Genomic DNA, 116,385 nt, shown 5'->3' with positions numbered 1-116,385 from the left:
TTTAAGTCTATTATTCATTGCGGCTGAAACATGTCTCAAACTGGTTTTGTGTTCTAAACAGTACGCTATGTAAGGTGTGTCTTCAAGTAAAATTCAAACCATCACCTGAAAAATCTCAAATTTTCGGCAAGTACCGATTTAATCTGTCTGCATTTTTTGTCTCAAATGCACAATAAACAGATATGCATAATATTTCCTTAACGAGGTCCTTTCATTTCAGCCTTACCAATGCATCCTAATCATGTTCACGTGATCTGAAATAAGGGAAAATTGGCAGTGTTCTAAGTATTTGGACTGATTTTATTTTTTGATTGTATATCGTGAAATGACTTATCGGATTATATTCCACATAATCATTGATAAATTTTGAATAAATTATAACAGTTATTGTGTTATATAACGCTTCTAATTAACCTCACCTGCTACTACAAACATTCACAAAGTTTATTTTTGGTCGTACTATGATGAGAAAATTAACGTTTGTAATAATATCCGTTATGCCTTTTTTTCAAAAGTCTATCAATTAACGTAAAATCTGTCACAATGCAATAGGTTTATTCATGCATACACTTCCCTGAAGAATACCTCTGATATACCGGTATTATATTTAATATTTATAATCAATGTTATCCTCTTTGGTCCTTCAATTTTGTCACTTCAGGTATTGGTCCATATTAAACTATATATACTTCAGTTGTTCTATTTGTTTACTATGATACTATAAATATCCATGTTTTTGGTCAGTCAGCCGGTGTCTATTAGCACGCACTGTAGCACAAGCTTGATGTGTAACTGAGCTTATTTTTACGCTAACCTATCTTCATTAGGAATAAGTTCGGTATTTTTCTTTATACTTTAGTTTTGTAATGTTTAAAGGGGATGCGAGGCCATCTTGTGCATTTGAGAATAAAATAAAACATTTCTTGAAATGGTTTGTTTCTGTCAAAAATTCCCTAAAACTGTTGTCAAAAGATAGAACTACCCAATAAATATGACGTCAACATGTTGTGTTGTATTCAAATTCTACATAGACCAAGATGGCCATACATACCCCTTATTTAAGAAATACTTCCGATATATGTTTTTGTTAACGTGTTCGATAGTATTTTCGGGTTAACGTTTTACATACTAGTATGACTTGTTTATTTACTTAGGGCTTAGATGTGTTTGTGTGACAAGCGGTGGTTTCTCCTTGTTAGGTTATTTGTGATTTTATATTTTGTAATCTAATACGGTGTTATTGGTCATATATATATATATATATATATATATATATATATATATATATATATATATATATATATATATATATATATATATATATAATAACTAAATGCTACAGAAATTGGTTAAAGTACATTGGCTATACAGATAACGCATGATTGTTTATAGTCATAGAGAAATGGGTAAATAAGTCCAGTAATGAACCTGTTTGCGCCAGGTCAGAAACTATGAATAAAATGCTATGGCCGTCCACGGTGCGTCAGAACATTAGTATGGACTTGAGCTCATGTACTTTTAAGGTTCGGAAATTTGAGGTACAGTGTCCGTGCGTATAAAAAGGAGGTGCAGGGAAAGCAACTCTCCAGCAGTTATCTGGAAGCTGTCTTTTGCCTCCTCTTTTTGTACAGGTAAGATCATATTAAAATACTTACGCGTTTTTAAAAAAAGTTAACATAAATGATTCAGGGGGTACAAGTAAATATAATATTTTATTTTCAGAGTTTCTTGTAATCAATGTCTATATTATTTATTATATATACTATTATATTATTATTAAATACTCTCTTTTGCCTCTTCTTTTTGTACAGGGAAAAGGGCTATAACCCAGGTAGAGGAGGAGATAATTCTGGGTTATATAACGTGGCACAGGCAACACCAGGTGTCTGGTCAAGGACGAATAAGGTCCCGAGGACAAAGTTAACCAAAATATCGTATTGGGTGAAATCATAGTACGACATATACTTAACATATACGCTTAACTGTAACAGTGTTTTATAACATTAAGGGCTGTGATACACTTAAAGAAGAATGGTATCGATTTTAGTCAAAAATCACTTTTCCGGTTTTAATGATTTTAATGCTTCAGTCAAGCATTTTTAATAGGCAACCAAAATTTGAGCATGTATGCTTAAAATGAATTGGAAGATATACAAATCAGCTCAATTTTTTTTACAGGTATATTGAACCTATGTAATTAAAAACCGGGCACAAACTTTGTTTAGATGAGAGAGAATTGTGAGCTCTCTATCTTGCTTAACACTTAACGACCGACTTTCAAATTTCATTTGATCATTAGAAATGCATTCCTAAAGTAGTGTTATTAATAAAAACAGAAAAAATAGAATTTGACCAAAATCGTGACCATGCCCCTTTAAAGGTTTTGTATAGCGAGTAATGTTTTTGTGAATGTGTATATTTGTAAAGTTATTGATTATGATATTTATATAGATAGAAATTGTTAACACCTAATGGAGTCATTTTATTGCTTGACTGATCAGACACACGGCATCCGTCGTGACGAAATCTTCAAATAAGATGAACGTAAAATTTATAAATATTCAATCCGTTAGTGCGTGTGCATTTTAGAGAGGACGATGAACAGTGCTTGTGAACTCTGGATACAAACAATGTTTTTTTTATTGTTTTGTATATTTGATAATTATTTTGATCATTAATATTTTATTTTCCAATGACAAAAATTCACTTACGTAATCAATGTTGCCAAATAAATCACAATATTATATGACAACACACGTCCATATTGACCATCAACATTTTTCTCTCTGAATTTCTCTTATTTAAAATGAAATTGTCAACTTATGAGCGATCTATTTCACTGTATAATACTCACTCCATTTCTAAGTGTTTCGTTGATTCGTCGAAATTTTATTTATAACTTTTCTAGGAAAAATCAACGCCGTCTAGCTGTCGGAATTTAAATATTGTACAAAATCTACCGACTTCGCTAATCATACGTCTATGTAACAGAAATTCTCTTGAGACACTAGGATAATATCAGCAAATTGACATGTAAATAAAACATACTGGGGTTCTGGCGACGCAACGTGATCCATAATTAAACTTCACCAAGGAAACAAAAACATATAAACAAAAAAAGAGATAAACTAGTCTACAGCAAATATCAAAATACAAGTACAGGTATGATTTATTCAAAAATGCACATCTAACCATGAAGGCTTTAGATGTCATGTCTCAATGAGTGACTTCTAACTGGTGTCAATGTCATAAGTAAGCAGACACAGACATCCGGGCAATGTCATTACTGACACCCTACATTGGCGGGGAAATCGCAGACATTCTCTTTGACATCGAAGTGTAGACCGCCGGGACAGTCCCGTGTGTGCACTATGAACGAGGCACACTCTAGATACTTTGTACAGTCCGAAGGATGGGGAGACATGCTACCGTTACTATCACAGGTTCCTGTAAATGTAAAAAAAAATTATATGAAGATCATTAACCGCTCCGTTAATTTCTTTCCATCTCTCTATCCCTCTATTTTTTTTTATTCTGCTTTTTTAATATTTCAGTTACGTTTTCGTTTCATTTCTAAATAAAAGAAAACTACCAAAACCTCGCAAAAATAAAACAGGACCTCCAAGCGATTTAGACTAAAACGCACTGTAAATATTAACTTCAAGTTTATGTTTATTTTGCCGTTTATTTTGCTTCGATAATACTTGCTTAAAACTATCGATCTTCTTTATACCGATCAACTTAATTGTATTCAATTTTGCTTTGACAAAATTACCAATATATGAGGGTCATTCAAGGTCCTCGCCACACCACCATTGAAATTATATATTGATAACTTCCAATACAAGTTGTTAAAAAAAAGTTTTTCGAGTACTATTTCGTCCCTAAAGAGGTGACACTTTCTTGTAATTTAGCAAAATATAACTCATCATCGCACGTAAACAAACGAAAACTGAAGAATAAAAACAACAACTACAATAACAAAAAAACAACAACAAAGATGACAGAAACCTTGTTTACATAACGAAAACATGTGAGCAACTAACATTCGAATTTGGGTTTCAAATACTTTGGTTAATCAATGGTAGTACTAAGTTACAATCAAAGTACTAAAACTACTACAGTGCAATGTTTATTCACGATGAATTATCAACATAGGCTTGTGAAAAAGTTTAAACTCATAAGTAAAATTTGTTAGTAACACACTAAACATCTTAAGAATGAATTCATTCTCTTTTGACATTTGAGATTTTTGTCACTTTAATTTAGGGTTAAAAAAATAATTTGTAACAAAACAAATGAGATTTGAACTAAATTTTCTTTTTTTTCACCTAAAATATTCTGCGAAGCGCTATTATATCAAAGATTTTTACTTATTGTGTGCCATGCAAGACAGAGAAATTGAATAATCCTTACAAGCAATATTTGTTTTAGACGGCATATCTATAATAAAAAAGCAAGCATATGATTAAAAATCATGTAGACTGAGGAAATCTTAATCGTGTGTATAGTGTAACAGGCCAGTAATTTAAAAAAGTCACTGACCTAGTTTTTTGAGAGTGAAAAATAATATCAGTATTACAATTTTTAATTCTTCAATGGAATTTTTTTTTTTTTGAAGAAAAAAACACATTACGCATAAGAGAGTTGATTTTTGTATGATCAATTGTATGTTCTGTTTGACCAGTGTCTGAACATTGTTGATTCAGTGTTAGCTGTTACAGCATACCTGAAGAAAAAGTATCAGGTATACTGTCATGAAATTCTGACTGCTCATTTAGTTTCTGAGTGTGTTGTCCTTAATTGTACATAATCAAATAGCAAAAAAAAAAAAAACCAAAAAAAAAAACAACCAAGCAGTCGGCGCCTGATTTAGTTACTGTGAGATGAATCAAATATTACTGATTTTTTGTGTGTTATAATAATTGCCCTTTGACTTTTTGTTTTCTTTTTTAATTTGAACTCCAAAAGAAAGTGGAATTAACTCAATGTAACAACAAGGGAAGTATCTCATTACTTTCAATTTTCGGAAAAAGTCTATACAGAATTATGCTTCATAGAATGAAGGATAACATGTTAGGAAGATAGATTTTTGTTTTTGAGGTTTATTTTCTTTAAAAAAATGTATTTTAAAAACATCCTGGCTCTTGGCACCATATGATTTTTGTAAACACAAAGAAAAAAATAATAATAACACAAAAACTATCAAATTCTTGTACACAGCTATGAAGAAAACATCTCATATCCGTATAATGCAAGCATTCGTTTAAAACAGAACCAACAAAATAAAAAGTAGTTTTCCCATATACATATCTCTCGTACATCAATCATTTGCAAACTGAAGAGTTTTCAACTGACCACCCAACCGACAGTCAAATGTATGCAATCCTTATACAATGTTCCTTTTTTACATGTGGAATAATTTTAAAAAGGTGGGGTTGTCAGAGATATCAAACTAAAATTGCAACTTGATACACTTGAAAAACGAACTCTATAATTTATTCCTTAATATGTTGATTCACTATTAAACTAAAGCACTTTTAAAACAATGGGAGGGAATGTATACATACATGTGATATACTAAGGTGAACAAACATTGTTCTTCAAATGGAGAAATGTAAACATAAAATGTACACAATACACAAATTATTACTAGATTTCAACAGTTTCCCCAAGTATACAAGAATGTTTTGAATATTGTCATTTTTTCTCTCTCCATGAAAGACAAGCAGGGCTCTATGAAGTTAAATGCGGTCCAAGTTTGTATAATATAATCATTCTATACGAGACTATAGGGCTGTACTTTGCCTTTCAAATGTTGGATGTTGTTGGGATGAATTCTGGACCACCGGGATTCAACTTGCTGAAGAAAATCTTGTTGGGACTATCTATAATGTTGATAAGGGATGGTTGGTCCAGATATGATGAGTATTATTAAAGAATACATGTATCTCTTCTTCCTCTTGTGGAATTTCCTCAAAACATGCCTTAATGAACTCTCTCCCTCCCAGTTTCTTCCTCCACATGTCTTTCAGACTCTCTAGCTCTTGGTCACCATCCAATTGATCTCGGAAAGTCCAGGTCTTTATTTCAGAATGGGACCAGGTTCTCAGCCTCGTCTTGGAGGTAGGCAGGTAATTTCATATTCATTTTACAACTACTAATTTTTTTCTGTTATTCGAACTTTTTAAGAGGCTACGTCCGTTGTGCTGTCTGTACGGGCATCAATAAAGTATGTTAAAAACCATGTTAATATTGTCATCGTGTGATTTCGAGTGACAAATTGTTTCCTGATTCTAGTGCTAATTAGTTCTAATTAAACCTTGACCGTCGGACATTAATTTATTGCATCAAGAGTAACTCTTTATAAACTCATGTATGTTTTGCTTGAATATTCAATATACTGATTTAAGTATTTCTACCGGTCATTTTATATTCTGTTTGTGTAACATCATCGAAAAGATTTTGAAATGGAGATCATCCTTGTATATAAATTAATGTTAATTTTGAGATCGCGTTTGATAGTATTCACTGTTTCACGCTCTGGAAAACAATAAAAAATAATAAAATACCATCAAATATCAAAATGAACTTTGCCCGAAAAAAGGAAACCTGGTAGATCAAAGGGCACATGGAGGAGGACCAAAGATACAAAGACGAAGGAAGAAGGATATGAGTGGAATAACATCAACAGAACTGCAAATGATAGGAGCGTAAGGTAGTGGATGCAGCGGAGCTTGTGTTAACGATGGTATCTGTAGATTTGCAATGTCATCCCCTGCCTGCGTAACGTAGAGTTTCTACAAAGGTGCAGGCGCGGTGATTGAGTCTGTACTTGCACATATTGGGTACGGACCTGCGGGAATACACAGGCAACGACCCCTTGCAAGTTATATTTAGATAAATCAAGAAAGATCACCAGTGAAATGACCCTCAATTTACTTTTGATAACTTTCAGCATATAATTTAGAATTTTACATTCTTTTACTTTATCCTTATCCTATATTTCCGTTAATGGAATCAAAACATTGATTTCATAATATATTTATTTTTAAAAAAACCCACCATGCTGGATAATTATGCCGGTACCAAGGTGGTATTTGTGTTCCAACAAGACGAACTTTCGTAAAAAGTCGTATGTACCAAATTTGTCGGGAAAAATACATGTATAACCACTTTTGGTTTTATTCTGTCCTACCTGACAGGTGAAATAATTTTTAATAACCCATAGGAAATAACAATTCCCATAAAATTTATTTCTTACAAATAACAGTGAAATTCCTATTTTCTATTTTTCTAAAGATCAATGAAAGTTTGAGTGATAGTCGTAGAGTTATGGGCAAGAGACAGAGCTCCCAATTCTTTGTTAATATGTAAACAAGGATCCTGTCATGTTTTTCTTTATATTGGTTTAATATATCGTGTAAAGGTTATTCTTTAATTGATTTTTCTATCTGCCAAGTCGTTTGGAACATAAATAAACAGTTTGTCACATTATTTCTGGTATAAAACTTGAATTTTCTTTTCAACATTCAAATGTAAACAAAAACTTGATCTGAGCTTTGTTTACATAGCAGGGAATTGTGAGCTCTGTATCTCGCTAATAAAATCTACGACTGACATTTAAATTTTAGTTGACTTTTAGATATGTCTTACTACAGGTCTGTGAAAATTAAAAATGGGAAAATAAATTTTAACAAAAAGCGTGATCTTGCCCCTCTAAAGGTTGTCAAAGCTGTTGTTTACCTCTTGATCTCTAGAACATCAAGTGATTTCACAGTAAGTGTTACTAAAATTGACAACCCAAATCATACTTCTTGGTATCAAAGGATGCCACAAGTACATTTAGTCATTATTTGATCGGCCACTTGTGACAACCTTAACCTTTTGTAGTTCAAAGAAAAGATTAAGTTATAATATAAAAAATATTGATTAGTTTTCGAGGATTAGCTTTAAGACCTTGCGAACAAGACTTGCTTACTAATGTTATATGTGTAACCTTGATCACCTAATATTTGGTATTATAAAAACTGTTCTTTAATCCTACCATTCGGACTTATTAAGGCACAGTTCTTCTGACATATTGTTTATTTTTTATTTTTGCTATAATTAAGAAATGTCAGAAAGACAGTACCCCTATCAAATCGGAAACCCAATTTCATTCACTTTTCATTTTGGTTCAATGGTAAACAGGGCCTATTTGCAAGCCATGGTATCTTGACATTGTTACCATCTTGCTTTGAAGACGGTATACAGAGTTAAAATAATTTACACTAATTGGGTTGTGCACTTCCTTTCATTTGTGTCGATCATTTTGAAAGGTTTGCTTTGTTTTGTTTTATTATAAAACTTCAAGTGTTCAAGAACTTTGCTCTGAATTTAGGCTATAAATATTATATTTTTATTCATTCTACGTTACATTTTCGTTTATATCACTTAATTTCTCATTTCTTTATAGAACTAGTCTATGTTGCAGACTCATTCATTTATTCAGAGAATAGGTACACTTACGCAACGATTGATTACATAGATGCCTAAGAAGTGATTTTAAACTCAATCCGAGTGCGAATTCAGTTTTAGTTGTTACAGCTTATAAAAAGGAAAATTTCTCAGATAGTGTCATGTCTGTATGTCAATGAATTTGTTGTTCTTTTAAAGCAAAATGCAAATAGCTTTAAAAATAATAAGTTATACCGACTGATTTATTTAAAAGTGTTCATCCACACAAACATATTTGGCGTCATTTATGTACCACCCAATCGGGAATACACTTCTCCTTTTAAACTTGGTGAACTAACCTCTAAGTACAAGCCATTCTATCTTAGCTGACATTATGTCATTACTTCTGTTGTTTCTATTAATAGATTAGATTTTAGAACCAGTAAGTATTGTACAAATAATGTTGTAGAAGATTAAAAAAAACATTTGCTAATACACTGTTGATTTCATAGTGACTTGCGCATTGGCTTATATACACACGCCAAATATATTGCGGTCAATATTGAAAATCACAGTGAAAATGACAAGTTAAACTAATTAATGAACAACTTAAGCGTACAAACTATCGTAGCCAGAACACTAGTATTGTTATACAAAAGAAGGCAACATATAATCTTAGATTTTTTATGATTTTAAATGTGGAAGTACTAATTGTTTTTATTAAATTAAATGTAATTTTATACAAAGGGACATACATAGTGTAACCTGTCATTTTTTTTATAATGGCTGCTATATCTTTTAATGGAGAGTGTCAATACATAATTATATAGTTTAAAATGTGTTTTAATAATATATTATTTGTTGTATTGGCATGTGACAATTGAATAATCAGTTACTTACTTTATTTTTTTAAAGGTTTTTTTAAATTGCTTGAGAGCTTAGCTCTGAATAAAGTCTATACCACTTCGGAATACAATTACATACACTTCTTGTGTTTAACCTTGGTAAACTAAGCCTCTCTCCACACCATTCAGTCTTAGCATGACATTATGCCATTATTTTTGTGTGTGTATAAATTTGAAAGGTTTTGGCTTTTTTAAAGTGTTTAAGAGCTTGGTTCTGAATTAAGAAAATAAGTATTATATTTTTATTCCTTTTAAATATAATTATTATCATGCTTTCAGTAAATAACAATCTGCATCTTCAATTTTCCTCTTAGAACTAATCTATGTTGCGAAATCTAATGAGTGCATAGGTCCACGCCATTTCCGTAACGATCGGTTGCTGAGAGGAGATGCTTTTAAACTGAACTATTAAAAACATATTTAAAATTATTTAGCTAAAATCGTACCGGTGCCCCTATAGAGTGAAGATTTAGTAAATGAATGAATACTGAAGTTTTTAACAAGTCATTTTTTTCTTACACTATTCGTAAGTGGAATAGTCTGAGTAATAATACCAAGGAAGCTACTTCATTAAATATTTTTAAGAAACAACTACAGAGTGATTGTACAAAACTTATTTCTCTTTGGTAAAAGATTCTTAAATATCATTCATACGAAATTAAGACATAATTGTGTTCTCAATGATGATCTTTATCGATGTAACAAAATAGCCAACCCAATGTGTTCATGTGGAAGTTTAGAAGATGCACATCACTTGTTCTTCGTTTGTAAAAAATATTTATTCTTAATTAAGAAAATCATTTATGTTTAATCTTTTATCGTTGAACTTTTTGAATGTACATTTTGTTAATTTGGGGAGACAAAACTTTATCTTATGATGAAAACATAAAAATATTTGAAGAAGTTCATACATTTATACAAAAGTGTGGTAGATTTATCTAAGTTTTTAAATTATTTGCATAACTTTCTTATCCATCCTAATTCTAGTTCTAGAGTTAAAACTAATGATTAATTTGTATTTCATTAAATGTACTATAACTTTTATAAATGTTAAGTGGCATTGTGTGGCATTGTAATAGTGTAATATATTAATACAAGGAGATGACATTCTAAGTTTTTGGAACTTGAGTCCAATCCTTTTGGCATTAGTCAATAAAATATGTTCAACTCAATCCTAAAGGTTTATGAAATTTGAAATTATAATTAATTTCATAATATTAGATACATGAAATAACTTTGTTTGGTAAAGGGTGCAAAACACAGTTTTATATGTAACGTTATTGGGCGTTTTCAGATGAGGGGCAAGCAAAACTGACCTCTATAAAAATAAATTGTAAAAACATGTTACATGTATATCTATATATCAATAGAAAGATAAAATCGTGAATTTTTTAAATATTTAAAAATAATGCACATGTAACTTAATGCTAGAATTTATTTGGCACTCGAAACATGCGGAAAATAGACAAAAAGATGCCTCTAAATGCAGTACACCCATGCATTTTAGGCTCCCATTAAAAGCAGAATGCAACCAAATCAGCCATTGAAATTTCTGTACATTTTCAAGAACAAGTCATTGGGCATCATTTCAGAGTACTTTCAGGGTACATTCGCCAGCTTTTTAAAGAGCTATGTTACCCGCTAAAAAATTCATGAGATTCTGCATGTGCAAAATCCGGATGTTTTTGGAGTTACCTCCCTTTATTTTAGAGTCTCACAAAACTAATTTTTAAAATTTTTCTACATACTTTTTTCATGTATTCGAAAGATAATCCACTATATTATGTAACTGAGAATTCAAAAACTTAATTTTCATGTATACCGCATAAAAATAGCAAGGAAATTCCTACCCATCATGCTTTTCCCCAGAGAAAAACCTCCTGGATTTTATACGAAACTGTGTTTAGCTACCAAAGGCATATCTGAGCTTAGATTTCAAAGAAACGATGCTAAATTGGGTTTTAAGAGGTCTATATTAATGAAATATGAGAAAAATAATTACAAATCTCTTATTTATCATATTTGTCCGATAAAATGTATCCAAAATGCTTATAGTCTAAAACAGTCTTTGATATATTATAGACCTGGTCATAACAATAATAGTGGATAGAATTTACTTTCAATCAAAATTTGATTTATTTTTTAACTCACAGTTTTGTTAGAACACCATTAAAGTCTTCATCAATAATACTCTATCGCGTATATTTTATTGCTCACATTATGTAAAATACATGAAAACGCTAGTTTCCACTAATTACGAATAATTAACACTTTCTAAGTAGAAGTGCACCCTCATTTAATTGAATGATCTATTATTAATGAAACATTATTGCCTATATACCGTGTTGAAATTACACACGATTATTCGCTCAAACCATTTGTATACAATAGACCTAGGTAAATGAAGTAGAAAATTGTGTAATGAAGGAATGAATTCAAAGATTTATTCAATGTAAAATGGTTTGGGCGGTTTACGTTTTATAAACTGCTTCACGGTCAACAGCATTCGATTTCCTTCTTTTTTTAATCTCGGGTTGGTATTAAATGCTTAAAGAATAGTGATAAATGCTAAAATAAGGTAGGCTATGCAGCAGTCTTGCTCCTGAATATTTAAAATAAAAGTGCTTAGTTTTTTCAATGTTTTTAATTTTGATATCGTCAACAGTGCCCTTTTTATTGTATCTGGTTTGTGACAAAACCTGGTAGGTACAATTTGTTTTCGGAAATTTGTAAGGAATTTACACTAGAGAATGAAGTGAAGTTAGTTCGATAATTTACCAGTATTACAGAGTGTATAAATCCTGTCATTTACAGGAATTCCATTCCAACTACCAATTTCAATCGGTGAACGGTGATTTGATGTTCTGAATTTCATAATAGTGGTCTCCAAATTATTTTTTCGTAAGAATACATTCTGAATACAATTGTCTAGTAACCTTTGTTTGGTGGCAGCTGAAATCCTCCTAACAGTAAATATTGTAATGCATTGCTCTGTCAAGAATTTTCAAAAACCACAGGAATCTAAACTATGTCGTATAAAAACAATGCATGGATTCGCACAGTCATTATTATACATATATCGATTTGATAAATGCTAATTAGTATAAACAGAAATTTGACGGGTACAATAGAGAGGCGCAAAGTGTGAACTCTATTGTTTACACAAGCAAAAGTTGAGTATATTTACCTGTTACTGACGAGTTTTGGCAATTTACAGTGCATTAATTAGATCGGTTTGATATTTAAAGAAATATCGTTAAAATTCTCCATCTTAGATGATCAAATACAAGTTGTAAGTAAGAAACAATTAATATTTATTAATAATAACATTAAATAATAGTTATAATAATAATAATGATATTTATAACAGGTGTCATGTTGTAAATTTTGTACTTGCTGCCACCCGGTAAATTCAAAATGTACAACAAGACAGTAGATCTGATGATTAATTTCTTGACCATTAAGACACCTCAAAACATATTACATGTATAGGTGCAGGATTCGACGTTTTGGAGCCTTTGATTTTGAGGAGCAAGATAATTTATTTAGCAATCAATACTATTTATTTAAGTGATCTCCAATTTTTGTAAAATTTCCTTTTAAGCGCGATTGAAAACATAAAAACGATTATACCAAACGAAAGAAGTGGCTTAATATTGCACATAGAGAAAAATTAACTGGAACTGGAATCAACTTACATTTTTATTTACGAAAGTTAATATTCTTTGCAATTTCAAATATTTTCATAGTACACATCAACAAAGTTATAACGTTTTTCTTCGTTTTACTTTCGCTATTTCGAAATGATTCCAAATAAGCGGAAACATCACTTTTGTTTTATTTTACGATGCTGAAAATGTGTTCCAGTCCAAAAAGCAAAGAGCATGTTTAGGTGATATGGGACACCTCCATATTGTGACGTACATCCTATCGATAAAATGAAGCATAATTGTTTTTTCCCCATACGATTAAAACATATATTTTGTCATATATATTGAAATTTAAACCGCTGAAAGTATTTAGATTTTAATGTATTTTTATCTATATTAATATCGACAGATATCCCATGCCCCTCAACAAAACTTTGTTATTGGATTTTTACTATTTCTCAGGAATGTAAAATAATGCGACATAAAGTAAATATAACATAAAAACATAGACCAAATTTTATTTACAGGTAATTAATTGGTAATAGAACTATGTGAACAATTTGTTAAGAGTACATACAAATAATATACCGGTTTATTTTTTAAGCCAAGGTTTGCAGTTACAGGGAGATAACTCACACATTTTCATTGTGACGTAACACCAACTACCCTTTATTTCAGTTATGACGTCAAAATGTATATGACGTCATAATTGATTTCAGGGTTTTTTTTATTTCGCGGGTTTTTTTAGTTTCAATGAAAAAGTAAGAGGACACAAGTATTTTATCAATTTCCACAAAAACGAAATCCGCATTATATGGTTTTGAATAGTGTTTTAGAAACATCAGATTACACATATTCTAAGATACGTTTTTCCTGAAATCGGTGGACTTGGAAAGGTTTCAAATAAGATGTTTTCGTTTACATAATAGTAGTCCAAAATTAAGACTTTTGTTGCATTTTATTCTATTTTTAGATAGTTCATCAGAAATTAATAAACGTGAATCATGATATTAATAGTGATATTATTTCCGAACATTTTAAGCATAAATAACCCCCATAATAGTCACTTATAAAATGTACATATTTTCACGAAATTGTTTACATTTCATCAAAATGAAAATTGGAAATCATGAACTTTGACCTTTTGTACTTATAAAACGGGACGGGCAAAATTCATTTGAATTTCATGAGAAAAAAGACTTTAGTATAGTGAAGAAAATGGTATGTAACTTTGGTACACCCTCTCAAAAATGCAAGCCGCAAACTTTACCTTAAATTTGTACTAATGTAGGTTTTCATGGCCCAATTTTTAAAATTTTAATGTGTGGTGCGTGTATATTTTTTTTTTCAGGAAGAATCTTTAAACTTAAAAATTTCTTACTTCGGAAATACAAACTACAATAAAATTTTAATCTACTTTACCTTAGTCTTAAACATGTGTTATAATGTTCCGAATATTTCATTGTATCATTTTCAACTTCTGTTGTAAACTGTTGAAGGTAGTTAATGCAGAGACGAACTATCTTTAAAGATAAAAGTAACCCTAAATTAGGTGTGGCGCAAGTCGACACTAAACTGCATACATAAATATTTTTACCTGTATTTGCTGTGGTAGTCGTAATCATTGAACTAGTCACAGAATCGGTTTCCGGATTTCCAGTGTATGTAGTCGTTGTTTCCGGTTTTGTGGTTAGTGCAACAGAACTTGTCTCTGGGTAATAGGCGGTTGATGTAGAGTCTTGGGGGTTACTACATTTGTAGGAAACACAACCGGAGCAAACATCAAAGAAACAAACGTTAAAATTCTCCTCTATGTAAGTTCGACAGATAAGGTGAGTACTGTCGAAGGTAAAAACTGTTGCACCAGTTTGACTTTGTTCCATGCTTATCAAAGAGGCACAAGCACGAACGGTGGGGGCTGTATACCAACCAACAGTGTTGCTCAAGCAAACCTGGCCTTGCTTATGTTCAATAATTTGAAAAGGACGTTGTTGAAATCTCTCTGTTTCTTGATAAGATGGTTTTACGAGACTTAATAAAATAGCTATTAACGATTTCATTTTCTCCTCTAAATGTACATGTATATCAGAAACGCGGAATATGCAGCTAGTAACTAGACTTCCAAAGAGAATTATATGGTACGTGATCAATCGTAGAGCGCAGTTTATTAAAATTGATAACCCCCTTATTGATTCTTCAACAACACAAAGAATACTTCAAATTTCAAATCAATCCAAAATTAGTTTCCGGACATCGCCGAGTCTTTTTCGCTTTAGAGAAAACTATCTATGTGACGCATATCAAACTATTAAGTGTACGCTTACTTAACTGTGGGGAAGAGGTGTTTATCGATTAAAAAGTGTACATCATACGTCCTTCTGTTTCATTAATAATTTGAATCTATCACGTGTCACCAATTTAAGTAAACTACTTACATGCTCAGAATCAGATCGATTTTATTCAGAAAAAGTCAACCTTTGCAATACACCATCGAACACTGAGAGGGATTAAAAAACGTTAATAAGCAATTATATGTATTCCAACCTAATTATTTGTGAAATTCTTTCCGAAACCTGCACTGATTTCTAAATGCTTAGAATTTCAGGATTCAAATGAATTGAAATAATGTTTGAATCAAGTCATTTTTTATATGGTTGAGTCCAAAAATAGTATCCCATTTTTTTTATTCTGGCGATTATTTCACTTTGATGAAATGATATACAATTTAAATTGTATACACCGATTTTACTTATTATAACTTGGCCTAGATACAAGTTGAGTTACTAAATTGTTAATGTGTCTTCTTTCCCTGGCGTATCATAGATCATGTGGGTGACGGAGTTAGGTTCATAAGTTATGATAGCACGTGTGATAAACGTCGTATTCAGAGGGCTTATTTTGATAATAAAAATATTTTTGTTAATAATTTTATAAATTATAACGTTTCATGTTATATTTAGTGATTGCAAATGATAAAAACCGCAAAAAATAATTTGCAGAGAAACGCGGAATGTTTTCTGCTTATGGTGACGGAGATTGGGTTCTCGGGGATATTTATAATGAAAAGATTTTAACAGCAATGGGTCCGAAAAACTAGCATTTTTTAATGATACGAGTATTTTACTTTCAATACCCAATTTATGAAATGTCCTTTTCTTTCCGTTCAATTCAAATCAATAAAGACTAACAGTGAATAATGGACGTCTCGTTTTATTATAAAAATACATTAATTTGTTTACAAATGTTTCTCTCTCAACAAACGAGGTGTCCAGAGATCTATTGGCATCCCGCCAGGTAAGACCAGGTACAGGTGAGAGAAGTTGGCGAAAAATGAAGCCCAGGGTTGCAGGGCCTTACCAATGGTGATCCATGAACACACTGTATGTACTTGGTGCAATCTTTACTGAATGGGTACAGTTTGCCTTCGTTGTTGGTACACTAGATTCCTGGAAAACGAATAGAATGTTAAGATCAATTCTATGTAAGAATCAATGATTTTTTAAGGGGTCTGGCCACGCATAGTCACCAATTTTCCTTATATTTCATACATGGACACACCTAGGTGTAAAACGCAAAAAAACACTAAAAGTTGGTTGCTGGGGGTAACCGTTGCCATGGTAATCGAGGCTAAAGATGGGAAAATAGCAAAACTTACCTACTTTGAAGCCCTATTAGAAGGTTTTTCTCACTAATGTAAACTATCAAAGACATAAAACAGCCTTTGTCCTATTTTCAATTATTTGATTATATAAGAAAATTGATGGAGAAACCAATACTTTTAAAATGTTGCCATGGAAATCGTTAAATCTTTTTACATCCATATCAATGTCCATGCAATATTATTACTTATTAGGTTTGTTACTGACTGTTGACAGAAATTTGTGGGGTCGGTAAAGACTATAGAAGGCGAGGCGGAGCTGAGCCTTCTATGGACTTTACCGATCCCACAAATTTCTGTCAACAGTCAGTAACAAACCTAAGAAGTGTTTTGTTTTGTCGAGGACCTAAAGTTTGATATGTAAACAAACAGAAGATAATACATAATATTAAAATTCGTAGCTTAATTCTCTAATTTTTTACCTTTCTCGTCAGTCGTCTGTGCAAACCTGGATGCCATATTGTAGGATCATAATATTACGTCACGGGCAAATGGGGTCACTCTAAATATTTTGGGGCTTAAAAATCAAAGGTATGGTTGAACATTTGTGTAAAAAATCAGCTTAAATAACGTTACGTCCGCCATGTTGCCGTATAAATTTTGACGCTCGCCGTATAAAGAAATTTATAAGGCAATCACGTGACGCTATTCATCCAATGACGTCGAAACATTCCAGTCCGAGGCAAAACAAATATTTTATCATGAAAATTGACATCCGTTGCTATGGTAACATGGTTAAAAATTAAGAAAAACTGAGAAATTGAAGATTATTTTGATATGCTTTCATTCCTGATTTTAGAATTTATTTGCAATTGTTTTAGTTGGAACTTTTAAAAATATACCAAAATATTCATTACACACCACAAAAACCTTTGTTATGCAACAGAGAAGTGTTGTTGCTATGGAAAATTATGTTGCGTAAACAATCACACAGAAATTCTTACTTTTTGAGTCCATAACAACGGCAGTTATTTTTAGAAAATTTCAGATTTTTTTCAAGTGTCATCAAAGTTAAGGACATACTTTATTTTTTCTCACCATTTGATTTTATATATTTATTCATTATATCTGAATAATATCCATTTAAAGACGCCTAAAAATATTAAAATTTTCCTTATTTTTAAGCTTGTTTCCATAGCAACAGTTCTCAATTTTCATATTTAAATTTTTAATAGTCTTTACCAAAAAAATCCAAAATTTGCACTTTTTATTCAAATTAGATGAAGAAAACATATTTTAAAATTTCTGTTTAGTAACCATAGAAACGCTCTAAAATATGCGTTTCTCATGAATTTTTTTGTTTCTTTTGAAAAATAACAGCTATTTTTGATAATATATTCTACCCTGGAAATACCGAGTTCTGCACATTACTCACAATATGTTCTCAATTAGGCATTAAAATTCCATTTTTACATCTTTACCCTCGGTTACTATGGCAACAGGACCACATAGCAACAAAAAATGATGTTAGGCTTTTTTACTCGCCAAAGTCTATCAAATTGTCAAATATAAAGAAAATCCTGACTATGCGTGGCCACCGAATTTTGATTCTTACATAGAATTGATCTTAAAGCAAACAGAAAACATTAAGCATGCCCAAGTTCTAGTTTTTGGGGGTATTTTATTTAAGAAGCCAATGATTTTGCATACGCCCTAAATCGTCATACATATAACCGTTCCCATATTTTACACGCATTTTGGCCTCTTTTAAACTTTAAATATTTAAATTAATTTAAACATTAATTAAATATTAATTAATTTAAATATTTAAATTAAATATTTAAATATTTTGATTATTATGAATGGAGTATTTTAGGTGAAACCTCTTACCTGGCGCAGAGGTTTGACGCCCAGTAGCTGGGACAGCTGTTGTTGGTCTTCTTGTTGTTGGTGGTGGTTTTGGTGTTGTAGTTGTCTGATTTGTTGTTGTTGTTGATGTTGTTGGTTTAGTTGTTGTTTTCATTGAGATTGTAGCTGTCGGTTTTATCGTAGTAGGCTGCTTCGTTGTAGGAGCAGAAGTCGAAGATGGATCGCTATTACAGTTTTCGACACCTGCATGGTCACAAAGTTTTGTGACACTACTGAACAGCATTCTGGTCGGACAAGATTTCGGCTGTCGTAAAACGACTCCATCCCAGCAAAGATAGTACTTAGCGCAATCTGTTGGGTCCCTTATCGCTCCATCATAGGGACAGGTTCCTGTACAACGGGAAAAAATGTCTTCAGATCGAATTCTCAATTTCGAGCATGTTCTAAAGCTATAGCTAATTGTATACTGCTACATGTAGTTGTTTGAAGCAAAGAACATGCAATTACTGTTAGTTAAAATTAGTTCAAACGTATTATAAATTATATCGTTATATTAATCATATATGTGATTTTAAATATTGTAATCACCATGGAGTTAGAATGATAAGTTCTTGAAAACTTTCCTCCCCATGTACTAGTATATAAAGTACTTTTATAATTATTGAAAGCATAAAATTTTGTGCATTTATATTAGTTGCAGTTTTAGGGATAAGTAAATTCCAGACCAGTAACTATTACCAAAATAAACTGCTGTCATTTTTGTTATATAAATTAATCATATAAAGGTTTGCATATTTGGATCTGCCCAAGAAGGAAATACAAAAAAATTGGCGCTCAAATGAATTAATAATATATAAAATTACATTAAGGCATCACAAGTTAGTATACGAATTCAATAAACATGACTGAACGACAAGATTCACCAAGATTTCCATTTATTTTCTAAAGACTATCAAAGCGTTCAGGAATCATTTTGTGCAATTTATACTGGCGTCCGACTACGGCTCACACTTCGAATCAGCCGGCCAAACGCATGTACTGTGCTGGACTGAGAAATGAAGCCCAGATGTGCAGTCGATCTCTTTGGCAACACCGTGGCTGCATTGGTAGAATTTGGTGCAGTCTGTGGGATGAGTAAAGGTAATGTGCACCTCCCTCACAGGAAACTGGCAAAGGAAATGATGGTCATTACTTTTCATACACATTTTTAGAACGGTATTTACAGCTGTGTTCCAGTAATTTTTATTTTGCCTTTTTTTATTAACAATCATGTGAAGTTTAATTTCTCTTGTTTTTGTTTTATCATACCATGATGTGGAAAACCATTACATGTACGTAAAATTTTAAATAAGACTGTTGATATTGCATGTACTTTGTGTCTTTTTCACCATATCATATTGATAATTTTGGAAAACGCTAGTAATTTGAAATAAGACTGCTTTACCCGGTGGCGATTGAGTGGTTGGGCCCTGAGTTGGCGCCGCAGTAGAGGCCGGTGGTTGAGTTGGACCACTGGTTGTTGGCGCCGCAGTGGAGGCCAGTGGTTGTATTGGACCGCTGGTTGATGGTGCATTTGTTGAGCCTACATTGCATTCGACTCTGTCGGCATGGTCACAACCGTTGTACTTTGTGGTGAAGTACTGTCCATCCGGACACCTTTTAAGCTCACCAGCACCGTTCTAACAGTTATAGTACTGTGCGCAGTCCAAGGGGTGGGTCGGGATGGAGGCCGTTTGAAGCAGTTGAACAAAACCCAGAACCTTTCAGGGACAACAGTATACTTCTACTTTCATCACACGTCACAAAAATAGAAATGCACATCTAATACCATGCTAGAACAAGACAGTATTCCCAATACCCTAAGAATAAAAAAACCCCGCCTTTTTTGCGTAACAACAACCAACCACAAAACTGCATGATATATTACAATATTTTAACATAATATTATATTTTATGATATAGTATGATATCATACAATAAATTATGATATTGTATCATATGCTATTGCTTTACATGATATTGAACTACATGTATATATAATATGGAATTGTATCATTAAATGCAATATACTTTGATACAACATTGTTTCATATCATATGATACAGCCCATTTGAAGAAGAAAAAAGAGAACAGTTTACAGTTTATAGACAATCAAAGCAACCAAACCCGTACAGACTTAAGTCAGCCACTGGTGGAACTCGATCACTTCTGTAGTTTTTTAGTCTGTTCAGATCCATGGTGGTGGTTTACGTACTTTACGAGTTCTCCTTTCGTGTGTTCATCAATTTGCATGCGATTTTCAAAAACGGTCCGTGTAGTTGTTTCATACTGTTTCATAATAACTGCAATGTTATCTAATTCACCAAAAGTTTCATTAATTTTTTTTTCAGATCTAATGTGTTGTGTATTGTGCTTGTTTTTTATGAATCATAATCTGTTAATAGCTAGTTGTTAGTTAACGTGTTAGATACGTATTAGTTGATCACGTTTTAACATTGGTGCTTCTATCTACAACATGCATATTTCTGAAGACTAAAGTGTGTTAACATTAATTAATCCTAATAACAAATGAATGTTAAATTGCAAATTTCTTACTTTCTCCTTTACATTCATCGTCGGAAACCCACGGTCGGTCTCGCTTCTCTTACCGTTATTTTCGGCTTAGTGACCCACGGGAGGTACGAGAAGCGAGACCGACCGTAGGTTTCCGACGATGCTTAACATTGTACTTTCCTTAACTTGATTTTAAATTAAATTTTAATTCAAAAATTGAAAATTTAATTATTTTTTTCTTTTTAGAAAATTGCAGTTTTTTTAACCGAGTACCTGCTTGTACGATTTAATATTTATTCTTATATGTGCACTTTAACGTTATTTTCATTTCGTATGATTATGCTAACCTCGCTTGTCCCCCAACAGTAAGTCATTTGCGTCATTCGTGAAATGTGTACACGTACGTAACTTTCGGTTACATTTGATTCGCAGTGTTATCACAACAACGCTGGAAAATGTAAATAAACGGACACTATATATTAATATATATCTCAAACATTGTTTACTTGCTTTTGTCGTTTCCAGAGTTTCTGTCGTGTCCTTTGGATCCTCCCAGGAACATAAATCTTCTTCGTCGTCGTTTTCACTCTGGCCCTGAAAATAATACCTGTATAACTCTCCTGCAAACCCTTCAGTTAAAGTAAGAACTTTTTGTATTTAAACGCACGACATGATTTTTTAAACATTTCAACACCCATTAAATTTGCATGTTACGATCGTATCGTTACAATTTCGAGAGATGATTCCTAATCATAAATTGAATGTAAATAGGTAAACCGTATACTGTATATCCTACCCAAGGCTGACATGGGATCTGAAGAAACTGTGATTCCGCTTCCATTTTGGAATACATATGAGTAGACTGATCACCAAGAGATGAAAACAGTAAAAGACACCAGCTGGTCTTCTAAGATTAGTGACACTTTACCATGGCAATATGGACTTTCCTCCAGGGATAGAAGTACGGGATCTCAAGGTTATCAAAGTTCGATCGGATAGTGTCACTGATCCCCCGATGCTTCCATAATGCGCTTCCAATTTTAGCACGAATGTATTTATCAATGTCTGTATGTGTGTGTGAGAGAGAGAGAGAGAGAGAGAGAGAGAGAGAGAGAGAGAGAGAGAGAGAGAGAGAGAGAGAATGTTCATTGAATGTGAATGATTATACCCCAAAAGAGGTATCCAAAAATGTCAAATTATTGCTAGTAGTTGTTTACTTTCATATATATATAGCTCAATAATACCGATGTACACATTTTGCTATTCTGGTAGAGAATCAGCATCAGTGTTTCTTTGATCTTTGTTCACTCTCATTTCCAAAAACATGGGGGAAAAATACATAAAGTTCAAATCTGTGCATCAGCATCGATATCAAACAAGCAAAAATGGTAAAAAAAAAACAGTTTGAAAAACATCCGAATTTTGTCAGACCAGGAGCTACAGACCAGCAAGTACATGCACAGGGGTGAAGACCGTTTTAACATTAATTTCAATGTAACCATAAATAAAGAAATTAAAAAAATCACAGGATGAATCTCTGCCATTCCGTCAATTGAAATATGACTGAATGGAAACTGTGAGGTGACTGAATGGCATAACTATGACATGCTCTGAAATAGTCGTTTTTACAATTTAGCGCATCACTTATAACATATGGGCACACGCAGAGCTACCGTTGATCATTGAATATACAATAAAGTAAAACCCACAAACATACGCATAAATGTATGTAACATTAAAAGAACGAAATTGCTAGATGATAGAACATGTAAGGACCGCAGAGGGGGGGGGGGGGTGTCAGGAACCATACCCATAAATCTAAATTTTAGATACATGTAGTCTTATAAGAGATATATTGGTATGATTTTATAACCTTACAAAACTGACGGCGAATCGCATACCAGAACTTTATCCTTCATGACTATACGATTTTAATAATATGAACTGATATTCAGAGGATTTTTACAATTATAATTTCGATGCACAAACCCGTTAAATGAAAAGCTTTACTGCAGAAGTAATGCGCATAAAGTAGGCATATTCCTATATTAATATGTTTATTTCTATTCGGAAAGTCATGTACATATAAATCTTTATAGTTTACATAAGAAAGAAAATGGACATGGACTCAATACTTGTGTATCAAGTGCGTTAAACAAGGTGTCTGCTAAAGAATTCAAATTACTTCTTAAGAATTCTAATTAAGTAATTCATTAATTCATTGCGGCTGAAAAATGTCTCAAACATGTTTTGTACTCTAAACGATGCACTATATAAGGTGTGTCTCCAAGTAAAATTCAAACCTTTGCTTGAAAAATCTCAATTTTCATGATGTCGTTCGACAAGGCAAGTACCGATTTAACATTTCTTTTTTCAAATGCACAATACACATAGATGATGTGCATAATATTTCATATACGAAGTCACTTTTTATTTCAGACTTTCCGATGCATCCTATTCATATTCACACTGTGCTATTTTTGTTGGCATGCCCATGCTAAACCCGTCATATTTGAGGCAGAGGATTCGCACACTGTGGGGTCACTTAACATAAATAACCCCTAAGAAGGAGCAGTGTACCGTTCCAAGGCCATCGGCAGAAAGGCTGTCCATTTAATACAAGGCCAATACCTTGAATACACCTTCTGCGTACGAAAGGAGACCAAAGTTCAAGTCTCCAACATCAGGCTCTCCAATGACAGTCTGCATGACGAATATGTTATTGAGATTGACGGAAATGTCTTTGGATATTTTCAGACAGGAACACAAACCGGAAGTGGAGCTGCATGGAATGATAATCATTCCAGTGGTCAGGTGGGACAACCAGTGGATCTTGGGCTGGTAGCCACAAGGTCAAGCTGACGACCGTCTTCTCGGATCAGAGGGGAGACGAGGTAGATTTTATCACGCTGGACGTAGACGACAGGAATTTGGACGAAATGGGGTTTTATTGTGACAAGTTTTCTTCCGATGATATAGCTTTTAAAACGTGTCTACACAGGACAGCGGCGTACATAGTTCAAGATTTGAGCAAAACAGTTTCAAGTCTTCTTGTCCTGAGGAATCCAACGTTAGAGTTGCTGTGTTTAGCGATATAGCAGACAATTTCCGTTTAACAGCAACAATCCCTCAATACAGAACATTTTCCAATAACCGAGTTCTGATCTTCAGTGGATGTAATTTTAATCGCCCTTCTTTTAACCTCTCCAATATACTTATAGATCCGTATGGACAAACCATCACCACGAAGAAAATGAAAACCGTTTTTGCGGGATCCCCAACCTACATGATCATGACTACAACCTTTTATCCGTATGTACTTGCCTTCGTTAGGGGCGTGGATTAAAATCGAGTTGGATATATTTTGACAATAAAGTTTAGAAACGAAGGCCCTGTATTTGACCTTGACGTTTCTTATTTGGGGGAGTCCGGCCGTTATATCAGTTTCGACAGACTAAAGATTGACCCCCAAAATGAAACGACTTAAACGTGGACATTCCCAGACTACTCCCGGAGTGCAGACCAAGACAACATTCTTAGGCTTGGATTTACGTCCTCTCAAACCATGAATGTAGTCATTGATTCCATCATCCTTAAAAGTCGAGAAACTGTCCACAACAAAACCGTTGTCTTTAAAGACAACACATACATTATAGAGGGAAAAGACATTGACTTTTGGTACATGTGAGAAAATACTATGACTATCAAGTATACCAAAGAAGAATTCTAAGGTTCGGAAAATTGAGGTACAGTGTCCGTGCGTATAAAAAGGAGGTGCAGGGAAAGCAGGCAGCTCTCCAGCAGTCATCTGGAAGCTGTCTTTTGCTTCCTCTTTTTGTACAGGTAAGATCATATTTAAATACTTGCGCGTTTTTAAAAAAGTTAACATAAATGGTTCAGGGGGTACAAGTAAATATTATATTTTATTTTCAGAGTTTCTTGTAATCAATGTATATTGTTATTTATTATACATTATATTATATTGTGGAGTTTTAATCGGAATGTCTTATAATTAAAATACTTTGAATAAAAGGAGTAGTCATCTGGAAGCTGTCTTTTGCCTCCTCTTTTTGTACAGGGAAAAGGGCTACTTCCCAGGTAGAGGAGGAGATAATTCAGGGTTATATAACGTGGCACAGGCAACGCCAGTGTCTGGTCAAGGACGAATAGGGTCCCGAGGATCAATTTAACCAAAATATCGTATTGGGTGAAATCATAGTACGACATACTTAACATATACGCTTAAAGGGGCATGGTCTCGATTTTGGTAAAAAATATGTTTCCAATTTTAATGGTTGCAATGCTTCAGTAGGGCATTTTTAATAGGCAATCAAAATTTGAATGTCATTCGTTGAATTATAAGCGAGTTACAGAACTTAAAATTATTTGCTACGTAAACAAACCTTTTGTTTACATTTTGAATGTTGAAGCGAAAATTCCAGTTTTAGACCTAAATTGAATGTGTGAAATGTTAGGAACAAATCAGTTTGAAAAAGATTTTTACTGGTATATTGAACCTATGTAAACAAAACAGGGCACGAGCCTTGCTTACATGACAAAGAATTGTGAGCCCTGTATCTTGTTTGTTACTCTACGACTGACTCTCAAATTTGATTTTATCATTAAAAATGTATTTCTAAATCATTGTAAATAATAAGAACAGAAAAACAGAATTTGACCAAAATCGTGACCATGCCCCTTTAACTGTGACAGTGTTTTATAACATAAAGGGCTATGGTACATTTAAAGGGGAATGGTCACGATTTTGGTCAAAAATTACTTTTCCGATTTTAATGTTTTTAATGCTTCAGTCAAGTATTTTTAACAGGCAACCAAAATTGGAGCATGTGTGCTTAAAATGAATCGGAAGATATACAAATCAGCTCAATTTTTTTTACAGGTATATTGAACCTATGTAATCAAAAATCGGGCACAAACTTTGTTTAGATGAGAAAGAATTGTGAGCTCTCTATCTTGCTTAACACTTAACGACCGACTCTCAAATTTCATTTGATCATTAGAAATGCATTCCGTAAGTATTGTTATTATTAAAAACAAAAACTAGAATTTGACCAAAATCGTGACCATACCCTTTTGAAGATTTTGTAGAGCGAGTAATGCTTTTGTGAATATGTGCATTTGTAAAGTTATTGATTATTATAATTATAGATAAAACTAGATTCGATCTCGTTGCGAGCAACGAGTGGGTCTCCCGTCCGATTTTGAATAGATTAGATAAAACTTATCAATTCAAAGATAAAAACGTACATCTGAGCGAAATAGAGTAAAAAAAAAAATTGCGGCACTCCAGGCTTGAACCCGGGTCGCCTTGGCCATGTCCACGACTCTATCGACTGAGCTACTCGGACTCTCGCTTCAGAACTTTGACGCTTAATTTCTCGAGAATGCCTTCATCGATTTTAAAACAAATTACATATTCTAAATCAGTGAGAGGGTCACTATCAGGTGTAAAAATTTCAAAAAAAAATATTCAAAAATAAAAAAGTCGAAAAATTCAATTTTTCAAATTTCCTTCCGGTGACGACCGGAAGTGACGGCTGACATTCTCTTGACCGAGGTGCACCAGATAAACGATAGATCTATCATCTCTGAAAGTTTCAGCCCTATATCTTTACTTGTTTTTGAGAAACTTGACAGACAAAATTGACTTTAAAAAATCGTTTATTGACGATAACTTCCGACCAGAAGTGAACTTTGAAAAAATGTCACTGGGGTACAAACTTCAGATGGCGAGGCATCATCAGTCAAAATTTGACGGAAATCGAATCAGCCATTTCCGAGAAATCGCCTGCACAAAATGTGTAAGGAAAAAAAGAATAATAACTAGATTCGATCTCGTTGCGAGCAACGAGTGGGTCTTCCGTCCGATTTTTGAATAGATAAGATTAAACTTATCAATTCAAAGATAATATCGTAGATCTAAGCGAAAAAAAGAGAAAAAAAATTTGCGGCACTCGGGGCTTGAACCCGGGTCGCCCGGGCCATGTCCACGACTCTATCGACTGAGGTACTCGGACTCTCGCTTCAGGACTTTGACGCTTAATTTCTCGAGAACGCCTTGATCGATTTTGAAACAAATTACATATTCTGAATCAGTAAAAGGGTCACTATCATCTTATTGGAAAAAATATATAAAAATAAAAAGTTGAAAATTTTCATTTTTTAATTTTGCTTCCGGTGACGAGCGGAAGTGACGGCCAACATTTTCGTGACCGAGGTACACGAGGATATTGCTAAATCTATCATCTCTGAAAATTTCAGATCTCTATCTTTGCTCGTTTTTGAGAAACGTGACAGACAAAATTGACTTTTAAAAATCGTAAAACGACGATAACTTCCGACCGGAAGTGAATTTTCAAAATCTGTTGCAGCGGTATAAATTTCAGATAACGAGGCTTAAGTTCTGAAAATTTGAAAGAAATCGAGTGTGCCATCTCTGAGAAATCGCCTGCACAAAATTTGTAAGACAAAAAAAGAATAATAATAATAATAACTAGACACGATCTCGTTGCGAGCAACGAGGAGGTCTTCCGTCTGATTTTAGAATTTGTTCTATCTTGATTTTGCTATTTAACAGCTAAACATGATTTAGAATAAAAAAACAGGGTCTACATTCTAGGGGACCAGATACTATTTTGTTACAGGTGTAAGTGTTTAGAATTCGTCACTGTTCTTGAGATATCTTAGAAGAAAAAGTTTTAGGGGCCGGTCCCTTATCTCCTTATTGGAGCCGCTGAACCAAATTTTGAAGATTGCATGTTGTTAAGTACATCATTTTTAGCATCTTTTCTTCTACACTGCATTTCAAAATATTTTTTCTTTTTGAGATATAGGTGGTCATAATTTTGGACTCTTGACCCCTAAAAACCCCTCATTACATAACACATGACATTACATTGCTTGGATACATAATTGTAAGATAAACATATTTGCTTCTATAGCCTTTCACAAAATATCCCTCAGTAAAGAGCAACAGATGAAAGACTTTAGAGCCCTTTGGTCCCCTAATTTGAGGGGCCAGCCCCTTTTTCTTGATATCAAATAAAAGGTCATTTAAATTTCAACACATTTTGTTTAACAAGTGTTAAGAGATTTGTTACCGTTCTTGAGATATATAGGAAAGAACGTTTTAGGGGCCGATCCCTTAACTCCTTATATGGGCCTTTTAACGAAATTTTGAAAATTGCATATTATTTAGTACATCATTTTGACTATCTTTACTTCTATACTGCATTTCAAAATATATTTCCTTTTTGAGATATGGGTGATCAAAATTCTGGACTTTTGGCCCCTATAAACCCCTAATTACGTAACACCCGATTAAATCATTACATTGCTTGGATAAATAACTGTAAGATAAACATATTTGCTTCTATAACCGTTCACAAAATATCCCTCAGTAAAGGGCTACAGATAAAAGACTTTAGAGCCCTTTGGTCCCTTAATTTGAGGGGCCAGCCCCTTTTTCTTGATATCAAATAAAAGGTCATTTAAATCTCAACACATTTTGTTCAAAAAGTGTTTAGAAATTTGTTACCGTTCTTCAGAAATATAGGAAAGAACATTTTAGGGGCCGATCCCATAACTCCTTATAGGGGCCATTTAACGAAATTTTGAAAATTGCATATTATTTAGTACATCATTTTGACTATCTTTACTTCTATACTGCATTTCAAAATATTTTTCCTTTCTGAGATATGGGTGATCAAAATTCTGGACTTTTGGCCCCTAAAAACCCCTGATTACGTAACACGCGATAAAATCATTACATTGCTTGGATAAATAAATGTAAGATAAACATATTTGCTTCTAAAACTGTTCACAAAATATCCCTCAGTAAAGGGCTACAGATAAAAGACTTTAGAGCCCTTTGGTCCCCTAATTTGAGGGGCCAGCCCCTTTTTCTTGATATCAAATAAAAGGTCATTTAAATCTCAACACATTTTGTACAAAAAGTGTTTAAAAATTTGTTACCGTTCTTGAGATATATAGGAAAGAACGTTTTAGGGGCCGATCCCATAACTCCTTATAGGGGCCATTTAACGAAATTTTGAAAATTGCATATTATTAAGTACATCATTTTGAGCATCTTTACTTCTATACTGCATTTCAAAATATATTTCCTTTTTGAGAAATGGGTGATCAAAATTCTGGACTTTTGGCCCTTAAAAACCCCTAGTTACGTAATACATGATAAAATCATTACATTTATTGCATACATAACTGTAAGATAAACATATTTGCTTCTATAACCGTTCACAAAATATCACTCAGTAAAGGGCTACAGATGAAAGACTTTAGAGCCCTTTGGTCCCTTAATTTGAGGGGCCAGCCCCTTTTTCTTGATATCAAATGAAAGGTCTTGTAAATATAAATCTTTTTTGCATTACAAGTGTTAACAAAATATTTTTCAGAAAAGAGACAAACTAAGAAAACCATTAAAAATTACGACGTTTTTTTAGTCTCAATTTTCGGGACCAGGCGAGCTTATACGCCTTTTGAGCATGACAAATATGAACGCCAAATAGCACATCTACAATCTCTTGTCTACAATCCCTGAAAGTTTGAACTCAATATCTTTTACCGTTTAGGAGGAGATCCCTGGACAAGCCGACCCTCTGAAAATCGTTAAAACGTCATTTTCTCAAGAACGGAAATGACGTCATCAAAATAAAAAAATGTATATTAAGTTCGGATTAATATCTATTAGATCTGAAAGTTTCACGAAAATCGGCTGAGCCATTTTTGAGAAATCGCCTGCACAAATTTTGTAAGAAAAAAAATAATAATAATAGGGAAAAAGAAACCGAACGAAAACAATAAGGTCTTCCGTTGGAAAACGGAAGACCTTAATAACTAGATTCGATCTCGTTGCGAGCAACGAGTGGGTCTTCCGTCCGATTTTTGAATAGATTAGATTAAACTTATCAATTCAAAGATAAAATCGTTGATCTAAGCAAAAAAAATGAAAAAAAATTTTGCGGCACTCGAGGCTTGAACCCGGGTCGCCTGGGCCATGTCCACGACTATATCGACTGAGCTACTCGGACTCTCGCTTCAGGACTTTGACGCTTAATTTCTCGAGAACGCCTTGATCGATTTTGAAACAAATTACATATTCTGAATCAGTAAAAGGGTCACTATCATCTTATTGGAAAAAATATATAAAAATAAAAAGTTGAAAATTTTCATTTTTTAATTTTGCTTCCGGTGACGACCGGAAGTGACGGCGGACATTCTCTATACCGAGGTGCACCAGGAAATCGATAGATCTATCATCTCTGAAATTTTCAGCTCTCTATCTTTGCTCGTTTTTGAAAAACCTGAGCGACAAAATTGACTTTTTAAAATCGTAAACGGACGATAACTTCCGACCGGAAGTGAATTTTCACAATCTGTTTCAGCGGTATAAATTTCAGATAACGAGGCTTCAGTCCTGAAAATTTGAGAGAAATCGATCGTCCCATCTCTGAGAAATCGCCTGCACAAAATTTGTAAGACAAAAAAAGAATAATAATAATAATAATAATAATAATAATAAGAAAAGTGAAAAAGAAACCGAAGAATAATAGAAGGGTCTTCCGCTGAAGACGGAAGACCCTAATAATAATAACTAGATTCGATCTCGTTGCGAGCAACGAGTGGGTCTTCCGACCAATTTTTGAATAGATAAGATAAAACTTATCAATTCAAAGATAAAAACGTAGATCTAAGCGAAAAATAGTAAAAAAAAATTTGCGGCACTCGAGACTTGAACCCGGGTCGCCTGGGCCATGTCCACGACTATATCGACTGAGCTACTCGGACTTTCGCTTCAGGACTTTGACGCTTAATTTCTCGAGAATGCCTTGATCGATTTTAAAACAAATTACATATTCTGAATCAGTAGGAGGGTCACTATAAGGTGTAAAAATTTCAAAAAAAAATATTAAAAAATAAAAAAGTCGAAAAATTTAATTTTTGAAATTTCCTTCCGGTGACGACCGGAAGTGACAGCAGACATTCTCTCGACCGAGGTACACCAGAAAAACGGTAGTTCTATCATCTCTGAAAATTTCAGCCCTATATCTTTACTCGTTTTGGAGAAACCTGACAGACAAAATTGACTTTAAAAAATCGTTTATTGACGATAACTTCCGACCGGAAGTGAATTTTGAAAAAATATTACGGGGGTACAAACTTTCAGATGGCGAGGCATCATCAGTGAAAATTTGAAGGTAATCAAATCAGCCATTTTCGAGAAATCGCCTGCACAAAATGTGTAAGGAAAAAAAGAATAATAATAATAATACGAAAATTGAAAAAGAAACAATAGAATAATAGAAGGGTCTTCCGCTGAAGACGGAAGACCCTAATAACTAGATTCGATCTCGTTGCGAGCAACGAGTGGGTCTTCCGTCCAATTTTTGAAAAGATAAGATTAAACTTATCAATGCCTTGATCGATTTTAAAACTAATTACATATTCTTAATCAGTAAAAGGGTCACTATAAGGTTTAAAAATTTCAAAGAAAAATATTAAAAAATAAAAAAGTCGAAAAATTCAATTTTGAAATTTCCTTCCGGTGACGACCGGAAGAGACGGCGGACATTCTCTATACCGAGGTACATTAGAAAAACGGTAGATCTATTATCTCTGAAAATTTCAGCCTTTTATCTTTACTCGTTTTTGAGAAACCCGACAGACAAAATTGACTTTTTAAAATCGTAAACGGACGATAACTTCTGACCGGAAGTGTTTTTTTCAAAAATGAAAAAAAATGTATCAGCTTTAGATAAAAACACGTTTATATTGAAAATTTGAGCGAAATCGACCCAGCCATCTCCGAGAAATCGTCTGCACAAAATCGGTAAGAAAAAAAAAGAATAATAAGAAAAGTGAAAAAGAAACAATAGAATAATAGAAGGGTCTTCCGCTGAAGACGGAAGACCCTAATAAGAAAAGTGAAAAAGAAACCGAAGAATAATAGAAGGGTCTTCCGCTGAAGACGGAAGACCCTAATAATAATAGAATTGAAAAAGAAACCGAAGAATAATAGAAGGGTCTTCCGCTGAAGACGGAAGACCCTAAATAAATGTAAATACCTAATGAAGTCCCATTTATTGCTCGACTGATTAGACCCACGATATCCGTAGTGACGAAATCTTCAAATAAGATGAATGTAACATTTATAAATATTCAATCCGTAAGTGCGTGTGCATTTAAAAGAGGACGATAAACAATGCTTGTGAACTGTAGATACAATGTTTTTTGGGGGTTTTTTTTGTATATTTGATAATAATTTTGATCATTTATATTTTATTTTCCAATGCCAAAAATTCGCTTACTTAATCAATGTTGCCAAATAAATCAAAATATTATCTAATGCCACACGTCCATTTTGAAATAATGTGTGTTATCAATACTGCATCAACACTTTTTTCACTGAATTTCTCTTATTTAAAATGAAATAGTCAACTTATGAGCACTCTATTTCACTGTATAATGCTCACTTCATTTCTTAGTGTTTCATAGATATGTCGAAATTTTTAACTTTTCTAGAAAAATTAACGCCGTCTAGCTGTCGGATTTTAAATATTGAACAAAATCTAGCGACTTCGCTAATCATACGTCTATGTAACAGAAATTCTCTTGAGACACTAGGATAATATTAGTAATTTGACATGTAAATAAAACATACTGGGGTTCTGGCGACGCAACGTGGTCCTTTACTAAACTTCACCAAGGAAACAAAAACAAAAAAAGGAGATAAAGTAGTCTACAGAAATATCAAATACAAGTACAGGTATGATTTATTTAAAAATGCACATCTAACCATGAAAGCTTAAGATGCCATGTCTGAATGAGTTTTGAACTTGTAACTGGTGTCAAGGTCATAAGTAAGCAGACACAGACATCGGGGCAATGTCATTACTGACACCCTGCACTGGCGGGGTGATCGCAGACATTGATGTTGGCATTGAAGTGTAGACCCCCGGGACAGTCCCGTGTGTACACTGTGGACCAGACACACTCTAGATACTTCGAACAGTCCGAGGGATGGGGAGACATGCTACCATGACTATCACAGGTTCCTGTAAATGTAAAAAAAAAAATTATATGAAGATCATCAACCGATCCGTTAATTTCTTTTCATCTCTCTATCCCTCTATTTCTTTTTCATTCTGCTTTTTTAATATTTCAGTTACATTTTCGTCTCATTTCTAAATAAAAGAAAACTATCAAAACCTCGCAAAAATAAAACAGGACTTCCAAGCGATTTAGGCTAAAACGCACTGTAAAAGTTAATATCAAGTTTATGTTTATTTTGCCGTCTATTTTGCTTCGATAATACTTGCTTAAAACTATCGATCTTCTTTATACCGACCAACTTAATTGTATTCAAATTTGCTTTTACAAAATTACCAATATATGAGGGTCATTCAAGGTCCTCGCCAAACCACCATTGAAATTATGTATTGATAACTTCCAATACAAATTTCTAAAAATAAGTTTTTCGAGTACTATTTCGTCCCTAAAGAGGTAACACGTTCTTGTAATTTAGCAAAATACCGTATATCAGGTTTTTTCCGCGTCATGTTTTTTCCGCGAATCAGAGCCTAAAACGGTATATGAAATTAACGCGAATCAAATTTTCACTATTTTAAAGTCACATTGAAAATATAATTTACGATTGTTGAAACCTGTGAGGTAAGAGAGGAAAAATATCTAAATTGCCGCTCTTTCGGACGATGAAACCATATATACACGATTTCCTTAATGTGAAATAATTACCAATAATTATTTTCAGACACGCAAACAGTCATAGATAAATAGATCATGTACCGTTACATATACCAGCAGCTCAGGTTAATTAGACATCGGTTTACGCAAGGAAAGCGACCGTTTTAATTAGCTTGTCAATGGATTATTAAATAAAAAGTGAGGCTTACAAATCTTTTTTTCTGGCGCTTGTTGTCCGATCCCGCAATTTGTAACTAAACTAACTGAACACAGATCACCGTACTTTTACTTACCTGTTTACTTTATCAGGAAAGAGAAAACAAAACTTTGTATCAAATTTACGCTGATTTATTTTCCGCGGTTCGGAACTCGCCACGAACAAAGCGGAAATTGGATACACGCGGATAAAACCTGATATACGGTATAACACATCATCTATAAACAAACGAAAACTCAAGAGATAAAAACCATAACTACAATTATAACAAAAAAACCCATCAACAACAAAGATGACAGAAACCTTGTTTACATAACGAAAACATGTGAGCAGTTAACGAATCCGGGTGGTTTCGCTCCGATCGCTTGTTCGCGCTGAGTGGCTTACGCAGCGATTGATAACATGGATGCATAAGAGTTGATATTGAACTTAATCCCAATGCAAATTTAGTTTTAGTTGTTACAGCTTATAAAAAGGAAAAATTCTCATATAGTGTCATGTCTGTATGTCAATGAATTTGTTGTTCTTTTAAAGCAAAATGCAAATAAGTTTAAAAATTAATTAATGCCGACTGATTTATTTAAGAAGAGTTTTCATCCACACAAAAATATTTGGCGTTATTTAGGTATCATCCAATCGGGAATACACTTCTGATTTTAAACTTGGTGAACTGAACCTCTAATACAAGCCATTCTATCTTAGCTGACATTATGTCATTACTTCTGTTGTTTCTATTAATAGATCAGATTTTAGAACCAGTAAATATTGTACTAATAATGTTGTAGAGGATTAAAAGAACATTTGCTAAATACACTGTTAATTTTAAAGTGACTTGCGCATTGGCTTATATACACACGCCATATATATTGCGGTCAATATTGAAAATCACAGTGAAAATGACAAGTTAAACTAATTAATGAACAACTTAAGCGTACAAGCTATCGTAGCCAGAACACTAGTATTGTTATACAAAAGAAGGCAACATATAATCTTAGATTTTTTTTATGATTTTAAATGTGGCAGATGCTTGTATTTATTAATGTACCTGGTATTTTTATACAAAGGGACATACATAGTGTAACCTGTCATTTTTTTTACAATGGCTCATATATCTTGTAATGGAGGGTGTTAATATATAATTATATAGACTAAGTATAAAATGTGTTTTAATAATATTTTATTTGTTGTATTGGCATGTGACAATTGAATAATCAGTTACTTAATTACTTTATTGTTTTATAGGTTTTTTAAAGTGCTTAAAAGCTTTGCTCTAAATTAAGTCTAACTCTATACCACTTCGGAATACAATTGCATACACTTTTCGTGTTTAATCTTGGTAAACTAAGTCTCTCTCCCAACCAATCAATCTTAGCATGACATTATGCCATTATTTCTGTGTGTGTACTAATTTGAAAGGTTTTGACTTTTTAAAAGTGTTTAAGAGATTTTGTCTGAACTAAGAATATAAATATTTTATTTTTATTCCTTTTAAGTATAATTATTATCATGCTTACAGTCAATAACAATCTGCATCTTCAATTTTCCTCGTAGAACTAATCTATGTTGCGAATTCATTAATCTAATGAGTGCAGAGGTCCACGCCATTTCCGTAACGATCGGTTGCTAAGAAGAGATGCTTTTGAACTCAGCTTATCAAAAAACAGTTGAAATTATTTAGCTTTAATTGCACGGGTGCCCCTTTAGAGTGAAGATTTAGTAAATGAATGAATCCTAAAGGTTCATGAAATTTGAAATTATAACTTCTCTTAATAATATTAGATACATAAAATAACTTTGGTGAAGGTATATCTGAGCTTATATTTCAAGAAACGATGCTAAATTGGGTTTCAAGATGTCTATACCAATGAAATATGAGAAAATTCATTTAAAAATCTCTTATTTATCATATTTGTCCGATAAAATGTATTCAAAAAGCTTATAGTATAAACCAGTTTTTGATATATTATAGACCTCGCCATGACAGTAATAGTGGATCAAGTCTTTAACAGCAATGCTCTATCACGTATTATTTTTATTGCTCACATTATGTAAAATACATGACAACGCTAGTTTCCACTAATTACGAATAATTAACACTTTCTATTTAAAACTGCACCCTCATTTAATTGAATGATTTATTATTAATGAAACATTATTTCCTATTTACCGTGTTTTAATTACTTTCGTTTATTCGCTCAAACCATTAATATTGTATACAATCGTTGAAAAAGAAATAAACTTCAGGGACCCATTTCACAAAGCTATCTTATGACAAATATCTGTCTTAAGACCAAAATTTGTCAAAAGTTTTTATCATAACTGTTTCACAAAAGTGTCTTAACTTATGATAATCTTAAGATTGTTCAAAATCTTTACACACCCAGATACCTCTTTTAAGTCAAACATGGGGGCAGCCTATGTTTCGATAAGAAATAGGCAACTTTTAAGACGTGAGCGTGTATTGAGTGATATAATCAACCCATTAGATTATATGGACGATTGTGACATCTTAGAGAAGTTCCGATTGCCACGACATGTTATCTTTGACTTATGTAATGAGCTCAATGATCGTTTAGAGCACCCAACAAAAAGATCACATGCCCTTCCAACATCTTGCAAGTCATGGTTACGCAAGTGGAAGTTTTCAAGCTGTATGTGTAGATCTTCATAATATAAGTAAAGCAAGTGTGTCCAGAATTGTTTACGCTGTTACATCTGCTATAGTTGCCTTAAGTCCTGTCTACATTAAATTTCCTTCTACTTACAGAGATATAAACAATACTATACTGGATTTCGCTCATATATGTAATTTCCCAAATGTGATAGGGGCAACAGACGGGACACATCTTCCTATTCAGGCACCTTCAACTCAAGAGTATTTGTTTGTTAACAGAAAAAACTTTCATTCAATAAATGGGATGGCAGTTTGCGATTCCAATTTGAAATTTTTGAATTTGGTAGCAAAGTGGCCTGGCTCATCTCATGACGCATTTGTGTTCTCAAATTCTCTTTTGTGTCAAATGTTTGAGAATGGCAACATTAACAGAGGTTGTCTACTTGGTGACAGTGCGTACCCGTTAAAGAATCACTTACTAACACCTTGAACCCAAGCAACCTCCATGAGGAGGCATACAATGATGCCTACGCTAAAACCTGGGTCCACATTGAGCGAGCGTTTGGTGTCCTTAAAATGAGGTTCTGATGCATCGATCGCTCCGGAGAGACCTTACTTTTCCGGCCCGAGAGAGCTTGTGGAATCGTGACGACTGCTTGTAATTGTTTCTGTTGCTTTATATACTGGTAATGATAAAGTGATAGTAATTTGAAGATATTTCATCATTTTAATGCGAGACATGCATTTGTATACAGGTATTTAGGAGGCCAAATGGTCAGTAAATTACAATTTTGAATTACAATAGAAAAAATTAAGATTCTGTGGTTTCAAAAATTATCATTTTATATTTTTATAGATTTATCTTTCAAACATTCAGCCTCCTTAATAATCAACAATCAATAAAAGAACACTAAACTCGGACACAAAACTTGTAAAAACAATTCACTAAATTAAATGCTGCTCCAACTCCGGTTGCACACTGATATCTACACTTGGAATAATGCCCATTTGACATAAATATGAGTTGTGCTTTTCTTTATCTAACTTGAGACGTTCTTCTTTAATTTCGAGGCGTTTTCGTTCGACTTGCAGTCTGTCTTCTTCAACAGGAAGACGCTGTTTTTCTACGATAGTCTTTGTTGTTCGATCTCCCCAAGTGTGCATGTAGAGTTTTTATATCAAATTTCGACTCTTTTCCGCTTCTTTCCCACACCTTTCTTCAAAGTCACTTGTTCATCTACAAAAATGAAAAAAAAAATTAACGACAAATGATACAAACAAACAATTCGATGGGTTTTTTTTTTACTTATTTCCATTGTAAATGCTTTTAAAAACAAATGCCTAAAATATTAAAAAATTCACAATTTCCAATATTTTTTTTATCATTTGTCCTTAAATCCCCCCTCTCTCTCCCCCCCCCTCTCTCTCTCTCTCTCTCTCTCTCTCTCTCTCTCTCTCTCTCTCTCTGTATTTACTTTTAAAATGATTTTCAAAAGACAAAAAGACAATTAACATAGATGTTCTTTAATTGAATTAATTTAACACTATTTGACTTACCATTGTTTGTACTTTCCATAATAGAAGGGGCATCTGTTGGCTTGGGACTGCTGGCTGATGTCGTGGCCTCGGCCAGCACGTCTACCCCCCCCCCCCCCCTCTCCACGCCTGTAATTGCTGTTGGACCAATGATTCCTTCAATTCTCTCGTCCGTGGGGGTTATGGACACATTGGATGGTAGAGACCCCCACCAGTTTTTCTGTTCTCTTTTATAAAGCGCCAGCTTCTTCTTGCTTTCGCTAGACATGCAAGTCCATTTCTTTTTAACATCTTCCCCAGAACGCATGACGTTAGAACAATTAACTACATTTACTTGTTCTGCAATATCTTCCCAGGCCTTTCTCTTAATACTGTTGCACACTGTCATACTTTGCTTGGCAAAAACAGTTGTTTCCTTTTTTCAACTTCTTCTGTTAAAAAAGATAATTCAGAAGCTGAAAAATTGGTATTTCTTTTGCTGTTCCGTGCCATTCTTGGAGAGTTCCACGTTGTAAATGCACGAGGTGTTCGCTGGTCAGTTTTTAAATCACGGCGAATACAATCGAACACTCGATTTGACGGTAGCATGATGGGGCTATATTTTAGGTGTACATAATAAAATGGTATGGCTGCAACAATTATATATATAGATTCATTTTATTTCAAATTTATAATTGATGCTCATCGTAAATGATATTAATGCAAATGTTATAATATTATAAGAGATAAAAACAATGTTTTTGCACTTATTTTAATCATATAGACAATTCATGTAGATTTATTTTCTTCACTGGTTTGTTAGTCCTTTACCGGTTTTCACCGGAGGGGACTATAGCTTTCCTCTGCGTCCGTCAGTCCGTCCGTCCGTCCGTCTGTCTGTCCCACTTCAGTTTTCCACACTTTTTTTTCTTTATGCGTTTGAGAAATAATATGAAATTTGCTGAACAGCTTCAAAATGTCAAACTACAGTTCAAGTTTACACTTTTGTAGCGTCTGGTTGACATATTTTCGAGAAAATTATTTTTTTATATTCCAATTTTTTAATGTTCGGGTTTGATATTCTGCATAACAGTGCACTGTTTTCACAATTTCCACAAACCGGTAGGGGACGTGTATTGCGTATGCAATACTCTCAGAATGCTTGTTTTAATTGTTCTTATCAAAAGAAAGTACAAAAGCATACGGTACATTATAAAGTATCCAGTAATGTTATTAAATATTTATTTTTACTAACAGTGCATCGTAAATAAATTCTTCACTTTACAATTTACTGATTGAATTTTATGCAATCGCTCCTATAATAATTATCTTAAGATTATCTTAAGATAAGTTAAAGTTATGACAGCTTTGTGAAATCATAAGTCAAATCTTATGACAATCTTAAGACATGTCTTATGATAAATCTTATGACAGCTTTGTGAAACGGGCCCCAGGTTTTAAGTAAGTACATGGAAATGATTTATTATAGTGACGTGTTTTATAAACAAATATAGAGACATGTACATGTATATTATATAATAACTTGATGAATAAACACCCGGCCCATCGAACCAATATGTCACTCTATAAACATGAGTATACAAATAATAACAAGAAATCACATTGACGCAAGCGTCAAATGGGCCGCAAAAAATATTATTGTTGTATGAATCATTGGTTGTTTACAGAAAAACACACCACAAAGAAGAAAATAAGAGTTGGTTATACTAATTTTTATGGTAAATTCTAATATACTTTAAGCAACTTGTTTTGAAGTTTAACATTTTACTATTATCATAAAGAATCGATTTCGTTACTGTAAGCATTTCTAACGGCAAGTGTATGATCATTGCCATAGTATGAAGTAATGGAGAACACATTGATTTGTACATTACTCTAATACAAAGTTCAACTCATCATTTGAAATTTCTCTTGGAAATTATATATTTCAAACCATTTTGGTTGGGTTTTTTTTGCATTGTATTGAATGAAAACTTAATGCATTAGTTTAATATATGATTTCAAGGGACCTCATAATAAAATGAAAATGGATTAGTTCAAATTTTGCAGTCAATTCAAATTTTCATTTCTGTCATATTCTTGCGTAAATAATTGATATAATGATATTTTCTACCACATTTTACATGGAAATATAATAAATACACACGCAAAGTCATTTTATTTGACACGGCACATAGAAATTCAAATATATCATTTATATAAAATTGAATGACTTTCAGGTCTTTAGTATTTCAGGTCTTTAGTATGTACCGCATACCATTTTGAAAAGAATGAAGAACTCCGAAATTTTCCGAATAGATTATAGTCTCGATAAAAAGGCGCCAAATACGTCAATCTACTAAGTATGACCTACTTTTCTTTTACGAGTAAAACAAAAAATATGTGATATTTTCTAAAAGGCATAAAACGTATTTCTACATGCAAATTTACTTTTAATTCATAAAAATAAGCATAGTATTAATTATACTAAAAAAGAACTATCCCGCAGAAACGCAGTAACAATATTTAAATGTGTATCAAATAACGGACCGCCTTCCGGCGGCCCGTAATAAGTTTACGCATTGTTATTTTTTAATACAGGATAGATTGTCTGCATATAAAAGCTGAATATACACATTTTGTAGTTTGTCTAGGAAAGTTAGATAAGAGAAAACCATGCAGTGCAGTCTGAGCTTGACATTTTTAGTAATCGGTTATTAAAGCCAATACTAGTAAAGAATTCGGTTTTAAGTTTCGAATGTAATAAAAAATGGAATTTGTTTTCTATTGCTTCTACAGAACATAGAATACATAGCCTGTTGTTTACTTCATCCCCCTAAATCCCCCTGTTTCTATTCTGATAGGAAGACCACCACATCTAAATTGTGCTAATATAGATCTGTGAGGTGTGGGTATGTCAAATGTAACGATTTTTCTAAATTAAAATCACTTTTAATAATTAGTTTAAACTTTATTTCATTTTGAATTGTACATCAATATAAACAATAAATAATGCAAACAGGATTCGGAAACAAGTTGTTACAACTTATATTAATCCGTTTCCTTAAATTGACTTTCAACTATTAAAAACGATAGTTGCCCTTGCTGAATGGCAAGTATATTAGGAACAACAAATGAAAAAAAAGATGGAATTGATGGAAAAATTTAACAAAAAAAAAAATGAAAAGGGAAAAATATAATAGAAAATATACAGAGAGAGATATCATAACTTGAATTAACGTTAAAAGTGACCGAGTAATAAACAGTCGTACGATGCAAAAATAACAAAATCGACAATACGGTAGCAAGTGGAATTAAGTTACAAATCGTTTAGTAGCAGAAATAAAATGATGTACATGTTTGAAAATGTTTGTATTATAGGAATAATTTCTATCTGGGTCTCCAAATAACAGAATGTTTAAAGTGACCGGTCTTAATGGGTCAATGAATTTTTTCCTTGCATCAGTGTATAGAGGACATTCTAATAAAAAGTGAAGTGTTGTTTCAATTTGTCCACAGGCACAATTAGGATTATCTATTATATGTTTTTTGGATAAATGCGAATTAAGTATACTACAATTGAGTCTAAGTCGTGTGTGTAAGATCTGTTCTGTGCGCTTACCAAATAGAAAGTGTCTTGGGGTTTTACAACAGTTTGAGTTAAGCACACGTTTCAAATTGGATACTGAAGGATTTTCTTGGACACTTATCGGAAGATCGTTCCAAAGCTTTGTAGTGGACGGTAGAAAAGATTGTGAATAGTGGTTTGTATTAGATTTTCGTTGAGTAATGCAGTGCGATCTTCTTGTGGGATAATGATGTGTTTCACTGATTCTTAAGGGGATTAGAGAAGATAGATAATCTGGAGCACATCTATGGACCATGGTGTGGAATTTGATTAGTTTGTGTTTTTGTCTACGATTGTGTAGAGTGTCCCATCCAACCTCTCGATACAGATCATTTAAACTTACGAGTTTTGTCGCACCTGAGACTATGCGAGCTGCCTCAATATTGATTTTTTCGAGTTTATCGGCTAAATCGTTTGAGATATTGTCCCAGACAACATCTGCGTATTCAATGACTGGTCTTACAAATGAAACGTAAAGTTTTTCTAAGGATTTTCTATCTAATAAAAATTTGAGTCGTCGTAGAATGTGTAACCTAGACGATGCCTTCGCCACGACAATATTAACGTGATATGACCATTGTCCGTTGTCGGAAAAATGTAATCCTAAGTGTTTATGATGTGACACTTCACTTATCTTTTGTCCATTCAAGTACAAGTCTGGATGTAGAGTTCGGTTTCGTTTGGTACTAATTGTTATGCTTTCAGTTTTCTGAGGATTAAAGGTAACTAACCATTGATTAGACCATTTGTGGATTTTGTCAAGGTCGCTATTTAATGTCTTGCTTGCGATGACCGGGTTATCGACAATAATGTATAAGGTGGTGTCATCCGCAAATAATTTGATAGTGGATCTTATGTCAAACACTATATCGTTTATATATACAAGAAATAACAATGGACCCAATATTGAGCCCTGGGGTACACCAGCCTTTACGTCGCGCCAACCCGAAGCTGATGAGTTTATTACAACTCTTTGTTTACGACTCTGGAGATAATTTTCGAACCACAGATAAAGTTTACCTCCTATCCCGGCTTGTTGGAGTTTATAAAGCAAACCCTTATGCCAAACTCTGTCGAACGCTTTGCTTATATCACAAAACACGGCACGCACCTCCCTTCCCGAGTCTAAGGCTCTTCCTATATCGTTAGATATGTCTAATAATTGATTGACTGTTGAGTCACCGGAGATAAAACCTGACTGATTGTTGCACAAGAATTTTGTTTCTACAAAGTAACTATAAATATGGTTGTGAACGCATCTTTCCATGACTTTACCAGTAATACACAATAATGAAATCGGTCTGTAATTGTTAATATCATTACGTTTACCCTTTTTGTGAACAGGTGTTACGTTAGCTTGTTTCCATTCCGTAGGAAAATGTGAATTTTGAAGTGATTTGTTGAATAATTTGCGCAATGGAAAACTTAAAATCGACGCAGCTTCCTTAAGAAGTCGAGGATTTATGAGGTCTGGCCCAGTAGCCTTAGACGTATCTAATGAAAGAAGAACATTTTTTACTTCGTCGTCGGAAAGTATTATTTCTGTATATAAATGGTTAGAAGCGTTGTTATTACTAGTATTTGGAAGAGTCGCTGATGAATCGTCGATATTTGACTGATTTGTAAAAAAGATGTTAAAAGCAGTTGCTTTTTCAAAATTGTTATCGACTACATTGCCATTAACCTCCAAGGGAGGTAAGTCATTGCGAATCTGAGTGTTGGATATTTTATTTACCATATTCCACCACTTCCTTGAGTCGTTACACTCGGATATATTTTTTGACAGCTTTTTGTAATAATCATCGCGAGCATTACGTACAGCGCGTATACAGTGATTTCTTGTTTTTCTAAATTCGGTCCATTTGTCAGGATGATCAGTTCGTTTGGCGATTGAATGCAATCGTTTCCGTCGACGGATAAGTGTTCGAATTTCATTGTTCATCCAAGGAGGGTCGGATTTTCTAACAGTCACTATCTTATTGGGAATGTTATTTCTAGCGTGTTTTATAATAGTTTCATTAAATCTTTTAACATTGGTGTCGATGTCAGAATCAGACAATATTTCTTCCCAGTCGATTGAGTTAAGGCTATTTCTATATGAAACGTAATCGCCTTGGTTGAATAACCAAATTTCGCGTTTAAATGAGTGGGAGGTTTGATTGCATAGAGTTAACGACGCATAAACAGGACAATGATAACGTACATTTTGGTCCAGAAAACAATCGCCAACATAAGCTTTTTCAAGAATATTACTATCACTGACTATAATAACATCTAGAAGTGTACAAGTTTCTTCAGTAAAATGGGTTGGTTCTTCAATTAGTTGGGTCATGTTGTACATATTTATTATATTGATAAGATACTCGGATTGGTAATTGTTGGTCAGTAAGTTTGCGTTGAAATCACCTGTGATTATTATTTTGCTAATTTTGGTATTAAAAGCTAAGTCTATGGAGTACTCAATATCACTCCATATAGATACTGGAGAGTTTGGGGGTCGATAAAACGTTCCGTACAGATAAGATTGACCACCCATAAAAAGTTCCAACCAAACGCACTCAACCGTGGTTGGTTCAAGGTCGACTCTGCGTTTTGCGAAAATATTATCTTTTACATATACTGCCACGCCCCCTCCTGTTTTAGTTTTACGACAACGACAGAATGGAGTCTGGAAGTTATGTATATCGATATCCGAGGTAATGTTATCTTCGTGAAGCCATGTTTCAGTAAATGAAAGGATGGTGTGATTGTGAAGTTCTGTTTCGAGTATATGGACCTTATGTGTTAGACTTTGAACGTTTAAATGAACGAAAGTAAATCTACGTGGATCGAAAGATGTGTTGATTGGGGTAATTGTTGATGAATTACAAGTGGATGTTGAATGTGTGACAGTTGGTGTTGGGAAGGGTCCTGGGTTCACTTCAATATCGCCTGACATGAGAAGAAGTAGGTACGAAAAAGTAAGTAAAGTCATAGATACAAATATACATGATTTGTGAAAAATAGGAACACTGGTAGATCTAATAGTAGAACAAGTGGATGAGATATCATCGTGTTTTGTATGGTTTAACCCCATGCTTGAGTATACATGTAAAAATATGATGATAGGTACACATTTTATGCCGTATTGTAATAGTAAATTGATACAGACGAAATCAGACAAACCTAATGATGATTTGGGAAAAATGGCAATGTGATAAAATAACCCCACACTGGCCCGGTAGCTACAGACATCTACACACATTAATCAGGTAATGCCTGGGTTATGGTAGATTTCAAATGAGGAATTTCGAGTCAGTTGGGGTAATAAGAAATCAAATGAAGTGATGATGACTGAATAATAGAACAAGTGGACAAGGTCCACGTATGGTACAACAATGATATGAACATCTCTCTCATATGAGCAAGAAAACAATGTACAAATAAACACAACATATGTACACAATAGTATGCACGTTGAGTGCATTTGTAATAATAAGGGAGTAGGGTTTTGTACGTGGTAAGGGTGAAAAGTAACATTATAAACTTACAGATTTTTTATATAGGGTGTTTATGTTGAGACTAGCGATTTGGAGTACTCATAACTAAGCACAGTGACAGTATATACTATATATATAGGTATGAAAAAAAAAAAAAAAAAAAAAAACATGATTTAAATCATAGACTATCTATAAACGATAGACAAAATGTTATTTGACTGATTGTAGCAAGGCACGATGTAAACAAGAATGGTCTATGAGTGGCCGCTCTCTTTCAACACATGACCAAAGGGAGCTAGATCCGACTCCTTGCGGATCGCATAAGTCCTGTCCCCAAAGTCACGGACGCTGATCTTGCCGTTGGATGTCCAGGCCTGCTTCAACTTGCGTTCACGACACAGCTGCCTGCACAAGTACAGAAGACGATCGCGGTATTTTGTTAAGTCTTCGTTGATGATGATGTGCCTGGTTTCGGAGTTTTTCCGCAGCTTCTTGGCCTCCTTCATCAGTGAGAACTTGACGTCGGTGGATTGGAGTCTGACAATGATTTGTCTCGGTGACTGCCTTTGTTTACGTGGGTCACCGACGCGATGAGAGGTAACGATATCGGAGGATGTAAGCGCAACTCCCACGGATGATGTTACTTCCAGGAGCTTTTCTGTGGTTGATTCCTCAGGGGTTTCAGGTATACCAGAGACACGGATGAGTGACCGTCGACCGTACTGCTCCAGTTCATCTAACTGCAGACGTAGGTTTTCGTTTTCCTGGCGCAAAAGGTTGACATCGGCCCGTATTGGTTCTACCATCTGCTGAATTAAGTCCTGGACCTCCTCTCTGATCGAAGCTCTGACGGATGCGCTGACAACGTCTGCTATCTTTTGTAGGTCATCGCTGGATAGTGTCAGGGGCTGGGGATTGACAAAGTACTGAGCTGGGTAACCAAAGGGTGGGGGTGGATGATGCAGCATCGTCGGGGGGTGGTGGGTGTCTGGAGTGTCTGAAGTGGAACTGCATACTGGCGCCCCGGGTTGTTGTGATACCCCCTCCATTACGGAGTTGTTAAGTGTAAGGTTGTTTAGTGATCCTTCTCGAGTTTTTTTGGTTGCAACGTCAGAATATGGCAGAGAAATGTCACTTAAGTTACGTTTATTTTTATCACTCATAATACTGAACGTTACTGCAGAGTTTAAGTCTGGTATAACAGAATGTGAGAAGAGTTCACATACCTCAGTCAATCACAAAACAAAATAAAACTTTCCGGAAACCTTCTTAATTTTCATTAAAACACTTACGATGTTTCCATAATGAAGTTCCTTCTAGTTCCTTCGTGTTCCCATCGATGTGAGTCGATCATCTCACCCGAATACCACTTTTAATGGAAGAATCTACATTTTCGACAGAGAGCAAAAACAGAACACAGCCATTCAACAAGGGACGTAACTCTGAAACTTTTAATAATTAAAAGACCTGTAAGTTCTGAGTTTGAAACACTTTGTCATTCATTATGCCAGTCATTCACAAATTTTTGTTGAAGTTTGATCTCGGCTAAGTTCAAGTTACACAGCTCCTGATTTTAAAAACATGTTGACATCTCGATAGATTGTAGTAAAAGTTTAACATGGTGTGACCAGTTTTGGTTTGCGGTTTATAAAAAAAAAGCGTAAACTGTTCCAACTCATTTTATATCGTATAAAACTAATTAATACTGATTCATTGCTTATATTTTAAATTTTTGCTATTAATTTTAGATAAAAACAATCATTTTATCTTTAAAATGCCATCGAGTTGTTCAAAATTCAAACATAACGTCAGGCGGATAGACACGTTTTTGAAGTTAGTATTGTCGTTGGCAACATTCTTTGTACGATATAGAATATTTGTTTGGCAATTAAAAAGTGCGTTACAACCAGAATTTAATTATTTTTGCGTTAAATCGTAATGTCAAAGGTCAACAGCATTCTATTTCCTTCTTTTTTAAACTCGGAACATATCTAGTGCAATCCGATACGCTACGTTAAAATCAAAGTCCGATGACTTTAATTTCTTAACTATCTTAAAAATCTGCATTGCCAAAAAAAAAGTTTTTTTTTTCGGTATAATAAAATACCTCTTTAATGACTATTCGGACGATAGCAAGTTTATTGTCCCCTTCGATCGCAACGATTTCTCTTGGCTTCGCCTCGAGAAATAATTCCTGTCTCGGGGGACTTTAAACTTGCTATCGTCTTCATAGGCAGTAAATAGGTATATGATAAAACAACATAATTATACAAGTGTCAATAAGCAATTGTAAAAGAAAAGGCGATAAAAAAGCGGATGCTTTGGTTGGTATTAAATGCGTAAAGAATAGTGATAAATGCTAAGATAAGGTAGGCTAGACAGCAGTTTTGCTTCTGGATGTTTAAAATAAAAGAGCTTAGTTTTTTCAATGTTTTTAATTTTGATAGCGGCAACAGTGCCCTTTTTATTGTATTTGGTTTCTGACAAAACTGGTAGGTTCAAAATGATTTCGGAAATTTAATTTGTAAAGAATTTGCACCGGAGAATGAAGTGAAATTCGTTCGGTGAATTGATGTTCTCAGTTTGATTACAGTGGTCTCAAAATTATTTTTTCGTAAGAATACATCATGAATACACTTGATAGAACCATTATGACGTCATAATTGATTTGAAGAATCATTTTCCCGTACTTTACGGCTTTAGGAATTAGGTAGAAAATTAATCATTTTTTTGACATTTAATGTTAAATCATGGGAAAAGTAATCCCGATACCTATATTCAATTTGACATCATTTTAAAGATGAAGTCAAGAGCTTGTTTCATTCCATTTTTTGAGAGACTGTAGGCATTCTAGATATATTGTATTTATATTTAGTCAAAAATGGACAAAACTCCGAAATTTGTTTCTTATTTTCGTCATATTTTATTGAAAATGACAGTTTAAAACATGATTTTTCAATGTGTTAACTAAACTTGTAGCCCCTGTACACCCTATCAAACAAGGCTATTTAAATGAAGCATCATGAAAAGAATTAATATCTTAAATTTTATAAAACTGTAGGCACCTTTCATTTACTAGATCTTGACCATAACAGAAAATACTGTAGTGCATTGTTCTGTCCAGATTAAAAAAAAACACCACAGGAGTTTAAACTATGTCGTATAAAAACAATCATTATGCATTGATTTATACAGTCATTATTGTACAAATATCGATTTGATAAATACTTACTAGTATATACAGAAATTTGACTTGTACAATGGAGGGCGCCAAGTGGGAACAAATCGTATGTTGTTTACACAAGCAAAAGTTGAGTATATTTACCTGTTACTGACGTGTTTTAGCAATTTACAGTGCATTGATTAGATCGGTTGGATATTAAAAAAAAATCTTTAAAATTCTCCATCTTTGATGATAAATTACAAGTTGTAAGTAAGAAACAATTAATAATTAATATTTAAGGAATAAATTCAATATTTATTTGTTTTATCCGATATAAAATGGTTTGGGAAGTTTACGCTATATAAACCGCGAAGCGGTTTATAATAAAAAAGCGTAAACTGTTTCAAACCATTTTATATCGTATAAAGCTAATCAATTTTGAATTCATTGCTTATAATTTAATTTTTTTACTCTTCATTGTAGATAAAAACGGTCATTTGACCTTTAAAATGACGTAAAATTGTACAAAATTCAAACATAACGTCAGGCGTATTAATACGCTTTGACGTTAGTCTTACTAAGACGTAGGCAACATTCTTTATACGATATAAAATATTTTTTTAGCCAATCAGAAAGCGCGTTACAACCAGAATTAAATTATTTAATGATAATAACATTAAATAGTAATAATAAATTTACAACAGTTGTCATGCTGTAAATTTTGTATTCACTGCCACCCGGTAAATTTAACATTTACAACATGACAGTAGATCTGATGATTAGTTTCTTTACCATGAAGACTCCTTAAAACATATCACATGTATAACTGCAGGATTCGACTTTTTGGAGCCTTTGATTTTGAGGAGCAAGATAATTTATTTAGCAATCAATACTAATTATTTAAGTGATCTCCAATTTTTGTAAAATTTCCTTTTAAGCGCGATTGAAAACATAAAAACGATTATATCAAACGAAAGAAATGGCTTAATATTGCACATGGAGAAAAATTAACTGGAACTGGAATTAACTAACATTTTTATTTACGAAAGTTATTCTTTGCAATTCTAAATATTTTCATAGTACACAATAACAAACACGATTTATTAGTTTTACTTTCGCGATCTCGAAATGATTCCAAATAAGCGAAAACATCACTTTTGTTTTATTTTACGATGCTGAAAATGTGTTCCAGTCCAAAAAGCAAAGAGCATGTTTAGGTGATATGGGACACCTCCATATTGTGACGTACTTCCTATCGATAAAATCAAGCATAATTGTTTTCTTTCCACACACAATTAACACATATTTTGGTCATATATTTTAATATTCTAAACCGGTGAAAGTATTTTCATTATAATGTACTTTTATCCACATTAAAGGGGCATGGTCAAGATTTTTGTCAAAAATTATTTACAATGCTTCAGTGAGGTATTCTTAATAGGGAAACAAAATTTGAGTTACAGAGCTTACAATTCTTTGACATGTAAACAAAGCGTTTGTTTACATTTTGAATGTTGAAGTGAAAATTTTTAATTTAGACTTAAAATGAATAAGAAGATAGAAAAATCAACTTGAAAAAGGTTTTTAATTGGTATATTGAACCTATGTAAACAAAAACAGGACACGAGCCTTGTTTACACGACACAGATTTGTGAGCTCTGTATCTTGCTTAAAGCTTAAAAACTGACTCGCAAATTTCACTCGATCATTAGAAATGCAATTTTCAAGCATTGTTAATTATAAAAATAGAAAAACAGAATTTGACGAAAATCGTGACCATGTCCCTTTAATACACAGGTTTCCATTACCCCTCAATAAGACTTTGTTATTGGATTTTTACTATTTCTCTGGAATGTAAAATAATGCGACATAAAGTAAATATAACAAAAAACGTAGACCAAATTTTATTTACAAGTAATTAATTGGTAATAATCTATGTTAAAAATTTGTTAAGAGTACATACAAATAAGATACCGGTTTGTTTTTAAAAATTGTACTAATGTAGGTTTACATGGCTCAATTTTTAAAATTTTTGATGTGTGGTGCGTGTATATTTTTTTTTCAGGAAGAATCTTCAAACTCAAAAATTTCTTACTTCGGGAAACCATACGCAAATAAAATTTAATCTACTTAACCTTAGTCTTGTACATGTATTATAATGTTCCGAATATTTCATTGTATCATTTTCAACTTCTGTTGTAAACTGTTGGAGATAGTTAATGCAAAGACGAACTATCTTTAAAGATATATAAAAGTAACCCTGAATTAAGTGTGGTGCAATCGACACTAAACTGCATACATAAATAGTTTTACCTGTATTTGCTGTAGTAGTCGTAACCATTGAATTAGTCACAGAATCGGTTTCCGGATTTCCAGTGTATGTAGTCGTTGTTTCCGGTTTTGTGGTTAGTGCAACAGAACTTGTTTCTGGGTAATAGGCGGTTGATGTAGAGTCTTGGGGGTTACTACATTTGTAGGAAACACAGCCGGAGCAAACATCAAAGAAACAAACGTTAAAATTCTCCTCTATGTAAGTTCGACAGATAAAGTGAGTACTGTCGAAGGTAAAAACTGTTGCACCAGTTTGACTTTGCTCCATGCTTATCAAAGAGGCACAAGCACGCACGGTGGGGGCTGTATACCAACCATCAGTGTTGCTCAAGCAAACCTGGCCTTGCTTATGTTCAATAACTTGAAAAGGACGTTGTTGAAATCTCTCTGTTTCTTGATAAGATGGTTTCACGAGACTTAGTAAAATAGCTATTAACGATTTCATTTTCTCCTCTAAATGTACATGCATATCAGAAACGCGGAATATGCAGCTAGTAACTAGACTTCCAAAGATAATTATATGGTACGTGATCAATCGTAGAGCGCAGTTTATTAAAATTGATAAACCCCTTATTGATTCTTCAACAACACAAGGAATACTTCAAATTTCAAATCAATCCAAAATTAGTTTCTGGACATCACCGAGTCTTTTTCGCTTTAGAGAAAACTATCCATGTGACGCATATCAAACTATTAAGTGTACGCTTACTTAACTGTGGGATAGAGGTTTTAATCGATTAAAAAGTGTACATCATACGTTCTTCTGTTTCATTAATAATTAGAATCTTTCACGCGTCGCCAATGTAAGTAAAATACTTACAAGCTCAGAATTAGATCGATTTTATAAAAAAAGAAAGCCAACCTTTGCAATACACCATCGAGCACTGAGAGGGATTAACAAACATTAATAAGCAATATATGTATTCCATTCTAATTATTTGTAAAATTCTTTCCGAAACCTGCATTGATTTCTTAATGTTTAGAATTTCAAGATTCAAATGAATTGAAATAATGTTTGAATCAAGTCATTTTTTATATGGTTGAGTCTAAAAATAATATTTATAATGAAAAGATTTTAACAGCAATGGGTCCGAAAAACTAGCATTTTTTAATGATACGAGATTATTTTACTTGCAATACCAAATTCATGAAATGTCCTTTTCTTTCCGTTCAATTCAAATCAATATAGACTAACAGTGAATAATGGACGTCTCGTTTTATTATAAAAATACATCAATTTGTTCACAAATGTTTCTCTCTCAACAAACGAGGTGTCCAGAGATCTATTGGCATCCCGCCAGGTAAGACCAGGTACAGGTGAGAGAAGTTGGCGAAAAATGAAGCCCAGGGTTGCAGGGCCTTACCAATGGTGATCCATGAACACACTGTATGTACTTGGTGCAATCTTTACTGTATGGGTACAGTTTGCCTTCGTTGTTGGTACACGAGATTCCTGGAAAACGAATAGAATGTTAAAGCAAAGAGAAAACATTAAGCATGCCCAGTTCTAGTTTTTGCGGTTTTTTTTTAATTTAAAAAGCCAATGATTTTGCATACGCCTTAAATCGTCATACATATAACCTTTCCCATATTTTACACGCATTATGGCCTCTTTTCAACATTAAATATTTAAATGAATTTAAATATTAATTAAATATTGATTAATTTATTTAAATATTTTGATTATTATGAATGGAGCATTTTAGGTGAACCCTCTTACCTGGCGCAGAAGTTGGACGCCCGGTAGCTGGGACAGCAGTTGTTGGTTTTGTTGTTGTTGGTGGTGGTTTTGGTGTTGTAGTTGTCTGTTTTGTTGTTGTTGTTGTTGATGTTGGTTTAGTTGTTGTTTTCATTGAGATTGTAGTTGTCGGTTTTATCGTAGTAGGCTGTTTCGTTGTAGGAGCAGAAGTCGAAGATGGATCGCTATTGCAGTTTACGACACCTGCACGGTCACAAAGTTTTGTGACACTACTGAACAGCATTCCGCTCGGACAAGATTTCGGCTGTCGTAAAACGACTCCATTCCAGCAAAGATAGTACTTAGCGCAATCTGTGGGGTCCCTTATCGCTCCATCATAGGGACAGGTTCCTGTACAACGGGAAAAATGTCTTCAGATCGAATTCTCAATGTGGAGCATGTTCCGAAGCTATAGCTAATATAATTGTATACTGCTACAGTCATGTCGTTGTTTGAAGCAAAGAACATGCAATTACTGTTAGTTCAAATTAGTTCAAACGTATTATAAATTATATCGTTATATTAATCATATATGTGATTTTAAATATTGTACTCACCATGGAGTTAGAATAATAAGTTCTCGAAAACTTTCCTCCCCATGTACTAGTATATAAACTTATAAAGTACTTTTATTATTATTGAAGGCATAAAATTTTGTGTATTTATATTAGTTGCAGTTTTAGGGATAAGTAAATTCCAGACCAGTAACTATTACCAAAATAAACTGCTGTCATTTTTGTTATATAAATTAATCATATAAGACGTATATGCATTTTTGGATCTTCCCAAGAAGGAAATGAATTTATAATATATAAAATTACATTAAGGCATCACAAGTTAGTATGCGAATTCAATAAAAATGACTGAACGACAAGATTCACCAAGAATTCCATTTATTTTCTAAAGACTATCAAAGTGTTCAGGAATCATTTTGTGCAATTTGTACTGGCGTCCGACTACGGCTCACACTCCGAATCAGCCGGCCAAACGCATGTACTGTGCTGGACTGAGAAATGAAGCCCAGGTGTGCAGTCGATCTCTTTGCCAACGCCGTGGCTGCATTGGTAGAATTTGGTGCAGTCTGTGGGATGAGCGAAGTAATGTGCACCTCCCTCACAGGAAACTGGCAAAGAAAATGATGGTCATTACTTTTCATTCACATTTTTAGAACGGTATTTACAGCTGTGTTCCAGTAATTTTAATGTTGCCGTTTTATTAACAAGCATGTGATGTTTAATCTTTCCGGATATTAGTGTTTGTTTTATCATACCATTATGTTGAGCACCATTACGTAAAATTTTTAATAAGACTGTTGATACTGCATGTACTTTGTGTCTTTTTTACCATATCATATTTGTAATTTGGAAAACGCTAGTTATTTGAATAAGACTGTTTTACCCGGTGGCGACTGAGTGGTTGGCCCCTGAGTTGGCGCTGCAGTAGAAGCCGGTGGTTGTGTTGGACCGCTGGTTGTTGGCGCCGCAGTGGAGGCCGGTGTTTGTGTTGGACCGCTGGTTGATGGTGCATTTGTTGAGCCCACATTGCATTCAACTCTGTCAGCATGGTCACACCCGTTGTACTTTGTGGTGAAGTACTGTCCATCCGGACACCTTTTAAGCTCACCAGCACCGTTCCAACAGTTATAGTACTGTGCGCAGTCCAGGGGGTCGGGATGGAGGCCATTTGAAGCAGTCGAACAAAACCCAGAACCTTTCGGGACAACAGTATACTTCTACTTTTATCACACTTAATTCACAAAAAATAGAAATACATATCTAATACCATGCTAGAGCAAGACAGCATTCCCAATACCCTAAGAATAAAAACCCCCGTTTTTTGCGCGTAACAACAACCAACCGCAAAGCTGCATGATATATTACAACATTGTAACATGATATTATATTGTATGATATAGTATGATATCATAAAATAAAGAACTATATACGATAAGAGTTAAATTTGGCCCCCATAATTCGCCATTTTTTAAGTGTTTCGGGTACAATAAAATGTTTACTAATTTTTTAGAAGAGTTGATATAAAATATATTTTTAATCTATTTATTTGATTCATTTGCACTCACTGGCAGTACATGACGTCAGAAATCACGCCATTTCTATAATTCAATTAAAATCAGCCAGAAATTGACATTTTTCTTATCTATTTACGGATGGGAAATATAGAGCGCATGCTTGAACAAGGAAATTTTTTTTGTCACTTATTAGTCTTGGCTTGATAGATCACTAATTAAAATATTTTATTTGTTCAAGAATGCGCTCTATGTTTTCGGAAGGAAAAACTGCTTGAAAACAAGCTGTTTTACGCTAAAAAATGCAAAAATGGCGGGAAAAGGTTGTCTTTACAATGTCATATTTCTAAATTGTTGGCACTTGAACCAAAATGAATATTATGTAAACACATCACATACATATCTGTACTAAGAAAACAAAGAATGATAGTAAAATGATGATGTTCATTTTAGGGGGCCATTTTAGGCCCTTATCATATATAGTCCTTATGATATTGAATCATAGATATTGCTTTACATAATATTGAACTATATTGAATATGAAAGTGTATCATATAATACAATATACTTTGCTACAACATTGTATCATATCGTATGATACAGCCCAATTTGAAGAAGAAAAAAAAGAGAACAGTTTATAGACAATCAAAGCAACCAAACCCGTACAGACTAATGCCAGCCATGCTGAAACTCGATCACTTCTGTAGTTTTTTAGTCTGTTCAGATCCATGGTGGTGGTTTACGTACTTTACGAGTTCTCCTTTCGTGTGTTCATCAATTTGCACGCGATTTTCAAAAACGGTCCGTGTAGTTGTTTCATACTGTTTCATAATAACTGCAATGTTATCTAAGTCACCAAAAGTTTCATTTTAAATTTTTTTTTCAGATCTAATGTGTTGTGAATTGTGCTTGTTTTTATGAATCTCAAATCTGTTAATAGCTAGTTGTTAGTTAACGTGTTAGATACGTATTAGTTGATCATGTTTTAACATTGGTGCTTCTATCTACAACATGCGTATTTCTGAAGACTAAAGTGTGTTAACATTAATTAATCCTAATAACAAATGAATGTTAAATTGCAAATTTCTTACTTTCTACTTTACATTCTACTTTCCTTAACTTGGTTTTCAATAAAATTTAAATTCCAAAATTGAAAATTTAATTTTTGTTTCTTTTTAGAAAATTGCAGTTTTTTTTAACCGAGTACCTGCTGGTGTAGGAGTCGTCGGAGCCATGGACATGGACGACGACGGAATTATTGTTGTTGGAACAGCTGTAACAGGTGCTTGTGTTGTTGGAACAGCTGTAACAGGTGCTTGTGTTGTTGGAACAGCTGTAACAGGTGCTTGTGTTGTTGGGACAGCTGTAACACGTGCTTGTGTTGTTGGAACAGCTGTAACAGGTGCTTGTGTTGTTGAGGCGCAGACAACGTTACTGGGCCAGTCGCAATTGTCAGTTGCAACATTAAAAAGCAGCCCGGACTGGCATTGAATAACGACAGCACGCCCGTGAACACACTGATAGAAACTAGAACAGTCGTTTACGTTCGGGAAGATATATCCATGGTAAGATTGAGCGCATATTCCATCTATCATAATTTCCAAACAAGTGAAAGAAGAATGTAAGCATAACAAATGAAGTGTACATTTAGATGAAAGAGACGGAAACATGAATAATGCTGTTAAGTTGGAGGGATATACAAAGTTCATGTAATACGAATAAACATTGCAGGCAATGAAGCTTGTATAGAGAAAAGCTACAAGATTCCAGTCTAAAAATGGAGATCTAGCATATATCACAGTAAAATACTTCAATTCAGTGTTGATAATGACTGAAAATCTTGATCATAGGTCTTTAAATTTTCTCCATTTCCTTATCATTTACTGAAAATAAATCCTTAATTGCAGAACTTTACTAAAAAATCCGTTATTGCAAAGATTTTAAGCTAAGTAAAGAGAGGTAATTGAAAACAGAAAATACCTGCTCCGCCTCCTCCTGGGGTGGTTACGGATGGGGCTCGTGTGGTAGTTGGGGCGTTCGTGGGAGCATTGGTTGGTGGGTTAGTCCCTGGTTCTTTGGTAGTAGGTGGCTTCACTGTCCCTCCTCCGTTTGCTTGATCGAGTACATTTTTCATTAAAGAAATCAGTGGATATTTCCCTTCCCCGCAGATTGTACCTGTGAAGTCATCTAGGTCGAGAGCCCAGGTCATTGCTCCTCCGTAGCCATCTTTAATGATCAGCTCCGTCAGCTAAGCATATAATCGTCAAATCAAATGCAACATATGGATAATAGTACATTGTACTAGTGAATACTTATAACAATAGTACATACCTACGAAACTAACTTATTTTCCATACCTTTGCGTAGATGCTTTCTTTATCATCATATCCAACCCACAGTTTCGTATTCGGATTGACATAATAAGGAACTTTGGCTACAGGATCGCGATATGTAGTTCCTCCATTCTTCCGCATCTCGCAAATCTATGTTTAAAGCAAGAGTACGTTTTAATGATAATAGAAAAAAATGAACAATGTTTCTCCTTTTTTCATTAAAAAAACATCTGAAGTTAGTTATCACTATAAACAATTCCAGTGTCCCATCTCCATTCTGACTAACGCCCGACGGTGTCTGGGGCTACTACATCTAAATCAAATAAAAATCGAATTAAGCCTTATTTTAAGAATATTAAAATATATATAGCTGCATGTCAAACCTCGTAGTAGGACAGGAATCCTTTTTCCCGTGTGTAAGTTCCAGGGGCCCCCGCACCAGAAGCTGGCGCACCCACACCGTGGTTGGAAGCGTCTACCAGGGTAAAGCTCCGTCCGTATGTACCTAGACCAATAATCAACTTGTTCCGAGGAGCTCCTTTCTGATGCCAATAATTTGCCGCGAACATCTTCAAATATAGTCGACATTAATGCATCGTATATAGTAATGAAATGTAATTTTTTTAGGAACTCGATTTGGTTAAATTATCTTTTAGTGAATAATATCATCAAAGCACTCACGACATTCAATGTTTTATCGGAATCAGCATCAGAAGCGTCCAACCCAGTGTGTAGTCCGGTAAACGATTCCCAAGATCCATGCAAGTCATACGACATTATACATATGAAATCCATGTATCTGAAGCATCGTGAAATTCATTAAAAAACGTTCTGCAGTCTGCATATATTCAGGATTTTCTTTAAGGATATAATTATAGCTAGTCTACAAAAGTAATAAAATGTAACCATACTGTGCCATCACAGGAACATCGTAGGCTGAGTCAACCACTGCTTTTCCTGCACCAACAGCAGACGTAAATAATAACCGGTCCCTTCCTGTTGTTTGAGCCTCGTTATCGAAAGCCTCCCGCGTTTCCTTTTAAAGTAGTAAAAACAGACATATTATCGCTGCCAATGACATTTGCAGCTATTTAAATTTTATAAATACATGTATTCCATTAGTATATAACAACTAAATCTACATAATTATATTACCTTACAAAGATGAGCAAAATTTTCTTTATCGTAAGGCTTTCCATCTCTGTTCGCTGGATATTCCCAATCCATATCAAGACCATCGAAATTGTATTTCCGTAACCAATCAATGGCAGAGTCGATAAACTCTTTGCGGTTTGCAGCAGTGGACGCCATGTTTGAATAAATCAGACTTCCGGCGGTCCATCCTCCCATGGCCAGCAGTGTTTTTAGATTCGGATTTGCTGCTTTGTGCTCATTTACCTGTTTGTACCTACAGTGTACAATTGTTTTTGAAATTTAGTAAATATCATTGTCTACGTTGTCTAAGACGTTTGATTCCAGCCTACACTGCAGATCCGTATATTTTAGAATTGTTGTCGTTTTTCTTCATTGTGAGACCGTTTTTTTTAAATTGCAAATTGATTAATGAATTAAAATCAGTTTTCAATTACTTCATTTTAAACAATTCCTTTTTTGTCAAGGTCTTCTAAAGATTTTTTGATAATATTAGACTTTATTAAATGTTTCATTTGAAATAACATACAACATTTGTTTGAGGCAACACCCCCGCAAAGGCTCTCATTATGGGTGCCAGGGGCCCCCTGGGTAGGTATAATTCTGTACCCCCAAAAAATTATGATGCATAAACATTTACATTTTTACAAAATAAATTTGGTAAAAAAAAAAAGTAATATAATTATAATCATAACTTAACATGTACAGTGCAAATATCATTTTGTAAAAATTTTTATGTAAATATATGAAAATATTTCAAAGTCATAATTTACCTGCAATTTACAAATATAATAGGATTTGACAATTATGATTATAGAAAATATAAAAAGCGAAATACAGTGCGATACTACACATGCGACAGGACTTGCTTCCACAATCACAGTCACAGGTTTTTTTTGTCCTATACCGCATGGATGTACAGAGGGCCAAGTCGCCCGTTAGTACATTTTTATACTGCTGCTGTTTACAATGTACATTTTATTTCATATTTTACAATTTACAACTTTTCAGGAAGAGTTCTATGTATACAATAATCAGATTTGACAATTTGAGCTTTCTGATTAACAAAGGAAAGGCTTGCAAGCTATGACCTTAAAAATAAAAATTTAAATAAGGCCTTCATTTGTGACTTTTTCTTCTATCATTTTACATTTCATTTTGTAATTAAAAATGTTACATGCAATGAAGGACACTACATTGTTTAAAACTACACTGCTTTGATTTTCATTATAAGTCAAACCCAAAACAAGATGTTTCCAAGCGATATAACTTTAAGTATAGCAGAAACTTTTTTTCCAGATATTTTCTACAAGTATACAGTAGAAAATCATATGTTTTGTATTTTCAATTTCTCGACATATACGTACAATATTAATATATATCAATATTTTTATTCCATTCCCTAAGGTAAAGATTTGGCAACAGATTGTGCAATAATTTAAAAATAAATTCATCAATACTTTTATTAAATAATTTTTACAATTTTTTCATCAAATATTTTTCGCCAACACAGTGAGTTTATGCCGCTAAATTCATTTTTCCATTTACTCTCCGTGATAGGTTTTTTGGATTTGTCATGAAGTAGGATTTTGTAGCAGAAGCCAGATTTTGTTTTACTTATATCACTTATTTCTCCTTGTAATTTAAAATGAAATTTATTTTTGATAGTTATATATCTCCTCAGCCTTGCATCATTATGTATTTTAGAATTAAAAACGTTTTTTGGTGTTAATAAATATTCATAAAGACAATTTCTTTTTTACTTTAATATAATACATATATAGCTATTTCATTGAGCGATTTAAAACGATTATCTTTCACAAGGTCTTTCACATAATGAAGGTCGCTTTCGTACCTACGAAAGACGAAGAGGGACACATAAACAAATATGTTTATCTCGTAATTACGATAAAAGATCTCGTTATTACGAGATAATTATCTTGTAATTAAGAGAAAAAATCTCGTTATTACGAAAAAAAGATCTCGTTATTATGAGTTAATTATCTCGCAATTACGAGAAAAGATCTCGTTATTACGAGATAATTATCTCGTTATTACGAGAAAAAATCTATTTAAAATGGTGCGTTTCATTGTTCTATTCCCTTCATGTAAAGTGTATGAACTACTGCAATGTTTATTATTATACACATCCTTAGCATCGTTTAAAAGCGTGCACATATAATTCGATATAAAATCGGACCAAACAGTTACAAAATCAGTTATTTTCAATATACATGTAGGTTGGGTATGAACATATAAAACACAATTCGGGTAAATTCTATATATATCCATGATTGAAACTATATAGTCATTAAAGTCATCTGTAACTAACAGAATTGTGTTTTTACGACTGTAGGACTACCTGGTATTTACTTCGCAGTGTGATTATATATAAGTTGAAAACTTTTTCCACTTATTCATATAACATAAAATTTCAAATCCGATCATTTTATGTAGAAATTAAAGGAATAATGATCTTTGTTATTTAAAAATTAATCGAAATTAAATCAACGTTTGTAGAAAGAAAAAGGGTGATCCAGTCGACAAGGAGGTCTTTTCAGAGACGCATCATTTTATGTAAAGGACTATATATGGTATGGGCCTAAAATGGCCCCCTACAAGGAATATCATTATTTTACTGTAATTCTTTGTTTTCTTTGTACAGATATATATGTGATGTTTTTACTTAAAGTTCATTTTGATTCAAGTGCCCACAATTTAGAAATACGGCATTGTAAAGACAACCTTTTCTCGCCATTTTTGCATTTTAGCATAAACAAGCTTGTTTTCAAGCAGTTTTTCTTTCAGGAAACATAGAGCGCATGCTTGAACCAACAAAATATTTTAATCAGAGATGTATCTAGCCAAGTCTAATAAGTGACAAAAAATTTGTCCTGTTCAAGCATGCACTCTATATTTCCCATTCGTAAAAAGATGAGAAAAATGTCAATTTTCGACTGATTTTGATTGAATTAGAGAAATAGCGTCACTTCTGACGTCATATACTGCAAGTGAGTGCAAATAAATCAAACAAATATGTGAAAAATATATTTTATATCAACTCTTCTAAATTATAACATAACATTTTATTGTACCCGAAACACTTTAAAAAATGGTGAATTATGGGGGCCAAATATAACTCTTATCATATATAGTTTTTTTTACCCGTAATAACGAGATCTTTTCTCGTAATTACGAGATAATTAACTCGTTATAACGAGATCTTTTCTCGTTATTACGAGATCTTTTCTCGTAATAACGAGATAATCAACTCGTAATACCGAGATAATTAACTCGTAATTACGAGATCTTTTCTCGTAATTACGAGATAGTTAACTCGTAATAACAAGAAAAAATCTCGTAATAACGAGATAAAATATTTTTTTATTCGGCCCTATTCGTCTTCCGTACGTACCAGTTCAAAAAATATCAAATTTTTCCCTTGTATTTAAAGTTTACGTTAAACCAAATATTCTGTCGTAGTATTTTGTCAATAGTATCAACGTTATTTGAAGTTTTACAATCATTAAATGCAGTTATTTGTAGAATTGTGAAAGTCCTTTCAGACTATTTAAATCAAAAATGTTTGTTACATTTGATTCTAAAATATAGTCGATTTTAATCTCATTATTTGCTAAAGACGGATTTCAAAATTTACTTGAATTGCTCTTATTTTGTTTAAGTTTTGATATCGATATCCAAGCTGCTTTAGTAGCTTTAATTTTGATTTCTGGATCAATTATTCCTATACCCCCATCTTTTATTTTTCGAATTAATGTGTGCCTCTTGAAATTTTGGGGCAAATGACGTTTAAGAGTTAATAATTGAATTATAATAAATTATTTGATAATGATATAGACAAACTATTAATCATTGAATTCATATCATGTTTAAGTCATATGAATCATAATTCGATGTTTTTAGATTTATTTTAACATTGATTGATTTCCAATTTTTTATCAAAAAGATGAATCTAAGGTAGGCGTCAAACAATACCCTATATCAGTTCTTTTGAGTCTTTACAACGTATCTAAAAGTACATTTAGATACTTATCAACTATAATTGTGATTAATAATGAGTATTGTCTTTGCAATGGCCAAAATTATCGAATGCGTTATTGAAGGTTGTTAATTCAACTGAAATCTTTTAGTTTTGTTAATACATGTAGTACTTTATATGTACTTTTGCTGCTGATTTTTTACAAAAGATACACAAAAATGATCTTGTAAAATTTTAAACTGTTTCAATTTGAAGTTGATTCGCCTAACCGTTTGACCTGTAGTAGGTTTGACAACTAAGCGGGCACCTTGCAAATATTTATAGATATAAAGGTGTCAAGATTTAAAGCTAGAACGTGTAGGGTGATTTCTTGGCGGTCATAAAACCTGCATTTAAGTGAGAAACAACTCAGTCAAGTGTGGAGTGAAACACTCACAGATTGATGTAGTCATCATTGTCATTCCATTCAAAGTTCGTTATCTTGTTCCCATCGAGTTTTCCAAACGCATAGATGATGTGGGTACACAGGTTGGGGTCGATGTCCTTGGGCATGAACTTGCCCACTCCGTTTCTGTACTGTGCCCAGTTGGTATAGTAACAAACCATGATGTACTCTGCCAGACCTACAAACGAGACACAATCCAGGGCATGCATTGGAATTTATTCGTTTAACCAACTCTTAACAATTCTAAAAGATTTGCTTCTGAAATAATTTTTAAAGATCTGAAACAATTTCGTTAATTCACAAATGGTTTAATTGTATGGCTAGATTAATTATAACGTGCTAGTGTCATCAGTGCATGCATGCGCACCCCTGTTACTCATTTCGTTACACTTTTATCGTAGAAATCATCTTATATTCATAGTACTGAAAACATTTGATTTGATTTTATTCCACAAACTACCAGTCATCTATGAATCGCCCTACTAAAGGACCGGTAAAGTGCCTCAATTTCATAAAATTGAAATCCGATTTTATTGAATAAAGGTCATAATGAAATCAAACTTCACGTACTAGAAGGTACTTAGAGATAACATAACCGCATATTATTTTGCAATACTACTGACCAAATGAAATATCATATACTATATATATAATTGTAAAATGGATCTATATGTCATAGAAATATTAATCAGAAAATCTTGTTGTAACACAGATCAAATAGGCATAAAATGAAATTTTTCCATAAAAAGATTCTCTGGCCTAAAAAATCAAACCTGTACATTGAATGTATGTTTATTTGAAAAAAAAAATCTAACGGGACACATAGTTATTGCCTCATTTTTAAAAATTTGACCTATGTATTTAGTTTTTAGTATTTTTTTTAATTTTCTTTTTTTTTTTGGACCGGGTCTAATGTGGGAGATCAGTTCGTTCAAAATTCATTTTTCTATGTGATATTTTGATAAACGCCGCTTTTTACGAATGAATAAGGACCCAGCCCCCTCCCCGATATCAAACTTCTGAAGAAAAGCCTGAACTTTGAAACTTAGATATACAATGTAGCATGTTCAAATCAGTAACAGGATGCCGATTTTTCATTTTTATACATGCTAGTTTCTTCATATGTAAATCCGACAACTCGATTTTGTTTGTACACCACCAACACTCCCAATTATTGAAACGCGATGAAACGGGTTAATTATTTGGGTATTTTTAATTTTCTACAGAAGATTTCTAATATTCTTAGTTCATTTTCTACAGAATATATCTCGCTTATCAGAAGGTCATTCCACCTTAAGATGTAATGAACTATTTACATTTTTGTACTTCATTCCAGACTGATCTTATCGATTTTTGATCGAACTTTGTGATTGGTCCGAGTATGGCCCGAGGGAGGAAACTATCGTAACAACATTCTCACCATGTTGTATTAAAGGAAAGCGTTACAACGAGGATGATTAAATGCAAACAAAATTGTTGTTCAGTGATTACAATAATTGAACAAAGAGTTATAGAGTTATTCCAAAGAAAATGTTTTAGATATAATGTAATATTTCATTAAGCGACTAAACCTTTTGAACTAAAATATTTGACAGATTTTGCTAATTTTTCAATTTTAAAACATTTCTACATCTATCTTTATTCACAAACTTGAATTACAATTTTCCATCTATCTAAAGAGATCGAATTTGTAAGTATATTTAGTATTTTATTATTCCTGGACAGCGAAGATGATAATTTTTAGAAATTATGATTTTTTAAGGAAAAAGTAACTTTCTATATTTTTGGTTCTCCCTTTATTTATTAGTCTATAGAGTGATAAAAATCAGACCTACCTATGCTTGCCAGGGAGCAAACCAGCAGAGTGGTCACCAAGTGTTTAAACCCAGCCATAATTTTCCGCTGTCCAGTTCACCACTGCTTTGGTGTATCACCTGTGTCGGTCGTGTTTATATACACCCGTTCACTCTCGGTAATTTTCGTCAACCTCCGGGCTACTTTGATTACGATCACATCCGCAACATGCGAAAATTTATCATCAGAAATCGAGAAGAACAATATCTATACGTCACACCCCTGTAATATCGGCCGGGGCAATATTTTCATTTATCTAACTTACCGTGAAAATAAATTAAATATTTCCTAAAATAGAGAGCAAAAGTGTTTAGATTTAAAGACCATCAATTCTGAATTTGACCGAACCTACGCAATAAATGCTCATGAACTGGGGGATTGTACGGTGTTTTTATTTTCATTGTTCAAATACTGCTTTGGGCTTTTTAAAGTTTTTTTTCTTTAATAGAAAAATAACAGAAAAAGGTTTCTACAACTGGAAGATACGTGAACAAAGACGAGAAAGAGGGAACGCAGAAGAAAAATGTAGAAAATAACAGGAGAAAGAAAGAATGAAGAAGAGAAAACAAAGATTATATATTTTTTATCATCTGGATGTTGACGATGAGTATCACTTTATTTTTAAATATTCGATGTACCATGAATATAGAAAACTGTACATCAAAAAATATTATTGGTATAAACCAAGTATGTATAAATTATTACAATTATTGTCAACTGAAAATACTACTGAGTTAAGTAATTTAGGAAAATATCTTCAGAAAGCAAAAACACTCAGAAATTTGTTGGTAATAAATAAATAGTCAATACTTTGATGCATTTAATACGTATATTGCTACATATTATGTCTTACATTGTATATATATGATGTATTCTTTGTATCTGATGAGCCATTTGGCTTAAGGAATAAATAAATTGAAACTGAAAACTGGGACACCCCTTGAAGCGGTTAATTCTAAAGTTTAATAATTATTTGATTCTAATCTTAATCATCTATATGCTTCATTTCAAAATTTAATTACAATATTAGAATATTTTGGACGATTTTTACGTTATTTCATTGTATAGCCTCCGAGATTGAATGTTGATTTTTATCTACCGGTATTTCTAAAATTAGTTGTAAATCAAAATATCTGTAAACACGCTTCAGTTAAAATCAGTACAGGAGAGAGCGATAGCTTTAAAATATTTTATCAAATGTTGTTTCTTTAATTATTTGTAAACAAAAACGTAATTTTCGTTATTATGTAATTCTAAAACTGTGTAGACCCATAAGGAAATTGGACCAAAGTTACGAGTAACGAGCATTGTCTAAACCATTACCAACATAACAACATAATACGTGTAAGGAAGGGGTGATACCAAACTCGAGACATGTGATACCTGTACCTTGTATATTTCAAATACATCATATCCACGTTATGATAAGTAGGTACGAAATTCTAAGACTTGATTAATAACTGGTGTTTTACATGTATGATCCACTTACTTCCACATATGATGTTTATTTTTTAAATATATTAAATTTACACTCCTTTTCACTTATAAAATATGTATGACGTCATTGCAGTTCTAAATACTCTAACTTGCATCTTATGAAATGAACTTTTTCCTGTAAACGTTGGCTTTTTTCTTTAACAAAAATCGCTGCTGCATCTCTAGCTTACAAGATCAAGTTGTCGCAAAAAAATATATTATCAAACAATGATATATAGGTTACTTTATATAGAACATATTCCATGAAAAAGTGCTAACTTAAGACTGAAAAAAAAATGTACGGAATATATGAGCGTGTTTCTGTGAATGTACGTACACAGAAGCCGTAGTTTTAAGAGCAAATCTTCGAATGTCATTCACAAGCAATAAAAATGGCGAAAACCTAAACACTTCGCTCTTCACACATCATAAAATAACAGTTAATGAAAAAGAATTGGCAATGGCTATCCCTTACTGTTATTAAGGGACAAGAAATTCAGCCATCTCAATCTTTTCAGCGAGATTCAAGCACAAACGAGAAGGATATATAATGAACTCAACCAAATCTAATGTCAACTTGAAAAGAAATTTGTACCTCCTGCTGTAGATTTTCCACTGAGTCGTCTAATCGAATGTGGTTCAACTGAATATTGAGGTTTTAAATGCAAAATGTTCTGGGGAAGTAAGAACAAGTAAGAAGAAGTAAAAGATTTTGGAAAATTTCCAAAAAGATTTTTCTAATTCTAAATTATAGCAAAATAACATTGATTCCAAACATAATTATGATATGCTATAGTTTGCACGGCTTAAAAAAACCCGAATGCATTAATCATATAGACAGAGATCGGATATTCTCTTAAAAGCAATGCAATAAAACGCAATGGCTGATATATGTACATTTACAACAAGAACATGGTTATGAATTTTTGGTTTATACATAGAATTGATATTCTGATTTTACCAGACATAGCATTAATACTAGTGGTTTTGTTGGATGATAAGCCCGTTGTTGTCATCGTAATGGTTTTGATAGTGAATTCTTTCCGTAAAACTTCATTTTCTGTAACATAGCTCACCTTTCTGAAAAATGTTTACGTTTTCTGGATCAGATTTTTATAAGTTAAATCTTTTTTTAAAGAAGCTAGAAAGACAATGTAAAAATTAATCGGTAGATCTCAAAAAAGGATATAATATCTACGTCACATCCCTGTAATATCGGCCTGGGCAATATTATATAAATAGTGCCTGTTTGGGAGGGTAATTGACAACCAGAGGAAACCATTGTAAACCGACGCGAAATAAACAGACACTATTTATTTTATTATATTGAATGTCTTAATTTTAGAGAATTTTTTACTGCTTTTATATAGACATGACGTGAATTCTACGGCGAACCGTACGCGCATAATTTACGCGCATGTAACAATTCGTTGTGTTACCCGTTGCTAAGTGAGTTGCTAACGCTGATGGTAATAGAACTGATTCTCAACTGCCTCTAAACCAATCAGATTTCAGTATTTAACATGAAAGTATAATAAATATAGGATCTCTCATGATTTGCGATGGTATATGATTTTTATCCAACGAGTTGTGTGTTTTCTATCCCCGAGCCTTGGCGAGGGGATAGAAAACACACAACGAGTTGGATAAAAATCATATACCATCGTAAATCATGAGAGATTCTTTTTATCACATGTTTTACCAAGTATTTTGTTAATCTCAACTTTTTCTGTAAAAATTGTAATTGTGAGCCACACAACACATTATTTACAACACGTCAACAACGTTACGCATGGAAAAAAAAGTTCCTTGAAGTTTAACAAACAGACATTTCATTTTCGATTATTTTTTTATGAATTCATGAAAAATAACTGAAACAACATTATATGTTTCAAATTTACATCTCAACACCCCTCAACTGAATTAATTATTTACTTTTTCATTCTACGTCAATCAACCGCCTAAACCTACGTAATGATTAACTATGACGTCACGTGGCGTAAGAACACACAGTGGAATATCAAAAATTTATCCCATGAGTGATATCCACCGTATATTGGGATAAACATGTGATAATATTATTTCTCTAACCGTGAAAATAACTATTTCCTAATATAGAGAGCAAAAGTGTTTAGATTTAATGAACGTCACTATTGAATTTGACCGAACCTACGCGATAGATGGTGATGAACTGGGGAACTGTACGGTGTTTTTATTTTCAATGTTCAAATACTGCTTTGTGCGTTTCGAAAGTTCTTTTTCTCATAGAGAACGAACACAGCACAAGGATTCTGTAACTGGAAGTTAATCGTACAAAGACGAGAAAGAGATAACGGAGTTATTGAATTACCATGTAATTTGTTTTATGTTTGATAAAATCACAACGACCCTTTTTACAAACGTCCCTCTGACATGTCGGCAATAGTTGGTCGACCACCATTAAATAAAAAAAGACAGTGTAACTATGCTACATCTCATTGACAATGTCTTAATCATATCATACATTTTATTGAATCCCACCACAGACTTACTGGAGTCACGGATTTAACCGTATCGTGAAGTTTTACTGTGACTTTACTCTTTAATCATCAAGCAATAAGTGCAGACCAAGCGTGACATAAAGACGTATATTTATAAGCAGGATGTTTTAAAGTATATCTAATTAGACATGAGAAACTTTTAGTGCCTCTGCACTTCATTGGTCGGTACTACATGTACAATGTAGCAATGTAAGGCTGATAACAAACAAACAATTTTTAATAATTGTGTAGCTATACTATACTTGTAAACCAATATATATATATATATATATATATATATATATATATATATATATATATATATATATATATATATATATATTTATGAATTTGTTTTTCTTTAAAAAGGGGTACTATACTTTGTCCGAAGATATTTATGCCGCATGAGAAAGAGCAGGCTAGGATAGTCTGATTTCATGGGGAAAGAAACGACAACACACCTATAAATTTCACCAAACTGTTATATCACGTACAGAATTCACATTAATAAAAAAGATACTAAAATAAGATATTTTCCAATAATATCATTTGAATGTTTAAATGACCGTTTTTCATTTGTTGTCATATAATTGTGATTACTCCCCTACCGGAATAGACGGAGGGGAGTGAAGTCTTTATCGCTGTCGGTCACTCTGTCCCAACTTCGTTTTCCATACGTTTTTTCCGTTATGGCTTGTCGAATTTATTTGAAACTTGCTGTGCAGATTTATCATGAGAAACTACAGATCAATTTTGAGTTCATTAGATTGATTAACAGATGATGAATAAATTAAATCAAAACGTTTCGTTATTTTTTTTTATTTTTTTTTTTTTTGGTTTGTTGATTTTTTACCCATTTTATAAAAGTATTTTATTTGCGGACTATCTTTAAAGACAATAATTTTATAACTGTAGATGTGTTAGTTTTTTGCTCTTACCCATCAAACCAAGAGTATCAAATTCTCTACGATCATGACTAACTTACAATGTACTTGACATTATGAAACATAGAAGATAATATGAATATTAAAATCTCTACCTTTCGTTACTTAAGATCGCTGAAACGTTTTTTTTTCTCAATATGCAGGAGGAATAAAAATATGGAAGTTAATTTTAACTGCATTATTTTACAGGAAAAATTTATACCCTGTTGATATCACGACTAAATGCAAGTTAACAAATGTCTTCCATCGGACATAATTTGGCTTTTCATTGGTATAATTTCCATCTACATGTACATAAAACTAAAGAAAATTGAGGACAACAACATGGTTTTTAATATATTTGATAAAAAGGACGATCTTTTTTTTATACAAAGACTTTAAGATATACAACGAATCTAAAATAGAGCAAAACAATACCAATATCAATTAGTGGCAAGACTAAAAATATGCAAAATATTGCACTCTATGGTATAATGTAAATGTAAAAACAACAATTAAATTATGTTTTAATGAATTCCGCAGTGTTAAACATAATAATATTTTTAAAAATACTATACTAGTATTTAGGACATTGAAATTGCTAGGAAGAATATCAATAAATACATGTATGTGTACAATGTAAGATGATGAGAATATGGCGAAAGTTGACACCCAGTATTTATTGGTGTAATGTTCAGTGAAGAGTTGTCTGCCTTGGAATAGACAGAGGTGGTTGTTTTAGGTATCGTTACCACAATAGATGAACAGTTCACATTAGAAGCCCAGTCACACTGCGACATAACGATATTGAACTCCAGATCAGTGGGACAGTTCCGTACGAATGTCTTCCCGTTTACACACTGTATGTACTTTGAACAGTCTGACAGATATCTGTAGCGGCCGTCGTCTTCGTGGCCACAATCCACATCTGGACAACGAATAAAATTAAGAATTTTTAAAACAAAGCGTAAGTAATAGATAATGACCTGTACTTATTTACATTTTCCAGCGTCTTTGTCTGTGATAACATTTGAATCAATTTTGTAATCATGTATTGTCCAATACATTTCATCAATGACTATTTTAATATTTAAATTTTACAATAGCTGTAAACAATGTAAATATATGTTATAAGGAATGATTCTTTGAATATTATGGGGTGATCAAATACAATTGGGTGTGATCAAATGCAATTTGGTCACCCCCAACTGCATTTGATCAACTCATGATATTCAAAGAATGATTCTCAAATACAAGCTTTTTTCAGAAAAAATGGTGTTTAATATAATGGCCCGAATACCTATATAACAACATATTTTAAAACTGACAAAAACTATGTGGGTATTATTACCTAGGGACGTTATTCCGTCGTGACCACTCCCTCCGCCCCCGCTGTCCGGAGTTTTCCCGCCATCACCTGTGGGTGGTGGGTAAGGAGACCTAGTTGTTGTCCCCACGGTGGAGAGAGGGATATGTGTGGACGGTGGGGTGAGAGAAATGCCCGACTCTGACGCCAGCAGTGTATCGGTCATCACTCTACTGATCGGGTATTTCCCGTACCCACAGATGTTGTTAAAATCATCAAAGTCCAGGGCCCAAATCATGGCGCCACCTAACTGTTTCCTTATTACAAGGTCGTTAACCTAAAATTATTGCGATATGAATAATATTACAAAATGGTAACGACATGTATACAAGAGAATTTCCCCCTCGAAATATAAATTAGAGTATACACGTATCCTGATTAGGGGATGTCGTAGTTAATAGTGCCTCACTTTTGTATAGATGCTGAGTTGATCGTCAAACCCAACCCAAATGTTCTCCTGAACAAAAAAGGGCGTCTGTGCCTTCTCGTCTCTGTATGTTTCGCCGACTCTTTGAACTTGTCTCGCGCATATCTGATATAAAACACAATGCTTTGATAATCTACATGATATTTACATTTAAGTTGTAGGCAGCTGTTCTTTAGCCATAGTGACATTAATTTCAAATTGAAGAACGTACGTCATAATAAGGGAGAAACCCGTCCTCTGCGACGTATTTCCCCTGGGGTCCGGCCCCTGTGGCCGGTGCCCCTACTCCAAAGTTATTCTCATCTTGAAGTTTGAATGATCTTCCATACGTAGCCAATCCCAGAATTAGTTTTTCTTTTGGGGTCCCTTTCCTTAACCAATAATCGACAGCAAAAGCCTGGGAAAGAAATTGAAGAAAGGAAGTTAAACATTGTACACATGACATGGCAGACCTTTAACTATTTACTCTGAGAGCTTGAAATATAAATATAGTACTGTATAAAGATAAACAGATGCCTAAAGTCTGTGTGGTTAGTAAACTTTATTTCAAAATTATCTTTAGGGAAGCTTATTGTTTATTGCCAAAAAATGTAACCATGGTGTTTCACATAACAACCAAGTATCGTATCACTTTCTATTAAATCTATCATAAACCACAGCTTCTTCAACATTGTATGAGCTATAATTGCTGCTACAATGGTCAAGATGTATACTGTATGTATTTACAACAATAGAGTGGATACAAAACAACACGCCTGATATAGTTCTGAGGTATTATTGCATCTCCTGCAATGTAAATGTGTCAAGTATACACGCAATATGGAAAATTACAGGTTATGAATATTGTAGCAGAAGTAAAGCTATAGTTCTCACAGTATAGGCTTGCAATTATTCAACTTGGTAGCCACTAGCATAGCTCTGACTTTAAGATCGTAGTCCTACTCGAATGCATTTCCGAAAATATTTCATTATACTTACATTCAGTGTATATTTCCCCTTAGTTTGCATTGGAAATCTACGACTTTCAATTTCCTTTGAATACATTTAGCTTATTCATGCGCTATTAGCACAAATATAAACGAAGTACTAGTGTTTTGAGTATTTTCATTTTTGTAAATGTAAGATTAAATAAAATGTTCAATCTTACATAACCAATCTAATATGTACAGTACTTATAAAAAAATTATTAAATCATATCTACTCGTTAATAAAAAAGATTTTCTCTACAAAGTTTCTGGCGCTTTATTTTTACTCGCGGAAGCGAACTAAATAACATGTTAATATGGCTGTTCCCTGTATGTTTCATATCCCTGACTAAGAGAGTATATAATGGCTTTACAGCGACGATATACATAAATTTCATACAAATAGACATTAGAATGAAAATTAAAATAAGCATTGAATGTTTATTTTTGGATGTCGTCGGTCCTAAGCATACCAACTGGTGCAGACAAATTATCATACCGCACTTACGCGTGGTATTCAATTTGTCTGCACCGCTTGCTGTGTTATAGGACCGACGACATCCAAAAATAAGCATTCAATGCTTAAATAATATGAAATCGAGCGTACCACATTGTACTCGTCACTGGAATCAGCAGACGACCTGTACAGGGCGGCGTTGAATCCCGTAGTTTTTTCCCAACCGCCACGTAAGTCATACGCCATCAGAGATATAAAATCAAGATACCTACAAAACATATCGTTATCGTACCTTAATAAAAAGTAATTCAAACATGAATACACGTACTTTTGCCTATAAGTAAATTAACATTAAAACTTAAGGGAAAAAATATTTTTGCATAGGTGATTCAACTATGATATTTGTAGAATAACTTTCGCGATTCGCATTCATTATTCACTGACATTATTACATTCATCAAAATGCCATCAAAATAAAAAGCTTTCACGGAAAGCCCCCCCCCCCCCCCCCCGCAAAAAAAAAATCAAAACAAAATGGAGAACAAAACAGACACGTAGCATCAGGGGGCAGAGGGGGGTCACTTTTTGTCCCAGCAAAGATTTTTCTTAAATTGCTTGTGAAGATTTTATGGATGAGTCAAACAAGAGAAGAAAAAAGGGGAAGAAATATAAATTTATTAAGTAGTAGTCTTTTAGATGCTCTAAGCACGTGCTTATCTTGCAAGCGCTAAAATAAGGTAGCAAGAGACAATTTCGGATAATGTACATGTACCGTCAATATTTTTGTAAATTGCTGTACTTGAAGGCGTATAAATGTTGCTAAAATTCATGAAATGGTTTTTAATGATTATCATTAGCTAGAGGAATGTCTCATGTTGAAACTGGTATGCAATATGTAGGCCCCGAATGTTAAGTACATGAGAATCAGAAATAAAATGCGAATCATGAGAATCAGAAATAAAATGCGAAACACGCGGCTACAACTTTTGTGTTGACTTTGCACAGGGAAATCGCAAGTTCCAGACGGAAGGTAAAATAGCACGAAAAGTAGGTGGATGGGGCAGAGTAAACTATACACCGGTAAGTTTCTGACAAGTTAAGGTTCGACATGCACATGATACGGATTGTCAACCCTTTGAAGGGTGGGAGAGAAAATCACGAAAATGGGCGAAATGTGAAAAGGTCAAATTCGAAGAAAAACCACGATGTCGAAAAAAAAAACCGCATCATGACTAATAATTTTCTTCAAAAATTGGTAATAGGCCCTATAAGGAGTTAATATATGTTGAATGGGAAATGAGGAAATTCTAGTTGTAGAGTTCTGAAGACTCATATCCCCTGGATACAGTGTATTGTATCAAGAAAACTGTCCCATGTCACCTAAAATCATTATACAGATTTTCAACTGAATCTGTGGAGAGAGAAGAAGACGACTTCTGTCTGGGGTTTTTTAGTACACCGATTGTTTCTACATCAAAGCTTCTACACAATGCTGCAGCATATTCTACAAGAGTAAACTGTTGAAGCACTTAGCTTAAATAAATTAGCATATATAGTACTTATAAAATTGACAGATGAGAAGACAATTTTAATTTATAAACACACCCTAACAGCTATGAATTTTTCCAATTCAAAACCATACATTATCATCTCCAAATACAACAATGTTTTAAAACTATCTCTTTAATAATATTGAAATCAAAGTACCAGAAAATAATTTATATACAAATGTACTTTGATAGGTTCAAAGCGTTTGGATGTGATTTTTTTGGGGCTATTTATTTAAAGGTTCTTTATGGTATTTTATAATGTGAGCATTGGCAATGAAACATTTTCATTTGAAAAGTTGTTAAATTTTTTATTTTAAACAGACTTTTACCTAGATTTCAGAGCATTAGATATATTTTGCTATCACATTTGAAAGATAAACAATATCTCTATTTGTGTCACCGTTTTGACATAATCTATTTATAATCACAGCAATTACAATAAAACAGTCTTCTTTCTTCGAGTTCGTTGCACATTCAAACAATCACTTGGTGTCACCAGATAATTAATGAATTTCATTTCTAACTACTTAAAAGATAAAAAATATTTTAAATTTAATGGAAAAACTAATGCATGTCCATCAACTGTCGTGCCTCACGACGCCGATGTTAGTAAAATTCATTTTATTTATAGTATTGTCATTTTTTAGACATTCTTCTTTGTATAGCTTTTCATCAACCCTTCCGAACTATTTACAATTGCACAAGCAAAAGAAAAAATCAGTATCGTGCGCGACGTCACTGCCATTCGCTAGACGAGAATACTTTTGATCCATGACAACCATCAATTGAAAGTAAAAAGTTTTAATGGTCGTAAGAGATGATAATCAATATTTTTTAAATGAAGAAAGTATTCTGTTTGCAAACGAAAATTATCACACGAAAACAATAGCATCCTCCAGTAAGATGTGTTGGAGTTTTAAAGTTTAAAATATCTTTCTGTGCGTGTTTATCAATTTTCTTTCTTCTCCTTACTCCGACAATGTATATGTTTTTTCCTAGCACGCTTGCAGGTCGAAGTGATTCTTATGCCTTATCTCTACAATCTACTTCAATATCCAGTTCCTTGTCATTTCTTTCTTTTTTTAAATTTATTTTTTGCCTTCTATCTTTTTGTAAAAAAAAAAAAAAAGGACGTATTTGTTTGTTTGGTTGTGGATTTTAGAAGGAGGTTACTAAATCTTTGATTTGATTTTGATGAATGGTAAAACTGTCGATTCTTTTATCATTGTGAGGATATTTTTTCATAATCATATCTTTTTTTAAAATCTTGTTTAAGAGCGATTTGCACGCACCACGAACAATTGGTGTACGCATGTCGTATGTTTACTGTGCGTTCAATTTAGAATAATTTAACAAGAGCTTGGACTTTGGGTAGTTGTTTCAAACAGCAATGTGACGTAGGCCTTAAGTCTGTTTATTTCATTGCTAGCCACTGGGCCCTGGTTCTTTGGTTTTTAGCCGGGCTCTGCTGAAAGCAGAGTCCTGGCTATAGGCAGGCAAATCGCCAATGTTACTATAAATAGCACAAGTAAACAAAAAACCAAACAGCGTCAAGGTAAAGCTTCCGCTGTACCAAATAGTTACACAAAGAGCCACGTTTTGTCAAAAGTGTTGGCATTTTGTTTCTTTTTTTTTAAATTTCGAATGAATTGTCTATCTTTTTTAGTTTTCTTATTAAGAACGTGTTTTTAAAACATTACTATGCATTTTGGACACATACAATGCGCATGAATTTCCATGAACTACTTTGCTGCGCAATGAAGATATATAATGCGTGTTGCAAAATTCAAGGCAGCAACTGTTGAACTTTTTAATTTCTACTAGACAGACATATTTTTTGTTTATAGCCGCTTACAAAATTTGGTCGCTCTCTGATGCTTTGCCGACATTAAAAGCATGAGAGAGAGAGAGAGAAAGAGAGAGAGAGAGAGAATTTCAGTCTTTACTACACAATATGCATAAAGACACACCAAAAGAGCCCGGCTTTCAGTACTTCAGTACTTTGATTGAGCTAAGACTACGCAATCGATGCACATTTCGCTTGAAACTGCGTCTTTTTTAATTTGTTTTGGCGGAAGGAATAGATAATTACGCCCTACTGAAAGTCCAAGGTGAGCACAAGGAACTTGCAGTCAACGTACGTGTAACGCAAGGGACACGTGATATCTCCTTATGTCATTCGTGCATGTCAAATCGTACGTTCCTTAATTAAGTGAAGATCTCTTAAAGAAACAGCGGCGATTGTTGTGCATGTCCAACAGCAATCGTTCATGCATACAGGAAGCGGCGTACTTCCTTCCAAAATTGTAAGATGCACTTGCGGGTCTTGCAAGATTTTCATTAAAATTTGCCCGTAGATCACCCGTAGAAGCACATACGATCAGTTGTAACAAAGGCTTTAAAAGTGATATGGTAGACAGTTTGCCCCAGTTTTGTATTTACACCCACCCAGTAAATTCAAAATTTACAACACGACACTTGTACTACTCTATAAATGGGGGAACTAATCCTTCATGCAGTTCACTGATAGATATACCCCATACTTGGACATTTCCGGAATGTTGTATGCTGTGTCAGCCACGGATTTTCCTACACCGACCGCTGCAGTTAACAGAAGTCGACTTTTTCCGCTGGTTTTGGCTTCTTCTGTAAATGCTTCCAGAAGTTCCTGTTTTAATAAAAGAAAAAAAAGATACGAAAATATGTCGTCAATTTTTATTTTAGATGTCTAAAACTACAGAGTTTTGATTAATTCAAATAATTTTACAACAATCCTTCAATCTTTCGAGTATCATGCTGACTTTTATAGTGACTGTTAATCGTTAATCGTGAAATATCTTTTAACATTATTTAATAAGTTATACCTTTAACAAAATAGGAAAGTTATTGAAATCCTCTGGAACCCCACCACGGTTGGCGGGATATTCCCAATCCATATCGAGGCCGTCAAAGTCGTACTTCCTGAGCCAAGATATGGAGGCATTGATAAAAGTTCGTCTGTTTTCGGGAGAGGCAGCCATGTCTGAGTACGGCTTACTTCCGGCCGTCCATCCTCCCATTGCAAGCAGAGTTTTCAGTCCTGTGTTATTTCTTTTGAAGGCGTTCACTTCAACATACCTTCAAATAAGATTTTTAGAGATGCTTTCAAGTTTTTGAAGTCACAGACAAAATTCAACCATCTGTGCATTATGTTAATGTTTACTTACTAAATGACATTATTTTGAAGAAATCTTGCGTTATGTTATAAAATGAAAACAGATTAAGAGATTCGTCCCTTTTTCAACTGGATTAAAAATGTAAGAAATGTTTAGATATGGAAAAATTAGTTTCCCTTTTTTAATTGTTTTGTTTGGTAGATGTATTCTTTCTTTTTTACTGTAGTTTTTTGTTTTTTAAATTTTGGTTTGTTAATTTGTTATTTTTTTTTAAATCTCGACTTTCTAAAACACTCTACATTTATGTGACTGTTACCTTGTTTCGTCGTTCCATTCAAAGTTGGTAATACCATTGTCTTCCAGCTTCCCAAATGCGTATATGATGTGTGTACACAGAGAAGGGTCGATGTGGCTGGGTTCAAATTTAGCGATTCCATTTCTGTATTGAGCCCAGTTGGTGTAATAGCACACTCGTTTGTACTTCATGGCAGCTGAAACAGAATGTTGCGTGAGAAGTACAAATAGTTGTACCGTAGATTGTTGGGCATAACTATACTAGTACTTGTGTAACAACATACGATGTAAAAATAAATCAAAAACAAATAAACAATGCACATCTTATCATATCAATACTTTATATCATAATAATATCTGTAAAAATTGCAGAAATCAACGGTTTGTGTAGGCTTTGACATAAATGCATATGTGTTATAATTTGTCCTTTTTTATTCATATTAATTGAGAGTTGTTTAAAATAAAAATGTAGATGGTCAAATCTGTTCAAGTGACACTATTTGCTTGATGTGTACAGAAATATTAGCATTAATAATTTAAATAAGATATTATCAAAGTCAATGCGAAAAAGGGACCTGGAAGATTACCTAACTATTTTTTAATAAACGTAAAAAAAAAGAAAGATAAAGGTCACAGCAATAGACATGGAGTTATGGAATGTCGCCATGGCCGCCGTACAAGTAAATCTCTCGTAGGACGCAACGGATTAAGTCAAGAATGTCAAGATAGAACAACGTCATTTTCATTCCGTTGCGCAAATTGTTGCGGGGGGGATATGTCATTCGCTTATTAAGTTCCTGTGGGTGTGTCAGTGTGTGGGTGTCCACGTGTTGATATTCAAAGTTGAATAAAACCTCACTATCAATCAAATGAAACACTTCTCATTCGTTGTAATAAGTAAAACCCCAATTAACAAACTAGTAACCTTGAATCGATGCATACATGTGTGCAAATAAGGCCTTATTTTACGATTACTTTGATCTGAGCTTACTTTGTAAATGTTTGTATTGCAATACATTTGAAGAGCGATAACTATTGCGACGGGACTCTTAGCTTGTCAGTATTTTACAATATACATGTAATATGAAAATCTCGCGCGATTACAATATCTTAATTTTGCCCACAATTGCCTTAGGACAGGACCCCCCCCCCCCCTTTTAGACCCTCGGGGTAGTTGACGCTTTTTTGAAATTCCTGATTGTCCTGTACACAGTATGTTCCATATATCATCTTTGTACTGCGATAATATCACCCCGCGCTTGTTGGATTTATTAAGCGGATAATAATTTTATAACTTCTTTAAAGTGTTCTTGGATACAAAGACTAGTGCAGGGGGGACAATCTTGGTTGAGTATTTTTAAAGCAGTGTTTGGGAATATTGTGTCTGGATTTTTGGATTTTGGTGATGCTTTTATTGAAAATCTTTTGAACAACTGTACCAACACTTTTTGGAGAGATGTTCTTAGGTCATGGCTTATTGTATTGAATACACATTTTAACCAAAGTCGAATTTCAAATGATTACATAACATATGCTCCAGTTTGGTTTAATTCTAAAATTAAGGTGGATAATAAGTCTGTGTTTTATAAAGACTGGTACAGAAGAGGTGTTAAAATTGTGAAAGACTTTTTATATGAAAATGGATCATTTCTATTAAAATCTGATTTTGAAAAGAAATTCAATTTTGAAATATGTTTTATGCAATACAACAGTATGATCAGTGCTGTAGCAAAGTTTGTAAAAGGTTCAAAGTTCTGTAAGGAAACCTACAGCCATAGCATTGGTCCTTTTGTTCCTTTTCATTGTGTTGAAATTCTTTTATACAAGAAATGTACCAAGCATATTTACAAACTAATTAATACTAATACAGTAGGTATTTTACCAACATCAATTAGAAGATGGAATTCCACTATTGTACAAAGAGGATATCCTGAATTGATTTTACAGGATGTGTTTAAAATATGTTTCAAGGTCACTAAAGACTCCTCTATACAATGGTTACAATATAGAACATTACATAGACTTCTTCCAGTTAAAGCATACTTGAAAAAGCTAAAATTAGTTGATAATGACACATGTACTTTCTGCAAGAGTGAAGTTGAAACCATTGAACATATTTTCACATCTTGTCCTACTGTACTTGCTATCTGGAATAGTTTGAGTATGCATATTTACAATACTGTCTCGAAGAGAGTTGGTTTTAATGTAATCAATATATTATTCGGAGAGGCTCCTCTCTAAAAGTCAAATTTAGTCATTAACTTTCTAACTTTATTTACCAAACAGCATATTTTTCAATGTCTTTGTAATAAAAAAAAACCCAAACATTGCTGGACTAATGTGTCATTTACTTTATAGATATGAAATTGAAAGTTGTCTAGCAATTAGAAATTCTTCTTTTTACAAACATAATACAATATGGTCTGAATGGAAAAATCTTTTCTGTAATGATTAATATATACAAGATCTAGAGCAGAAGTCATATAGTTTCTTTTTCCTGATTGTATCAACTTTATAGTATAATTACTTATAATCTATGGTGTGTTTGTGTATGTATGAATGTGAAAAATGTAATTACAAAAAATTGCAAATAAAAAAAAAAAAGAAAAAAAAAAAGCGGATACATGTTTTATATCCCGGGGTTTAAATCGGGGTGGGGATGGGGGTAGGATGGGGATAGGGTGGGGGGGGGGGGGTCTTGGTCCTGTCCTGTCATGTGATCTTAGCCTTGTGATTACATTAATTAAAATTTAAATTCTTTAGAAATTGTATTTCTGCGGATACATGCATGTACCAATATACAAGGACCACGTGTCATTGAACAGCAATCAATTCTTACTGGTGACATATACGAAAACAAAATTTCAACATAAATTGCTGTCAGGTTCTTCAATGGATACGGAAGTTAAAAGCTTCATGCGCATGTCGCGAATAAAATTTGATAAGTCGTCCTTTGTTTTATTTTTGTGAAAAAAAAAGCAACTGGAGGTTTCTCACACAAAACTTAATGTTTCAAGGTACAATACCTACTATTATTTAACTCTGATATAAGAGTACACGTACGAGTATCATCAGTGAAACCGATACATCTGTATTTCCTACTGACATCAGATAGTGCAAGTATCAATTTGCAAAAAAAAAGGAAAAATAAAAATGTTTCATTTACTCATTTACATGTACATAAAACTATCATAATTGCGGAATAATAAAGTTTTCCGGTTAGCGATCAGTGAACAAGTTTCTTACTGTATTCCTTAATGGACAAAACTGGTGATGGGCATTGTGGGATATAAATCATAACCCATGCATTTAACTATTTATAGCATTATCTACTTGATAATTGATTCACCGGTATAAATATTCTATGATTAATGTATCTTCATTTTACCGTAGATAGATGAATATTAAGTACATGTCTTATTAATTCTAAATAAATTTACCACAAAATCCTTCTGAAACAATTAAAAACAAAAATCAATTTTTATCAAAGAAAATAAAAATAGTGAGGATTACATGGGATTTATAAACAGCGTGCCCCCTCCCCCCCCTCTCTCTCTCTCTCTCTCTCTCTCTCTCTCTCTCTCTCTCTCTCTCTCTCTCTCTCTCTCTCTCGTTGTTGAACTGGACTGCTGGTGATCTTGTGTTTATAAACTTGTACATGAGTAGTTATCAAGGAATCTATAATGTAGCTTCCAGTGATGGATTAATAAAACTTACCTGTGTGACAAAGGTAGGTCAGATAAATGAAGGTAAATAAAAGCCGCGCCATTTTCGATACTAGCTGGATAAAATCACTCGTCACAAAACATGCCTTTGTTAACATTGCAGAAACACTCTGTAGGTAAATGATTTTTCCTCATGCTGCCTGTATTTTCTGAGAACAACTCTGTACAAGGTAGCAGCTTTAAGTCTCTCTGAAAGAAATTTTCAACAAAGTCACGTGGGTTTGATCTCTCTCCGACCAGAATTAGGTGTGTGTCTATCCAAAGAGGCGTAGATTATGACTTTTATATCCCTGGCGATTAGAGATTTCGGGGGTTTTGTTTAAACAAGATGGTCATTATATTTTCATTCATCCCACTGGTGGCCATTCGCAATAAATAAACACGATGATCCTACATAAGAGACTGTTTCCTGTTAAAACATACCGCGCGGGGTGAGTTATACAGTAGCAATGTTTCCATATATGTGCGCGTATACTCACACGGACACGTAACTTCTCATACTGAAAATCACCAAATTAAATCATTATTTTTCTAGAAGATTTATTCCGGTTTGAACTTGAACGGCGTCATCCCGTGTTATATGTATGCATAGGTTAAACATGCATGGATCATTTAGACAATGCACTGTTCGTATAATTTAATGATTTCTCAAACGTTGACTTTTCTCTTAAAATAGTAATTAAACTTTAGATAAAAAAAAATTAAAACTTAAACTTTAGATAAAAAAATCAAAACCTAATCTTTTAAATTAAAAAGATTGAATTTAATTGTATTTTTCACGTCGCTCTTTCTCTAAGAGAGGTGTTTTAGGGGTTTGTTGTTGTTGGAATGGGGGGGAGGGGGTAGGGAGGAAGGGGGTACTGCTTTTTCCCTTTACATTATTTCGCTGTAAGTATGGATGTCAGCGGGGGGGGGGGGGGGGTATTATGATAACCCAGGATGCGATGTCCGATGCTTTTTAATTAAATCGCAATTCATGGATATGAAGTGAACAATGTAATGAATTTGATCAGATGAATGATTTTATAATAATCATATGTTAATATATTTGATAATCCATGCAAAAGAAATGTTAAAGCTAGCAAATGTTTGCTTATCATTTGTGTAACGTTTTCACGTGCACGTGCTACATTATATAAATAGTGCCTGTTTGGGAGGGTAACGGTTGAAATTGACACCCCGAGGAAACCATTGTCAACAGACGCGAAGCGGAGGTTGACAATGGTTTTCGAGAGGTGTCAACTTCAACTGTTATCCTCCCAAACAGGCACTATTTATTTTATTATACTGAATGTCTTAATTTTAGAGATTTTTTTCACTGCTTTTATATAGAAATGAAGTGAATTCCACGGCGAACCGTACGCGCATAATTTACGCGCATGTAACAATTCGTTGTGTTACCCGTTGTTAAGTGTGTTGCTAACGCTGAGGGTAATAGAACGGATTATCAACTGTGTCTAAACCGATCAGATCTCAGTATTTAACATAAAAGTATAATAATGTACATTGTTATACTTTCATGTTAAATACTGAAATCTGATTGGTTAAGACGCAGTTAATAATATTTATTGTTATACTTTCATGTTAAATACTGAAATCTGATTGGTTAAGACGCAGTTAATAATATTTACTATTACCCTCAGCGTTAGCAACGCACTTGGCAACGGGCAAAAATGTTACATGCGCGAAAATTATGCGCGTACGGTTCGCTGTAGAATTCACGTTATTCCTATATAAAAGCAGTAACATTTTCTTAAAAATTTTAAAAAAGACATTCAGTAAAACAAAATAAATAGTGCCTGTTTGGGAGGATAACAGTTGAAATTGACACCCCTCGAAAACCATTGTCAACCTCCGCTTCGCGTCGGTTGACATGGTTTTCTCGGGGTGTCAATTTCAACTGTTACCCTCCCAAACAGGCACTATTTATATAATACTGAATGTCTTAATTTTAGAGAACTTTTTACTACTTTTATATAGAAGTGACATGAATTCTACGGCGAACCGTACGCGCATGATTTACGCGCATGTAACAAATTCGTTGTGTTACCCGTTGCTAAGTGTGTTGCTAACGCAGGGGTTAATAGAATGGATTATCAACTGCGTCTAAACCAATCAGATTTCAGTATTTAACATGAAAGTATAATAATTGAAGTTGACACCCCGAGAAAACCATTGTCAACCGACGCGAAGCGGAGGTTGACAATGGTTTTCGAGGGGTGTCAATTTCAACTGGAACCCTCCTAAATAGGCACTATTTATTTTGTTATACTGAATGTCTTAATTTTAAAGAAATTTTTACTGATATTATATAGGAATGACGTGAATTCTACGACGAACCATACGCGCGTAGTTTGCGCCCATGTAACATTTCGTTGTGATACCCGTTGACAAGCGTGTTGCTAACGCTGAGGGTAATAGAACGAATTGTGAACTGCTTCTAAACCAATGAGATATCAGTATTTAACATGAAAGTATAATATACCCCTATAAATATTTTTATGTATAGTTTTTATTAACAAAAAAAAACAACAAAACGAATGTTTATTCAGCCTGTCGGCTACGTTACAGCCAATTGACATTCGTCCGATCTCGGTGGAACGGAAATAGCCGAACAGCTTTTCTAGAGAAATTATAACGTGGGCTATATATTTTCTGCAATGCTCTCTACGTTCATACACAAGTACATAAGTACCCATTTGAACCACCAAATAATGAATTTAATTTATTCACCTGCTTGGAGTCTTGGACATTATAAATAAACAGTTGTCATGCTATTTTCTTAGATATAATTTGATGCAATTTACCCAGTTGGTGAATATGAATAGTATATTAGCTTGGCCACCTGTTCTATAAGTCCTGAAGAGCAAGATTTTATCTTTCAATTTTATTTCTCCAAAGACAATTAACTCATCTATTAATACGTACACACAAATTGGGTCTTTTTGAAAGCAGTATTTATCTACATACAGAAGAAATGTCATAATTCAAACATTACAGTGTGATGTGGGTATAACTTGGGAAAATGTACAATGTTTCGATCGGTTTTAAAATTCAATATAAACTTATCTTTCTAATTCAGAAAATGTACAAGACAGAAAACCTTGTGTGATTTTTGTTCAAAGAATGCAAAGTTTCGTACAGAGAATTGCAGTCTGAAAATAAGAAATATTACATTTTATGGTATACATGTATTAACAACAGTAAAATAAAGGATAGGGGCGTACAAGGGGTCAGTTATTTTTCTCCCACTTGGACCAATAAATAAATCTTTTAATTTTCTTCAATTTTCTCTAAAGCATTTATATTCGGCTTGTATACATTGTTTTTTATTCTATAAATTTCGCAATGCATGTCATTAAATTGCTTTCATTTTGTAAACACAGGAGGTACTGTATAGGTTTCCAAAATAAACAACATTAAATCTTGACCATTTTATACTGTGCTAAATTGCAAAGTTATGGTATGAATATTCATTCTTTATTACTTATGTATAAAAGTGGGGGTCTTAACCAAGTATAAGTCAAAATCTGTGGTTTTCACAAAAACCTTTTAACTCCATTAATAATTGTCAAACTATTAAAGTTATCTACAGAGGTTGATATTTGTCATCGTAGCCCAGTGTGATAGTTGGCGTATTGTAGATACATGTACTTCCTGAGAAGGTGTTCGAAGCATAGAGGGCGTTTTCTTTTTAATTTCTGCGCTTTATCTTCTTTAAGATAAATCATTTTTAAATTATTTTTTTCTTATCAAATAGAATTATTTTGGAAATGTTTAAAACCCTTCAAATTACGACTAAAAATAAATAATGTTCTTGCCCAGTAAATAACAATTATAGCGCTAGCACAGTCAGGTATTGTTTAAGATCACGTTGTAACATTAAGGAGAAAAGTATAAAGTATGAATGACTGATTGTTAATGGTCAGAGAAAGCAGTTCTATATTATATATTTGCATTTCCATTGTTCTTTCCCACTGTAAGCCCATACGGAGGAGCTGCAATTATTTCTCTATAATCGCAATTGCTCTGTCAGTATACTATGACGTCATAAAGGTGTAACGTTATATATACTTTTCCGTGACGTTATAGATTTAAACAACTATACGATACATCATGTGTTTTTCTCCAACTCCATTAAAATTGACGTATTTACATGTAATATTAAAACATGTTTTTGATAACATTTTAAAGGAATTACTGTTATAACATATCATTGATTCTGTTAACAAATCTATGTGAATTAAAAAGATACATTACAGTCTGAATGTTTACTTTTGATGTAATAGCTAAATGTCAAGGTCTAGGCTAATACAGGGTATTTGCGAGTGGTAAAATGCAAATATAAGTAATAAACAACGATTATTTAGTGAACATGGCGTTATGAATAGCAACTGCTCTGCTGGTATATTTTCCATGATGCGCTAGCGCGCATCATGGAATATGCCAACAGAGCAATTGCTATTCATAACGCCATGTTCACTAAATAACGTTGTTTATTTCTTAAATATGTACTGATGCACTCCTCCAAATGTAAGATTTTTTAATACATGTAAGAGATGTATATACATGTTGTACGTCGTTTAAATATCCTAGGTTCGGGAGTTTGACAGACATTTGTACGCTCTTCTCCTTAAGTCATGTGATGGTAGATGGTTAGTTTTTTATACGACATTATACAAATATTGACTGGGGTTGAGGGCAACATTGATTATATTAGCCCCCGAGGGACGAAATATTGCCCGACGCGAAGCGGAGGGCAATATTTTCGTCCCAAGGGGGCTAATATAATCAATGTTGCCCGAAAACACAGTCAACATTTGTTTTGTTATATGAAGAAACAAACCAAAATTAAGAAATTAATTGAAAACAGATCGCCGTAATTTTCTCGGCTCAACAAAGAATTCACGAATTCAATTCTGTGCAAAGTTCATTTCCAAAATATCCTCAGCACCAAACCGCTGATATTCCTCCGACCGAAAGAATTAATATACAGATGTTCTACCTGATTTTACTTCACAGTACTATTCGCAAATCCTCATATCCGTTATGATAGCAAACCGTCGCATTGCGCGTCTGTTGTTTACTTGCCTTGACTGACTATTATGACGTCACCTTGTTTTGGAGTCGCGAAGAGTTATTTACGTCATCGTTTACGAATCAACTAATCAGAGGCGATTATTTGAAAAAGAGGGAATGTTCTCTAGATATTATTCCTAGCCGGTCAATATAAAAAAAATATTGACCGGTCAATTTTTTTCGGACGAGCTAATATTACAATTATTGACTATTCGTCTATATAGAGTTATATAGTGAGAATATACTACTGAATATAACAATTTTAAATATTTCATAGACAACTTTTACACGTACAATATTGGACACAAAATTCTGAAAATATAACAGAACATCGCAACGAAGGGTGTATACGATGAAAGTAAAACTCCAGTGTTTGTTGGTGTGTCATCGAGAGAGGAGTTGTCTGTCCTGAAATAGGCACTGGTGCTTGATGGAGGAATACTTGTTACTATTACTATGGCTATTGCTGTACAATCCACATTGGAAGGCCAGTCACACTGCGAAGTGGCGATACTGAATTCTAGCCCCGAGGGGCAGACTCTTACGAATGTATTTCTTTTTACACACTGTATATACTTAGAACAGTCTGACGAATATCTGTAGGTACCATCGGCAACTTTACTACAATCCACATCTAAATCGTAAACAAAAGCAACAAATTGAATAATGATATTAAATATAGTTTTCAAAACAGAGGGCTAGTTACTCTATTTCATAATTATACAGGAAGTTGTTTACAAGTACTTCGAGTGATATGACTGTTATTGTTATGGTGTTATTTTACCTAGGGACGTTATTCCGTCGTGACCACTCCCTCCGCCCCCGCTGTCCGGAGTTTTCCCGCCATCACCTGTGGGTGGTGGGTGAGGAGACCTACTTGTTGTCCCCACAGTGGAGAGAGGGATATGTGTGGACGGTGGGGTGATAGAAACGCCCGACTCTGACGCCAGCAGTGTATAGGTCATTACTCTACTGATCGGGTATTTCCCGTACCCACAGATGTTGTTAAAGTCATCAAAGTCCAGGGCCCAAATCATGGCGCCACCTAACTGTTTCTTTATTACAAGGTCGTTAATCTAGTGAGTTAAGAGGGGTATATTCGGTAATCCAAACAAGATGAAACATCGTCTTGCAAACTATGTATAATAATACTCTTCGAGTTATATGGAAACTATATTTTCATCTCACCTTAGTAAAGATGCTGAGTTGATCGTCAAAACCAACCCATAATTTTTCCTGCACGAAAAAGGGCGTTTGTGCATCTAAATCTCTGTACGTTTTACCGACTTTTTGAATCTGTCTCTCACAAATCTGTTGAAAAGTTATGCTTTGATAACCAAAATACATAGCCTTTTAAAAATAGTAAATATACTACTGCATATAATTATCCCTATTATATAACTACTAGTGCACAGCGAATTAGAGAGCTATATGGTCGTGGCCATTTTTAGACTCTATTGACCTCCTTTAAAAGAAGAACTCTTTGTAAAAATATAGGAAAGCACCAAAATTTAAACGGTAAAACATATTGTTTTTCTTTACTAAGGCCTAAAAAAAAGTTGTGTGTTTAGGGTAACCCGACCTAACCTACAAAAATGCCCCAATCCTACTATTTTTAGATGTCTGTTTTATCCTATTGTGAAATTTATAATATTTCTATTAAAAAAAAGTTTTTTAAAATATGACACAAACAAACATTCTTAGGATTCATGCAAAAAAATATGATAAAATAAAAATAAAAATAAATCCCTACCTACCTAACCTAATTTTTTCACCAGTGTTACCCTAAACACACAATTTTTTTTATATAAATAATAGTTTATAGCTAAACAAATTATACCTTAAAATTTACGTAGATCTGACGCTTAACTTGTTGACCATCAAGCCTCCTTAAAATAAAAAAGTAATGTAAAAGAAACGTACCTCATAATAAGGAAGAAACCCATTCTCTGGGACGTATTTCCCCTGGGGTCCGGACCCTGTGGCCGGTGCCCCCACTCCAAAGTTATTCTGGTCCTGAAGATTGAATGATCGACCGTACGTGGCCAGTCCAAGAATCAGTTTTTCTTTTGGAGCTCCTTTGTTTAACCAATAATCGACAGCAAAGGCCTGGTACAAAAGAAATGAGAATAAAAGTTAAATGTAAAGAATATCTGATATATTTAAAATTGAATTGATGTATAACTTTAAAACAGTACCAAAAAGTAAATAAAAAAGAAAATAATAAGTTAGCAAGCTCACTTATACCCCACGCTTCCCTATTATTTGACAATGATATACAAAATGAATGGAATGGTATGCATTAAAAAGATGATTTGATAAAGGGCATAACTCGGAAACACCTCCCTGCGAATATGCACACCTATTCCTTTGTATTTACCAACTAAAAATCCTAAGTTCAAAGGGTCGAAATTCCCCGAAAAATAATGGAATTTGAATTTCCTGGTATTAAACACGTCTACACATGTTGTCTAGATGCCTACACAGTTTTTTCTAAACTCCATTCAGTGGTTTAAGAGGAGTTGCGCCTAAAATCTCTTTATTACTACATTTAACTTCGGGCCAAATTCTAAGTTCAAAGGGGCAGAAATTCCCAGATAAATAAAGGAATCGGAATTCCCTGGTATTATGCACATCTACACATTGCGTCCTAAATGTTATTATCAAATGGAAATAATACTCAGCATGTATGTAGTTTTCAGAAAACTTCAACTGCTTGTTTATTCCACCTACAACTGTAATATCCTATATGCAAACAAACTAGAAGCTGTACTTTGTTCTTAATCAAATACAGTAACACAAAATCGTGCATACCACATTGTACTCGTCACTGGGGTCAGCTGAGGGTTTGTACAGGGCGGCGTTAAATCCAGTAGCTTTTTCCCAACCGCCACGTAAGTCATACGCCATCAGGGATATAAAGTCAAGATACCTACAAGCATGTATTTTGTACAACCGCATTTATTTCTGATTTCTTTATTGCCAGCATATGATAAAAATTGCCTTAATGTTTCTGAAGTTACTGACAGTTTTTGCTTATTAGGCTTGAATGAGAATTTCTTGTTTATCAACTATTTTCTTGAAAAGCACCCAAAATATCCATACTTGGACATTTCCGGAATGTTGTATGCAGTGTCGGCCACGGATTTTCCTACTCCTACTGCAGTGGTTAAAAGAAGTCGACTTTTGTTGCTTGATTTGGCTTCTTCCTTAAACGCCTCCATACTTTCCTTGAACGAAAAAAGAAGTAAATAATGTCTTGATAATTATTCAATACGAAATGATAAAATGTTCAACGTTTAACTTCTTACAGCCTATAATTACAGTTTCTTACAGTTTAATTCGAAAAATTAAGGAAAATTTGGGGGTTTTATTTAACCACAGGAAGTACAGATTCTACACATACAAAAGATTGCATTTAATCATATTTATCCAAAGAAAACAGTTGACTTTCGGTGACTGGTGGCTGATAACCTTAATGCACTATCTGTACCATTAGCTATTATACCATCACAATCATACCCTAAGCAAGATTGGAAAGTTATTGAAATCCTCTGGAGCACCACCACGGTTGGCGGGATATTCCCAATCCATATCGAGGCCGTCAAAGTCGTACTTCCTGAGCCAAGAAATGGCGGACTGAATAAACGTTCGTCTGTTAGCGGGAGAGGCAGCCATGTCTGAGTACGGTTTACTTCCGGCCGTCCATCCCCCCATTGCTAGCAGAGTTTTCAATCCTGGATTAATTCTCTTAACGGCGTTGACTTCGGCATATCTACAAGCCAAACGCTATGTATACAGTATAAGATTTAGACAGATGACCGCCAAGAAGAAAAAAAGACGTTAATATAGTCACAGATATGCATGTTATAAATTATTTTATGGTGACATACAGTAAAACACGATTATAGCGAACACGTTTATAATGAATTGACGCTTACAGCGAAGTGATTTTCATTCCCCGGGACTATATTACATGTTGTAAACTTGATGGATATAACGAATTACGCTTTCAACGAAGTAAAATCGTCCGTCCCTGTCGCTTCATTATAACCATATTTTATGGTGACATACATATGTAACTACATATATTTGCTTATAAATATCTTAAATGTGGAAATGTTTCAATAGGACATAATAGCTGCAAATATTGCAGAAATATTTTTTTTTTTTGTTAGGAATTTCTGTATGTTGGTTACTAGCAGATATCCATAGGACATAAGAATATGAACCCCCTTGCTTGTATACTTTGTTCCGTCGTTCCATTCAAAGTTGATGATTTTGTTGTTTTCTAGCTTCCCAAATGCGTATGCAATGTGTGTACACAGGGACGGGTCGATGTGTTTAGGATCAAATTTAGCAAGTCCATTTCTATACTGAGCCCAGTTTGTGTAATAGCATACTCGTTTGTACTTCAGGGCAGCTGAAAAACAAATACATATGTCGATGAGAGCATGTAGAAATAAGATTAATGTTACTTACAGTTCTGTAAGTGTAACTTAAAGACAAAACAAAGAATTAGTTGTTTTCAATACATCTATAAATCTTTTATTTTCTATTTAAAAAGTTGCGCTGATAAGAGAAAAAACTGTATACAGGAAAATATTCGCCCCCGTTTTATTTTCGCTCCTATCGCCCTTGTTGTCAGAGGGCTAATTTAAGACTAAGCGAATTCCAATGTCTCAAATTACCACAATTGTGCTAATGTGCTCAGGCGAATTCATGACGGGGCGAAAATGTTTGCATGTGTAAACGTCGAAAATTACACGGAGTAAAGATAACTCCGTATACCGTATATCTTCAAAAATATATAAAATAAAATTAAATAATCAAACGAAATTCAATTTATTTCATTTGATATAACATAAAATTTGTGATAATATGAGACAGATTATGGCACGAACCATTTGTTTACAACAAGCCACTTTTTCACACCTCTCTCTAAATAAATCATAATGAAAAACTTCTAAAGTATACATGAAAGTATTAACTTACCAGTGTGACAGAGGTAAGTAAGGTAAATGAAGGTAAGCAAAATCCGCGCCATTCCTGAGACCAGCTGCGTGGATAAGATCGTTCTTTCCTGCTTAGAATGGAACACAACAACTTTTGTAGGTATTTGGTACTTCCTTATATACATATTGTATATTTCCCGGCAGCTGCATGGGAGGCAACAAGTTAAACACATTTTTTCCGAAAAGAAAATAAATAAGAAGTCGCGTGGGTTTGATTCCCACGGCTAGTATTCTGTAGGAAATTTCTGGTAAAATGTTTTGACCAATCACACTGCAAACTTCTCGAAATTAATAAATAGTATCGGTTTCATGTTAGCACATTCCGTGTTTGATACATGTACATCAACTAAGTCAAAATAATATAGTGAAATACCTGTTTCAGTTTTATTTTGATTAACTTTTACTACCGTATAATGTAAATTTTGAGTTGAAAAAAGATATGCTTATGCATGCGATTTTTTTTTAAAGTCCTCAGTATATGCATGAAAATTGAACAAGTTACATGTTCGATGCTTGTGCGTGAAGCACGCTTTTGTTTTGTTTACGATAAAATATGGCATCATGAAGGTATTTGAATGATTAAATCTGAAAAAATTAAATCTTGACACTTTTAAACAATATGTTATATGGAGAAGTTCTAGTTAAATGCGGTCTTTTTTCCAAATGGGAAAACGTTATGCCGACTCTCAGTATGGGGATATATTAGGCTATAGCTACAGGAGCGTATTTCCCTCCATAGGAAAAAAACCAACTTGGGTTTGTTTATATAACTAAATACAAGTAATGTATTGCCAAGCGATGGAATTGATCAAATAACCTGACATTTTACATGTACATCTAAAATTAAAATATGCTATGGCATATATATTAATGATGATATCAATTTGCATGTTACATATAAATTTGTTTATACATGTATTTATATAATTTATGAATTTAAACTTAAAGGTTAAAAACTGTGTAAATGTAAAGTTCGAATTCATTTGGTAAGTATAAATATAACAAATAATACAATTTGGTGGAGGGATTGGCGAATTTTAATTTTTCTTGGCTTAATTTATGTGCTTCAAAATAAGAATTGCTTCCTAACCACAAGGAAGAATATTACTTTTGTTAGCGCCTACAGATTGTTCATTTTACCACCTTTCAATCTAATTTATTTAAGAATTGCACCTTTGGTCATAGATTTATAGCGACAATAATCTAAGACATAAACTTTCCTTGAATCGTAGATATACGCTAGATATATGTACATATCAAACATGGTCGGTTTTCCCTTTTTTGGCATGTGCACCTGTATGCATGCTTATAGTTATTTCCTTGTTCTTCAGATTAAATACCCGGTAATCGTAATCGATAGTAATTAAATGTACTTGTTAACAATGCAATATCCCGACAGGCTTTCAATCTTAAACCATGCCTCGAACCTGGCGAAATTCAGGGACTTTAAGCACAGAATTGCCGACTCTTGTCGTTCTAGTGAAAATGTAATAATTACTTTGACATCAGAGTGACAGATTTTACAAAATATTACGCAAAATTTACTTTAGTAAATTGTAATAAAATAAAAAGCATTTACGAATAAATATAAATGAACAGCGAGGGCTTTGTATCGTGCCAACACCTGCTGCGACCCGAAAGCTTGGTCTTTAGTGTGTTACAAAGACAAGCGCGTGGCGAGAAACGCTTACACATATTCGAACACGACCGGGGTTCGAATCTTTAATATTAAATCCAGTTTAATATGTATGCTAGGATCAACTTATTGTATGTTCGAATTCAATTCCAATACGCTGTATCCGAAAAAGTATTGTACCACCTACATATCGTGTCGCTGGCGATATGATGAAAAAAAGATTACTGTATATTTTGCCACACGCGATATTGTTTGCAATGACTTAAATCCTGGTATTTTCTAAATTTTTCGGCCATAATCATATTTCAAGACTACTAGTGTTCTACAATTTCTGGAAGTAATAAACTATATATGTAAGTAAAGGGTTGTCTGTAATGTATTTTATGAATAGAATGGAGTAGTTAGGGTTAAGACTCATGAACTCACAGGATTACCAAGAGTGCGGAAAATTGGGCTCATACTAGAAGAGAAGTGCGGGGCTTGGAATGGTAAAGTTCTTAAAAACTTTGTTCATTGTCTAAACATAGATGGTATAAATAAAAAACACCTTCTGACCATGAACCTACTCATTCCAATATACAGGTATTTATGCTTTTTTTCGTTAAAAGCGCCTTCATCAATCTCGCACATTGTAATCAGTATATACGGAACCTTTTCTACATCCGTATTTACTATTATAATACATGTATATAACAAGGAAAAGTAGCTCGCATGATTTTCATGCGATTTCCTTTTCACATGGAAATTTTGCAAAATCAGAAGAAAAAAAAACTTCTCATGCGAATATCATGCAAATGTGCTCGCATGATATTCGGTTGAAAATTGCACGATTTTCATGCGATTTATTTTACGCAAGATTTTATGCGATTAGGTATTTGTGTCAAATTCATAAGATTTATGCAAAATTCACATAGACGACCTTCCACTGTAATGGTCGCTACCCTTTATTAATCCTACAGAGCAGGATACAATTTCCCTAGCATTAATGGATCCATACCTTTGCAGATTTAAGAATTGACTTTCACGATAAACTCATTACATAATACTAAATCATGATTACGATAAAACAGTTTCAAAATAAAAATGTATATTTATTCATTAAGTTTAACAAGTATTAAAAATGAATATATAATTTCTTACATCTCATACAATGAGATATATATATACATAAAAGAGAAGAGAGGAAGAACATTTTGTATAACAAGGTTTATTTCACAGTGTAACAGCATACAACCAATTATAAAGCGATTTTCCACAATTTCAATCTGAAAAAAAAGATTATATACAAATATATTTAGAATTCTATGTTTTAAAAATATTTCATTTTTTAAATGAACTGATTATAAAAAAAAAAAGAGCCACATTAACATGTACATGAATTATTTTGAAAAAAAGAGTATCATTAATTTACATTTGATATGATGATATGTAATATCTAAAAATATTTATTATAAATTTACATTTAATATAATGCATTCATGGTATGATTGTTGGTGAGTCGATACAAGACACCATTTATTGTACGGTCAATGGGGTAATAAATCCGGGGTACTTACGCCATGAGAGGGACTATTATTATCTTGGCAGATTAACACAGGACACCTGCGATATCCAGTCACATATTTGTTTCCTGGGATTATAATACAAATCTTTGGGACATTTGTAATGGAAAGTTCTCCGGTTTTGGCAAACGTAGTATTTTGAGCAGTCATGGACGTCCACATAGTAACCGTTTCGTCGTCTGTGGCAACTGAAATACCCTGCAATACAGCGAAATCTTATACGATATTCTACAATCTTCTACATATACGTTACTTTTCGAGGGGGGGGGGTCTGAGGGATAATTGTGTTTTCCGGAATGAGGGTCTAAGGGATAATTGTGTTTTTCGGAAGGGGGGTCTAAGGGATAATTGTGTTTTCCGGAAGGGGTGTCTAAGGTATAATTGTGTTTTCCGAATAGGGAGGGAGGGGGGGGAGGGGGGTCTGAGGGACACTTCAGATTTTCGGAAATTAAACAAATACTTGCTTAATGCTTATGTTGTTTGATTAATTTGATTTTACAAAATACGACGTCTTAGTGTTCCATTTCTCCAAAAGCATGGATATTTGAGTGGGAGTGGGGGTTAACTTTGGCCTTTGAGATTATGATATTTTAAAGCAAGGTTGCTTTTTGCATCATATCCACATGCGGGTATGTTATTTTCAATATCATTTTACATATGATAATAAATAAAGCTGTTACAGTTAGCACGAACTCAATTTTCTCAAATAAAAAACAGCAATGGGATATACCTCATTTTGTTTCAAAATGTCTTTCTTTCTTATAATATTATTTTTAATACTATCTTTATTGTTAATTTAAGTGAGCAAACCTATACATGCATAATTATTCCTTTGTGCCTATTATGTGCCTAACCTTGCAGTGCAGTTGTGCAATATTGTATCAATAACGGAGATAACAATTAATATTTTCAACTTTACATTTACCACACTATTATTTTGCTTAGAATGATCAGATCAAATTTTTTGTAACTGTTGTTTCATATGAATAAAGTTCTCACGTATTTTTTTTTTTAATTTGAAATTGAATTAAATTTATAAGCCGTTGTTTTATCAACTAAAGGAAGAAAATTAAGGTTAAACACACAAAAAGAGAATTAAACATTGATTTTCTTTAGTCAGGTTTACGACTGTTAAATGATTCCAAATCTTGGTCCTTTTAAGCTTATGTATTTTAGGAATGTGCAAAAAAATAATTTGTGCATGCGTGCCCATACGTGTACATGCATTTTAGCATACGTATTTATAGAAAACGTTCCAAATATGGTGCGCGAAATAAATGAGAATTTAACTTACTGGAATATCGTGGAAAATATTTTCTTTCAGTAATTACTAACCAAAGGGGTGAGTTTTCTGGAATTGAGATATCATTATGCAAATATAGGCTCTCTTCATGATAAAGGCGATGGTATGATAGTATTACGGGGCTTACTTACTAAGGAACCCATTGCGTCCAGTATTCGGATTAAACGGACCAATCGGTTGTGCTGTTGTTAGTCTCTTTGTTGTCATGGGTCTCTTTGTTGTTGTTATTGTTCTTGTGGGTCTCTTTGTTGTTCTGGGTGTGGGTGCTATTGTGACCTCTCCAAAGTTTATACCTTCTCCCGTTGTTACTGTAGTTGGTGGAGTTTGGGTGACTACTTTATTTGTTGTTCGGTGTGCCAAAGGTAGTTCTTTCTTATTTATAAACATGACTGTTATAACTTTGTTGACGACTTTAGTGGTACTTTCGGTAGAACTAGTGACATTGACGGAAGGTGGCAATGTCCTGTATCCCGTTGCTCCGTTATCAACCGGATTAATAGGAGGTAACGTTGATGGCTCTTTGACTGTTGTCCGAATTTCTGGAATCGGTGGTAGGGGTGGCGGGGTTGGTGGTATTCGTCTAGCAGTTGTTGTCGTTGTTATTGTAGTTGTTGTCGTTGATGGAAGTGGAGTTGTTGTTGTTGTTGTTTTCATGGAGGTGGTGATTTCAGCTTCGTTTGTGGTCGTAGGTACAGTTGTAGATGTCGAGGTCGTCGTTGATGATGGTGTCGTCGTCGTCGTCGTTGTCGTTAACATCTCCCCAGAGCGATTGTTCGTGATTGTTTCAGAAATTAAAGATGTCAGAGGGTACGTTCTGGAAGATGTTGAACACATTTTGTTAAAGTCGTCCAGCGAAAGGGACCAAACCATGCTGCCCCCATATCCTTCTTGTAAAATCCATTTTGCCTAAAATGGTGAACAAAAGATAAAAAGACAGAAACCAATGGGCCACATCTGAATATCGTTCTCAAGGGATTTTCATATACTTGTACTCAATTCTAAAATGTCATTACATTCAGGAACAGATCGTTTAAAATCAAATTCACAGATACAGATAATTATGAAGAACTCACTTTATTTTTTACGCTATAAATGTCGTCGTAACCAACCCACGTGTTTCCGGTGACGTAATAAGGTACGCTTTGCTCTTCGTCTCTAAATATCTTTCCATTTCTTCTGTCTTGCATCTGACAAATCTGGTAAAATGAATTTGAAGGGGAGTAATTAAGTAAAACAAATTCCAAAAAGAGTCGTAAAAGACATTAATTTTATTACAGCAGACAAATACGTTCTCGAGAATTTCATTAAATTCTAAACAATTATCATTCACGCATCAGACTGATATAAAGCAGCTCATGACCCATATACTAGTACTTGATTTGTGAAATACCTGTTTTTAAAAACACTACAATTTTAAAATAGATGTTTGCCTTTCAAAATCCATCAACGAAAGTCATTATTGTTCCTTCTTTTACCAAATACCTACTATTGTCTAAACAGCAAATAAAGATCGCTAAACAGAAAATGGGGTATTATTATATGAAATACAATTATCTCTCAAACAATAATACGCGTGTGGCGAATCTACACCTCGTAATACGATAGGAAGCCCGTCTCTCGTGTGTACTGTCCGGGGCGGCCCGGGGCCAAGGCTGAGGCTCCAATATGACGGTCAGTCTGAGGGTCCGCCAGTGTGTATGACCTCCCGTACGTCGCTATCCCTATGTTCAGTTTGTCTTTAGGAACGCCATTCTGGTTCCAATACCGTGCAGCCCAATTCTAGGAATACATAATAAGTCTGATACTCGATTGTGTTTAATAAGAAACATTTGTGTGTATTCTTTTTAGAAAATAATGCTGATTTTAAAGACAACGACTTAAGGGTTTTTTTTATAAAACTATATTATTCATGCGAAGTTTTTCATGTTGCGTATTCATGTACTAAAATGCACGAAAGCAGAATGATCGTGGCCAATCTGATTAAGGTGGTATGGGACACTCCCATGATGTGACGTATTGTTTATCGAAATAAACAATAAAATGAAGTCTAATTATATAAGTAGTTGCTTTCCCAATATTTTCACCTCATTGGCGTCGGAACCGGGGGGGGGGGGGCCTAGTGGGCTTAGCCCCCCCCCCCCCCCCACTTTTTTTGCAAAGTTAGACCTAACCATTAGGCACATAGCAAAATAGAAGGTTTAGCCTTGATAATCCCGCCTCTTTAACATTTTTTTTAAAAAAGTGGTCATTTGGTTCTAACTTTGTTTTACCGTGTTCATTCTTCGTTGAGCCTCGGTTTCGGATCTCCTACTGTACAGCGGACTGTTGTGGCCGACGGTACTCTCCCAGCCGCCGTGAAAATCGTACGTCATTAGGTTTATAAAATCGAGATATCTGAAAGTGGAACAATATATTGTGAGCAATTAAGTAGTCTTTAGACATTAATTATATAAATGTTTAGGAAAATTTATAATGGGTCATGGGATTTTTTTTAAATCCTCCATAAAACTTTTGTTTTTTTCGATATCAATGTAACTTTTACATTGATGTACACTGAGATATACATACTTTCCTAGCGTGATGATGTCATACGCCTGGTCCACGAGTTCCTTGCTTGTCGGCACGGCAGCTGACAACAGGAGCACCGGTCTTCCTGTCCGTCTAGCTTCTCGGTCAAACGCCTCCCGTAACAACTATAAAAATATCCCAAAAAATCCACAAATATTGAATAAAAGACTTACTTTGTTTTATCATGCCTAAGATGCTTACAACTTCTGGGTATAATTTCATCATCATAAAAAATAGTACCTTGACCAGTTTAGCAAAGTTTTCTTTGTCCTCGGGCCTTCCCCCTCGGCGAGTTGGATACTCCCAATCCAAGTCCAAGCCATCAAAGTCGTATTTCCGGAGAAAGTCAATGGCGGAATTGACGAAGAGTAGTCGACTTTCTGTAGAGGCGACCATTGACGAGAACGCCCCACTTCCGGCGTTCCACCCGCCCACCGCCAGTAGAGTCTTTATTTCTCGATTTTTATTTTTAATTCTGTTAAATCTTTCATACCTTTTAAAAACAAATTATACATATCCAAAAAATTAAATTCAATTTTGTTGATCTAAAACCCATTTCGAATGATGAATAAAAAAAGAAATATGTTCGATGCTTAGGATGACAATTTGAAAAAAAAAATACATGGAAATACAACCTTGTCAAAAAGAATTCACTCTGATTTGTGATAAAACATGATTTTCACCGAACTCATTGAATATTTTTTATATCTTTCCAAAGGTTGGATGAAAGAAAACAATCAAATCGTTCAATGAAAATTACATCCTATCCATATATGGGTTTTGAATGGACCAATGAATGATCGTGGTTACGGTACATTTGTGGGTCGTTCCACTCGCTGGTTTCTATCTGAGCTCCCCTCAATTCGGCGAAGGCGTAAATCAGGTGTGTACATAGATCTGGATTGATGTCCTCGGGGGTGAACCTTGCTGGGGCCTCTCGATACTGGGCCCAGTTGGTATAGTAACACACTCGTCTATGTTTCTTTGTGTCTGAATGAAAAGCACGTTCTTTTGTTAAACTTACCCTTGTGAGGTGGAATTATGATCGGATTTGATTTTTTGGGTCACCTGAGTCACTAAGGTGACCTATTGCCATTGGTCTTCGTCCGTCATTGTGCGTCTTCCGTTAACAAATATACATTTTAACTTTCTCTAGAAAACCGCAATGCCATTTATAACCATTTATGGTTTTCTCTTGGATAAGAAATCTAAATTGTGAAATTTATGATCTAACCACCCCTGGTGCCTCATTAGCGTAACCAATATGCAAAGAACGGATACATTTTCAAATATATTCTTCTCTACTCCCATACATTTTGGAAAAATTTTAATGCATAATTATAATTTTCATTATGTCCTCTACAAAATCATAAAAATTCATGACCCCTGTGTCAGGATTAAGGCCCTTAGGTAGCGCCAATATTGCCACATAGTGAAAATTTATACAATTTTGTAATTTTTTTTCTTCTGTACTTTCAATGTCGTAGGAGTAATCTAAATGTAAACGCATTGTTATTATGTCCATAAAGTCTTCTTTATATTGTGATTTTGTAACTTATTGTATACAGTAGCCCATACTAAATACATTAAATTCCTTTGACTTCACAATAGTTTGATAGCTTATGACAAAAAGTTCAACTTATATCACACAAGTGCACAAAGTCTATTAAATCTCACAACATTCTCGGGTACAAGTTTCATTTTACTCATTGACAAGTGACCATTTAAGGTCATATAATAATGTTCAATGCAATGTTTAATTGACCAGCAAGACGTGTGCATGAGAAGTTACATATTAGATACACAGAATACTGTTAGATGTCTTACCACAGAGACTGTCGGACTCGTCGGACCCGTCCACACAGTTGCTGTCCCTGTCACACACCCACTCCTCGGGGATACAGGTCCCATTACCGCAGTGGAACTCAGAGGGGCGACAACTCGTCCCACGTCTGGGGGTGAAGCTGAAAACTTCCATGTCATCGGATATTACAGTCACTGTTATACAGATAATTGTTGTATACACACCCTCCCAAAACACACCATCAGTAAGTTCTTAATTAGTTTATAATAAGAATTTTTCTGATGTATTGCTCAAACTTATTAAGCTAACTTTTACTTAGGTAACAATTATGGGAGAGAAAAAAATTCATGAAATTATGTTTGATTTTATTGTTTATTTCGATAGGAAGTACATCATATGGAAGTGTTCCATACCTCCTTATGTATTAACAAGTGAATTTCAGTAAGTTTCTACTTTCTGTGTGAAATTCCCTAAATTACTTAATTCATTTGCATTTTCAGTTGACAGTTGTATACAATGTCATGTATATGCACTTATTTGGAGGTAAAGAAAGGGGGGACTGTGTGGGAAATTATGTTAATGTTTCTCACCTCGAGGTTGTCCTAAAACGAGGCTTAGATCTCGAACAAGGACAAAAATGACCGGAATCAAAGATGATCTCAGTAAATGTTTCTGAAAATACGAAACAGAAGATAATAGTTTAGGAGACCTGAATGATTGTAGCAATTTTTTGACCACAAGAATCTCTTTTAGGACGCAAGGTGATTAAATGGTGATAATTTGGCGGGCAGCTGCCAAAAGGGTACCCCTTTAGTACGGATAAGTCCTGCTACAGTTTTCAAGATAGGAAGTTGATGTTTGGCAGATCATTTGTACATATATCAGAGATTTGTATCTCACTTGGATTTTGGTTTTTGACCATAGTAAAAATATACCAGCTGTTGAACTTAGTCATTTTCTTGCCAAAGTATTGTATATAGGGTACTCCATTTTTCTGGATGCGGTAGGTAGTGTTTATTAATTCAGGATTGTCATGGATTAAGGATTCATTTCACCTAAAAGAACACCCGGTGTCACATTGACAACTTTTCTCTTGTTTACCTGTAATTTCCTACCTACGTTTTATGTGATTATTAAATCTTTTTAATGGTTTGTTTACTTTATTTGAGAAAATACCCCATTAGATGCCATGTAAGGACAAGTATATGATGGGATGCCATTTTCTAATTGTACTCTACATGTACACATGGAACAAATGCTCGTTTAAATCTGTAAATAAGACACTTTATATTATAAGGCAATATATAATTAACGTACATGTATGGATAAAAATATTAAAAAAATCTCGTAAACGCATTCAAGTCTTTCGTTAATGTGAAAAAGTTTTGTAGAGGAAATAATTCTTAACTGGAATTAAACATTTTATCTCCCATTCATCTACACCATTTTTTACCTTGAAGAAATTTGATATGTATTCAAAGTAAAATATTACACCTCTCTCTCTCTCTCTCTCTCTCTCTCTCTCTCTCTCTCTCTCTCTCTCTCTCTCTCTCTCTCTCTCTCTCAGGAAATATTTTAACTAGAATAAAACTAATTTGTTTTGTTATTTTTTTTCATCAATAGTTAGATCTCTTAATTTGTTTTTAGAATAGAGCTGTAGATATTTTCATATTTTGGTATTTGTCCAAAAAAATATTTGCTTATACAATAATTTGATCGAATGAAGTTTCCAAAAAAAATTTTGCATTGAGAATAACAAGGTATATCTTAAATCCTCTCTTTTTGCAGTTAAACAGACGAACTTCCCAGAAGACATCAAACTAAATGTAAATGGCCTGTTCACAAAGTAATGATAGTCACTTAACCTTGGCGCTCATTAATTGCATTTACGAATCCAGTGTCACATTTCTACACACCTCGTACATCTTAATGCGGGTCACCAGGTAAGGACTGAACATCAAGGTGTTGTTGTCTCGGATCCCGTGCGGTCCCGTTTTGTTAAATATCTCTGTTCTATTCGTTTACTACATATCTATGATTTATGTTATTATTGATATCATTACTGTCAAATATCATAACATTTCTTTGTTTCCTATCAAGTGGTTAAAAGTTCATTCTTACGACGCCATTGCCCATCTACAAATTATAAAAATTAATTCATTCACGTGGAGTTAAGTATACTTTTTGCAGTACAAATGCACGAGAACTTTCGGGATCTAGCTGCAATTGTTTTCTGCGAAATCAATTATTTAATAAACGCCCATGACATCAAATCTTTGACATTTATCAAAACAGTTAAATATACACGCGTGTTCCCTTTTATTATTCAAAGGACATTTTGTTTTACGTCAACTCCCAGGACAATTTAGGGTATTTTTTGTTTGGAATCCTATATCTAATATCGTTGAATTTTTATATACATATATATGTGTATTTGATAATTTCTACGATTAATTTATCAATTGATTAATTATTGCTAAACTTTAAAATAAACCAAGATATTAGAAGTCAATATACATCTTTAAATATAAATTAAAAAACCTGTAAAATGATACGCTTTATAATTTCTTATCATCCTTATTTCAATGACAATTAGGTCTGAATATCATCAATACCGGTATGTTACATTTTTAATGTGGATGGTTTTCCCTTTATTTGTCGGCAAAAAGAGATTCAAATTATCAGAAGATGTGCAAACGACATGCTCGACATTCATCCGTGTTTACACTATCGGGTATTGTATTGTTTTTGTTGATTAATACAGGAAAGGGCTATTCTTAAGCATGTAAAAATATTTCGTTTTAAAAATGTTTGTGACTTGTATATGAAATAAAAAGCAAAGATTAATCTTACAAAAAGTAACGTTATTTCTTTGAAATTTGGCAACATAGAAATGTAGTGATTGTCGAAATTTGATCCGTAGAGTAATGCAAAAACAACAACATTTAGATTTTATTAACACTAAAAAGTGAAACATATGCATGCAAATTTTGTAGTCAAAACACTCGACCTTCAATTATCTGCAAAATATACGCGAGATTTCAATGGATCGTTATAAATTAGCTAAAGTTGCAAATTAGGGCTTTCATGTACTGACATTTGACAAGTATGGTTGTTTTTTTTTTCTTTTTCATCGTTTCATTTTGTGTACACTGACGAAACTCACCACCATTACGGCCCAGGACGTATAGAAAATAAAGTTTTTAACAAATTTCACAGAAAAGGATCTTTTTAACAACAATTTCACGCTTAAGTGTTGAAAAATTGAAGGAAAAAATGCCGCCCTTCTTAAATAATGCGTTGTTCATGATTATCAACATGAGAAGAATATCAAAACTCAATAAAATAAGCGTCCATAGGATAAATTGACCACATAGTTCTCAGTATAACAAGTACTCACCATTTTCTTGTGATGTAATTTTTCGTTGCTGTTCTGTAGAAATCCAGAGAGAGAGAATTCAATAACTTTTGGTAACACTAAATCTTGATCAATGACGTTTATATGTTATTTTTTTATAGTGGTCATCCTGTTGATTGAATACAAACAGATTTCTTATTGCAGAGAAGCCATTATGGACGCATAAATAGAGTCCGTTAGAGATAAAGAAAGCCCACACTATAGCATGGAACTCTAGCCCGAGGGCCCAAAAAGCAAATGTCACGCAGTAAGTGACAAATAAGTAAAACAATTACCGACAATCAATAAAATTGTGCAAGTCTAACCAACATGCATGTTGTTGGAAGATCTAGAAAGATCAAACTTGATTGCCAAAATATTTAATTTTGCATAATTTCGGGTCAATGCAAATACCAGCGAGAAATTATTGCGGAAATGGAAGGGACATAATGTACGTTATTTGTATAAAATTATTATCAAATCGTTATAATACTATATAATTAGAGTTCCCCTCTGAAGAGAATGCATAAAAAGGCATTTTAGGCAGTTAATCAATCTTCGTCAGGTTAACACCTGAAAGTGAAAAGACGTTATTGATTTATATAAAGAGAGAGAGACCCTGAATGCATTGCTCAGCAGCCTTCGCATTATGCATGAACATTGGTTGTAAGCCTTGATATGTGAAGTCTGCGTATTAAGATTCTCTCTTTCTCCTTGTCAAAACTTAACTTTCCTGTCTTTCGTATCCATGATCTTAAAAAATTGGGCGTTAACGTCCAGAAAGTGAAATTAACTAGACCTCATAATGTGTAATTAAGGGATGAACCTATGTAAAGAATGTGTTACGGATGTTCGTACGTGTAAAATTCCGTATGGTTCTATGTAAGTGTGCACAAAGTCTCTTCCGTGGGTCACTCTAAAATCGATTGATCTCATCCTTTATTCCGCTCCATTGCAGTTTGAACGCCCAAAAATTTTGATTTTACTCCTTCCTCCATTGCAAACAACCAAATACATTCCCTTTGAGCTTAAATGACACTAGCCAACAAAATGTATCACAATTTACTTTCTTATCATCATATTTATTGTATACACGTGCATGCTTTACCAGATTAAATAGTATACACGTGAAGCTTTTCATGTAACATTTAAAGGTGTAATATGTTTATTCTTTTTTTATTTTTTGAAATTGTTTTACTAACAACAACACAAACACAATTGTAGGAAATTGCACCAAGAAGACAATTCTGAAGATGGAAGTATCAGACATTATGTCCAGAACTTTACTGTTCATTTGTACTCAGAAAAATAAGTATTCAAAGTATTTGCATAACGTTTCATCTATGGTGCACAATCGATAAAAGAGGAATAACCACGGTAATTTGTTTAAATATTGACAATCTTCTTTAAAGAGGGAGAAAAATATTTATTGTAATGAATAATTCGTTTTTAAGAATGAAAATATACCTAAGGGCTTGGACAGAAGCAATATAACAATTTCTTTTCGGGTAAAAAAAATTGTTTGCTATAAACATATACATGTGCATATTATACACCACTGGTACCTAGTATAAAAATCTATCCTTTGATAAAAATATCATTTCTTATTTTTAATTTATCATGAAGTTTTTAAGTTAAATTTTAAAAGTAAACTAATTGTTTCTTCTTTATTTTTTTTGGAGAGATGGGGGTATAATTAAATTCTCATAAATGCAGCTCATATTCAATTTTTTTTAATTTTTGAAGATTTTCTGCTAAGCAGTATGCTGCTCGAATCAAAGTAACATCAAAGTGTGATACTTATTACTGCATGTAGTCAGCATCATTCTACCTCTATGGAATCAAAGTTGTACAACTTATTCAAGAGGAGATGTTGTTTATAACATCATAACATCAGAATAATCCGCACGTCTATGGCAACATTAATAAACATAGGGAAAGATTAAAAACTATTTTCAATACTTTACCCCTGTGAAAAAACAATGAATATTTAAATGAAATTTATTGATTAAAAGCATGTCACGATTATAACTTTCACATTCAACAAATATGACTTGTAAATCTTAAACATACACAGGTAAGTAATAAAAAAGAAGTAGCTGTATTGATCATTGGCTATAATAGTAATTGAAAGATATACGTACAAGTAAATTGCAAGTATCAGAAAATATCTTCAATAGTTCTGCTTCTTTTGGAATAGACAAGACAATTTTTCTGAAATCTTCTTCAAAATGACTTGAATCAGCAATTGTTTGCAAGTTGTTTTTACTCTAAAAAAAATCTGCTCTAAAAATCAATTCTAAAAAATTAAAACTAAATTTATAAATATGATGGCTAAATTGTTCGATATCAAATAAGATCGGGCAGCATTGTTTACGAAGTAAACATGACCGACAACTCGAGGTTTACAGTTCTAAAATTCCTGAATATCTAATAAAGCAGTTGTGATCGGTCAACCAGTTCCTTATTAACTCAGGAAGATTATTATTCAACCGATATCATAAAAAATACCTGCGACTTAAATCTAACATACGTGATGGATCAGATTTATAAATGTAAAACCGAAATATCAGAAACATGTCTTTGTTATGTTTACATGTATTGTTTGAAAATATGCATTCTGAAGATTTTCTGGATTTTTTTTCCTTTTCGTAAAATAAAATGAATAACTCTGCCCTATTAGAAAATCTCCAGAACCTTAAAACTATTGGAGGAGAGGTGTTTGCAAAATTGACCAATCTTGTGGGTAAGCTTGTGATCAACAAACATTTACATCAGGGTACCGCTCATAGCGACACACAAAATATTGTGATTATATCATACCGGAAATGTGTTTTATATAAACGCATCCTGTATGAATTTTAATGAAATACGATGATTGAATGAAATTTTATTTTCCATCATCGTTTATCAAGATTTAAATGAATAGAAATATATTGAACATTCAACGATCCACTTGACTGGTTGGGTTTTAATTCCGTGTACATTCATCGAAAAAGAAATTTATGTTCGCCTTTTAGCAACTTCAGAAAAAAAAAAGAAAAAGCTAAAAAAAATATCCTTTGTTGGCACTTTAATTTCATTTTATTTTTAATGGTTTCCTTATCATAAGCAATGGTACATGTATCTACAAACACAAGAAGACGCATTTGATGGCACTTGTGCTAAAATAAGTTTGTTTCAATTGTTTCTTTGCCAACTGACGATTGCAGTTCTTCCATTATGCGTTTAAACCTTATGACTTAAAATGCATGACAGTTTTTCATATGTACATTAAATGATTTCAGGGTATATCATTTTGAATATATAAAGACTTCAACTGTTCGCTTATTTCATCATAAAGACGCGATAAAATGATACAGTTAACCCTGGTCAAAGCAATGTTCATCGTAACAGAATAACGATGAACATTGTACGTTGTACGGTGTATGTTAACAAATTTGTTAAATGTTATAAATTTGAATTAACCAAGGGGCACTGCAGTAAGAAAATAATTTGAGGTGGCTGTAAATAAAAATGTACAAGTAGCAAATTTTTGTATCTACTGCCAACCGTTAAATTCAAAATTTTTCACATAACTTTATGCTAATGTGACAAAACGGCTGTTGTGTTTACCATTCGTCAACGTTGCTTATATCGTCATCAAGCCTAGTTGTTTTAGTGGATGACGAATATGGCCGACTTGAAAGGTTTGATGTCTTCTTCACGGGTGGACCTTTCAAGCTTTTAGTTTGAGTCTTATTATAATTTATATCGGAAACACGGTTTCCTTTTTTGCTGACTTTTTCGTGTGTTTCTTCTTCGTCGTCGTCATCATCACTGTAAATTTTATGGCAGACGACAATAATTCGGTAAAACAGCAGAGCAATCATCAGTGAGTTCTTGCAAACGAAAAATAATATCCCAAAAGTGATCAACTGGTAGCGTACTAAGGCGTAGACTCTTACAGCCAAAAAAGGACCATCCATGATCATGATGGAAATCATTAAACTCCAAAGTTCCAATTCGAAAAGTTTCCCACATGAGCAAAACCCACAACCTTGTCGTTTTTCGAACGTCTGATTCCCCTCGCCATCCTCTATCACAGCCTGTGATCGTCTGCTGTCTCTTGTAGCGGTCAAAACCAGCGTAAACTGGAACAAACTTAACGTCCATACAGAAAATATGGCGTACGTCAGGGCAGTATCCGCACGAACTTCCGGTTCCTCGAACACCACGAAGAGCTCCATTACATCAGAGGCGGACCCGATATACACAAACAGGAGTTGAGAGAGTTGATCTCGCGTCAAGGTCCCCCTAGGAAGCATCCATCTTCCTATGATCAGAAGGAACAACATGGATTGTTCTAGCACCTCTCTCCAAGTATCCGGGTCTAGTTTAACAGGAATGGTAACCTTCAAAAAATTCCTCAAAAATTAGCATTTAGTGGATCTTGTTATATCATAATTAGAAGAATGGAAAAACTTATAGATGAGTTCAATTCGTTAAGATCCGAATCAAGAAATGTTTTTAAAATATCCAAATTACTACGTACTCCTTCAATATTGGCTAGTTCCTGAACCTCGCTGGTGATGTTTTCGTTACTGTTCAACGCGTCGTACTTTTTGATACGGTCCATCTCCAGCAGCCACAGAGCTGGAATGGTACCGCAGAGATAGAACAGGAAACAGGGGCAGAACCTAGAAAAATAGAAATATATGAAAAACTTGCTCAGTGTATCAGAGTAATGATAATGAAAATGTACACTTGTGTGCAATATTTTACCGTGATCTATGTAATTTTCAATTATGTCTTCAAAATTATCAATTCCTTAAATTACAGTAAAGTTACCGTAAACTGTCATCGACCCTCCCCTGTTTAACTAGATTATCCCTCGAACACCCCCGGAAATATTTCTGAAATTGCGCAAAAAATGGTAACAATTCATATTCATCAGATAATACTATCAAAGTTGTGAATTTAGTCAAAGTTTCTTTCCTTTCTGTGTTATTTTGTTAATCTTTCTTGTAGTCATGTCTTTTTCTAAGTTAAGCATATCATGTAAACGTCATATTAAAAAATGATGGAAAGGCATTTGATTAACACTCACATTAGATAGATTTTGCTGAATTTTCGTGAAAATCAGTGATAAGTTAAATGCTCTAAAACACATTGTAATTTGATCAAAATATTTTTTATTTCTTGTATATTATCAACATATTCTGAAACTATTAAGTCAATAATTTTTGATGAATTATTGATTAGGAGACATAAAATTTAATTATATGTATATGGTTCGTTAATTCAATGCTTCCGGTTTTACCGATGCCACAGAGCCCACAGAGCCCACAGAGCCATGGTCACTGTGTATTTTAAGGTTTTTTTTATTGAAAACAAAAAATATTCATCAGTATCTCGGTATCCTTAAAGTGTTGTTGTCATTTTTCAAAAGCTTCAATAGTAGATTATATTTTATCCAAGTCATGCATGACTGTTCATTCTATTACATGTTTTTTGTAGAAACCCAGAGGGATTAAGATTTAGGCTGAAATAAGTATTTATCAATCTGATCCATTTTTAAACACAGCGATGTACACTGGTGCCAACATACATGAATTTCCATAATATGTAGGTGGAATAACTCAAACCCACGCCGGGTTTCCCCAAATGTCAATTTGATATTTAAGAACAATGACGAATTACTGTCCTGTAGTCCTCTCTCTCTCTCTCTCTCTCTCTCTCTCTCTCTCTCTCTCTCTCTCTCATTATGAATTGATTAGGGGTTTTTTTTGGTCTTTATTACTCATGGAATAAAATTTGACCGGTTCATTTATTTTCTGAATGATGACAAGAAAGATTGTGAGAGTTTGAAAAATTTAATGCATTGGTCAATTTTGTTATCAATCATTGCAAGTTGTTTGTAATCTTTTATAAATTTGACATACATTTCAACCTAGAAAAAAGGAACAGCTCAAAAAATGTGAAATCAAGAAGTAATGCCCCAAAAATGCGCCTTCTTTTCAAATTCAAAGTATCTGGCTGTTTCATTAGATTGTACACGGACAAATATATAACTTAAAATATGCACGTTTTTTTCATTCAGTTTTATACATGAATAAATCATAATTGTATTGTAATTGAATTTTATTTTTTATAAATGTGCAAGAAGTTATCAACGTTTTTGCCCGTGAAATATTTTGGAAAAACGTGATATTTTGACTTTTGGGAAAGAGACCCAAGTGAAATATAGACGTCTATTACTAGTAAACAGAAAATTCGCCCCAATTCTGTTGAAAATTTAAGAAGGTTCAGTTTTATGAATTTTTTAAGCCTCGAACAATGTTTAAAATCTCTGAAAATAAACATATAGCATTTTGAAACAATGTGTAAAAAAAAATACTAGTTATATACTTCTATTACTTTTATTCTGATAAAAAAGATCAACAATACTGCAAAATTACCAAAAAGTTAAATATCATAATGGAGAAATATGACGCATGCTATTTTAGGTTGACGGATGGGTAAAACTGTGTACACAACAATAACCCCATTGAATAAGATGTAGATTTAAAAATCACATTACACAGATAGGATCGCAATTTCATTGTGGCAATGGCTATGATCTCAATTTCCTGTTCGATAAACTACTGAAAATTGGTGTATTCTACATAGTTTTTAGAATTTTTTATGATGTTACAATTAGCATACTAGTATCTAATACAGTAACGTTGAACAGAATCTTATTTCTTAGGTATTCCTGCACAAATAAATGCAACGGGGTTTGTGTGTGTGTGTGTGTGTGTGTGTGATATTTTCGAAAATTCTCTTTACACCGGACAAATGTGACTAAAATTGTACTTTCTTCATTGTTGAATATTCAGGATACCACGGTCGAGAGGAAATCGTCTCACACGTGAGGTGTAATCACTTCGTTTAACGAAAAAAAAAAGAATTTGGATTACTCTTATGTACAGAAGTACACAAATAGAAGAAGTATCCAAGTTATAGATATATTTCTTAAGGGTCCTCTACACACCAAGGAAAAGTTCTGTAAACAAGCCCTTTTTTCTACTTTGCTTAAAGACATGGATTTCTAGCATGTCTTCGACGTAAAATGACAGAAAAAAATTATTTTTTTGGGGGGGGGGGGGGGAGGGGGATCAACTTTTTAAATTTTATCGCTATCCATGAAAAAAAAGTCTCTGTAGCATTCGAATTAGGGACGTGCGGGTCGTTAGATCGAAGCTACATGTACACCAATTGCGCCACAGAGATACACGTAGACACCAAACTTTGGCCATATAAAGTGTTTCACAATGCGCCATGATGTGGCGTAGTTATAAAAAGTAGAATTCCCGGGGTGTCCAGGATCCTTAAATGTGTTTACCACACTCTAAGGTTATAGGTACTCTTAAAGGATGTTAATACCTTTGGTGAACGTTTTTAAAACCAGTAAAAATTGGTTTTGAAATCTTTTGAAAAAAAGAAGTTTTAATTTGAAAATTCGGCTAGCTACAAAATTCATAATATTCTCAACAAAAGACAGTTATCTCACAATTACATGATGAGAAAGCAGATTAACCAAGCCCTTAATAATTGTAGTAATATACGGTTGAGCAAGATGATTTCATACGAAATTGAATTATTCAAATACAATTATGTATGTTGTGACTAACTAGTTTCTCAGTGTTATACAAATCACCTCCATATTTGACATCTTTGTATTACAAAAGGACCACCAAATATTTGTTTTATATACCAACGTTTTACTTTTCAGATACATACCATTTTCGTTCTTGTCCCTTCAGTCTGAAAATTGTGTAGAATCCATCGATAATCAAAAAGACGTTTGCGGCCGCCAGAAACCAGTACCACTTATCATCCAGAACGTCAACCGTCCGCCAAATGGTCACCAAACTGTGAGTCATCAGCAGCACCCGAACAGCAATCGCTTTTATCACGTGCACCAGTGAAAGTTTTCTCTTAGAAATTTCAGAATCAGTCTCAAACTCGACTGCTTCAATATCTCTCTTTCCTTCTGCAGTCATCTTTTTTAGCGCGTAAATCAAGTAAAAATGTTAGAAAATATTAACGTTCTATTAACAAGTTTAAAAACATAATCCTGATCAAAAATAACGTTCTCTGCAAAAGTTCACGTAGAGCACCTGTTGTATATTTCCCATTTTGCGTGACGTTGGTCCAAATGATGAACAGTTCTTTGTACGAGCCGACTCTGTAGGCGATGTAAATATGATAACAGCTACTCAAACACGTGACCTCTGTGTATTTATGAAAACTTGTCCATACTTGGATGTCTAAGATTTATAAGAAAAAAAAAACCAAAAAAAACAAAAATCCAGAGCGTTCAGTTTTTTATTGATGTCATCGATTGGCTGATTTTTAGTGCTTTTTTAAACCCTTTTTAAATCTTAAAAGTTGTAAGTTTTTATTTTCATTTGATATGGGTAGTTAAATATTATTTTCAGACGGATTTCCTTTTAAATTTGATTTCATAGGATTTCACCTGTAGCTTTGTAATACATGGCCTTATTGTGTGGGTTTCCCAGACCTGGGTAGAATTGAGATCGTTTACATGTACCTATTATACAAGTCCGATCGATAGTTAATGATATTAATCTGTTTAATCTTACTTATAAATAACATTACTATCGAGACATTTTTCATGACTATATTTTAAGTATAAGGATATTTGAGAATGAAACTTTTGTACTTGTTTCAAGGGGAAACAAATTACATTGATTTCGAATTTAATAGAAACTTTTACGGTTTTAAATAGTAAAAAATATTTCAAATGAAAGGAATGTTTCTAAACATCAAACAAATAAAGTTTTTCATATAATTTCATTCCATGCTGAACAAAATTATCAATCTGGATCTCGTTTAGTTAAAAGCACTGGATTACAAAAGTTGGTGCAATGTAATTAATGTGCTCAAGGTGAACACATCAATACGTCCTTGTCCTGTATTGGGTTTTTTAAAATTGAATTTATATTTTTTTTACCTGAGACAAGGCAAATCAAAATTTACCTTTGCCTATAAGTAATACTAGTACCCTTTCAGCATGTCTTTAATGTCTCAAAAAAATATTATTTACATGACAGCCAATGCCGTTAGTAATGTTAGTCAAATGATTCTAATGAAATGAATTTTTATGTTATCTTAGTTATCTGTTCTCCGTTTCGTGTTACCCCAGACGATCATTGTTTATATACTCTGAGCACCAAATATATTGTTACATACTCGACAAAAAACAGAGACAGAGAGTTGATTGTATTTAAACGGGTAACCCATCCTCTACAGTGTTAAAAGTCACTCAGAGTTTACATAGGTACGCTTTAGCGGGGCCACCATCTTTGTTGATTTATCACAAAGATGTGCGAAGTTATTAGAAGCAATGATTTGATTCGACATCAATAATGCATGCAACATCACAAAACAAGTTGCCACACAATACAAAGTGCTTGTTTCTGTGTCCCTGTGAGATAAAACGAACGACTATCCAAACGGATGGGACTGTTGAGATCGCAGTTCAAATACCTGTCAAAGGACAGGATACATACTCATTTGCATAAAGTGACGTCAGTTCGACTGATAGGATCTCAACGGAAGACAACAAATATACTAGATTCTAAGCTTATTTTTACTCTCAGTTTTTTTTGGAGAATCATTTTTAGTGTTACGAATTATTATTTAGAAGGATGATGACATCTTTTTACGTTTACATTTATTAAAAACAGATCATATTACATGTATTAAGTTCAAATTTGAATTTAATTTTAAACATCAAATTGGTCATAAACATCTTCATTCATTTCTTTAAACAGTGAAGATTACTGAAAAAAAAATTGTACATGTAGTGCATTTATACTTCAAGATATAGTCTTTTTAATACTTGATGCAAAAAATAAATAATAATGATAATTTACGTTTAGATGGGCATTCTATACAAGATACTATGTCGAGCTTGGATTAGGAGTAATCTTCAATGATATATAGTCATTTGTTGGTATTTTCAAGGTTCCTCACTACACCTTGAAATAGTTTCTCAAATCAGCAGAAAATTACTTCATTATGATAGAAAGCATGATGGATAAGAAGTATATATGTCAAATAGGCGAAAAAATTTGCATCTTCATAAAAAAGTAAAATTGATGGAGGTTGGGGGGCCATTTGCATTTTAGATAAAAAATGATATTCTCACAAATTTCATTCAGTTAACATGAACAAAAGTATGGGCAGCGGAAAGGGCAAAAAATACATTTTTACAAAATCAACGATAAACTAAATTCAGCAATCTAAAATAATATTATCAATGGCCATAGGTGCAAAACCAACAGTCTTCTCTGCAAAATAAATGTTCATAAAATCAACCAAAGATATCTTAATACAAATCAAACACAAAAAGTAAAACCAAAAGACATAAATGTAAAACGAACATACATCAACATGAAACAAGCGGACGAACAAATAAACGCCACGTGACGTTTTTTTGGGAAGCAATATGCGTCATCGATTATTGGAATCCGGGATGGTTCTCGCCTATTCTGGTATAATTAAAATGTTTTCTTAATGCGATTTAAACCTTTATGACAAAAACTATTGAAAATGGTAAAAAGAAACTTTATATAGTTTCAGCACATTTTACAACATTATAATAAATTAAGAAAGACAAACTAAATTTAAAAAAAAAATGGGTATATAATATACATTACATCTTCTAAATTTCATATATCATACATACCATACACTTTGAATCACTTTATTTTTCACTTTAATATTTTTCTAAAGCTGAGAGAATAAAAATAAGGTATAAGTTTATCTATAACTATTTCTATGCCAATTTATGATGGTGCTGTCAATAAATTAATGGAATAAATCAATAAGCAATAATACGTTTGACTGGTATTATTAACTTAGATAATTACATGACATATTTATTTTTTTTACATATTTTTCCTCAGAAATTATTCATGTTTCAATTAGCTGTTAAATCTGTCAGTTACTGTGAAACAATCAAATCAAAGCATATTGCATACAAGACTGAAATAACCTTTCACCAACTTGACGTCAAAGATTTGAACGAAGAAACCTAAGTCTGGCTCTTTGTAGTACAAAGTACATAATTCGCTTGATACCCAAGCTAATAAAACAGAACATGCACTGATTATTATTTTGTGATACACTTTTGGGCTTTTTATTTGGATTAAAAAGTAGTTTCTTATGAAGACTGACTGCATACTTAACAAATAATAAAAACTATTCTGAGGAGGAATGTTTTTTTTCATAGAGGACATTTTCGAAAAACAATCCATATTTTTCCAATTTGCTTTTTACATATTTATTTTTGCATTTAAAAAAAATTACCTTTTTTTAAATTCATTTTACGGATCGTATACTGTTTAAATTGTATCTATATTTTTAAATGTTTCACATCATTCGTTTGATTGGTTTTGATGATATTGCTTCGTGACGACTGACTTTAAATCTGATTTAATGGTTTTATGGTCTGCTTACTTGAACAAAGATTTTGAAAAGGAAATTGTTTTCAATTCTTGAATTGATGCTGAATCCCACAATCAACAACTTTAAATATTGCTTATTCGTCAAGCTGAGAACCATGACAGAATGTAATTTATCGATTTCTAACCGGAAAGGTGATCTAAGAGTCAACCAAATATACGGGTCAAATATCAAGAATAATGTCTATTAAAAGAAAACCTCATCGAGAGAGATAAACATGGCATCATGATAGTCAAGGATATCATGGAAAGTACGGACAACAGATTTTCGAATTACTCAAATTTGAACAGGTTATTCAAACATGTTTATCATATTTATTTAAAATAAGGATAAACATAACAGGTTTTGTCAACAATTTAAAGCGACACCTTAGAAAATAACATGGATTGCACGTAGTACCCTGTGATTTCAGCGGAAGTGTTCTGTCTATCCAAGATGTGTCGAGTGTCAAGACAAATTATAGCCCCTGTTAGAGTGACCGTGGATTATTTTTCATTGTCAAAAATATATAAATTATGAACCTCATATTGCTAAAAGAAAAAGTCAGATCTTCCCTAGATCTATAATCCGCACATACTACGTGAAAAAATTAACCCTTTTTAAATCACTCAGAAACTGACGTCAAAATCTACCAAAATTCCTTAACATTGACAGATATACAGGCCTACTGTTTAACCATTGTATCTAAAAAAAATTGTACATTCGTAGAGAATGGTGTACAGACGTACTGTTTACCAATGCATCAGACAATGCTTTTACTAAGTTCCATCCACTGAACAGCAACTGTACGATCATCGTCCTGAACTGCACTGAAATGTACGCCTTTTACACGCCACTGTTCGGCGTACTGACCAGCACATTACAGCATTATATTTACATCTACCAAGTATGATTCCTTCTATTTCTTACGGAAAATTAACTAAAGTTAATTCATAGCTCTATGTAGACACTAATTATAATGAAATCTACACGCCCATTTTATCGATTGGTCGAAACCTACAGCGATTTAAGAAAATCACGGACTGCACGAAATAATCATGATGTCAGACTCAAATTCCCACAGGAGACGATTTGGCTGTCTCTTTTAGATAACGGACTGGTGTACATTAACAATAATTTAGATAATCTAACTTACTTTTAACAGTCAATTTATTATTTTGTTAAAAGAAAGATGTAAATATATAGAGTTTTGAAAAACGTAATGTTTTCTTTGATGATTCATTCGGGTTATGAAGGTTACGATCATTGCAGGAAAAAAATTACACAACCCGCTAACGCAGATCTTGTATTTTTTCTGCAACGTCGCCACCTTCATATCCCGCATGAATTACCAAAGAAATCACTCTATTATTTATAACTTGAACTTGACTAAGTTTGAGGAGCATCAAATT

At 33.5% G+C, this 116,385-nt stretch overlaps 5 protein-coding genes and 1 pseudogene across 7 annotated transcripts; 1 reads left to right on the top strand and 5 right to left on the bottom strand.

Moving 5' to 3' along the window:
* The first annotated feature begins 23,345 nt into the window (after positions 1 to 23,345).
* LOC128164957 (uncharacterized) lies at positions 23,346 to 24,164 on the top strand (annotated as a pseudogene).
* Positions 24,165 to 32,591: 8,427 nt separating this feature from the next.
* Positions 32,592 to 51,278, bottom strand: LOC128167899 (probable endochitinase). Its single transcript, XM_052833881.1, has 2 exons — positions 50,688 to 51,278; positions 32,592 to 33,109 (listed from the first exon to the last, which is right to left on the bottom strand). Exons 1-2 carry the CDS (start codon positions 51,172 to 51,174, stop codon positions 32,946 to 32,948), a joined length of 651 nt encoding a protein of 216 aa, XP_052689841.1. The 5' UTR covers positions 51,175 to 51,278; the 3' UTR covers positions 32,592 to 32,945.
* Positions 51,279 to 51,906: 628 nt separating this feature from the next.
* LOC128166574 (chitinase-3-like protein 1) lies at positions 51,907 to 64,390 on the bottom strand. 3 transcript variants are annotated; one of them, XM_052831840.1, is made up of 11 exons: positions 64,235 to 64,390; positions 62,391 to 62,577; positions 57,958 to 58,210; positions 57,714 to 57,838; positions 57,484 to 57,601; positions 57,186 to 57,371; positions 56,827 to 56,952; positions 56,450 to 56,717; positions 55,677 to 56,057; positions 52,426 to 52,794; positions 51,907 to 52,158 (listed from the first exon to the last, which is right to left on the bottom strand). In XM_052831840.1, exons 1-11 carry the CDS (start codon positions 64,290 to 64,292, stop codon positions 51,989 to 51,991), a joined length of 2,241 nt encoding a protein of 746 aa, XP_052687800.1. In that variant the 5' UTR covers positions 64,293 to 64,390; the 3' UTR covers positions 51,907 to 51,988. The 3 variants fall into 3 exon arrangements, with proteins under 3 accessions (XP_052687800.1, XP_052687801.1, XP_052687802.1); XM_052831841.1 differs by lacking the exon at positions 55,677 to 56,057; XM_052831842.1 differs by lacking the exons at positions 51,907 to 52,158; positions 52,426 to 52,794; positions 55,677 to 56,057 and adding exons at positions 53,320 to 53,566; positions 53,842 to 54,153.
* Positions 64,391 to 69,502: 5,112 nt separating this feature from the next.
* LOC128166576 (chitotriosidase-1-like) lies at positions 69,503 to 81,558 on the bottom strand. Its single transcript, XM_052831843.1, has 9 exons — positions 81,103 to 81,558; positions 77,408 to 77,582; positions 76,801 to 77,053; positions 76,480 to 76,604; positions 72,537 to 72,654; positions 71,176 to 71,361; positions 70,947 to 71,069; positions 70,523 to 70,814; positions 69,503 to 70,099 (listed from the first exon to the last, which is right to left on the bottom strand). Exons 1-9 carry the CDS (start codon positions 81,206 to 81,208, stop codon positions 69,756 to 69,758), a joined length of 1,722 nt encoding a protein of 573 aa, XP_052687803.1. The 5' UTR covers positions 81,209 to 81,558; the 3' UTR covers positions 69,503 to 69,755.
* A 2,540-nt stretch (positions 81,559 to 84,098) lies between these two features.
* LOC128164955 (uncharacterized) lies at positions 84,099 to 103,709 on the bottom strand. The gene is made up of 21 exons (XM_052829075.1): positions 103,478 to 103,709; positions 100,668 to 100,749; positions 100,101 to 100,244; positions 99,089 to 99,263; positions 98,514 to 98,766; positions 98,274 to 98,398; positions 97,976 to 98,099; positions 97,296 to 97,484; positions 96,779 to 96,901; positions 95,837 to 96,611; positions 95,697 to 95,753; positions 94,422 to 94,600; positions 91,185 to 91,275; positions 90,438 to 90,612; positions 89,712 to 89,964; positions 89,295 to 89,419; positions 89,004 to 89,121; positions 88,113 to 88,298; positions 87,378 to 87,500; positions 86,974 to 87,265; positions 84,099 to 86,823 (listed from the first exon to the last, which is right to left on the bottom strand). Exons 1-21 carry the CDS (start codon positions 103,478 to 103,480, stop codon positions 86,474 to 86,476), a joined length of 3,942 nt encoding a protein of 1,313 aa, XP_052685035.1. The 5' UTR covers positions 103,481 to 103,709; the 3' UTR covers positions 84,099 to 86,473.
* A 2,825-nt stretch (positions 103,710 to 106,534) lies between these two features.
* LOC128167309 (transmembrane protein 26-like) lies at positions 106,535 to 111,746 on the bottom strand. Its single transcript, XM_052832951.1, has 3 exons — positions 111,239 to 111,746; positions 108,009 to 108,153; positions 106,535 to 107,868 (listed from the first exon to the last, which is right to left on the bottom strand). Exons 1-3 carry the CDS (start codon positions 111,499 to 111,501, stop codon positions 107,086 to 107,088), a joined length of 1,191 nt encoding a protein of 396 aa, XP_052688911.1. The 5' UTR covers positions 111,502 to 111,746; the 3' UTR covers positions 106,535 to 107,085.
* Between the last annotated feature and the right edge of the window lie 4,639 nt (positions 111,747 to 116,385).

Source organism: Crassostrea angulata, chromosome 10 (assembly GCF_025612915.1).
Source record: "Crassostrea angulata isolate pt1a10 chromosome 10, ASM2561291v2, whole genome shotgun sequence".
Classification (NCBI taxonomy): domain Eukaryota; kingdom Metazoa; phylum Mollusca; class Bivalvia; order Ostreida; family Ostreidae; genus Magallana; species Magallana angulata.
This window is presented reverse-complemented; position numbering and strand designations above follow the sequence as displayed.

Bases quoted from the DNA above. Each gene is read 5' to 3' on its own strand.
- LOC128166576 (XM_052831843.1), bottom strand. From the start codon at position 81,208: ATGTTAACAAAGGCATGTTTTGTGACGAGTGATTTTATCCAGCTAGTA. The intron at 77,583-81,102 runs GTAAGTTTTATT...ATTCTGTTTCAG, and splicing joins GACCTACCTTTGTCACACAG to CTGCCATGAAGTACAAACGA. The intron at 70,815-70,946 runs GTGAGGCACTAT...CAATAATTTTAG, and splicing joins AACTCAGCATCTATACAAAA to GTTAACGACCTTGTAATAAG.
- LOC128167899 (XM_052833881.1), bottom strand. From the start codon at position 51,174: ATGCATGTACATTTAGAGGAGAAAATGAAATCGTTAATAGCTATTTTA. The intron at 33,110-50,687 runs GTAAAACTATTT...TTACATTTACAG, and splicing joins GACTACTACAGCAAATACAG to GAACCTGTGATAGTCATGGT.
- LOC128164955 (XM_052829075.1), bottom strand. The intron at 100,245-100,667 runs GTGAGAAACATT...ATGACATGGAAG, and splicing joins CGTTTTAGGACAACCTCGAG to TTTTCAGCTTCACCCCCAGA. The intron at 98,100-98,273 runs GTATGTATATCT...TTCCACTTTCAG, and splicing joins GACATCATCACGCTAGGAAA to ATATCTCGATTTTATAAACC.
- LOC128167309 (XM_052832951.1), bottom strand. From the start codon at position 111,501: ATGACTGCAGAAGGAAAGAGAGATATTGAAGCAGTCGAGTTTGAGACT. The intron at 108,154-111,238 runs GTATGTATCTGA...CTATTTTTCTAG, and splicing joins AAGGGACAAGAACGAAAATG to GTTCTGCCCCTGTTTCCTGT. The intron at 107,869-108,008 runs GTACGTAGTAAT...AATTTTTTGAAG, and splicing joins AACTAGCCAATATTGAAGGA to GTTACCATTCCTGTTAAACT.
- LOC128166574 (XM_052831840.1), bottom strand. From the start codon at position 64,292: ATGGCTGGGTTTAAACACTTGGTGACCACTCTGCTGGTTTGCTCCCTG. The intron at 58,211-62,390 runs GTGAGTGTTTCA...TGTACACTGTAG, and splicing joins AATGATGACTACATCAATCT to GTACAAACAGGTAAATGAGC. The intron at 56,718-56,826 runs GTATGGAAAATA...TTATATGCTTAG, and splicing joins AAGAAAGCATCTACGCAAAG to CTGACGGAGCTGATCATTAA.